Source organism: Mesoplodon mirus (genome assembly GCF_964341445.2).
Source record: "Mesoplodon mirus genome assembly, chromosome: 8".
Lineage (NCBI taxonomy): Eukaryota > Metazoa > Chordata > Mammalia > Artiodactyla > Ziphiidae > Mesoplodon > Mesoplodon mirus.
In genome coordinates, this window is record NC_138984.1 from 100,304,492 (window position 1) to 100,438,503 (window position 134,012).

General features: G+C 44.3%; 1 protein-coding gene across 1 annotated transcript; it reads right to left on the reverse strand.

Moving 5' to 3' along the window:
* Positions 1 to 33,281: 33,281 nt before the first annotated feature.
* On the reverse strand, positions 33,282 to 77,613 carry GYPC (glycophorin C (Gerbich blood group)). The gene is made up of 3 exons (XM_082631102.1): positions 77,142 to 77,613; positions 36,322 to 36,372; positions 33,282 to 34,035 (listed from the first exon to the last, which is right to left on the reverse strand). Exons 1-3 carry the CDS (start codon positions 77,182 to 77,184, stop codon positions 33,839 to 33,841), a joined length of 291 nt encoding a protein of 96 aa, XP_082487228.1. The 5' UTR covers positions 77,185 to 77,613; the 3' UTR covers positions 33,282 to 33,838.
* Between the last annotated feature and the right edge of the window lie 56,399 nt (positions 77,614 to 134,012).

Here is a 134,012-nt window from a genome sequence, read left to right on the forward strand (position 1 = left end):
AGCGTTTCATGCCTGTCTCTGGGATCCAAGCTGATAGCCGTGGCTCGCGCCTGTCTTTGGAGATGTTTAGGCGCGGCTCTGCCTTCTGTGGGCAGACAAGGAAGGAATACCCTCCACTCGTGCATCCCAAAACAATGGTCTCTTGCCTCTTAGACAGGTCCAGACTTTTTCCTGGACTCCGTCCCAGCTAGATGTGGTGCACTAACCCCCTTCAGGCTGTGTTCACGCAGCCAACCCCAGTCCTCTCCTGGGATCTGAACTCCGAAGCCTGAGCCTCAGCTCCCAGCCCCCACCTGCCCCGGCAGGTGAGCAGACAAGCCTCTCGGGCTGGTGAGTGATGGTTGGCACCGATCCTCTGAGCAGGAATCTCTCTGCTTTGCCCTCTGCACCCTGCAGCTGCACTTTCCTCTGTGGCTCTGAAGCTTCCCCCCTGCCACCCCCACCATCTCTGCCAGTGAAGGGGCTCCTAGTGTGTGGAAACCTTTCCTCCTTCACAGCTCCCTCCCATTGGTGCAGGTCCCATCCCTATTCTTTTGTCTCTGTATTTTCTTTTTTCTTTTGCCCTACCCAGGTACGTGGATACTTTCTTGCCTTTTGGGAAGTCTGAAGTCTTATGCCAGCATTCATTAGGTGATCTGTAGGAATTGTTCCACATGTAGATGTATTTTTGATGTATTTGTGGGGAGGAAGGCGATCTCCATGTCTTACTCCTCCACCATCTTGAAGGTCCCTGCTCAAAGTAGGGGAATCCTTAAATCCTTGAGGCAGGACTGTCCAACAATACTGTTGGGCTACCTGTGTTTTTGGGTCCTGTCATTCAAAAGCAAAAGGTTGCTGTGATTAGTCTGCAGTACGAATGCAGAAAAAAGTATCTTTCAAGTCCAGGACTAAGAACCAGCCATATGTTCCCAGAATAGTTGTGAGCAGAGTGTGTGGATTAGACACCACAGGGTGTAAGTCTTGGATTACTTCATTAATAGCCCTCAAATGTTGGACAAAGTGATACTCTGCTGAGTTTGACTTTTTGACTGGGAGGATAGGGTTTTTCTATGAGGACCTGCAAGGTTTAATCAGTCCTGTTTTCAAAAACTTCTACAGAATTGGCTGAATTCCCTTGTGGGTCTCTTGTCTCAGAGGATATTGTTTTAGATTAGGTGTCCCACGGGATTTGTATTGGTCTTGCGTTTCTGGCCTTCCCTGGAGTGCCATCAGCCCACACTTCTTGCCTTACCTTTTTGTAGACCTCAGGGGGAAAGAGCTCTGTCTGCTTTTCTAGGGTTTCCATGAGTGCCATTTGTAGGTTTAAAGCATGCTCCAGTGGGACTTGATGTCAAGCTGTTCTGGTGAAAATATTACTTGAGCATTTAATTTACAAAGGAGATCTTATCCCAAAAGGGGGATTGTGCACTCTGGCATATATAAGAAGCTATGTTTCAGGGTGAGGTACCCTAGTTGGCATTCTAGAGATTGTAAGAATGAACGGTTTTGTACTTCTCCAGAAACTCTGGTGACCAGACTGAGGTGTTTTCTGTGCCACCTTGCTTTTTACCAGAGAACATCCCCACCAGAGCCCTACCTGGTTATAGCCCCTCCAGTTCAGTGGCAGATTTTCTGCCCTCAGGATAAGAAGCAGTTAATCTGACCTAGTCCTGCTACAGCCCTGAGCCAGGAGGACATGAAGGGGTTTCCATGGGGACTCCCAGGGCCCATGCAAGCTGCACTTGCTTCCTTACCCAGGCTTCCTCCTAGCAGCTAGGAACTTGATTGCATTTGCTGCCCCTTGTCATCAAAAAAGAAAAAATGCAACACTCAGTTTTGCTAAGGTGTGAAGGTTTTGACATGTTAATACCTGGTCAAAAAGGTCTCAAATTCCTAAAAGTGAAACCCCACAACCCAGATTGGGACTTGAACCCACTGTCTTTTAATTGAGATCACACATCTGCTCTCAGGACTTAATGAAGCTCAGGTTCTCTTGTGTCTGTACACAGAAAGAATTCAGTGAGAGACAAAGTGATAGAAGTAGAAGTAGATTTATTTAGAGAGATACACATTCCACAGACAGAATGTGGTCCAGCTCAGAAGACGAGATAGCCCCAGGGCACGGGTTTGTCTAGGAAAGTGAGAGTGGCCAAGGGAGAACCACACTCCACAGACAGAGTGTGGACCATCTCAGAAGGCTAGAGGCACCGAAATATGGGGTGGTTAGTTTTTATGAGTTGGGTAACTTTATAAGCTGATGAGTGGCAGGATTATTCCAACTATTTCAGAGAAGGGGCAGGGATTTCCAGGAATGGGCCACCATCCCACTTTTTGACCTTTTATGGTCTGCCTCGGAACTGTCATGGCAACTGTGAGTATGTCATTTGGATGTTAATGTATTACAATAAGCATATAATGAGGCTCAAGGTCGACTAGAAGTTGAATCTTTCACCATCTTGGACCTAGTTTTTTCTAACCAGTTTATGCCATATCCTCAAGGGCTGTGTCATTCTTTTAAAGGTTGTGCCCTGCCCCCTTTCAAAAGGGCTAGGAGACCAGTCAACTGGAGCCAGAGTGTGGGCCTGTCCTTCTCCCTTCCCTCCCTCCCTCCTTTCTTCCTCTCTTTCCCCTCAAACCTACATAGCATGTCAAGTCTCCAGCAGCCTCTGTATTAATCTCTGGGGATTTAAAAGTGAATAAAAACACGTCCCTGCCCGTACATTGTGGGAGACAGACATTTATCTGAACAATAGTCTTCTGAATAATAATGCAGAATGCCTATAGTGGTAGAGTAATCCTGAGTCCTCTGGCAGCACAAAGGCAGGAGTGAGGTGGTTTGGGTGGGCCAGGGAAGTTTTCAGGGTGGGAAGGAGCTCCTGTGGGTGTCATAGGAAGAGCAGGTGTCAGGCATGTGGACCCAGAGAAGTGTGATTCCTGGTAGAGGATCTAGCCACACAAAGGCAGCCCCGGGCTCCTATCTGTGGTATCAGGAGTTATTATGGTTGCTTTGGAAACCCTCATCCTTCACGACTCATCCCCAGGCCGCCTTTGTGTGAAGTTTCCTGTGATTTCCCTCGAGGTCCCAGAGTACCAGTGCACACATCATGCACAGAATGGAACAAAACCGGAGCTCCCAGGGGAGGTGGCCACTTCCTGTTGACCTCTGAGTTCTCAGCCCACAAAGAATGCATTTCCCCACGTGGTAGGTTTGCCCTCTAGGGTCAGATTACAGTGAGATCCAATAAGGAGCTCAAGTTTGGGCTTTTTCTTGTGGGAAAAAGGGAGTTGCTATAGGAGATTATGTGCGAAAGGGATGTAAGCAGAGAGGGTAGGGGGTCCCTGGAGAAAGAGAACCAGGCATGGCTTCCTTGACATAAGAGAAGCCATTTTGGCCTGAGCCATTTTGGGATCTAAGCCTGGAAACAACATTTGTCCTTGAACAGGTCTCAGTAATCAGTGGTCTTAAGGAGAGTGAGGGAATGCAGGAACAAAGGAAAAGCAGTCAAGAAACAATAGTTCAATGATAAAACAGAGTTCTAGCTCCTCCTCAAGGGATATACATCACAATCTGATACAGTCTTTGAGTTCTGCAGGAACCAAGGTCCCCACCCAGGTGGAGGATGGAAAGATGATGTTGACCCTCCTGACTTCAATCAACTAAAGCTTAGACCCTGTCGACCTTGGCCCCAATTCTATGCTGGATTCTCCTGTGCTCAAGCCCCTTCATGAACATGCACGTACCCTTAGCTTAAAAGGTCCCCAATTTTGCTGTTTGGGAAGACACTGCTTTGGGAAAGATCCCTGGTCCTCTCCTTACTTGCTGCAAGTAATAAATGCTTCCTTCTGATCTTTAGCTCGGTTGTGTCTTTTGGCTTAACACCCACCAAAAGGTTACCCAGTTTTTGAGTTCACAGGGACATTGTCAGATTTTATGTTACAGTGATTTTTTTGGGGGGTGGGGCACGTTATGCTGGAGGCTTGGGTCGCTGGGCTGGCTCTTACCTCCTGCTCTGATCTGACACTTTGTGTCCTGAGCCTTTGTGACGGGCAGGAAGGGACAAGTGAGCGATTGGGCCTCATCTCAGGGAGGGAGGAGCAGGGAACAAAGGCCAGGAGGATGGATCTGAAGACACATATTAAAAAAAAAGAAATCTCTCAGGATGCTTTGGGCTGAAAGCAAAGAAGCTCCATCTGCAAATGGCTTTAAGAAGAAGGACTTGTACCCTATGCTGAGGCAGAAGCAGAGCCACGAGTGGTCTCGGAGTTTGTGCACTGGCTCCAGACATCCTCGCAGACCCAGGCCTATTACATCACTCCCCACAGTCATCCTCTCCCCACCAGGGATGTTTCCCCAGTGGTTGTGTTAGGGGAACCACTGACTGAAACCGCCCATCCTGGCCAGGCCCGATAGTGACCACTTGCATGAGTTCTCTTACAACAGGAGGTCCTGGTAAGGAATGTGGAACTAACAAGCTACCACCAACCACAAGAATTCGGCAAAGGTCTAAAGGAGAGAGGAGACGCCAGTCCATACATCCTACCAATCTCCCAGAATCCTCCTGGCTTGAATCCATCTCAGCTGAACGGTGCGTTCGCCACCAGGAAGAAGCCTGAGTCAGAATGATTGGCCAGAGACAACCCAGAAACTAACCCCATTACCATAAACCCTGAGACTGTGAGCCACGTGGCAGACCAGTCCTCCCGGGGTCCCTTACCCTGCTGCTCTCCACTCGGGGCCCCTTCCCAATAAAGTCTCTTGCTTGGTCAGCACGTGTGTCTCCTCAGACAATTCATTTCTGAGTGTTAGACAAGAGCCCACTCTCAGGCCCTGGAAGGGTTCCCCCTTCCTGCAACAGTTGAGGGAAGACAGCAGAAGAGAGGGCGCCTTCTCAGCCACTCTTTATAGTAGAGAAAACCTCCTTCTCCAGGAGGCCCCAGCGGAAGTCCCAACGTACTGTCATTGGCCAAGTCTGGCTCCAGCGCCCAGAACTCCGCAGACAGCGTGGGAAGGTGGGGTGTGCCATTCTCTGCCTCTGGAGCCAAGTGGGTTGTGCACGTGGAGAGCAAGGCAGGGAGAGGTGGCCCTCAGTCACATCCCACACACCAGCAATCCTGCAGGGTTCATTTCTGTGTCTCCCCGTTGGGCTTCACAATGGAATTCTCACAACAATGGGGAGAATCCTTTTAAAGGAATAGGGGTGCCGAGGAGTCAGCATCCTCCATCACAGCTAGACTCCGTGGGTCTCAGGAACAAACCACTGAGTGTCTGGCCCACGGTCCACTGAGACGGAGAAGGCTGCTGATCCTATGGGAGGAAGAAAGGGGGCCCCCAGGGTGCTTCCCTGGGATCGTGAGTGAATCAGGGGCTTAATCAGCCACGAGGCAACGTTCTCAAGTGGCAGTGCTGAGCCATTAGGCGCAACTAATAGCTGCCTGTTTTTGAGAGATGCTAGGAGCCAGGCAGTGAGGGAGTTCTTTGCATGCATTACCGCTAATCCTGATCGTGCACACGTTACCCCTACACCTGACTTGCCAATAAGGACTAAAGGTTTCCTGTCACCTGTTGACCATAGGCCTCTTCTCTGTTCTCTCTAGCCACCACCCCCAGTCTCTCCGTGTGACTGAATTTGCACAGGTGCCTGATTTCTCAGGAGGGAGTTGTTCTTATTTTAGGCTCTCCCTGATCTAGGAGCTCAGCCTGGAGCTGCACAGGTATCCTTGCTGGTGTTTTGTTTTGTTTTTCACTATTGTTGGTGTTTTCTGTGGGCGTTCGGGTGGTCTTTAGCAGCCGGCCCAGTGCCCATGGAGTATGGGCCCCCTTATGTGCGGAAGGGGAGGGTGTTCGAACTGCAGTCACTCTGCGGGGGTGCTGTTGAGAATCCCCAGAGACCAACCTGGCCACCTCTTGTCCCCTTGCTCTGGCATGTGGCCTTTTCTGTTGGTCACCTTTGCTGCCCTCTGGGCACTCTGACGGCCACCTTGACCCTCCCCTCCCTGAGCACGGACACAGGCCCCTCCCTTGTGTCCCCAAAGCACAACTAAGACCATGCTGGGGCAGCTTACAAGACTCCTCTAAGGCTTGGGCGTGGCCTGGGAGATGACACACAGAGGAGGGGAGGGGCACCCTGAGTCTCAGGCACATGCACAGAATATCTAAGGAAGAACCTCGTTGGGTCCCGTGTGGACTAACGGGGGATGAGGCTGAAAGTGAGAGTTGCTTTTTGGTGTAAACTTTCTGAATTTTGCACTTAAAATTTTTAACCATGCGTATCTATTCCTTTTTCCAGCTCACTCAATCAGTTAAACAACCAATGAACAAACAGGCACTACTGTGTCCAGAAGCCCTTCCCAGGGGTCTTCTTCTATGTCAGCCTGCGACCCTGAGATCCCCTGCTGAGTCTCCAGGGCCCCAACACAACGTCAGGAAGAAAAGCCACAGCACCCTGTCCTGACCTCCTGCCCTGGCTCCTCTCATACATGTCCTGGGTGTCCCCTAAGATGTTCTTGACCCCTGGGCAGATGGCCTCTTACACAACTATGCAGTATACCTCTCGTTGGTTCATCTCTTCTTTTCTAGGAGAAGATTTAGGCTTTATGGCAAAACTAAAAGTTCCACTGAAAAGTCTGCCTCTGTTTGGAGAGGCCCAGTGGCCAAAAGAAAACAGAGAAAGTGCTGGCAGCCCCAGTACTTTTTTGCATTTCACGTGGGGTCCTGGAGCTGAGGGACCCGGGAGGTCTCAGAGTGCAGCCAACCCACTGTACTGATGAAGACATTGAAGGTCACCGGGGAGATAGGGCTGGAACTTGAATTCCACTCCCCCCACCAAAGGAAAACCCTGGTGGCCCTGTCATGGGCAGGGCTCTGGGCCCTGACATCCCATGCGCTCTGGTTCCACCTCCAGGCTCCCCCTGGGGCCGTGTAACTGAGCCTGGAGTGGGAGGAGTATTTCCGGGGTGGGTGGGAAGGGATGAGAGATCCAAGTCTGACCTGGGCAGAGTTTTGACAACTGGAAGGTATTGCATGCAGCCCTGCAGACCGTCCCCACAGGGAAGCTGTGGCGGCGTTTGCGGTGGGTGCCAGCTCTGAGGAGGCAGAGGCAGGAGCTCTTTGAGGTGGGAGCCGGCCGGCCCTACAGGCTCGTCCGCAGCAGCTCTCAGACGGACGCTGCAGGTCTGCAAGAAACCAGGTTCAGCCAGGGAGTGTGGAAGGCACCTCGGCGGTGCTTGCTGAGGCTGAAACAGCGCACAGTCAGGCATGGGTCCAGGTGACACTCTGAAAGTCAAAGAATGCTGAGCACCGGGACTGCATCCTGCCATGTCCTCCATCTGCTTCCTTTTCGGCCTTTCCATGGTTCTTCAGGGCAGTGCTTCTTAATTATGGGTGATGTCAGCATCACTAGTGGGGTTATTTTCCCCAAAATTGACCTGCCAAAGCCCACTTCAGGGATTCTGATGCTGGAGTCTGAGGTGACAATTTTGAAATCCCCCCTGGGTAATTCAGGTGAATGAGCCCATGGTCCTCAATCTCTGCCTCTTTCACACAAGGGGGGCGGGGGGTAGGGGAAGGGGGCAGGGCTGAGTGGGAAGAGCACGGGCTCAGGACTCAGGAGGTGAATCTCCGCCTTTGTCCCCGTATCTCTGCCCGGAGTGCCAGCCGCTCTCAACGTCCTACCTGAGCCTGTGCAGTTCACCTGGAACACACTCTGCTCATTTCCGTGTTCACCCCTTTGCTGCCAACATTCTTTCAGCTGCAAAGTCTGATGCTCTTCATCCTGAGGAAACCTCCCTGCTAACTTCCCTCCAACCCGCTGACTTCCTACCACATTCACAAACTACACCCCTGGGGGGATATTCGCTATGCCCACTTCACAGTTTAAAGTCAGGGGGCTCTTGCCTCTTATTAGGTCCTGTTTCCATTTCCTAGAACATCTAGCTAAGGGTTATACTTATTGAGCAAATGAAATAAGAAGAAGTGTGTCGGAAGCCATCCTGGAGCCATTGCACCATGACAAAGTCATGAGCAACGGAAGGCGAAACTATAAGGCAGCGCCGTGCCAGGAAGGTGGACTACAGCTCCGTTGTTATGTTTTATGATAATAAATTTACATACAGGGGCAATTTTGGGGGGATGTTGCTCCACGTGAAAGAAAAATTCCTCTAGGACTCCTCCTCATGAAACTACCATAGAATTGGAAGGACCCACTAAAGCCCCGGGGAAATGGGTACAGAATTAAGAGCCTGGAACTAAGGGGATGTTTTTATGAAAAACACCCTCTAGTATGGAGTTATGGCCATGGGCCGGAGTTCCTGATGACATAGGAAATTTATGGTTCTATTATAAAGGAAGATTAATTATAGAAAAGCAAATGACTAGAGCAGAATTGGTTGCCAGGATAGGGAGAAAACACTGTCTCAGTTGAAGGAAACAACGAGAAAGAGCATGCAGGTACATTGTAAATATTTTCATGGAACCATTGTAAAAGGTTGCCCATGCAAGAAGAGAAATAGGAACAAGTAGCTCCAACTTTTACAATTGAAATAATCATATAACTGCTTGGCTTGGTTACTAAGAAACAACCTGTGATTAATGGGAACTTGGGGAAATATTTTAATAGGACATCTAGAAACTAGGGGATTTTTTAAAAAAAAATCTTTATAGAACATTTTGAGGTTTGATTGTGCTAGGATTGTTTGGCCACGTACCTGGTAATGTAATCAACTACAATATATAAACCTGTGACTGTAAACAATAGAGGAAGAATGAAGAATAAAGACATGAGAAAGAGAAACATGCAATGCTGATACTTTAAGAAGTGTAATAGAATTATTTCCTTCGCTGACGCTATCCATCCCTCAGGTATCCCTGGACTCGCTGGAGCTGGACTCTGGCAGAAGTGAATGTCCATGGGAATGAAATGTAGGTAGAAAGAGCAAATGAATCAAGAATGAATAAGTGATTGCAGGCTCTCCCTTACTTCTGCTGAAAATAGCCCAGACCTGGTCACTCTCTCATATTCTTTCCCAAACCTCTTCCTTCTTCGTAAGGGGGTTGAGGTTGGGGGTGACAATTTTTTTTAAATTTTAATTTTGAAGTATAGTTGATTTACAATGTTGTGTTAGTTTCTGTCATACAGCAAAGCGATTCAGTTATATATATATATATATATTCTTTTCATGTTCTTTTCCATTATAAGTTATTACAAGATAATGAATATATTTCCCTCTCCTATACAGTAGGTCCTTGATGTTTATGTATTTTATATATGGTAGTGTGTATCTGTTAGTCCCAAACTCCTAATTTAGCCCTTCCCCCACCTTTCCCTTTTGGTAACTATGAATTTGTTTTCTATGTCTGTGAGTCTCTTTCTGTTTTGTAAATAAGTTCATTTGTATCATTTTTTAGATTCCACATATAAGTGATATCATATGATATTTGTCTTTCTCTGTCTGACTTACTTCACTTATTATGATAATTTATAGGTCCATCCATGTTGCTGCAAATGACATTATTTCATTCTTTTTTATGACCGAGAAAGATTCCATTATATATATGTGTGTATATATATATATATATATATACATATATGTATATATATATATATATATCTATATATATATATATATATATATATATATATCTCACATGTTCTTTATCCATTCATCTGTAGATGGACCTTTAGGTTGCTTCCATGTCTTGGCTGTTGTAAATAGTGCTGCTATGAACATTGGGATGTTTTTCGAATTAGAGTTTTTTCTGGATATATTCCTAGGAGTGGGATTGCTGGATCATATGGTAGCTCTATTTTTAGTATTTTAAGGAACCTCCATACTGTTTTCCATAGTGGTGGCTCCAATTTACATTCCCACCAACAGTGTAGGAGGGTTCCCTTTTCTTCACACCCATTTCACATTTGTTATTAGTAGACATTTTTTTTTTTTTTTTTTTTTTGCTGTACGTGGGCCTCTCACTGTCGTGGCCTCTCCCGTTGTGGAGCACAGGCTCCGGACGTGCAGGCTCAGCGGCCATGGCTCACGGGACCAGCCGCTCCGCGGCATGTGGGATCTTCCCGAACCGGGTTATGAACCCGTGTCCCCTGCATCGGCAGGCGGACTCTCAACCACTGCGCCACCAGGGAAGCCCTTCGTAGACTTTTTAATGATGATTATTTTGACTGGTGTGAAGTGGTACCTCACTGTAGTTTTAATTTGAATTTCTCTGATAATTAGCAATGTTGACCATCTCTTCACGTACCTATTAGCCATCTGTATGTCTTCTTTGGAGAAATGTCTATTTAGGTGTTCTGCCCATTTTCTTTTTTTTATTGGGTTGTTTGTTTTTCCTTATTGAGTTGTATGAGCTGTTTGTATATTTTGGAAATTAATCCCTTGTCTGTTGCATCATTTGCAAATATTTTCTCCCAGTACTTAAGTTGTCTTTCTGTTTTGTTTATGGTTTCCTTTGTTGTGCAAACTTATAAGTGTGATTAGGAACCATTGGCTTATTTTTGTTTTTATTTCTATCGCCTTGGGAGACTGACCTAAGAAAACGTTGCTATGATTTATGACAGAGAATGTTTTACCTATGTTCTCTTCTAGGAGCTTTATGGTGTCATGTCTTATATTCAAGTTTTTAAGCCATTTGAGTTTATTGTTGGGTATGGTGTGAGGGTGTGTTCTAACTTTATTGATTTACATGTGACTGTCCAACTTTCCCAACACCACTTGCCTAAAAGACTGTCTTTTCTCCATTGTATATTCTGGTGTTCTTTGTCAAAGATTAATTGACCGTAGGTGTTGGGGGTGGCTTAATTTGATTTGATTTGATCTGCTTAGTACTTACTGACTGAATCTAACCAGCTCAGATAGGCCCCTTGAAGCCCCCCATTTGATCATGTTTGCCCCCTTCTGTTGCTCAGCAGTTGGCCTCGTTACATATCTGGGCATCGTCTGCTCTTAGGGCATTTGGGGTGACGTTCTCAGGCCTGAGATTCCACCAGCAGATTACCAACCTCTTCTGCTTGCTTATTCCGGCTGGCTGTTACCAGTGCTGGCTGGGCTATTTATACTCTGTTGGTCAGCTGCTTTGGAAGAATGCACAGTGAGCAGTTTCATCCCTTGGCTGACTTCTCTATACTCTGTGTGATGGAAGGAAGATTGAGAGGAGGTGGGGTTGATGGAGCTCCAGAGTTGGCACCCAGACCTGTAATGCTGCAGATTGTCCAGCACCTCACTATCTGGAAAATCATAGGTTTTTCACACCTAAATGCTGTGTATTCCTTGATCAATACATCCTGAGTCTTTTCAAGTGTACCAAAGGATTGAAGTGGTCACAAAAGGCCTTGGAATTGGGGATAATGCTAGGTTATCTCAGTGGGGTAGTGACAGGTAGAAACCTGTGGGAGAGAACCAGGTGGCTCTTTCAGCTCAAAGACCTGGGGTTAGATGCAAGAGTCCCAAAGTGATGCCATCACCTTTATCCTTTCCATCCCCATCCCCACTGCCTCTCTGCTGCCATCAGACACCATGATCACCACTATCAGAACCCCTCCTAACCCCAAGACTCTCACCATCACCACTGCCACCACCACCATCAACACCCCGTCCCAACCCCAGTACTCCCACTATCACTATTGCTTCTACCAACATCAGTACCCCGTCCCAACCCCAAGACTCCCACCATCACCACTGCCATCACCATCATCAATACCCCCTCCCAATCCCAAGCTGGGCAAGTCACCACCCTGCCATCATCGGCAGCAGCAGCACCGACCCCAATACCAAGGCTATTGCCACTACCATAACCATCAGCAGCCCTGCCCGCACCTCAACCCCAAGACTACATCATCACCACCACTCCCATTTCCATGGTCACCTCAGCTGTCTTTACCATAATGCCTGTGGCTGAAGAGCTGGAGGGCCTTTCCCATACCACATACCTTCCTAGGCTTCACTTTCCTTTCTACATTTCCCTAGAGGTGTTTGTAAAGCCAACTGCATTTGTACAGTGGGGGTGTGTGGGCGCATGAGGTAGATGGGGCTGAATGATAACACTGGTAGTTCCTACTGGCCCTAGACAGCACAGTACCTTGAACTCTGTACTCGTCAGTGTGAACTTGATGTCCAGGTTAGTTTGTTGAGTTCAGAGAGCTTCCTGAGCAGAAAGTTACATTAAAATCCCAAGAACCACAGGCGATTGAAAGTCAAGGGTTATTCAACAAATGGACACTCACAGGACACCTGTAAAAGAGTGATCTGAGGGAGGTGGGCAGGGGGAGGCAGGCACAATGAGCAGAGCAGACTACGAGGAAATGACCTTTGAGTAGGAAGCAACCAGTCATTTGTAGATTGTGGGAAGAGTGTTCCCAAAAGAAGTGTTAGCAGGTGCAAAGGTCCTGAAGTGACTCAGAGCTTAGCTTTGTTGAGGAATAGAGAGGCACTGATGGTCACTGTGGGCTTGTGCCTTCTCATTTACTAAAGAGTGACATAAGACGTTGCAAGGGTTAAATTAGTAATATGTCCTCAGCACATGCTATCTTACTTAGCACACACTTTGTACATAGAAACACCGAGACCCGCTGTTATTACACTTCTTTGCCTTTTAGAAACCTTTACCTCTCTTCGTCCTCCGCCTTCTTCTGGCAGTTCATGGATGGTTTGGGGGGATGTAGTGACTTTTATGAAGTAGTTGAGTGGGACTGGGAAGGCACAGGATAGCAGGTGAAAAGCAAATTAGTACATTCCATTCGTTTAGAAATGGTGAGAAGTCATATTGAGGTGGGCAGGCCAACACTGTTCAATAAATAAGACGTACGAATCTGTATTCATGTCCTACCAGATCCTACTAGTGAAAACATACATCTGGGATATTTCCTAACTGTTTCCTGAGATATTATGGTTCTACCTCTTAGAGACTTTTTTCCTGTGTTCTCAGAACAGGGAATTAGACATTCCTGGCCACACACCTCCAAGGCACACAAAGCAGGATATTTACCTTTCATAAAAAAGCCTTGTGTTTTAATTCTCCACATGTAAAATATAGATCCCAGAGTCCACCTTCTGTAAAAAATACAGAATCCCCTGCTTTGGGTACTAACTGCTGACCTTGAGCTTGAATTATTGGTGGTCAGGATAATGGACATCCTAGAACAGCTCTTGCAGGACCAAACACTCAACAGGGCCAAGCCAGCATCACATTTAGTGACCTGCGTAGAATATAAGAGCTGACAACTATTCACTTTACAATTTTCCAAGGGAATCCAAAAATCCAGAGAGTTTCTGGTATGTCTCCTGATTTTTAAATATGGGCAAGTAATTCAAAGTTTTAAGAAACCCTGTGCAGGGCTGCATCAAGAGGTCCACAGTGGAATGTGGAACTCTGTTCTGGAGGGTGAGAGGGGAAGGATTGCCAAGGGGCTCTCATCACTTTTCCGTGTGCTATCCACAAGGACAGAGCCTGTGCCACCTATATTTCTGGGTCAGCTTACCCCGGTCCTCCACAGAATTTCACTTATAAAACAGATTCCATGAACTTGGTGGAGGGTCCCATGTGAATCACAGAGGAGGTGGGCGGGGCCTATCCTCGAAGAAGGGGCTGGGTGCTGGGCTGGGAGGGCCTGGAAAATCCTTGATGGCAAAAAACAGAGGGACTCTGCCTGTCATGGTCTGAGTGCTGCGTCCTCCCAAAATTCATATGTTGAAGCCGTAACACCCTGTGTGGTGGTATTTGGAAAGGGGCTGTTGGGAGGTAATTAGGGTTAGATGAAGCTGTAGGGAAGAAGGATCTTGCCTCTATTCTCCTGGGTTTGATAGCTGGGTCTCCAAAATAAACTTACAACAGTCAGAAAAGGTATGCACATTCATTAAGTTTTAATACATTCATTAAGTTTTAATATCATGTGCCTAGAACATCACATGAAAAAAAGTGAGTGCTCAAAAGAGTGGTGAGATTTGAGAGCTTATATACTATTTTAATAGGGGAAGGGGAGGGGGGTGGAAGCCACTTAGAGGAGAGGAAGTGATTTTCAGGAAAGAAGAATTGGGCCCTAGAAGCATTGATGGGAGGTGTGATGGTTTGTGACCGTCTGTCTCGATGTGGTCTAACTTCTGGTCAATTCCCCTATAAGGAGTCAATTCACCCTGGTTGATAAACACCCACGGAGGAGATCTGTGACAATTGCGTTCCTTTTGGAGGAGGCTTGGTCTTTAGACAGATTAAGGGAATTCAGAGAGAGCCTCTCTCTGCATTTGCTATTTTTCAAATGTCTTCAGCTTAAAATATTCAATATGCCAGAGGGGCATCTTTTGGGGTGGCACATTCTGAAAACTCCTTCAAGGACATAAGGGTGAGGTCCTCATAATAGGATGAGCACCCTTATAGGACACCCTCACCCTCTCTAGCTCTCTTGCTCTCCCTCCACTGGGGGATCTCTTGCTCTTCCTCCACTGGGGGATTAACGCCAGAGACCTGGGTTTGGGTTCTATAACTGGCAGCACTGACCATCGAAACTGACGTCTTATGCTTGCTTTGCTAACTCAGTGCTGCTCTGGAGCAAACGTGGTATTATTGGCTGTTGTGCTAATGATCCCTTTGTGGAGATGACATCAGCAGCTTCCAATAATACAGGACTTGGAGGAACCGTATCTGACAATGATGAGTGCTTTGATTGACCAGTCTCTGGTGAGGTCTTGTCCACCTTTGCTGGAGCAAAGCCCAGGCTTTCATTCAATTCCAGTTTCCTGGGATCAATCTCAACACTGAATGGGAAGAGACGCTGTTTCTTGGTCACACATCAAGACTGCAGCTCCTCATCCAGACCTCTGGGTCCTGGTAATGTGCCCCCAGCAGGTTGGTGTCCCAGGGCCTTCCACGTGCCTGGAAAAGGCAAAGGCTGAGGGAGGTGGTGAGTGCTGGGAGCCGAGCTCCCCAGTTTCTGGGGGAAGAATTCCATGCAGGTTCAGGTCACCCTGGGGAGGGGAAACCTTGTGAGGCTGAGGTTGGGACTCTGCAAACCGCATTTCTGCTTAGCCAGCTACTCCTTGTTAGAATCTGTCCATCTTGGGCACTGCAGTGCAACTGCATGGCTGGAGGGGGAGAAGGGGCTGCCTCCTTATCTCCTGTGGTCTCCTGGTTCCTGGGAGCGTCACTCGGCAAAGCTTCTTTGCCAGAGTGGCGACAGTTCCCTCCTGTGGCAGAAGCCACAGCCAGTTTGCAGTTTCCACCCCCCTCAGAACCACCCTAGTCTTGCCTTCAGATTCTACAGCACCGTGGAGAGTGGCACCCTCCTTAGGTCCCAGATGGCAGGAGCCCTCCGGGGGGCTCAGAGACCCCAGCACCAATGACCAAGATTAGGAACTCTCGATAAAGATCAAGATGTATGGAAAATGCATTTTTTATTTCCTCAAAAGTGCAGCTTTTCTCAAACAAGTGCAATGTTAGTTCTGTCATAAATCAGGTTCCTTGTATGTGTGGGTCTGTTACTTGGTTCCCTCTCCTTTCCATTTGTCTTTTCCCCTCTCCCTGTATCAATACCTTATGGCCTAATTACGGGAGATACAGAATAATTCTTAGTATCCTATGATCAGTTAAGTCTTCTGGCCTAATTTTGCTTCTTCAGGACTATCTTGGTTATTCTTACTCTTCCCACTTCTATGCAAATATTATTGATAGAAACAAATATTAGAAACAGATCAAGTTACACAACCACAAACCCAACAGAACACAATAAAAGCAACAAAACACACATCTCAACCACTTCTGGGTTTTGATTGGAGTGCGTCAAAGATACACATCACTGAGGGTTTTTAATGTCTTTTAATTAAGTTTCTAATTTTGTCCATAGAGGTCATCTATTTCCTCTCTTAGATTTATTCCTATGGACTTCACATTCTCAGGACAATTTTCAATGATACTTGTAAAAGTAAACTTTTTAAACATTTGTTGTTAGTATAAAGAAATGCAATTTTAGAAACTGACCTTTAATTCAGTAATCTTGTTAAACACTCTTATTAATTTACAGATTCATCTGTAAATTCTTTGGGTTTTCTGTATTATCAGTCATGTTGTCTGCAAGTAATGACTGTTTTGGTTCTTCTTGTCCAATGCTGACATTCTCCCCCTTGCCTTTCTCTGCCCTCTGGTACCTCCAGTACGACGTTCAGTGTACGTGAAGATAGTGAGCCTTTCTCTATTCCTAATCTTAAGGAAACACTGTTGTAAGTTCACATTATCAGGTTGAGTAAATTTCCTTCTATTTCTACCGTGCTAAGAGTTTTTATAATGAATACATGCTAAATTTTATCAAATGCTTTTTCTGCACCTCATAGATAAGCCTATGACTTTTTTCCTTTGATCTGTTAATGGATGGCTTTCATTTGTTGATTTTTTAAAGTGTTAAATGAACCTCACACTCCTAGAATAAACTCAATGTGGTCAAGATAGATAAGCTTTCATATGTTTTGCTGAATTTAGTTTGCTAATACGTTTTTAGGAATTTCTTTTTTTTTTTTTTTTAAATAGTGATCTTGGGGTCTTCTTATTTATTTATTTTTATTTTATTTTTATTTTTGGCTGTGTTGGGTCTTCGTTTCTGTGTGAGGGCTTTCTCTAGTTGTGGCAAGCGGGGGCCACTCTTCATCGCTGTGTGAGGGCCTCTCACTATCGTGGCCTCTCTTGTTGCGGCGGAGCACAGGCTCCAGACGTGCAGGCTCAGTAGTTGTGGCTCATGGACCTAGTCGCTCTGCGGCATATGGAATCCTCTCAGACCAGGGCTCGAACCCGTGTCCCCTGCATTAGTAGGCAGATTCTCAACCACTGCTCCACCAGGGGAGCCCTTTAGGGATTTCTTACATCTACATTCATGAAAAACAGGTTCTCTGTAATTTAATTTTCATATACTTCTGTGGTTGGATTCTGGTATTCGGTTTCCACCAGCCTCATAAAATGAGTCTACTGCCTTTTCTCTGGAAGAGTCAATAAATTTAGGATTGTGTATCTCTTGGATACTTGGTATAGCTCTGGTGGTCTCTCTGTGGGAAGGTTTTAACTGTCGGTTCGGTTTCTGTAATGGTTATAAGACCACTCAGATTTTCTGTTTTCCCTTTTTCCTTGGTATTGGTAAGTTATATTTTTATGATTTTGCACATTTCATATAAGTTTTTAACTTTATTGGTATAATGTTTCTCATAATGTCCTTGTATTGCCTTTTAATATCTGCAGCATTTAAAGTTATGTTTTCTATTGTACTCCTAAATTACTTATTCATGCCTTTTCTCATGTGTTTCTTGATTACTTTTGCCTGAAGTTTTAAAATTGACCTTTTCAAAAGAACCAGTTTTTGACATTATTTTTCTCTGTATTGTATGTGCTTATTTTTCATTAATTTTTGCTTTTGCCTTTGTATACTCTTCTTTCCACCCTCTCTGGGTATATTTTGTTGTTCTTTCAAGTCTGGTGCTTGGTTCATTAAATTATACCTTCTTGTTCCTAATATTAATATTTACTATTTTATCTCTATGTCAAATTAACATTTCATTACATTTTGATATACAGCCTTTTATCTTTCAGTTTTAAATGTTTTCTAATATTCATATGATTTCTTATTTGACAGGTGTTATTCAGAAGTATTTTGTTGAATTTACATGTTTGTTATTGATTTCTAACTTAATTACATTGTGGCCAGAGAATGTAGTTTGTAAGATACCAGGATACCAATCATTTAAAAGCAGTTGAGACTTTTCTCTCTCTCTCTTTTTTTGTCTTAATATGTGGACAATTTTTGTAAATATACCATGTGCACTTGAAGAAAATGTGTACTTCTTAACTGCTGCATGCTATGAATATTAATTGATTATCTATCTGTCAACTATCTATCATCTCCCTCCACCTACATACCTAGTTACCTATAACTATCCATCTGTCTATCTCTTATCTATCTATCTATCTATGTTTATCATCTTCTATCTAATTTCTGTTATATCAAGATTGGTGTGTTTTTCAAATCTTTTATATCTCTGTTTTATTAAAAATTTTGTTGCTTATTTAATCTTGCTATTCCCAAAACAGTTATGTCAATATCTCCTAAAATATTGGGTTAGCCAAAAAGTTCGTTTGGGTTTTTCTGTAAGAATGAACATTTTGGCCAACCCAATAATTCTGGATTTGTCTATTTCTCCTTGCAGTTCTATTATTGCTTTATATATTTTGAAACTGTATTTTCATATGCATTCAAGTTTATAAGTTCTGTAGTAGTTTTGGGGGGAATCAATATTTGCATGATTTATTTTTTACTGTTTTATCCTCTCTGTGTCAATATGTTTTAGACTTGTTTCTTGTAAACAACATCTATTTACTTTTTTATTTTGACAATATGTTCTTTTAAATGAAGAATGTAATAAATTACATTTATTGTAGTTCTGATATAGGGTTGTTTTTTTTTTTCTTTTTTTTGACCATGTGGCTTGTGGGATCTTAGTACCCTGACCAAGGATCGAACCTGTGCCCTCAGCAGTCCTAACCACTGGACCATCAGGGAAGTCCCTATATTTCTGATACAATTGAATTGATTTCCAATAACCTACTTTGTACTTTCTGTCTGATCTTCTCTATGTTTATTTTTCTTGCTTTCTTTTGAATTGATTGACTATTTTTCTCACTTCATTTTTGCCTCTAATGTAGAATTTATACACTTTTTTTCTGTTATTTTACTATTTGTGTTTAACTTACCAAAATCAGAATTTAATTAATATTATTGTCATTTTCCTAAACAATACAAAACCCAAGTATATTTTAATTTTAACTCTCCTTTCTAAATATGGTGTTGATGTCCATTATTTCAGTTTTACTCTACTTCTAAGCACATAAGAGATTATTATTGTTGTTTTATAAATTTAGCTTTTATTTAGATTTACTTATATATTTACCACAGTGTTTGCTTATCATTTCATCTTGCATCTTACACTTCCCATTTGGATTCTTTCCTCTGCCTGACGTATTTTAAAATTTCCTTTAGTGAGAGTTTCCTGTTTGTCTGAAAATGTTTTTCTTTCTTTATATTCTTGAAAGATAGTTTTGATAAGTATGTAACTCCATGTTGACAGTTTTCTCTTTCTCATTTAAAATATTATTTCTTTTTTCAAATGGTTTCCTTCTTTTTTCTGTTGAGTTATTTTTTGTCAAAATAATTCTTCATACTTTTAAATTTAATCTATGTTTTCTCTCTCATTGCTTCTGATTGTCTTCATTGTTAGCAATTTGACTACAATGTGCCTAGGTGTGGGTTCTTTGTATTTATCCTCCTTGGGAATCTTTGGTATCCCTGTACTCTGAAGATCGGTGTCTTTTACTGATTCTGGAAAATTCTCACCTACCTATTGCCTCTTTCCATTTCTCTTCTCCTCTTTTAGAAATCTGATGAAATGTACATTAGATCTCCTTACTCAATCCTCCATTTATCTTGTCTCTTGACTTCTCTTTCTATCTTTTTGTTTCTATTTGTCACTTCCTGGATAATTTTTGCTCAGCACATTGTAGATAATTCATTGCCTTCTGACTTCCTTTGCTGCTGTTAAGAAGTCAACCACTAGCCCAGTTGTTATCCCTTTGGAGACAATCTCTCTTTTCTCTGATTTTTCTGTGGTTTTGCTAGGTTATGTCAAAATGCGAACTTAATTTTGCTCATGCTTCATGGTGCTCAGAGGGCCAGTGTTCTACAAAGGTCTTGCTTTCTGAACTATGGGTCTCCTTTCCCAGGTGAATACCTTTACTTTCTCTTACCTAGCCAGAGCTATTTCCTAGCAAACAAGCTAGTCCCTCTCTGAAGCTCTGATTTTTTTCTGACGCCACAGAAATGTCTTCCTTGCTTTCTCCCTTTTGTGCTTTATCTCTTATTACCACATATTTAGAATAGTTTATGCATCTAAGGAGGGAAATTGTACCATCTCAACTGGAGCCATTACTTCTAAAAGTATCTATCTAAAAGTATATAAAAATGATATTAAAAATAAAATAAATGACCTTTCCTATGCTTTGTGAGCTTGGGGCCAGGATTTTCCTTGTCTCCTAATCTGAGAAAGGGATGCAGGCTCATGTGCTGTAGGAGTTTTTGTGTTGGTGGGTGTTAAAGTATTAGTAGGTGAGTGTTAAGGAATTACCCAGGGAGATAAGGTGATATACCCAGGGAAGGTATTTGCATGCTGTTAACTCCTTTTCCAGAGATAGTGTATTCTTCTCAGTTAGAGACTTTATAAAGTGGTGGGGATTTCCATCACTTTGGCCTGAGGAGGGGGATGAGTCTATCTAGTCCATCTCCCCAAATCAGAGTAGGCCTGTCCCTGCTCAGAATTCTTAAGCAAGTCCCATTGGTGGCTGAGTGAAAAGCACCCTTCATAGCTTGATACTCAAAGCTATTAGTGAGGTTTCTCCTTGCATTCTCCAGGACCCTGGGCATGCCAGACCCATTTATGTCTACTCACCCATCTCTATCTCAAATTTCTTTTTCTTAATTCAATTAACTAGTAACTCAGTAATTCCTACTTACCTTTTCAGACTGACAAGCAGAATTCTTCCTCCAAGAAGCTTTACTTGACCAACCCCTCTCTTCCTTTCCACCCACCCCACTCTTTCTTTCCCTTTCCTTCTATTTTCTCTTCCTCAACCCGCTGGACATGTATGGAAACACCCTGTGGTCCCCTCACTCTATTTAGCAATATGTCTTGCTTTTGGGTTCCTTTCTGTCAATGTCTGTCTGTGTGACCTGCTTGAGAGCAGACCTTCGTCTCTGTAGACCCAGTGCACACACAGGGCCAAGCACATAGGAGGTTCTCTGCACATGCTCTGTGACTTGGAATGAAGGCCATTCTCCTACCATGGTGGCAGGTGGCACTCTGCCCTCTCAGAGCCCCACAGGTCCTGCTTTGCCAAGGCCAATGAACAAAGCTCTCTGACTTGCCTCCTGGGCAACACCATCCCTCAGGATTTCCCACTACCCTGAGAACTGAGTGTCTGCATCTAGGTAGGATGTTTCTGGAAGGCAGTACCTTCCCCTCCTCCTTTGCCTCCTCCCATACAAACACCCCTGGGAAAGCAGGGAAACTGTAAAGGAAAAGATGTCTTATGGTATCTGAGAATGTACTTGCCTGGCCTCTGAGAGTTTACTTGGGAAGGCACTTACATCAGTCAGAATAAATACCAGCTCAGCAGGTAGGAAGGCTGACGTGGCTGCCTTGGGGTGCAGCTGAGCTCACTCACCTCATGTTACACAGCGAAGGTCTCTGGGTACTCTTAGAGCAATTCTCCTGCAAGCCCACAAACCCCAGGTTCCCAGAAACTCACTGGAGCTCTTCCATATCAGATCATCAGTTTCTAAAAAACCATGCAGTGCATGGGCTGAAGCCTGGGTTCCAATCCTAGCTCTGCCACATTATACTATGCAATCTGGATGAGGTTCCTCATGTGTCTCTGTCTCAGTTTCCTCATCCATAAAGTGGAGAGAAAATAATAACACTTACCTCAAAGGATCGTTGTGAGCATTCAGTGAGTGAATAGGTAATACCTAGTATGTAGGTATTTCTCATAAACTTAGAAATAGTCGTCACTAACCCTCAGTGCATTGTGTTGTATCAGACAAGCCTTTATCCCATCTCTCTCGGTCTCCCCACCTGTTCAGTGAGAAGTTGAGCTGTGTGAATTCTCATGCCTCTAGCAGCTGGAACTCCCAGTTGTCTCCCATCTCATCAGTCCACACCCAGGTAGCGTCCAAATATAGGTGGTATGTCTTTCAAGCAATGCCGCTGGGCATAGGACTAGATCACTTTCGCCTGGTCTTGATTATAGTTTGGGTGATACTCATGTACCATTTCTCTGCTTGGTTCTAAAGACCCCTCTTGGGTAGACAATCTTCACTGAGGCAATTCACACAAGGATTCACAGGGAGGGCTCAGCGGGAGGGGTGGACTGTAAAATACTCTGAATCTATGAAAATGCCACTTCTTGGATGAAGTTCATTTAATTTATGCTGCTTTTTTTTTCTGATTATATATTTTTGGTAGAAGACTTGGAAAGTTTATGTGATAGGAGGGAAATATCCAAAAACAGTGATTCCTACCTATTACTCTTTGTGAAGAATATCGAAAAACAGTGATTTGGAAATATCCAAAAACAGTGATTCCTACCTATTACTCTTTGTGAAGAAGCTCTGCTTCAGAAGCCGAGGTCCTTGCAGAGCCCCGGGATGGAGGGAGATGCCTGGTGTGCAGAATCCCAGGGACCGTATGGGCCTTGCAGTACTGCATGTGGCCCCTTTGACAGCAGGTAGACAGCAAAGAGACAAGGGCAAAGAGACAAGAGGTCATAGTGAAGATCCACATTCCAAAGGGAGAGGCGTCTCAGAAGAGCTTCCTTGAGTCCTTTGGAAACTTCTCTCATTGGTCTTAACCCTGAGCAGTTACTGTTAATATACAGGTGAGTTTTCCCATCTTTTCTGTGCCTTTTAGTGTGCTTGTGTTTGCACTGGGTATGTTGTGTATTTTAATATTTTTCACGTAATGTTACATCACGAACGTTTCCCCAACTTATTAAACATTCTCTGCAACACCATTTTATTGCTGCTGAATATCTAATTGCAAGTCCGCATCATAATTATCTTAACATTCCCCTAATGATAAACACTTAAACTGTTCTATTTTTTCCTTACTGTAAATAGAGCTATTATGGACCTTTTTAAACTGAAATCTTGGCCTGTATTTCAGGGTATTTTCTCAGAACAGACTTTTAGAGGTAGAGTTTCCGGGACAAAGAATGTGAACGTTTACAAGATTCTTGGTGCACTGCCAAAGACATTGCCAGAGAAGTGATGGGCAGGTCTACGCTCACTAGCGTGTGCCCATTGGACGCTTAGTGGCTTTGGGTAAGCTTCTTTTAGATAACCTCTGTCTTAATTAATAAGATAAAATGTGATATATATGCATATGTATGTAAACGTGTGTGTATATTATATATATCTTTGATTAGTAATGCAGCTGCACATTTTTTTCCCTCTTACAATCATTTTTAATGGCAGGTAATTAATAGTGGGTAGAATAAACAAGTTAGAGAGCTTACTTCTCCTTCCCTGGGGGGTAGCTGCTGTTAGCTGCCAAAAATTCCAACTCAGCTTGGCTGTTTAAACTCTCCAGCTTGTTTTTTTTTAGATCAAACTTGTCTGTAGGGGGAAAATCCCTCTGTAGAAGCAACCAAAAATAACTTTGTGATGGCACATTTCAACAGGCTGTTGACAGGGGTGAAAAGACCTTCTCTTCATCCTGAGCATCTCCATGTCCCAGGGTACTGGCTCATTCTAACAGTTTCATGAAGGGATGGTAGGACTCTTCATCCCCTTTTAACTAACGAGGAAATCAAGGCTCCAAAAGGGGAGCCTCCTGAATCTGCTCCATGTCATCTCCCAGGAACCAGATCCTCTTCTTCAGTTAGTAACAATCAACTGAAAGACCCAACGGGGCCCTTCCATTGTCAGACCATGGCTGGATGTAGGGTGCGGGGCAGGGTGGGGAAGCCCAGCCTGGCTTCAGTGGGAGAGTGTCGTCCTCAACTGGCAATGCCTGCCAGGGACACAGGTGTGGGAGGACTTTCACGAGTACCCAGTGCCGCCTAGATGCCCAGTACCACCCAGGTGCCCAGTAGCTGACCAGGTGCCCAGGGCTGTCCAGGTGCTGGTATTTACAACATAGGTGGAGCCTGACCCTCTGGTGTCTCTAGGATCCCGTTTTTTCTTCTAGCAGAGAAATTAGAAGGTTGGACATAAGTATACCTATTGGTTTCTGTGACCTTATCTGGACCATGTCCAGTCATTTTGCCTGACTTCAAGCACAGCCTCTTTTCTGTATCCTAGTCCTATGTGGCCAGGATGGTGTTCTGAACTGAAAAGGGTGTAAGAGCTGAGCCTTTGCAAATTAATGAAATGAGAGACATCTCCCTTCTGTGCCCTCTTGTCTCCACCGTGCCCTCCACCACACAAATATACCTCATCACCTTGTGCTGCTTTCCTGCCTCCAGGCTCTGGTGCCCTGAGTCCTCCACACAGGGAAGAGGGGATGTGTACAGCCTCACTTTCCCCTGTTTCCCCCATGCCAGCAAGGATATGTGTGACAGAGAGCTTTGCAATGTTTCTTCCTAAAGAATAAAACTTGAATTATGGCATTTCTGACTTCCTTGGGGTTGAAAGTTTGGGTAGAAGGCCTTCTGTGGGCATCTCCAATGCTGTATAGACAGGCTTTAAGAGGTAGCCCTTCTGAATCCTTTGTTTTTATTTCCCCTCTGGGGTTCTAGCCAGGTATCTTTTGTCCCAGCGGAATTGCAGACATGTCTTTAGGAAGCTGAAGACCTTGGTTCTTTCTGTGCAGATTTTAGTGACAAAGGTGGATGAAGAGTCTTCATCCATAAACCCAACACATCTCTTTTGAATTTTTGTTCTGGGGTCCATAGTGTTCTGTACACGTGGCAACCTACAAAGCAACACAGAGACAGGTAGATTCATAGTTGTGTCCAAAGAGGATTTTGCTTCCATCCTGAGGGATCTGTTATAATGTGCTTCTCCTTATTCAAGCCTCAATTTCTAGACCATCTTTCTCCTCACAGTACACCTCTAATTCACCTCAACATTGGCCACCAAAGTGTTTTGCAAACCAGACCATATCCACACCCTGTTCCCTCCCGTAAGTACCTCCGAGGGCTTTCCACCACCTTTGGGGCAATACCCAGGCTCCACAGTATGGCAGCCAGGCCCCTCATTACCTGGTTCTTTGCAGTCTCTGGGTCCAGCCTCATCCCTGGTCACTTCCACACAGGCCTCATGCTCCAAAAATAACAGCTCATTTGAAGTTTCTGGAACTTACCTCTATTTCTCTGCATCTTTCATCTCTGCATATGGCTGACTCTTTCAGAAGCAGGCTCCGAAGTCCTCCTTCAAGAATCCTTCTCTCAGGGACTTCCCTGATGGTCCAGTGGTTGGGACTCTGAGCTTCCACTACAGGGGGCATGGGTTCGATCCCTTTCGGGGAACTAAGATCACGCAAGCTGCGTGGTGAGCCAAAAAAAAAAAAAAAAAAAAAAAAAGAATCCTTCTCTGACCTCCCACAGGCCTTTTATTTTCTAATTGAAGTATAGATGATTTACAATGTTTTGTTAGTTTCAGGTGTACAGCGAAGTGATTTAGTTTTATATATATATATATATATTCTTTTTCAGATAGTTTTTCCCTTACGGGTTATTACAAGATATTGAATATAGTTCCCTGTGCTATACAGTAGGTCCTTGTTGTTTATCTATTTTATATATAGTAGCGTGTATATGTTAACCCCAAACTCCTAATTTATCCCATCCCCCCTTTCCCCTTTGGTAACCATAAGTTTGTTTTCTAGGTCTGTGGGTCTATTTCTTTTGGTAGCCTTCCACTGTGGGCCCTTCACAACTTGAGCCGATTCAACACGTTTCCTGTGGTGGTGGGCGTCCTCCAGAGCAGTGGAGTCCTGATAGCCTCTAAATCTCTGGCATTGTGCCCGCAGCGTAGTATAAACTCAGAGAACATTTGTGGAATGAATGAAGCTGTTTCAGTCCCTGAATGGGGGGGCCTGGGTGCTCACCATCATTTTGTCCTAACATCTCCACTTGTCACCCTTAGAAAACAATATCTGATGAACAACAGCTGTGGACTAAATGGTCCTTCCCTGGATGACAGTGTGTTTGCCTCTGAGGCATCGAGGGGGCCCACAGGGTGTATTATCTTGACAGGGTGAATGCAGAACTCTTCCCTAAGTCCTTTTTGACTTGAGAGAAAAAGAAGAATGCCAGCTAGGTGAAAAATAAGAGTTGGCTGAAGTGTTTGGCTCGAAGTTAGAGATGGGGTGGTCTGTATATCTTAAGTATCCTTGGAGATCTATCATGTTGGCAAGAAAGAGAGAGCTCTCCATCACAGGACAACCTCAGAAATAGAAGCTGGCAAATTTCATCCAAGCTCATTGTCAGGGCTCTGGATTTATGAATTCACCCATGAACTAAGACTTCCCACCGTGTCTGCCTCTATTTGTGAGAGCAAAGCAGCAAAAACAATCACACCCGCAGCCATCTCCCTCACACACTAACAAAGAGGGTCAGAAAAGCCTTCTACTTTAAACTCCCTCATGTGTCTCAAGAAGCAGAAGATGCTTTCTGGGAATTCCGTGGTGGTCTGGTGGTTGGGACTCCATCATGCTTTCACTGCTGTGGCCCGGGTTTGATCCCTGGTGGGGGAACTAAGATCCCACCAGCCACGCAGCATGGCTGGGGTGGAAAGAAAAAGAAGCGGAATTTTCTTTCTGATTTGCTGCTGAGAAAGCAGCAGTTATTTAGCTCATGGCTAGGGGGTTATGGATGTGCACACTTATTCAACAGGTGTTTACTGAGCACCCTCAGTCCCAGGCATGGGGTTAGGCAGTGCTTACCATGTTGAGAGACAGTTCTCCATCAGTCTCTCTCATTCACCACCTCGTGTCAGTGAGGCACAGGCTGTCCTTTGTTCTGGGCCATCTTTGCAAGGATGTTTGTGGAACAAGTGGCCTTGGAGGATGGAGACAGTGCTTCCCTCCAGAGCGGAGGGTAGGCATGCTTACTTCCCATTATAATGGACTCAACTTCTCCTAGCCCAGCACTTGCTTCCAGAACTTAACCCACTCATGTGGGCATGCAGCCATCTGGGACCGTTCACATTGCCATGTGGGTTTTGGGGACAAAGAGAACTGATGAAAAGATGCTGGTATTCATGTCCTGGTTGTGCCACGAGTGATGAAGCCCTCGGTCTCTGAACAAGGACTCCTGTGCCTTGTGCCCACACCTCTGGATGTTACAGAATGACCTGTTAACTCGAAAGCAGGTAAAATCTCAGCGCCTTCACCGTTCCCGACAAGCTTATTGCCTTATTGAATTTTATATTCAAAACACTGTAAAATTAAAATAGTTTTACTTCACTTTGTTCTTTCGAACTGAAACAGAGAAGTTAAGTAACTCTTCCTGGGTCGCAGAGCTAGTTTGTGTCACAGGGGAGATTTTTGTTCCACTCTCTCTGATTCCACAACCACTCTCTCTCCATAACATGTGGAGCTGTTACACTGAAAACATTAAAGCGCCTGTAGGTTCACTATGGCCCTGGGCCAGTTAAAATCCTCTTGGTCCCTTAAAGCATCCCTGTTGCCATGATGATAAAATATACTCAGCGAGGAACGGCAAACAGTTGAGCAGCCTCTCCTCCAAAGGAACATAAACAAGATACAATCATCATGAGTTCCTTCCACTGCGGAAAAAGTTCTCCTCTAATATTTACATAACAACTGGCTCGAAGCCCTGACCTACTGCCCTTTCTTCCGGTGAGAGGATGAGATCCATTTCCCACCCAGCAGGATGGGTGGAGTCATGTGAAATTCAGACTAAACAACAGCGTAGCTGGAGGGAATGGTGTGCTCAGGGTGAGGGACATCTCGGCCCCTGGGCCGCATCCAGACCTGACCTTGATGTGCCCTTAGAACCCTTGTACATTTCCACGGTGCATTGCCACATCCTTATGATGGAGACTGACCTGTTTCTTCAGTGGCTCCCTGTTACCCATGGGACCAAGGTCACGGTCCATCTCTGGTCTATTGTGCAACTGATCCAAGCCTTGCTTTCTCTCTGAAGCCTTTCCTAAGTCCACGCCATCCCACAGGTGGAACTGGCCCCTCCCCACATTATCTATATCATTTCTCTTACAGCATCAGTAACACTTTTCCATGTACACTTATGTGCTTATCTCCTCCACAAAGCCACGCACCCTTAGAGTCAGGGCCTGTTATATTCAGCTATGTCACCCTCGCACTTAGATAGGTACCTGTTTGTGGGTTGCAGCTATACACTCTGACACATACAGACATATATGATCCATCTGTTTCTGGGTCTGAAATGTTATTTTTGAATTGAATACTTTTTAAAAGCACACATCACCCAATAAGGGTGGGTATGAATGACATGATGTCATCTATTTGGTCATTTTCCTCTTGATAAGAGTAACCTGGGTGGCAAACGTTGGGGGTGCTTGAGGTGTGGGTGAGGTATGATGGACCTGAAAACACTTACTTGTCTCTGTCTTGCTAATCGTCCTGCCCAGGGCCAGCTCCCATGGCTCTGAGCTGCCTCTGTCTTGGCCAGTCCTCAGTGGGAATGGGGATGCTGGCACAGGAGCCCAGGCTGTGGCTGGCCGGGCCTGCTGGACGGCAGAGAGTCGGCCTGGGTGTGCTGGCCCCCTGGCATCCCTGAGTCCTGCTGCTGCCTGCTCTGCTTCCAGTAAGAACTCCCGCCGATTCACCTCAGCCTGTGGGGGGCAGGAGGCTCCCTTCCCCAGTCTACTGGCCAGACAGGCCTGTGTTCAGATACTCCGTTGGCCTTTAGAAGCTGTGTGACCTCCAGCAAGTCCTTCCATCTTTCTGAGCCTCAGCTTCTACAGGTCTAAAGGAAGGATGAGGCGGCCCTCCTGTGAGGTTATGGTGCAGATGAAGGAGGACCATGTGCAAAGAAGCTGGGGTTCACTTAAGAGTGTCCCCTCTTTGTCCAGCCCTCCCCCCTTCTATCCCCCCTCTCTTCCTTTCCCCTCCACTTCCCTCCTTCTTCCTGAACAGCCCTGGAGACTTGGGGTGTGCACACTTGCTCTTATTTTTCCTGATTATCATCTGCTGCAGACCAGTTGCATGGAAGATCCAGTGCACTGTCGGAGGATGGATCAAAGATAAAGTAAGCATTCTCCCTGCCCGGTGGGAACATTATTTATCTGCACATCCGTGTGTACTGGTTGCTGCGTGCACGTGTCCATGTCCATTCTCTCACTAAGTTGGTCTGCTCCTTGGGATGGCAGCCTCACCTATGCAGTCAGCCTGGGACCTCTCCCTCCTGGGTGGCGTCTGCACTGAGCCTCCTTGGCCAACCCAGCCTTGCAGCTTCCATGTCACTGAAACAGGAGGGAAGGGGGCAGGGCACAACCTCTAAAAGAATGACATAGCCCTTGAGGACATGACATAAACTGGTTAGAACCAATTAGGTCCATCCAAGATGGCAGAAGATTTGACTTCCAGTGGACCTTGAGCCTCACTCTACGCTCATTTTAACACATTGGCTAAATGACACACCCACAGGAGCCATGACAGTTCTGATGCCGACCATGAAAGGCCAAAAAGTGGGTGGTGGCCCATTTCCTGAAAATCTCCGCCCCTTCTCCAAAATAGTTGGAATAATCCTCCCACTCTTTAGCCTATGAAATTACCCAGCCTATGAAAACTAACCACCCCATATTTTGGGGTCTCTTGCCTTCTGAGACAGACTGCACTCTGTCTGTGGAATGTGTTTCTTCCAAGGCTGTTCTCGCCTTTTGAGATGAATCACATTCTGTATGCAGAATGTATATCTCTCTAAATAAATCTACTTCTTACCTATAATATTGTCTCTCACTGAATTCTTTCTATGATGAGACATAAAGAACCTGAGCTTCATTAAGTCCTGAAACAAGGTGTGTGATTTCAATTAAAAGACAGTGGGTGTAAGTCTCAATCTGAGCTGTGCAGTTTCATCACCGCTGCATCTTATTCTGGTTGGGCCTGGGACCCGGTGGGCTGGGGAGCAGGCTGTGCTTCCATACAGTTTTCCAGGACACTGGGTAGGCCAGGGGGATGAGGCTGAGGGGAGGGGAGGGAAGAAGTGAGGTGCCAGGGAACCCAGCTTCCGTGGGCCAGTTCTCAGACTGCAGTCAGTACAGATGGACCTGAGGTTGTGGAGGGAAGGATGGAGGGAGGGGTGACCAGTATTCCTCTTCCCACACAGGCACCAGCCCTCAGGGAGGCCCAGGGTCTCATCCTCTCCCTGGCCTTTTTAAAGGAAGGCACTTCTGAAACTGAGCACGACCCTGTGTGGCTCCTGGGCATGGAAGCCTTTCTGTGTCCCCCATTTCTTGTTGGTAGGGAATAGACTCCAGCCTCCATGACCTTCCCTGAGTTCCAAAGGGCAGTTTCAAACAGTTGCTAATCAGGGAAGGGATGGGACGCAGAGACAAGGGAGGAGCAGCCAAGAAACAACAGTGCAACCTTGGGGCAGGGTCCTGGTTCTGCCTCATGGGACACACATAACAATATCTTTGAACTCTTCTGCAGAACTAAAACCCCCAGCAAATGGAAGATGCTAACAACTTGATGAAGCATTCTTCATTCCAGAGAGAAGGCCACAGTTTGTTATCCTTGAGAACCACAGAAGCTCATCAGGAGACCACCTGAGGCCAGAATAAAGGAGTACAGGTTCTGCACACACCCTGATCCTGATCAGCAACCCTGGCCTTGAACCACTGCTATAAAACTCCTCACCAAATCCTGCCCCCACACCAGGTTGGGGCATACAATTTTTGAGGGCATGAGCCCTCTGTGTCCCCTCTGCCTGGCAAAGCAATAAAGCTATTCTTTTCTACTTCACCCAAAACTCTGTGTCCGAGATTTGATTTGGCACCGGTGTACAGAGGCCGAGTTTCCAGCATCACTTCTGTGTGTGGGCTCTGGGTGCTCCCTCTGTGCCCACTGGACAGTGATCTGTGTTCAAACTCCTTGCAGACGAGGCCATGTGCCCACGTATTCTCAAAAACCTAAAGTGACGTCACAACAAAAAGGAATGTTAGAAGTCATTTAGTGTTTCCTAAATGTGGGGAACTCTTGGCCCACAGCTTGCAACAGGTATTCTGGGAAGAAATGGAGTCTCTGGCCAAATACATTTGGGTAGCACTGCCTGACTCTCCCTGTCCTGCCATACACACACTGGGATACCGGAGATGCTGAGGAGACTTGGCATTAGTTTAACTTCCCTTAATAGGCCATTTTCCAAACTTATCTGCACATGGAACACCCTTTTGGTTTGGGCTGTTTATTGCCACTTTGCCAAGCATTTTGGGACTTGGATACAGCCAAACCTTTTATTTTATAGATGAGAAAGCAGACAGCCAGCAAGCTTGGTCCTCTCACCCCCACCCCAGGGAAAGGCCTCAGCTTCTGAACACGTCTCTTCCATCTCTGCCTCTTTCCTTCCCTCTGCTTCTCCCCCTGTGACTTCCAGCTCCCTTAGTTGGCAGCCACCCCTGCCTGAGCTTGGATCCCATCAGTCCTCTAAGGAGAGTCATAGGAGACCTTTTTGCTGACTCCTTGTATAGATGGCTCAACCTCAAGAAACCTGAGCCCTGAGAAGTTCCTGGCCACCTGGGCTGCAGTCTTTAATCTTGGAACTGCTGGTCTCCAGGTGAGGGATTGCTGAGCTGCTGGGAGTCTTAGACTCTCATGCAAGAGGATGATTAGTAAGTTCACTTTAACTCATGGTTACTCCGAAGGAGGTGTTTAAATGTGATGCACTGAGGAAATTTCATTGACTGATACATACCCTCTGTACATCCAACACCAGTTATTGACATCCGAAGACAATTAGTGCTGAGCACACGACACATTTGTTCCTGCCATCAACCCCGGGAGCTGACCAGGGAGGTCAAGAGAGTTGCCCAAGATTCCAGGACCAGGACAGGGGAAGTCAGGGCCCAAACCCAGGGAGCAGGGCCCTGCAGTCTGCACTCCAGCCTCTGCGAGCCATTATCACTAATGTTATCGTGGGAAGGATGGGGTGATGCTGTGATTCATAAGAAATATATATTTGGTCATTCAGATGACCAAAATATATTTCTCGTATATATTTATTTGGTCTTTGTCCACTGTTCCTGGCTCACAGCTTCCAAAACGCTTGGAATTTCCTAAGTGCTGAAGAGTGATAAAGGTGTTTTTTGTTATTTGAATGAGGTGATTTTTGGAAGCCCCTAAGGTTGGGGCCTGGTTGTCAGGGGAACCAACCACCTGACTAGAGGTTTGTAACTTTCAGTCTCACCCCCTTGATTTCCAGGCAGGAGTAGGGCTGGAGGTTGATAGTTAGTCATCATTGACCAGTGATTTAGTTAATTATGATTATGTAATGAAGCCTCCATAAAAACCCAAAAGGACAGCTTTTTGGCTCTTTTTCAGAGAGCTTCTTGTTGGGGGAGCCAGAATGTTTCTGTGCCACTGTGCTGGGGCCCTGTTCAGGACCTCACGCTACGCTATCACTTTACCTGGTTGTAGGTTCCTAACCTTTAATAACCTTACATATATATATATATATATATATATATATATATTTTTTTTTTTTTTTTTTTTTTGTGGTACGCGGGCCTCTCACTGTTGTGGCCTCTCCTGTTGCAGAGCACAGGCTCCGGACGCGCAGGGTCAGTGGCCATGGCTCACGGGCCTAGCTGCTCCGTGACATGTGGGATCTTCTAGGACCGGGGCATGAACCCGTGTCCCCTGCATGGGTAGGTGAACTCTCAACCACTGCACCACCAGGAAAGCCCTATATATATATATATATATTTCTTTTTTTTTAAATTGAAGTATAGTTGATTTAAAATGTTGTGTTAATTTCTGTTGTACAGCAAAGTGACTCAGTTACACACATATATTCTTTTCCTCAGTTACACACACACATGCCTTGTTGTATGCTTTTACGTTATGGTTTATTGCAGGATACTGAATATAGTTCCCTGTGCTATACAGTAGGACCTTGGTGATTACCCATTGTATACATAATAGTTTGAAGTTTGGGGTTCAATAACTTTTGATAATAAATCGATAATCTGTGAGTAAACTGGTTTTCCTGAGTTCTGCAAGCCCTTCTAGCAAATGAGTTGAACCCCCGGAGGGGGTCGTTGGAACCTCCAGTTTGTAGCTGGTGGGTCTGTCACTGGCGTCTGTGGTGAGGGTGGTCCTGTAGGACTGAGCCCTCTACCTGTGGAATCTGATTCTGTCTCCAGGGAGACAGTGTCAGCATTGAGTTGAACTGCTTGTTGCTGTAGGGAAGCCTCCTCCGCACGTTAGAATTGGGCTTGGGAACCCTCTTCCGATGGGGTTCACTCGTATTTTTAACAGGTCCATTCTTTCTAATACCAGGCATTTGGGAACCAATGCTTCAGCTAGTGCCCTGGGGGCTGGGGCAACCTATTTCTAGAGGGACACTGCACTCGTGCATTTGTTTCCTGAAGCTGTGCCCAGGTGGGGAAGACACATGCAGGTCACTGGACCCTCCCTCTCTCCCTCCCTGGTGGGGCCCAGGAGCCATCTGTACAGACTGTGTTCTCTGACAACCGCCCCGTGGAGCCTGAAGTGGCCGTCCCAGTATCAGCTGGCGGAGTGGATCAGAGAACACAAAATTGCATGGATAACAAGTAAGCCCTGGGCAGCCTTTATCTTTCCCTAAACAATCACAGTCATGTCATTTGACTCTGGATGCTCCATTACGTTTCAGATTTATTTCCAATCATTCAGAGCTGCATCCATGGGAGACAGAGGTGCCTTTGAGCTCCGGCACCTGCTGTTCCCCCCCACATGTCAAGGGCTGACGTTTGATGTCTTTATCCGCAGTCGGCGTGATGATGGCTCACTCCTTGCTCCCCACTCCTAGGCCCACAGCCCCATTCACACCCAGCGAGGACTTCCATGCCCCACACGCAGGTGGCAACGTGCGCGGCCCAGGGGGAGCCGACCTCCTCCCTCTCTTCCCTCTGGCAGAGCCTGTCTGGGTCCCTGGGAGAGGCCTCTGCAGCTGGGTTCCTCCTTCGCTCCCTCCCCCACTGGGCGGCACCCAGTGCCCCAGGCGAGGTGCGTGTCTTGGGCTGCAGGGGGCGCTCGCGGGCTGCCTGGTGCTGAAGGTGGGGGGGTGGGGCTTTCTCTCCTGGACGGGGAGGCGTTGGGGGGAGGTGAGTCCTGGTGAAGTCCTTCAGATGAAGTACTCCTTTCTGCTGTTGTCACCGTTGTCCTGGAGGGACGGGTCGTCCTGCAGGGCCGCGTCGGCGCTCTCGGCAAACTCCGTGCCCTTGGCCTCGTTGGTGTGGTACGTGCCCTTGTGCCGGTACATGTAGTGCAGCATGAGAAAGAGGAGGCAGACCAGCACGAAGGCCACGGCCGCGATCACGCCTGCAGGGGCGGAAGCACAGGGGTGTGTGTCGGGAGGAGAGGCCGGGCCGGGATGGGGGAGGACGCAGGCAGGACCCACAGGGCTGTGCTGGGCCAGACGCACTGCCGGCCAGACACCAAGCCCAGACTGGCTGGCTCCTTCCTGCCTCACTCTTGCCCTGCCCAGGGCACTTGCCCCTCACCTGTGCCCATCTAAGCTACCCCTGACCTCCCCTCTCCCTCCGTGCAGCATCCTCAGACCGAGGCTGGAATCTTATCCCAGAACTGACCCTGCTCCGAGGCGCTCCCAGTCCGCTGAGGAAGGCAGACCTAAGTGCACCATCCAGGGAACGCGGCTCGAGGGTTCGCCTAAAACTGATAGGTTCACGGGACTTGGAACTTTCAGGGATTTTTTTTTTTTTTTTAGAGATAAGTTTAATTCAAAGAATTAGGTATTTTATACATAGCTATTAAAAGGGTGGAAACATTATTTTATAAAGACACAATCAGTTTTTAAAACCTGGCAAATACAGAGAAACGTAAATGCACGTTAACATGGCCTTAATCCTTCGGCTCAGAAATCACCGCAGTTAACAATTTGATATCTTTCCCTCCCAGGAAGCATTCATGTTTAATCGAAGTTCTCCTTCAATCTTCAAATGAATGGCCCTCTCTAAACCTTTGTAACACTTTAGTATTTAGAACTTGCAATCATTTTCAAGCTCTTCTTACTGGAGTCCCTCTGGCCGATTTACGATTCTCCAAACACTTTTTTTTTTTTTTTTTTTTGCTGTACGCGGGCCTCTCACTGCTGTGGCCTCTCCCGTTGCGGAGCACAGGCTCCGGACACACAGGCTCCGCGGCCATGGCTCGCGGGCCCAGCCGCTCCGCGGCATGTGGGATCCTCCGGGATCGGGGCACGAACCCGTGTCCCCTGCATCGGCAGGCGGACTCTCAACCACTGCGCCACCAGGGAAGCCCTCCAAACACTTTTTATTTGACCAATTTTCCATGTCTTTCTGCACATGTTCTCTCTGCTGAAAATATTTTCCCCTCCCCTTGTCTTCCTGGTAAACTTGGATGCTGCCTTCAGAATCCAGCCTCTGCCACCTCCTCTAAGAAGACTCCTTTGCCGAACTCTCCTGGCCCTGCAGAGCAAATCACTCCATCCCTCAGCATTTCTGCTGTACTTTGTAAATCTGATAACTCTGAGTTTTAGAAGCAGGACAATCCCAGCTGAGGGGTTTCCTGGGCATGGGATTGAAGTGCGAAAACCAGGAAAGTACCAGGAGCGGGCGGGGGCGAGGGCTGCCCCTGGAGAAGTGTGGTGAGTGCCCCTTAGCCCACAGCTCCCCTGTGCTCCTGGGAGGTGGGGTCTGCAGGAGGGGTTGGGAGGTGTGGCTAGAGGGCTGGTCAGAAGGAAGAGGTCACTCAGGCCTTTGGAGTGATGGGGTGAGAGGGCAGGACCAAAGGTTTTGGGTAGGACTAACTGGTGGCATTCTCACGTGGGGAGGTTCAAGTGCAGGTGTTTGCTTTGAAACCCCAGAACAAACCCTCTGCCGTGACTTAGAAGGTGGGTTTACTGGGGGAGGGGCCTTTGGAGACTATGTAGAGGGTACAGACTTTCCCAAGTCCCAGCTTTGTGGGACAATTTCCTCAGTTCCCCGTTGCCTTTAGGGGACACTTCTGTCTGCATGATGTTAATGGTATTGTCTAAGAAAAAGAAGGTCCAGCCGTTCAGTGAGTAGAACATCAGGGTGATTGCCTGCTTTTATTTATTTATGTTGAAACGTGAAGTTCCCTGAGCTAGGAACGAGCTAGGGAGAAGTGTGAAGCTCAGAAGGACACCACAAGCCATAGCTCACAGACTTTGCCTGTCCTGAAACAGAGTTTGGGGTCACAGCTGTGACCAGTAGGGGCCAGGATGGGCTTCAGAGCAAGGCTAGGGCAGGGTTAGGATGGAGAGACAGGGGCGTGAGACCTACGACAAGGAGCAGTGTGGCTTGAGGGAGCCGGGAGAGAAGTCAGGGAACCCTGGTCAGCCCCCAACCCCACCCCTCCCTCACCAGAGCGGCTCTCCTTCCAGCCCCCTTTCCCTGTGGATCTAGGGTCCTGACAGGCCCTGATGCAGGTGCCTTGGCACCTCACCCACCAGGATGCTGTGTTGGACATTTTCTTACAGAGCCAGAGTCCCCCGGTCCACCTTCAAACCACCTTTGAGGGAAGGAAAGCAGGGCCATGGCAGGTCCTTCCCTGAGTGTTTCCTCTGACCCTCCTGGCTGTTTGAGGGGCCCCCAGACAGCGTACCTGCAATGACGGCGATGTCCATCTCACTCGAGGCCATCCCGGGGTCGGGCTCTGTGGACAGAACAGAAGAGCCTGAGGTGAGAGAGGACGGCTACCCATGCCTTGCAGTGTCTCCGCCAAGCCTGCACCCTCTGCTCGCAGGTGCACTGGCCCAGGGTGCATGGGAAACCGCGTGGCACGCAGACAGGCCTCTGGCCGGGGGCGCACAGGGCTGGGCCCAGGCTCTCCATGTCTGCTGACCATTGCTGGGAGAGCATCGTGTCACCCCCAGGGCTATCAGACACCAGTATGGCATCTCCAGGACTGAGCCAGCCATATGTGAGCGACCTCTGCTGCATCCCTGACCCAGAGCCCTGCCTGCACCTGCAGATGCTCACCAGACACCTGCGGGGGTGTGAGGGCAGGCGCGACTGTGTTCAGTGCAGTGTCACCTGCCTCTTCAGGCCTCAGCTTTTCTCATGATGATGGTAAAAACAGACAACCAGTGGGGTGTCTACACATGTCAGGTGTTGGTTTACTTGCCATCCATCTAGTATACCAGGTACATGGTATTATTAACCCATTTCACAGATGGGACACTGAGGCTCAGAGAGTGATGTGCCCACCGTCACACAGCTGGTCTGGTGGGCGAGCTTGAGGCCAGGACTTAAGGCTGTGCTCCCTGGGGGGCACTTTCTCTCTTCTCACTTGAAGACGCCCCTCCCAGGAGGGCTCCTATCCAGAGATCTCTCCCTAAGACCCTCCAGAGGCCTCTGCATCCTTCTTCTGAGGGTAGGGCCACTCTGTGGTGCTATCCAAGTTACTAAGTGCATTTTGCAGAAGCTCAGTGGTCTAGCCAGAAGGCTACGATGTCCAGGAGAGCAGGAACCTCTCCTCTGGGATATGTGTGAGAGGAAGGATTTGCTAGAGCATGGAAATATCAGTGTTCACATGGAAATCCCATGTTCCCGTTACAAGGGCTCCACGTATTAAAACAGAGAAGGCTGCTTCATAATAGCCATTTCCGCTCAGATAATCACTTTAATTATAGCGTGATGAGGTCATTCTCCCCAGCGCAGCTGTCAGATGCCTCTTTCTGATAAGAAGCTGGCTGGTGGTGGAGGGAAGCGGGGGCTCCAGGCTTGAGGCCCGGAGGAGGAGAGCCAGGCTGGGGGCTCTAAGGCCGGCACAGAGCCTAGAGGTGGGGCAGAGGAGAAAACAAGGCCTCAAGTCAGCAGACAGAGCAGGTATCAGGGCAGCGGGAGGGAAGTGCAGACAGGAGAAGGTCAAATGGATGCTGGACTTTGCAATTCAGGGTGGTCAAGTGCAGCCTGGGACTTAGTATCTAGCACACAGTAGGTACTCTAAACATTTACTGAATGCATGGTTGAGGGGATAAATGCACACAGTAAATGAATGCATGAGAGGCCAGAGTTCTAGAGCTTACTCCATCACGGAGCACCTCCCATTTCAGCAAGAAAGAATAGCCCCTTCCTTAAGTTGGCATGGATGGTTGTAGAAGCTCAAATACCCAGGATTGCTGTTAGGAATTTTCCAGGTGAAAGCAAGCCTTTCTTAAGTCAGTTTGTCCAAGGCAGCCAGGATTAGAAAGGACTGCTATTTCTTCTTTTAAAAACAATTAGCAATTCCTTACCATGTGCCAGGTACTGTTCTTAGCACTTAATGTGTTTTAATTCAAATAGTCCCTGTGACAATGCCATTCAGTAGCAGTTATTATTGTCCCCTTTTTACAGATTTGGAAGCTGAGTTCCAGAAAAGTGTAATTGATTTCCCTGGGTCAGAATCTCTCCTGTTTGAGCCTGAGCAGCCTCAAGATGACATGCCTAACCCTGCAGGGCCCTGCTCAGTGGTGAGCCTGGGTGAGCTGGGTGAGGACTAGAGGTATTTGGCTTGGATCACTTGGGGTGAATTTCTTGGCTTGGGCATAGGGACCAGAGCTGAATTTGTTCAAGTTGTACCATGTGACTGGACTCCAGGGTAGTGACACTTCAGCCTGGCCAGACCTGCCACCTAGGTGAGAACTGGCACAGAGGAGGAAGCTTGGGCATGTCTGGAATGGTGGGGATGGTATAAGACAGTGGTTGTCAAAATGTGGTCTCTGGAACAGCAGCATTTCCTGGGAGCCTGTTAGAAATGCACATTCCTGGGCTCCACCCCAGTCCTACTGTACTAGAAGCACTGGGGCTGGGGCCCAGTAATCTGTGGTAACAGGCCTGCAGGTGATTCTGATGCACGCTCAGAGTTGAGAACTGCTGGTATAAGAGAAGGCTTCCCAGAGAGGGTTTATCAGGATGGGCTCTTGAAGGATGAATAGGAGTTTGTGGCACAAACAAGAGTATAAGCATTTCAGGTAAAGAGCTTAGCCCCTACCACAGCCCCTCACCTCTCTCTAGTTCTCAGTTTTCTCCCCAAATGACTGCTTGCCATCCATGGCACATAGGGTCCTGAAATCTGGGCTTTGACCTCTTGCTTCTGGAGATGCTGCAGTGAGAGTCCTCACTGGCTACACCACCTCATGCTGTTTCAGCCAGCAGCAATGATATGGGATATTTGCAGAAGGCTAGTTGGAGTGAGCTCGAATCTCTCCCAGGAAGTTGATGGGTCACTGTGCGATTGGATTACGAGCCTGGAATGAGAGTCCACCCCTTGCTGAGTTTCAAGGGTAAGTAGGAGCTTGGGATTAAAATCACTTCGAGCTCAGGAACTGGGGTGAGGGCCGATGAGAAGCTTGAGGGGGGTGGATTTTATGGCAAAGAAAGGTGTTATTTATGGCCAAGTATGCATCTGAGATCAGAACAGACAAGTCTACTCCTGAGATTGGACAAGCATGAGTGGCCTCCACCCTTTTTGTAGAGACCCAAAGTGCCCTGCACGTTTCCTTCCTAGCTCTCCTCAAGATTGCAACGCCCCCGCCAGAGAGAAAGCTCTTCGAGTCCCAGGACCGCATCTGTCTTACTCACGTGCGTGCCCGGCACGGAGTAACAGTTGTTGAGAGTGATTTGAAAGCCTAGTCCTATCTGGGGAACAGAGGGTGAAACTGCGCCCTGCACTGTCCACATCACTCTGATGACCCTTGGGTTCAAATCCTGGCTTGACTGACTTAATGGCAGCGTATTCAGTAAAATGCTTAATACCGACTGGCTTTAGTTTCTGTGTGTGTAAACAGGATAACAAACCCACTTTGTGGTAAGGGTTAGAAATGATACACACACACATGATAAATATTGTATATATGTTATATAGACAGTTACTATGTGGTACGTAGCTCAGAATAGGTGTTTTTCAGTTGTAGCCACTGTTTTGATTGTGAGTCTTATTATTACTCTGGTTTGCATGGAATTCAGTGCCATTCACTTAAGGGGCAAGTTCCCAGATGCTGTGGGTCCAGGCAGATGCTGGATGCTGGTCGTGAATTCCCAGCATCGTCCGGCTCACAGTCAGACAGCACCGGATGCTCAGTGTCTCTCTTTCCCGTATCACTGCAGGGACCAGGAGAGCTTCCAAGAAACAAAAAGTGAGTCTCTGACCTCAGGATGTTTACAGTTTCCCTGGGTGGTGTGATTGTGATGGATGAATTATTTAGGGCAGTGTCTGTCATACAGGAAGCCGCAAGTCACTGGTGGGTCACAACCAGCTAGAGAGAAGAAGAGGCAAAGAGAGAGAAAGGGAAGGAGAAATAAAGAAAGAAAGCAAAACAGGAAAAGAGAGAGGAGACAGAGAAAAAAGCTTAGAAACCACCAGGTCCATCATCGGCAGTCGGGATACTGTTTAGGGAGCTCTGATTTCTTCTGTGCATACACACCACAAGCATATGGATCTGAGTCACAGTGTAAAGGGGGTTTCTTACTGAGGGCGGATTTTCCACGATTTTCGGAGACTGTGATTTAGACAACAACATGACAAAGAGGGAATACCCGAAACCCTTTGTGTCCTACAGTGTCAGGGTCAAGTGTAGCCCGTCTAAGAGATCAAGCAAGGAGCAGGCAGATGGAGAACAAAGCACGGCCTCATGCCAGTGAAAGCTGATGTAGGCGATGGCGGCCGAAGGGCCAAACAGCCTGATACCTCTGGGCTTCTGAACACCCCCGTGTGGCCACCCAGCTGCAGGCCTTGCCACAAGGCCAGGGCCAAGGGCAGGGACAACAGATGTTTCCCGTAGCTGTGGATCCAGAGGGGGAGAGGAAGGGAAGGGCTGTTCCTGCCCCCAACTCACATGCAGGGAAGTCACCACCTCCCATGGAGCCATGGTGGGGAGCGAGGGCAGCGATCAGGGAGGGAGGCTGATGCTCTCCTACAGGCCTTGGGAAATTTCAGGGGTGGGAAGACTGTTCCAGGACTAGGGAAGTTCTGACACAAGTCCTGGGGGCTCAGCCTCAGCGGGGGAAGCAGGGGGAGGAGGACTGACTAGGCAGCAGGCTCTGGGTGAAGTTGCCACTTACGTTCCTCACGGCAAGCGAGCCAAAGGGAAGTGTTTGTCCCCAGAGAGCTTGAGCAAGTGGTCGACATCTCACAGCCAAAAGGGGCAGAGTCTGTGCTGTAACCTGGGATCCCCGGCTCTAAACTGTGTACCCTCTCCAGAGTGCAAGCTGCCACGGTTGGGAATGGCTTTTCTCCTGTGCCATCTGCAACGTGGCAGCAGCCAGAGCCCTGCTGATTCTCTAGGTCTGCAGGGTGGTCCGCTGCGTGTTTCCTGGTCAAAGGCAGCCCCCCTGGGAGGTAGCAGGGTGCAGAGGGGCTGCCCCTCCATGCAGGCGACATTTTCTGCTCCAGCTGGCAGCTTGGGCACCGCTAACAGGGTGCAGCACAAAGCACTTTAGCAGCAGCTGGATTCTCGGGGCTCCAGTGGTGCTTCTCAGAGGTCAACAGAGAGCAGTGCTCAGGCACTGGCTCCAGGGACACAAGTCGACACTCCTGTTGCCACCAAGAGCCTTGCTTCTCTTGTGTTTTCCGATGAACCTGTGCTGGGAAGTTCTTTTTCCTGCAAGGGTTTGTCTTCAGCACCTCCTGACCCACCTCTAATGGTTTTTCCTATTGCCTCAGGGGTCCTGCAGGAAGCACCCCATTCCTGTTTCCCATCACCCACCTGGTCCAGCCAAGAGGAAGAATTCATGCACGGCACAGAAGACTCTGGGAAGAGTAAGATTATTTAAGCCTTAGTAGCATGAAGGGAAACGCTTGTGGACCAGAAGGTTTATCATCAAGTCCTTGAAGAATTCATGGCATGACAACGGTGTCAGTGCCAGCAATTAGCAGACGTGGCAACCACATCTGTTGCTTGATGGTTTGCTCTGTGCTACTTACACCGAGAGCCTTCTTTTTCAGGGGGCTTAGGGGGTGATGGCTGTGCGTGAGGCTGACTTGGGTTCAGGGAAAGGACAGGAACGTTTGTGGCCCTAGATAGTTCTCATTGGCTCCCACTGGAGTTTCTCCTTCCTTTTCTAGATTCTGGCCTCAAAGGCCTGATGCAAGGGAAGTAGAAATCAGCTGACAATTGACGTTTACTAACTGACTTTCCTTTGTGGTAAGAAAAAGGTCAAAGACATTTACTTTTCTTTGATGGTCTGTTGTTATCTCGCACTGAAAGGCTGTAGCATTCAAGCTACAACAGGGGAAGAATGGGTCTCAGAATATAAGAGCCCCAAGGAAAGAAACGGATAGCTCAGTATCCACTGTCCATCTCTCTTGCAAGACAGCCAAGGTTGGCTGAACAGTTAGCATTTGCCCAGCCCCAGGCTTCACCAGATGCAGAGAGGATGAGGTCTGTCCCCAGAAGGTTTAAGACTTGGTTGAGGAGACACGACACATTTACATGAAAAGTTAGACTCTGTGTGTTTAAGTGTCAAAATGAGCAATAAAGACGTGCCTGGGAAATAGAGTCACAGATGGAGAAACCAAACTTATGGTTACCAAGGGGGAACCGGGGTAGGGATAAATGGGAGATTGGGATTGACATATACACACCACTATATGTAAAATAGATAACTAATAAGGACCTACTGTGTAGCACAGGGAACTCTACTCAATACTCTGTAATGGTGTATATGGGAAAAGAATCTAAAAAAGAGTGGATACATGTATATGCATAACAAATTCACTTTGCTGTACACATGAAACTAACACAACACTGTAACTCAACTATACTCCAATAAAAATTAACTAAAAATAAACTTTCTTTAGCACCTACTACATCCCAGCAACGTGGTGGATAGTTAAGGCAAGGCCCCTGCCTTCAAGGAGCAGACCGTACAGCAGAGACAAGGACGTCTGTGGGTAACTTTGGAAAGGGTAGGTTTCTGGGTTCTCCCGAAGGCTTCCTAGAGGGGGTGGTCCCCAAGGCTGGCCTGCTGAGATGCTGCGTGGGTGATGCCAGCAGCAGTGGTGAGGGAAGGACGTGGAGGGAAAGCTCACGGTGGGTCATCGGGTGTCGGGGTCTGGGCTCCCGGCAGCTGCAGGTTGTATGCTGGGGAGGGGCGTTACCTGCCTGCAGCCTCCAGCAGGTCACCCTTCCTATCTGTGCAGAGAGCCTGTGTCCCCTTCTCCGGGCTTGCAGACCAAATTCCCCAGACAAAGTACCTGGCCAGGAGAGGCCAATGTGCATTTGACCTGCCTTTTATCAGAATGTGCCTGCCATTCTCAAGGTCAAAACTATTGCCCTCATGGTCCCTGTGTGTCACCTTATAAACAGTCTCCCAGCCCCAGGGCTGCCAAAGTGCTGTGCAATGTTATTACACTGCTCTGAAATCCCATTCAATGATCCAGCCACGCTTTCCTCCTCCTGGCTGTGATGCTGCATTCCCTGTTGCCCTGGTGCCTGATGCTGCTATATAAAAACAGGCACAGATGTCTGGCGGGTACCGGAGCCTTGCAGGCTACAACATACCAGCCACACCAAAACACTGGTGGGTGTAGCACTGGGGCCTGCGAGAGGGCAAGGAGAGGTAGACTCCATGCTCTGGAGATCAGAGCCATTCCCGGCATCAGTAAACTGGGGAAGATGCAGCCTGGGGGCAGAGGCAGGAGAGGGGGTCTTCCTGCCTCTGGATCCTTGCTCAGGGAGTTTTCATACTCAGGCATTGTCGTGTGGGGGATATGCTCAGGGGAGAGGAACTGAAAGCTGAGGATGCTGTAACTCACAAGCCAGAGTGTCCAGGCTTTCCTCCACCTATATTTCCCTGCTATTATCCCTGAGCTTTTTGTTTTTTTCAAATAGAGCCTTATTCCAATACAACGACCAGTCTGCCTCAGTTGAGCTACAGGGTCTAAGTAAAAGGAAATGCTGCTTTGTCTCTCTTCCTGGTGCCAGAGTATAAAAAATGGAGCCCCTGGGCTTCCCTGGTGGCGCAGTGGTTGAGAGTCCGCCTGCCGATGCAGGGGACACGGGTTCATGCCTGGGTCCGGGAAGATCCCACATGCCGTGGAGCGGCTGGGCCTGTGAGCCATGGCCACTGAGCCTGTGCGTCCGGAGTCTGTGCTCTGCAATGGGAGAGGCCACAACAGCGAGAGGCCCGCGTACCGCAAAAAAAAAAAAAAAAAAAAAAAAAAAAAAGGAGGCCCTGTCTCCCCAGCCCAGGATGGTGACAGCAATGGGAGTCAGCAAGGAGCCCTAAAAGGCGGGGGAGGGAGCATCTGGGGAGACAAGGGTCTGCTGAGCAAGATGAAGTTGCCAGTGTCCACATGCGGATGCTCCTCTGAGAGAGGGAACCTTGTCAGCTTGGGCTGTGTGGGGTTTGGGGTTTGTTCAGGAGGCAGCAAATATCCCCACGGCACAGAGTGAGGAAAGGGAACCACCGTTCCCTCCCCACACCCTGTGCCCACCGCCTCCTGAGGACCTGAGGGTTTCTAAGAAAATGGAATTCAAAAGAGACAGGAAGACGGGGAGGAGAAGATCCAGTCCGGCTGCTGTGCCTGGTCCTGGGAAGGATGCTGGCGCTTGGTCTCCGTCCGCTGCTCAGGCTGGGGGCTGGGGGGTGAGCTGCAGAGGTGTCTGGTTCAGCAGGCGTCAACAGAAGCTCAGACTTGAGACGATGCCAAGACCACGGAAAGGAGCTCAGCAGGTTTGCTCTTCCCGGGAGGAGGAGAAAGCCTGCCCTGAAAAGAGCTGGTGTGGCTTCAGCTCACTGGGAGAGGAGCCCCAACTATTTAACTTCTGATGTGCACCTGTTCCTTTATCAAGCGCACTGATCTTCACATTGAAAGGAGAACAAGAGGAAACGGAAGCTGAGGAGGAGAGGAGGCGGATGTCACCCGGGAGTGAGATAGCGTCCCTGCTCTGACCAAGGTCAGGGTCCAGGCTCCGGAGGCCCTCACACCCCACCGGGAGGGGGACGGACTGGAGCCCTCCTATCCGCGTGTGCACAGGACTGTGCTCAGCCTCTGGGGTTTGTGTGACATCCGGGTCAGTGTGTGGAGCTGGTGTCGAGGCCTCTTATGCTGTGGCTGTTCCCAGCTGATGGCCCTCTCCTTCGTCTTACTCTGTCCAGCTAGGTCGAGCGGCACCTCGGAGGTGTGATTCGTCCTCATGGGCAGTTCTGCAGCTCTGTTCCCGATCCCTACCCAGATCCAGCCCATATTCTAAGCCTCAGGCTCCCCAGGCTTGGCTGGGCTCAGAGGTCCCCAGACACAGTCCATTCCCAAGGCCCCATCTTCCTCCATCCTCCCGAGAGGGGCTGTGCCTACTCAGAGCTCACTCCTTGACTCCCCTCTGGACTCTTACATGTGCTTCAGCAGCTCACACAGGGGTGACTCTCTGACCTCTGATCCCTAGAGGAAAAGAATGCCTGATTCCAAGGGCGGACACACGTGGCAAGCCTGGCACAGAACGAGGGTTCAGTATGGTGGGTCCTCCAGGGAAACAACATCCTTCATGTGTCTGTTTCTCTTTCAGGGCTAAAGGGAGACTGGAAGCCTGGCAGCATTGGGGAGGAATTGGCTGAATTATGGATAAAGAGGGAACAGATAAATTACTTACCATCCACTGAGTACAAGACACAAGGCCCTAAGGAGGGAAGGAATGAAACACCCTAGGAGTCTTACTAGTCTTCTCAAATGGCACGTTACCCATCCTTCCCATCTCGAGGTAGGGTGACACCTATGGCATAGGGCAGACTTTCACAGGCAAGTTACCCCACGTCTTGGAGCCTCCTCTCCTGTCTCTGTTACACAGAGATAGTAAAACCCCGGCCTAACAGGACTGACAGCTGAGGCCCTGGTTCCCAAACTTGACTGTGCATCAGAAGTGCCTGGGGGATGGGATCTGTTACATCCCAGCTCCCTGGGTCACACTGTCCCCGCCGCCCAGATTCTGAGTCAGCAGGTCTGGGTTGCACCCGAGATTCTGCGTTTCTCGCATGTTCCCAGGCAATGCTGCTGGTCCAGGAGCCTCCCTTTGAGAACCGCTGAGCTCAGGACCGTAAGTGCTGCTTACAGAGCACGAGGCTCCGTTCAAACACTGTTACACACCTCCCTTTGCAAGGGTGCGATATTAGCCTTCAGCAACTAGAACTGGGGGGGCCTGGTACCCCCTCAGCAACGCAAACAAGCAGCCACCGTCACAGCTGTTCTGGTCACGGCCTGAGCTTAGCACCCTTTCTTTCAGGACCAGATGATGTAGCTGGAGACCCGGCACAGTAACACACTCTGAGAATTTGTCACCTCTGCTGGCTCCCCTGCCTGGCTGGGCGAGGGGACAGGGACACTGTGGCAGGGTCTGGTAGCTGCCCGCGCCCTCTGATCAATGACCTGTCAGGAGACTGCAGCCTTGTTCTCTGGAAATTCTGAAAGGGTCCTCAGCTGCCCTGGATGCCCATGTGTGCACTGAGTGCGCTGAGACCCAGGGAAGGAAAAGAGCCACTGCTGATTCAGCGAAGTACACCTGGGCTCCCATGATGCGGCAGGAAACTGCTTCTCCAAAGGAAGGTGTCTGGGGCACCAAAATGGCAAAGGAAGGAAGAGGATTCTTGGAGATATGGGGCTGGCCCAAAAGTTTGTTCGGGGTTTCCCATAAGATGGTACGGAAAAAAACCCAAACGAACTTTTGGCCAACCCAATATGTTGAGGCACCAGAAAAGGCACTGTGTATCTCAATCAGCATTGCTTTTGGCTTCCCAGATCCCAGCTCCACCAGAACCGGCTGACGCTCAGAAGGCTCTGGACATGCTTTTTCCAGCCCCAGCTCCATCTAGGTGTGGGAAGACCGAGAATATACAGAAAGCTCCCCTTGCCTACTGGTGAGCTGAGCGCGGTGGCCAGGCCCAGAGTGGACGGGGGCGGCACAAGGGGCGGTCCTGCAGGGCGACTGAATCCCCCGCCCCACACCTAGACCACCTTGGGAAATGCCAACCCCAGTCTCCTCGTGTGTCCAATGGGATGGCGCTCCTCTGTAGGGTCCTTGTGAGCTAGTACGTGGTGAGCACCTGGGACAGCGCCTGGCGTAGACTGGCCATTTGACTGTCACTATTATCCTTTTCCACAGTGTTGACACAGCTCCGGTCAAAGTGGGACTCTCACAAAAGGGCAACTTTCATTCTCTCATATGCTCTATGGCCAGTGTATCACCCTGAGCATCAAACACTCCATTTCTAGTCATGGATCTAGAGAAATCATCTGAAACGGGAACAAAAATTCATTCTTGGCAAAGTGTATTGTCATTGGGTTTAAACTGGAAAATAAAAGAGGACAATCTAAATGCTCCAAGTCGAGAAACTTGTTCTGTCAATTACGATACACACACAGGACAGAATCTTCTGCAGTTGCTGAAGGCATGGGTGGGAATTCTGAGCGGCAGGAGGAAATGCTTACAGTATGATTTAATGGAAAGGAACAGGACTCTAAATATAAACTATGTTAAATATGCAAAAAAAAGTCTTAGTAAAAGGAATGAAAGGAAATATACTTTCCTGAGATGGTGGCTTTTGGGTGGGAGCTAGGTTATGGGGGTATTGTTTTCTTCTGATATATAGTTTTCACACACATATACATTCATATATATACATTCATGTACACACATGGCCTCCCATGACCCGCAGCCCTGCCAGTGACCCCCCTGGGCTGACGCAAGGGCTCCTCTAAGGCACGGTCCCCAGGCTTCACTGGCGGGCCTGTGAGCATCTCAGGTTGGTGACAGTTATGTCCCAGCCAGGGCCAAGTATGTGGCTGGTGGGTAGGATCCAGGTATGATGGAGAAGACAGTTCTGTAAGGAGAAGCTGTGCCTCCCAGTGAGATTCGGAGGCCCAGGAAATGGGCCAGCAATGCTCTTTTCAGTCCTCATTTCAGGCTGGGGGACCAGCGTGGGGACCAAGAACTTGACCTCTCCAGCTTAGGGAAGAGCAGAGGCCAGGGTTATAAAGCCTCTCCCTGGGGGCACCCTGGACATCTGGCTGCTATGAAGCTCTATCTGAAGAGAATGTCACTTCCTCCACAGCCCTGGGAAAGCAGGACCAGCCCCCTGCTAGATCTGTGTCTGTGCCTTTGTTTGTTCTCCCACAAGGCTCAGCGGCTCCCCTGGCCGCCGCTTCTCCAGGGACTATATTGCCTGGGGCTCTCTTCCTACTGGAAACCCTCTTTTCTGGATATGGATAATGATGTAATTGCCACCATTTGGGGGCTTGCTTTATAAGTGTATGTATTGGTGCAATTCCTTACAAGAGCCTCCGAGGCGGATGCTATAATGCCTATCGCTTTACAGTGGAGGAAACTGGAACTTGCCCAAGGTCACACAGTGGTGACAGGAGAGACTGGGATGGGGTCTGTCTGATTCCAAAACTCATTCTAGAATCATCCCTTCAGAGAAGGTTCACTGAGGGTCCATCATGTTCCCTGTTTTATTTTTTATTTTTATTTTTATTTTTTTTGCGGTACGCAGGCCTCTCATTGTTGTGGCCTCTCCCGTTGCGGAGCACAGGCTCCGGACGCGCAGGCTCAGCAGCCATGGCTCACGGGCCCAGCCGCTCCGCGGCATGTGGGATCTTCCCAGACCGGGGCACAAACCCGTGTCCCCTGCATCGGCAGGCGGACTCTCAACCACTGCGCCACCAGGGAAGCCCCTATTTTTTTTTAAAGTACATTTTTTTTATATTAATGTTCCCTGTTTTAGATCCTGAGGGTCTAACGGTGAACAATGCAAAGACCCACCCTCAGGGGGCTTCCATTCTAGGGGAGGAAGCAGACAACAGGAAGTTAAAAATATGGATCCATGATATAAGGCCAGGGGGTGATAAATCCTAAAGGAATAAAGAAGTGAGAAGGGGAGAGAGTGTGATCAAAAGGGTGATCAGGGAGGCCACCCAGAGGGGGCAGCTTTGGGGCTGTGCTAGACTGAATGCTTGTGTCCCCCCCAAATTCACACGATGAAACCTAACCCTCCATGTGATGGAATTAGGAGGCCACTGGGGGTGACTCTGTCATGAGTCCTCATGAATGGGATTAGTGAGTGTCCTTGTAAAAGAGACCCCAGATGGCTCCCTCAGCCCTTCTGCCACGTGAGGACCCAGAGAGAAGACGGCCAGCTATGAACCAGGAGGTGGGCCCCCCACCAGACACCACGTCTGCTGGTGCTTTGATCTTGGACTTCCCAGCCTCCAGAACTGTGAGAAATACACATCTGTTGTTTTAGCCCCCAGTCTGTGGTATTCATTATATCATCCAGAAAGGACTACTACGGGCTGAAATAAGGAAGCCCTGCAGACATCGGGATGAGTGTCCCAAGCAGACACCAGACAGGCGATGTGTTCCTGGGTGACCCAGGGACCGTGTGGCTGCTGCAGAGTGAGTGAGGGGCAGAGTGTAGAAGGGGCGGTGATGGCACGACAGGCTGGACCCTACGGGCCTCTGCGACGGATGGGAGGCCAGGGCGGGGGTCCAGCGGGAGCTGTATGGACTGTGTGTGCTTGAGGCCCATCACTCTGGCTGCTGTGCCAAGTGAGGACTGACCCTGGGTGAGGATGGGAGAGGTTACGGCCATGGTCCAGGCAAGTGCTTGGACCAGAATCCTGGTGGAACAGGTGATGAGGGACAGGGAGATTTTGGATATATCGGGACTGTGGAGCAACTTGGGCTTGCTGATGGATTAGATGTGGAGTGTGCAAATAAAGAAAAAATATATAGAAGAGTCATAGTTTGGGCCTGAGCAGGAAGGATGGAGTTGTGGTTCACTAGGAGGGGGGCCTGGGGGCAAGGTCTGGTGGGGGGCGACATCAGTGCTGGCTGAGGGTGTGTTATGCTCAGGGAGCCTGTTAGATGTGAAATGCACAAAGGTTAGTTTCGAAGACTAGTTAATAAATCTATTTTCTTTTTTTTTTTTTTTGCACAGAAGCTGGTAATCTAGGACCTACGTGTGAACAACTTTATATATGAATATTTTTTGTGCTTGGTTTACTTGGGTTGGTATGATACATTATAGTTAAGTTCCTTGAACACTGTGGATCCCCCTAAAGTGTATGAATGGCTGGGGCTTTGTAGATCAAGGGACGTTTCCTCCCTTGCTTGGGGAGAGCTCGGGGAGAGGTGAGGGCTGAGGGAGGGGCTGGGGGGAGCCAGTCTCCAGCATCTTGATGGTACTCACAGACCCCCGCGAGTGTGAATGAAGGAGAGGACCCAGAGCTGAGCCCTGGAGCTTGGACACGTGGAGCCCAGGATGGAGCAGGCAGCGAGCCAGGAGGAGCCCAGGGGGAGCGGTACTTGGGAAACAGGGCCACCCACCCCTGCAGCGGCTGGGCGGCCCCATCACAGCTTTCCTCCTGCTCTGTCTACAGCTGCCCAGTGCTCCCCGGGGCCTGTGTATGTACTAGACTCCACCTCCTCACACACTATAAACATATAAACCGCTGAGACCTCCCCCCTCTCTCCTGCGTCATCAAATCGACCCCCCAGCAGATCCCCCCTGACAGCACGCTGTTCTCCAAACTGAAGAAAAGACAGACCTCCCTTCTGCACACCCTGTCTCTCTCCCACTCCTGGCCCCTTTCTCTGCCCCCCTGTACAGCAAACTCCTCAAAAGGATTTCTATACCTTCTTTCCATGTTGCAGGTACTTATTTTTTTGAGTGAAATAAGCTGCCTTGATAATGTTGGTGCTTGGAGGGGTGAGCGGGGGAAGCAATTGGACAGAGCATTCAGGTTTGGAAGCACACCAACAGGTGTGGACCAGTCAGTGTGAGGATGTGTGAGTGTGTGTGTGTGTGTGTGAGAGAGAGAGTGGGGTGTGCTCCCAGCCATGGTCAGCTGTTTGAATTCAGGTACACAAGAGGGGGAAGAGCTGTATTTATTGATCCAAGCCTGGGCCAGTAGGAGAAAAGGAGAAAAGGAGAAAAGGTTAAGAGTTCATTGGACGTTCAACAGAAACCATCTGGGGATACAGCAGTAAACAAAATAGCTGAAAGTTCTTGTTTCTCTGGAGTTTACATTCAAGGAGAAGGATACAGACGAGAAAAAGGAGAAATAAACAAGCTATGGAATATACTAGATAGTGCAAAGACAGAAAACAAAGCAGAAGAGAGGAGGGGGCTGTGAGTGGGAGTCACAAATTTAAATACTGTGGCCGGGGAAGGTGGCATTTGACTTAGCCCTGAAGGGGGTGAGGGAGGGAATATCTGGAGAAGAGTGTCCCCCATGGCGGGAACAGCAGGTGCAAAGGCCCTGGGGTGGGAGCAGCCCCAGTGTATTTAAGGACCAGCCAGCAGGCCAGTGTGGCTGGAGTGAAGTGAGCCCGGGGTGAGCTGTAGAAGATGCAGTCAGAGACTTAAATGTGGCTGGATCATGGGCCTTGAGAGCACTGGACGAGCTTCAGCTCTTATTCTAAAATAGACGGGGGCCATGGAAGGATTCTGAGCAGAAGAGTGACATGAACTGACCGTCATGCTGTCAGGTGCTCTGGTCGTTGTGCAGGGGAAGGGGACCAGCTGGGGGCCACAGTACCATCCAGAAGAGAGAGGATGGTGGCTAGGACTTCAGTGGGAGAGGCGAGAGGTGGTGGGTTTGGAATGGCTTTTCTAGGGACTCTGATGATGGGCTGTGGAGTCTAAGATGCTTAGGGGAAAAGTGAGGCGATGGAGGGTGGTGGACGGCAGGCAGCGGTCAGGTACTGGATTCGCGGTGCCCATGCGGCTGAGGAATTGCCAGAGTGGAGATGTGAAGTCAGCAGGGGCCCGAGCTAGAAATGTCAGGAGCTGTCAGGGAGCAGGGTGGTGGAAGCAAAGACTTTGGAAGTCTCCGGGCATGTCTCATTCTGCTTACGACTGCAGGAGCAAGAGCTGATGCCAAAAGCGGGGAATTGGGGTAAGTGGTGTGTGTGTGGCGGGGGAGGATGCTGGAGGTGGTATCTCAGAGAGATGGCAGATGATTGCCTGGTGGTGGAGAGCATGATATGCGCATCAGGGAGAAAGGAAGAACAGTTGTCTCCAAGTGGCCCATCTCCACGCTGCACCTGGTGGCAAAGAGCGGGAGGGAAATGGTCACCACCTAAGAGGGTCAGCAGTGTCCTGAGGAGAGGGAAGGTGTGCTCAGTGGGGCTGGGGTGGGAGGCTGGATGGTGCAGCCTGTGGTCCCCGTGGGCTGAGATGTCAGGGAGATGGCAGGTCTGGGGATGGGGGTGACCGAAAGGCCTGGGGGTCCAGACGTCCTTGGCATCTGTGTGCCCTTCTCCCTTCCCTGGAGCTTTTCTCTTCCACATCATTCAGTCCCCTGGACGGACCCTCTGGGGATTCAAGGGGTAATAGCACTGGCGTCAAGTCCATGGGGCCTGAGAATCTGGGTTGTCTGTCCTTTCCCATTGCCTCGGTGTTGGGGACCAGCAAGCCACATCGAGTCCACGTCCCACTGCCCAACATTTCAGAATCTCTGGACTCTCCCAGCCCTCATTTCAGGTAAAAATCCTCTAAATTTGTCTTTTATTGTTGTTTCTTGTGTGTAGTGAGCCAGCTGGCCAGAAGGAAGTTCCTGAGGGGTGGAGGTGCTGCACCATGCTATAGATGCTCCTGCTCGGTCATGGCGTTCAGGTCACGTCACCTCCTCTGAGAAGCCTTCCCGGATTTCTGCATGGGGCCTGTGTGCTCCTTCCTCTATTCCTGCAGGGGCAGCAATCTTTCTCGTATACGTTTTAGGCTATGCAGCCCACATATGGTCTCTGTTCCACATCCTTCTTTGTTTTATCGGTTCGTTTGTCTGTTTTTTTTTACAACCCTTTAAAAATGTACAAACCCTTCTTAGCTAGTTGACTCTACTGAAATAGGTCACAGGCTGGGTTTAGCCCACAGGCTGTAGTTTGCCGAACAACTCATTCAAATCCTCATTAAAGTGCTTTGCTGTCGTCTAGCTTTGCACTAATTTTGGAGCTACTAGAGGGTGAGGATTGTATCTGACCCCTCACCCTCTGACACAATGCTAGGTGAGTGAATAAGTGATGTTGCATAAAATATCCTCTGACATTTCCCAACTGACTCTTTTATCATTATTTTTTCTACACACCTGCCTCTCACATGTTAAATAAATAACCTCCCTAAGAGTCTCCACGTCATCTATTAAACAGTCACTCCACAGACGTACACAAAGCTCCCAGTGATATTAATGGCTGTCATTTATTAAGTTCGTTGTTGGCAGCAGACTGTTGCAGAGGTGAAGCCAACATTGTGTGTGTGTGTGTGCACGTACGCGAGCGTGCGTGCCTGTGCATATGCACACGTGCTCACCCATGTGATTCAAATACAGACTACTGGTCCTCTGTGCATCCCACGGTCACGCTGACGTGCCCTCCACAGTCCCAGCTCTCCAGCTGGATCAAGTACGCTAATCCTTACCACTTCTCCAAGGACTTAATTCACTTAAAAAATCATATAATTGCATTTTCAGCATAATTAGGTACCTAATTACATGACTAAATGTCCTCAGTCAGGCTGCATGTGTAAAGAATGAGGGTGTAGTTAGCCACGTTTTGTTATTAGGTTTCCAGGAGGCTCATCAGTTGGTAAACGGGAGGCAGAAAAGGTTTTTCTCTTCCCTTCATGGGGTTTGACAGGCAGGAAAATGAGCAGGACAGTGAGGGTGGTGGGAGGTGGTTGGGGACTTGTGCTGCCCTGGGATCTTGGTTAAAGCCTCGGGAGAGCCTGTCAGATGAGGGCATGGAGTACTTGCAGTCTATAGACAGACACTAGCACTCCCCTCCAGGATGTGCTAACGGGAGGTCAGAGTGACCTAGAGACACAGGACCTTCAGTTCATGGTCCCAAAAGGTGAAGATGGAACAAAGGATCCTCAACGGAAGGAAAGCGTGGTCCTCCTCCACTCCCTGGAATGCTTCTCCTCCCCTCAAGCCAGGGTAGGGGCTGCACTAAGCGTTGCTGTGTTCTCCCCACTCTGGGTGGAAGGGTCCCTGAGCCTCACCATTCCTATGTGTGCAATGGGACCATGAGTGAGCCTCCCTCTGGGGGCGGTTGTGAGGATGACAAGAGATGATGTGTATGATGGTGTGGGATGAGTCTGTGTGCAATACATATTAGCTGATACTGAGTGATACCACTGTGATTTCTTTTTTCTGCTGAAATAGTGTTTGAAAAGGGTGCTAGGAAAGAGAGGGTGCATTCTGATCTAAATACTGGGAGCATGTTGCTTGGGGTTGTGGTAAAGAGAAGGGCGAATGTACGTCAGCAAACTGCTCTTTACAAAAATTGTCTGAAAGTGCTTCAAGGGGGCATCTTGTTGTGGGTGAAGGGAGCATGGGTTGCAGTGCCAGAGAGATATGACTGTGAGTCCAGGCTCCTCCACTATGATGTCCAACCCTGTTGCATGTGACCCTCTCCAACCCTCAGCTCACTGATCTGTAGAGTAGGACACACCTGCCTGGCTCCCAGGGGGGTGGTATCCAACACATGACAGCTCTTCTTATTATCCACATTTATTTGAGAATGGCTCCTTCTCACACACACCCACACAAATACACATACACACACACTTGGCCTCTGGATGCAGGGTCCCTAGGGGGGGAAGCACAGGGGACCAGTTCCTGTGGCTTGGGGGTCAGGGAGTGCTTGTTTATCTCCTGGAAGAGTTGGGCTTCCTGAGGACTTCCTCTGTGCTGTTAGCCCTCTTCTGTCCTCTGGCTAGCAGGGCAGGAAATGGGCTTCAGGAAGTCACCAGTTCACCTCCTCAGTTTGCATCAGGCAATGGAGCTAGGAAGTTGCTCAAGCCCCTGTGCTGTCTCAGTGCTCGGGGAGGAAAAGCCATTTCTCTTCACTGCTCCCGCCCTACCACCCCTCTGGCCCATCCTCCCACTGTTTTCCTGGCTGATGAAGATACTCTATAACGTGTCTCAATCCATCACCCTGGAACACTCCTGCTCCATTTTCCCAGCATCGCTCTCCCCTAAAGGTCTTGTGATTTATGTTTTGCCTACATTAATCTTTTAAAAGCAAAGAAGCCATAAACACACACATAACTCTTCCTCCTGTCAGTTGAAATCCCATGACACAAATGCAATGCCGTCTAAATTAAATGTTTCTTTCACAGAAAGTGATAAATGCCCTGGAGACTAATCAAAGAAAGCCAACAAACTTAGAGTTTGTTTCACTTCAGAATTTTGTAGGTGGTTTGTTTAAAGTCCGACAACTGGTTAACATCTAATGACCAATGGGATTGGAGAGTTGCACCCTCCTACTGTTTTAATGCAGCCAATATAAACAGGATGCATTGCCCATCTTGCCCCATCAGGGATCTTGGCACCTCAAAATTGGGTTTGAAATCTAACACGTATTATGGGGAGAAGGGTAAGTACAAACACAATTTATTATTCTATTGGACTGGTGTACTAATTTCTTAAACAAACCAAGTAAGAGAGCAAAAACTGTTACCAGAAAAGACATTAGCCAGTTACAGGGTTGGATCTTTTTGAGTGATCAGGACTAGGGAGGGACTCCAAGATAAGCCAGATGGTCTAAGACAATATACATTTCAAATAACTTTATCCTTATTACTATGGATGATTTTACATTGAAACAAATGTGACTTTTAATTTTACACCTTTCAAGTAACTATTTGGAATAGAAGAAGGAAGGAAAAATATGAATGACTGAATGCAGTACATGTCTTGAGTTTATTTTCCTCTTCTCCTTTTCCTTGTCTTATTACTTCTTCTACCATCACTATCCCATTCAATATCATTAATAAACTTTATCATTCATCTGCTTGGTGAGTAATGAGCAATGAACAGTCTTAAAGGTCAGGTTAGAGAAGCTGAGTCTTCTCTTGTAGGCAATGAACAGGTGAGAGATTATAAAAAAAGGGAATCTCTAGAAATTTTGTAGCACAGGGATGGAGAGGAGAACTTTCTCTCTTCTCAGTTTAGAAGAGTCATTGGGAGCTATCAAGAAAGGATCAGCATGACACAATGAGCAATCAACAGGGTTGAGAGTAGTGGACATGGAGAAGGTGGTATGGGTGTGAGGTCGGGGCTCCAGGAAGGCACACCTGACAAGGCTGGGAGTCTTGAGGGTTAGAGAGTTTGAGGTTCTGGAAGGATTGTGGTTAGCAGTTAAAAGGAGACACCAGTGTGCTGGAGCATTATGAATAAGGATTTATTGTTTTGTATTTAAATATATCCAATTATTGAATCATTTTTACAATTACATCATTTAAAGCATTAAAAAATAAAGATGGGTTTCAGATTTTCACATTTACACAAAAAATAAGTTTTTCACTACTGTGGGTGGCATCCATGAGATAGATGGAAAGGATAAATAAAGGGGAAATCTCAAAAGGTTCCCCGAAGATGTTTTTAAGACTGGAAATGCTCCATCTACTAGAAATCTTTATAGTTAGGGACCTGGCCAGGGGCTCGAGATGGTGGGTTGCTCACAGCAGTAGGAACCTCTGACTCACTGTCCTCAGCTCTGGCTGGACATTAGCATCTCATGGGACCCTTTAAAAAACACCCATGTCCAGGCCCTGTCCTCCTGGGGTTGCCAGAAAAAACAGGATGCCAGTTAAATTTGAGTTTTGGATAAATAACAACGCAATTTTTAGTGTAAATATGTCCCCAATATTGCATGCCACCTCCACAGACTATTCAGTTCTTTTGTCAACTTAGCAGATGCACTGTGAGTTTCCTAACAGGGATTCATCCAGAGGAGAGCACTGGGAACTCCCAGGCCTGAGCCCAGAGCCATAGCCTCAAGCAGTCGGAATTCCCACCTTGTCATCTCACACGTTTACCATCTGCCTGTCCCTTGTCAGCCTCTTGGAGGTCACACAGACTCCAATTCTGTTTTACACCCCCAGGTACTGGCTCATGCTGTGCCTTCTGCCTGGAATGTCCACTCCACCTGGCTTATCTGGTGAATGTCCACACGTCAATCCACTCTGGTCCAACCCCACCCATGGAGGGTGTCTGTTCTGACCTTCCAGGGGGAAGTGACCTCCTGTTTCTGTGGACAAGCTCATCAAACACATCAAAATAACTCTGGGGTACCGGGAGGGCTGTGGCATCTTCCTATTGGTGTCTGGCATTTTGCAAGGTGACCGGCACATAGAAGGTGGTCATCAGAAGCTTACTAAGTAAAAGCTCCTCCCAGTGGTCCAGTGAAATGCAGCCGTAAAAATCATCCAGATGAGTAGTTACAAAAGCAGGAGTGTGCAGTGATTGCTAAACCAACCAAACTGAACTGAGCACCTACTAGGTGGCAGGTGCTTGCTTTTATCTCCCCACACTGCAGAGAACATTTACACATGCTGGTCCTCTGGTTCTCATGATTACCCATGGATGCTTTGACTGATTTCGGGAGAGAGATTTGAGGGGCCCCACTGCTTCTTCCCCCGACACCAGCTCACGTGAGCAGCCACCCTGGCTGGCCCTCCTGCCCTGCCATTCAGCCGGCCCTTTCTCTGGCTTTCAGCGTTTGTCAGCCTTGCTGTCTGGGAAGGCTGTTTTTTCGATATTTCAGCTCTAATCTCAGGCCTCTCAGGCCCTGTCCATCTCAGGGCTGACCACCCGCGTGGTCCTGCTTTAGGGCCTAAAAAGGCAGGAGCTGCTCTGCCCAGCAATGCCGCCATTCCTTTCCATGACGTTTGCTTTGACAGCACTCCTGCAAATAATCTGAAGGCAGCTGCACCCCTCTGCACCCATCCTGCGGGCCCCCTCGGTGGCTGCACCTCCAGTCACTGGCCCATGGGGCCAGGTGGCCCTGCCTGACCACCCTGCATGGAAGGCTACTGTCTCCACCGGGTCTTGGAGGGACCTTTAGCCCTGTATGCATCCATGTGCGTAACGGCCTGGAGCAGAGGGCAGCCAGGAGACCGGCTGGGTTCCTGCCACTGCTTTTTATGGGTCTGCTCTGTGCTGGGGCTTCGCTCATGTCATCTCACACTCAAGACGCTTCTCACTCAAGACCCGCTCTCATGGGACAGCCACAAATCACAAGTACCTCTCGTGAGCTGAACTCCCCCGAACAACCGGGCATTTCCATCCGTGCTTTAAATATGAAAAGACTGAAGCTCAGAGACTTTAGCCAAGGACAGAGCCAGGATTCAAACCCAGACTAAGGCTCTACTGCTGACCCTGCTGCCTGGCCCTGGCCCTGCCTTCCAATGTAGGGCGGACCCTGGTGGCCAGTCATGGTGAGATGCCCTCCACCTGTGAAATCCTGGTTGCTCCCAGCAGGGCACTGGACACAGGGATGACCAGCCCATTTTATAGATGGGACAACTGAGGTCAGAAAGGCCAAGTCACTTTTCACAAAACAGTCAGCTAGCCCAGTCTGTCCTACTCTAAGGACAAGGAAGTTTAACAGTGATCCAAGCTTAAAGGAAAAGAAGTTAACGTTTGAAGGTAGAATTTCTGTCTTCCAGTGGTGTGTGTGGAGGGTGGGAGGAGGGGTGAGCTCCTTGATCTCCTTCAAATCAGAGTTTCCAGGAGCAGGGTGGGCAGCCTGAGCTTTGGGGGCTGCAATCCTGCTTCAAACCTGATCACACCCCATTAGACCAAATGCCTTAACACCCCCCACCCCCCCACCCCTTTCCTAGTCTCAGTGTCTTATTGGGAACAGCAGCGCCTCAGAGGGAAGGGCTCAAACCACACACTTGATCCCGATATGCCCCTGGGAGGAGCGACTCCCACTGCCATGTCCAGAGCCCTAAGGCCTCCTGAGGCCCTTTCCCCCCATCAGCCTCCACGCCAAAACTTTGTCCCTGTTTGCTCCCCATCAGGTCCTGTGGCCTGTGGTCACTGGAAGTCAGCTCTCATGTCTAAGAAAGCAAAGAAGCCTCCTGGGTCTCGCTGCCCGCACTTCTGACGGGTTGGGCCCTGGGGGCAGGTTGAGAAAGCATCTGGTGAGCGCTGGGCCCAGGACCATTTTATCAGCACCAGGCCCGCCCAGTGCTGGCACCAGATCCCCTGCTGCTGCCTGATAAGAAGCTCAGCTCTGCTTTCTTGAAACCGCTGGGAGCCTTATCAGAGGCAGACCTTGGGTGAAGGAGCCGTTTCCATCAGCGTGAATAAAGGGAAGGAAAAAAAAAGCCGGAAGAAATACAACGCCTTTGCACGCAGACACAGCCAAGCTATGTGTGCTGCTGGTACAGGGCAGCACCCCGGGCGACCCCGCTCAGGGGCGAGGTGGGACCTGAGCTGAAAGCAAAGAGGTGGGCTCCCTGAGGGTGCTGCCGGCCAGGTCTCTCCACCTGTGTGTGTTGTGGGGGGGGGCAGGCTTAAGCGTGAAGCATTTATCCTCTTAGATTTTATATTTTTATTGAAGCAGAGTTGACTTACAATGTTGTGTTGGTTTCAGGTGTATAGAACAGCGATTCAGTTATTATATGTATAGATATATGTGTGTGTGTGTGTGTGTGTGTGTGTGTGTATATATATATATATATATGTATATAAATTCTTTTCCAGATTTTCCCTTATAGGTTATTACAAAATGTTGAGTAGAGTTCCCTGTGCTATACAGTAGGTCCTTATTGATTATTTATTTTATATATAGGAGTGTGTATATGTTAATCTCAGACTCCTAATTTATCCCTCCCCCCTTTCCCATTTGGTAACCATAAGTTTGTTTTCTGTCTGTGGGTCTATTTCTGTTTTGTAAATAAGTTCACTTGCATCTTTTTCTTTTTTTTAGATTCCATATATAAGCAATATCATATGATATTTGTCTTTCTCTGTCTGACTTCACTTAGTGTGATAATCTCTAGGTCCGTCCGTGTTGCTGCAAATGGCAGTATTTCATTCCTTTTTAGGACTGGGTACAAAAGCCTCTTAGGTTTGTAGCACATAAAGCGCACGGCATCATGGGGCAAGGCTACTGCCTGCCTGTAGGTGAGCCTGTCAGGTGCAGAGTTTGGAATCGAATGACACCTGGATGTGGGCTTGCCTCTGCCATTTGCTGTAGGTGTGGCCTCGGGACAGTCACTTTATCCCCTTTCCAGGAACACTCAGGATACCGAGTTGTGTGATACCCCGACCCCTCTTTTAAGCGGTGCATAAGAGCACTCCCCTCCCCAGTGGGCACATGGACAGCCCGCCCTGGCACCTTGGCTTAGAGAGACTCAGGAGATGCTGACGCCCTCTCCACGCCCTCTCCACGCCCTCCGGCCAGTATCAGGCTGCCGTGAGGACCTGGCGAGATAAGAAATGGGCTCCTGCCTTGGTACGTGTGAGCAGTTCCGAGTACAAACGGGTGCCCGGTGGCCCGACTTCCAGCAGGGCTGTTCGTGGAGGTGAGAAGCCAGTCACTTGAGTAGCACCTGGATTCTCGTGCTGGGATCATGTTATCCGAGGACCAGAGGCGCCCAGGATGAGCTCCTGGGTCGTGTTTACGTGGCCCTGGTCACTTAACTGGACGGCTCCCGGGGCTGCTCGGAAGACTAAACACAACAGTGTGTAAATATAAAGCAGCTGAGAATAATCTCTCAACCTCCATTCCTGCCTTATGAACCTGGCTGCTGGAGGGACCTGCCTCTGCAGAGAGTTGTATTAATTTGTGCCTGTGACATAGGGGCTGCAGAGAGACAGGCGGTAGAGTCTTGGCTTCCAACCTGAGCTGTAGGAGCCTGTGCGGCCACCTCTCCGATCTCAGGGAGAAAGAGCCTGTGTTTCTAGGCTGTTCTTTCATCCTGCTGGGGATGCAGGCACATGTGTGCACACACGGACAGAGGCCGGCTTTCAGAAGCCTCTCTGGGATTGCCAGTTGTGTCTTTTGTGGGAGGCTGAGGGGTCTGTGGGGACCTCCTTCCCCAGGTAGGTGGCAGCATGGGCCCCAGGAGCCTGGGGCTCTAGACCACCCTTGTCCACACCCTTTCCTGGTTCTCTTCTCCACCCCTGCTGGGCCAGACCTTCCACCCCTGGGGGCTGCTCCGTGCCCTCTGCTGGGCTGCGTCCCCAGGGCTTACGTGGGCTCAGAGCTGCAGGGGAGGGACAAACGCACCCCCCCTCTGGCTCTGGGTGGGGCTCTGTACCGTGTCTTCATGCTCCCAGCTGGTCCCCAAGGGTCCGGAGTGCCTGTGACAGCAGGTACTGGGGACCCCACATCCACACTCATTCTCTGTAGAGTCCGGCATGGTCCTGTGGAAAAGCTCTACATGAAAGATGCAACTAGCAGTTTCAGAGAGGCTCTGAAATCCGGCCTCTGTGTGTGTGTGTATGTGCGTGTGTGGCACACGTGTGCCTGCATCTGAGGCGTCTTTCAGTGCAGCTGAGAGCAAATGGCGCACTTGGTGAAGTCCCCCCGTCTCCCCCTACATCTCAGGCACTCCTTGGGAGTTCTCTGCCATCCTCTTCCCTCCCTCTCAGCTCTTACCCCATGTCACGGCTCACTCAGGGACTTGCTTGAGTGTTAGCGGAGATGCTGAAGGGCCCCTCTCTCGGGGTTAGAAGGCTTCTGGCAGGGGAGACTCAGGAAGGTGCTACAGCGGGTACTGGGACACAGTCCCATCGTCCCTCTGCTGCCTTATCTGTCTGACTTCATCTCCTAATTACCACTTTCCACTCTCCTCTCCTCAGGGCACTGGCCTCTGTCAGGTCCTTGATCAGGCCAAGACTGCTCCTACCGCAGGGCCTTTGCATGTGCTGTGCTCTCTGCCTCTTGTGCCTCCTCTCAGTTATTCCTGCATTTGGCTCCCTGGCTTCCTTTAGGTCTTTCCTAAACATCACCTTACCCAGTGAAGATTCTCTTTAAAATGGCACCCCCTCTCATCCCTCCACCCTCTCTCGTTTCCTGGCTTGATCATCCTCCCTTCACTTAGCACCATCTCACCTACTGAGCATTCTACCCACTTGTCTTGTGTCCATCTGTCCATCCGCACTAGAACATAAGCTCCCTTTTGGGATGACTGTTGGTTTGTCCACTGTCACATCCCCAGGGCCTGACACACAGTTGGTGCTCAAAACAGGCTCATGGACTGTGACTTATGAGCTAAAAGCTTGCTGGTGCCGGTGGCAGAGGCAAAGCATGGGTGTAGACTCAGGGAGACTATGGTTGAACTCAGGATCCACTGTTTTATAACTGGTGAGGTGTGGACACACTTTTCCCCCCTGAGACTCCATATACAATCTGAAAAGAGGGATAATAACCTCCTGAGATGTGGAGAGATGTCAATAAGTTTGATAAAGAAGATGTGGTACATATATACAATGGAATATTAGCCATAAAAAAGAATGAAATAATGCCATCTGTAGCAATCCCACTCCTGGGCATATACCCAGAAAAGACAAAATCTCTAATTTGAAAAGATACATGCACCCCAATGTTCATAGCAGCACTTTGCACAATAGCCAAGACATGGAAACAACCTAAATGCCCATAGACAGAGGAATGAATAAAGAAGATGTGATACACACACACACACACACAAATGAATACTACTCAGCCATAAAAAGAATGAAATAATGCCATTTGCAGCAATGTGGATGGACATGGAGATTATCATACTGAGCATAGTCAGAGAAAGACAAATACCATATGATATCGCTTATATGAGGAATCTAAAAAAAAGAATGATACAAGTGAACTTATTTACAAAGCAGAAACAGACTCACAGAGTTAGAGAATGAACTTACGGTTACCAGGAGGGAAGGGTATGGGGGAGGGAGAGATTGGGAGTTTGGGGTTGACATGTACACACTGTTGTATTTAAAATGGATAAACGACAGGGACCTACTGTATAGTACAGGGAACTTTGCTCAATATTATGTAACAACTTAAATGGGAAAAGAATTTGAAAAAGAAGAGATACATGTATAACTGAAGCACTCTGCTGTACACCTAAAACTAACACAACATTGTTAATCAACTATACTCCAATATAAAATAAAAAGTTAAAAAAAAAATAAGTTCAGGACAATGCTCCTGGCCCAACACCAGTCTGGGTCCTAGTGAGAAGCCCTGTTTTCTGAATGAAGTGGGAGACATGGCTGGTCCCGGGAGAGCCTGTCTAGTGTGTGGCCTTTTTTTCCTACACCTGCCTAGTTGGGGTGAGGATTTTCTGCAGGGCAGCAGGAGAGCCCCGGCTGCCTGTGTCTACAGAGGGGGTGACAAGAAGTCAAGAGAAGGTGAAGGCCAGGAGAGGGATCCTCCCTTTGGCAGCCTGGGTGGATCAGGTCAGGGAAATGAGACACTCCATCTGCACCCAGGTGAGAGCTGGGCCTGGTCTGATGGGCCTCCCTGGCTGCTGCCTGGTCCCTGGCCTCAGCTGCAGGTCTTTCTTCCGTGGCTTCTCATCCACCTATGAGGCTATGGTTTCCCCAGAGAGAGGTGCAATGGGGCCAGGTAGGCTCTAGGCCTAGAAGTCGAGCCATTGGAGATGTTCCTGTTGGTTCAAGACAGAGGTCAGAAAACATTTTAAATAAAGGACCACATAGTAAATAGTTTAGGCTTTGTGGGCCATGTGGTCTCTGCTACAACTCTGCCATTGTCCCATGAAAGCAGTCATGGACACGTGCAAACAAATGGGTGTAGCTGTGTTGCAATACAACTTTACTTATAAAAACAGGTGGCAAGTGGATTTGGCCTGTGGGCCTTTGTTTGCAGACCCCTGGCTTCAGTCTCTGTGTCACTGAGTCTCTCTCTTCCCTCTCAGGCTAACATTTGCATTGTGCTTGCCCCCTGCTCGGCCTGGGCCTTTACCTACATCTTCTCATTTAAGGTGCCCACGGGGATGGAGCCGTTGAGTGGCCGACCTGCACCTTGAACCCAGGTCTGTCACACTCGCAGCCTATACTTTCAACCTGTGTGATCATTAGCTGTTAGAACGCAGGCCACTGTCCACTACTATGGCCACTTTATATAGATTCCAGAGTCTGGCCACACCCAGGGCTCACTGCATCTTGAACACCCCATGCGTTTGAGAGGATGCAGGCACCAGGGTAGTGGAAGCCAAAGAGGGTGAAGTCACCATCCCAAGTTCACCTGCACTGGTTTGTGGTGGGGTTAAGACAGTGGTTGGAGAGGTGGCATGGGCTTTAAACCTTACACGGGGTTGAGGCCATCTCTGCTGATGAGGGCTGTGGCCCGGGCCTCTCCGACTGGGCCCTGGGTACCTCCCCTGGCTGACTGCACTGACTGGCAAGGCCCCGTCATAGAGAGCCTCTCCAGGGAATCCTGAGCCCTGAGATGTCAGGTCTCAGAACAAGACAAATGGCCTATCCAAGTGGTCACAGCCTGGCTAGACCAAGGGCTTGCTCCAGGGAGGCCAGAGGAAGTCTGGGCAGGGTCCTGCTGTGGTACAAGGGTCCCTGAGTGGAGCTAGTTGGCTCAGGAGACGTCAGAAGCCAAGTCAGAGGAGAACTCCCACCCTCTGCTCAGGGAGGGCCCCACTCAAGGGAGCTCAAAGGAGAACCATGGGGCCCCTGGGCAGGAGGCAGGGCAGTGAGAGGTCAGCCTTTTATCTGGGTAGACAGTCAGGCCTCTGTTCCCAGAGCCCCAGGGCAAGGAGGGCAGGAACTCAGATAACTGTGCCTTCAGGGCAGTGTGACCCCATGGCTTTTACCAAAAGCACAGAGGATGGTGAAGATTTGGCCATAGGCCGGAGCCTCAGGAAATAAACAGCCCTGAAGTGCCCTTGTGCGGGAAGCACAGCCTTCCAGGGTGTCTGAACTAGGAAGGGAAATCATGGATTTCATCTGCCTTTGACCGCATTGTCCTCAAAGATGTGTTCTGACTTTCTCTAGTATTGTTTGCTTTTTCAGTGAGTGACAAACATCATTTCACTCAATTGAGTTCTTTAAAAATAGCATGTTCCAGAATATCTTTTCAGAAGCTCCAAGATTCTTAATAGGAAATGACCTAGGGGTGGTGACCAAAGCCTGATATAAATAAGTGTAGTTTAAAAGTGCATTGGAACCAACTTCTTTTACTCCTGTGAAAGAGAATTTTGTTCCCCTTTGAAACTCCCCATTTCCTACACATACAAATGGTGGCGGTGAGCAGGGCTTAAAAGACAGCCTCAGGGTTGGAGCATCTGGGTTCAAATAACAGCCCTGCCACTCCCAGCCTGTCCTGCATCTGGAAGATGGAGGCTCCATCCACAGACCCAACTCACAGTGGGGGATGAGGGTGACGAGGAACAAACACTTCGAACCAACATTTGCTCAGCGTGTATGACACACCAGACCATCCATGCTCACAGCAGGTACCCCGTATACTTGCAGTACTTTTTGTATTTTTACATCCTTGCAACTTGTCTTGACTTAAGTCATTTCCCAGAGTTAGAACATTCTCAACAATCAGCATTGGTCTGTGACCTAAATATTGCCTGTCTTATCAGTAAACAGAGGATGCTGCAGCCATCAAGCCATCACATTACAGACGGTGAGCCCTGAGAGAACTCAGGATGGAACAGGATGCCCGCCATCCAGCAGTCAGCTACTGCAGCCACCCGCAGCGATGCACCCTGAGGAGACTCAGGATGAGAAAGCACAGGATGCTGGCCCCAGAGAGCTGAGGTGCATATCAAAGGAATGATTTCAGTGAGCCCAGACTCTTGCATCTTCCTGTACATAGAAAAGCGCTAAGTTCATTAACATGAGATGTCTGGTTTTCTTTGATTAACAGTAATCTTTTGATGTTCTGACTACCTGGTCTTTTGTTGCAAAAACTCCTATATATCCTGGCTCCCCACCTTGTCTCTTTGGAAAAGTTTCTCAGAATTATCTGAACGCTGTGTCATGGGCTTAAGTCCTCAGATTTGTCCACTGAATAAAACATAACTCTCAACTTTTAGGTTGTGCATTTTTTTTTAATTTTATTTTTTTAAATAAATTTATTTATTTTATTTAATCTATTTTTTTGGCTGCATTGGGTCTTCGTTGCTATGCATGGGCTTTCTCTATGGCGAGCAGGGGTTACTCTTTGTTGTGGTGCATGGGCTTCTCATCGTGGTGGCCTCTCGTTGCTGAGCACAGGCTCTAGGCATATGGGCTTCAGTAGTTGTGGCACGCAGGCTCAGCAGTTGTGGTGCACAGGCTTAGTTGCTCCACAGCATGTGGGATCTTCCCGGACCAGGGCTCGAACCCATGTCCCCTGCATTAGCAGGCGGATTCTTAACCACTGTGCCGCCAGGGAAGTCCCGGTTGTGCATTTTTTTTCAGTTGACAGGTCACTGACAACTTCTTCAAGTACAAAGTCTTAATTCAACAAGATAAACCTATATCTGTTTAAGGAGAAATTCACCATAATTTAGTATCAGCTATCAATATTAACTAGTTTTAGATAGCAATTTATATTTGAGAAGTTATCTTACTTTAAGTTATACTTTAAATATCTAGATATCTTCTTTAAATATCAAAAAGACACAGGCAATTCGATCTGAAACCTGAATTCCTGTGATAAGTAATTTCTCACTAGGAGGATGGGATGCTTTTTATTCCTGTCATGATGTGTGTCTTGCTGCCCCAAGAAGCCCAACGATGCTTTGAGGGCAGGGACCTTGTCTTAGACTTTCTTTGTCTCCTCCTGCATCCATAGGGCAGATGACAAGACGGACACATCATAAGCCTATGAATTTCTGTTGATGAACCACGGATGTACATGGTGGTTAGTAAACATCTGTGGATAAATTGTTTCCCTAATGGAATTATCCATCTAGTTTCTAACTTTTCAGATTTTCTTCATGGACTCTTAAGGTTTGATAAGAACCTCTCTCAGGGAATTAATTGGTAAAGTGATTGACAGCTGGGTGTACACTGCAGTCTGGCTGTAGGCAAATAATTGAACCACAGTGAAGGCATTTTACGGCTTCATGTGATGGAAGTGTCTAATACGGAAAGATCCTCTGAGATGCAAGCCCCAAAGCATCATCACTGACGACGAATAGTGACCGGACATCAGTTGACCGTCCTGGGAGGCACCAGCTAGGAGCCTGCAAACTGGGTTACGTGAAGCCCTCAGTGTCCAGCGATGACTTGAGAGTGACCATCACAAGGGGGCCGTGGAGTGGGGTCACCAGGCCTCTTCTCCCCCACTCCACTATAACAGATGGGTATTTATTGCTTTCATATTTCCAGACTTCATCTAAGAATTTATTTTGTAGACATGTCATTTCTCCTGAAAAGAACTGCAGTGGAGATTTGTAGCTGTGACATCGTTTTTTAACGTGTGTGTTTTTCGGGGTGGGGACCCCAGGTGGGAAGCCACTGATTTGGGAGATTGAGGGATGGCTGGCTTTCAATCCTTTTGGTGACTCTGCAGTCCCAGCATTAGCTCCTCCACACCACCCCATCCTGTCCCCACTTAAGAACCTGCTGAGTGAATTTCCAGGGCAGAAACAGTGCACCCCCAAGGGAAGCAGAGACCCGCACCCCATGCACTACAGCTGGCTGCGTAAACTCTCCTAACTTCTCTGAGCTTTGTTTTATTCACCTATCAGAGAAGGCGAGTGGTGCCTCTTTCTTTTTCATTTTATTTATTACTGAAGTATAGTTGATTTACAGGGTTGTGTTAATTACTGCTGTATAGCAAAGTGAATTAGTTATACATATATATATATATATATTCCTTTTCTAATATTCTTTTCCATTATGGTTTACCATAGGATACTGAATATAGTTCTCTGTGGTATACAGTGGGAGAACAGACTGGTGGTTGCCAAGGGGGAGGGGGTTGGGGAAGGGATGGACTGGGAGGTTGGGGTGAGCCAATGTAAGCTTGTATATAGAGAATGGATAAACAGCCAGTAGTGACTCTTGAATGAAGAAAGGAACTAGATCTGAAAGTGCCTAGCAGAGGAGAACACACAGTGCAGGAATGGTCCCGTGACTGGTGATACTTCAACAAAAGACAATGCTGCCAGCCCAGGGGTGGGTCTGTGGTGGAGGCATTCCAGAAATTGGTCAGGAATTGGTGGAGGCGTTATTCTCTCCTGGTGCCCTGGCAGTGACCCTGAGAGGCAGCTGCCCGTTGCCTCCCCAGGGAAGAGTGGGAACTGTGTGTGGGTTGGCCTCAGCTGGCTGCACTTGCCCGGTCACAGCCCAGCCCTTGTGGGCCTTTCATCAGCAGCTGCTGGGCTGCCAGGTGGGGGCCAGCAGAGGAGAGGGGAGCCGGCACAAGTGGCCCGGGGTGGGGTGGATAAAGAATAGCCTTTTCTTCTGAGGCAGAAGAGTGACCTGAGGGCCACGTGGAGCTGCGCAGAGGGGCAGGGGGTCGTGGGCAAACCCCTCCCAGCACGGGGGCTGCCTCATCCCAGAGGCAGAAGGAACACCTGGCTCGAGGCTGGACAGTGCCAGTGATGCCCAGTGAGGCCCTGGGGGAATAACCCCTTTGAAACCCAGTTTTCATATCTCCATGGAGCTAATAATATCTATTTCTGGAGTAATAATAGCTACATCCAGGTAACATCTTCCGGTTGAACAAGGTACCATGTGTATCCTCCCCGGGTGTGGCCAAGAGCAGCCCCCACACCGCCTCTGCACCTGTGCTGAGATCCACCATCCAGAGAGATCAGTGCGACCTCAGCAGGCTCTTCGTGGCTCCCCCCGGGCCCCTCGCTGTGTGGCCTCTGTACACTGAGGTCCTCCGTCTTTGTCTCTGTCTGGGTCTCTTTCTGAACTGCCTTCCAGCTGTCACCTGGCTATCCCACGGGTACCTGAAAGTCACCTCTGCTCTAGAGAGAATCTTCCTATATCCCTCTTCTTGGTCTTGTATATATAATTGTACAGTGAACAGGAATTGCTTCTTTCATAATGAAACAGGGCAAAGGAAACTTACTCTTAAACTTTGAAGTGAAGAATAGCCTAACTTCCTCGCTTAAAAACGCAAGAGGATAAGAGAAATACAGAGATAGACACAGAGATAGAGACAGAGATAGATAGAGATAGAGATAGAGATAGAGATAGGTAAGATCCTGCCTGCTGCGTGGCCAAGAAAAAGAGAGAGAGAGAGAGAGAGAGTCCTGGGTATCCTCACGCATTTCCTGTGGATTCTCGCAATCTCCTGAGGGTAAAGGCAAAGAGCAGGCACAGGGCAGACACTGCAGCTGCCCAGCCCAGGGGTCCTGCCGTGGTTGGGCTGGGCAGCACTGCTGGGGCTGGGGGAGTGTGCGGATTCGAGATGGAAGCCACGCAGAGGAGGGCCAGGGCTCTGGGCGCTGGGCAGGGAGAGCGGTCGGGCCGTGCAGAGACCAGTGGGCACCCAGCCCCGGGGCCTGGATGGGCTAAGCCAAGGCCACAGGATGGCCGTCGTGGGCCTGGGTGCTCCGCCTTCCTGGTCTCTTCTCCCCCCAGATATTAACAATTGTATTTTAGAGCGGCATTGATATAAAGACAAATGCAAGGTTTAGTCTTAAAAGTTCATTTTTTCCCGTTTGATTTTAAAAGAACCAAAGCTTTTTTGTGGTTCTCTAAAAGCTCTAGGAGTTGTGCCTGATGTGTGAGGTGGCCCCGGCTAAGCCCCTCCTAGAAACACCTGCTGTGCACGAGTGAGGGGTCTCGGCTGTCGGCAATGCATGTTGCCTCTTGAGTTTCTGAATCATCACATGCAAAATGGAGATAAAAATATTTGCCGTAGGGCTGCTAGAGGGTGAAATGAGATAACTTAAGTAGAGCGCAGCCGACTTTCTACGCTTTGAGTCAGGGAGACAGTCGGTCAGGATACTTTACAGAATTTGTAGAAAAGGAAAAAAAAAGACTGTAAAATTAAAAAAAAAATGACAGCTTGGGATTTTCAGCCAAAGCTGAAATGAATTCATTAAAATGAGAACTTTGGCAGAAGCTGAAGGAGGGCCATTCAAATGACAAGTCAGTCCCACGGCACGATGGAAGGAGAGAAGGCCCGGCTTCCTCGCAGGAGTTCGAGCACGGGGAAGAGGCTGGAAAGGGAGAGAAGGGGCCCCTCCAAGGAGAGAGGGGAGGCCCAGCTCTGCACCCATCCAATGGCAGCGTCAAGGGAAAGAGAAAAACGCTGGTGAGAGAGGACACTGAAAGATGGAGCATCTGCGGGCCAGATGGGAGGGAAGGGGCCCCATGTGCACACAGGTTGGGGTGCACAAGGCATGCCAGGTGGGCAAAGGTCAGTGGGCTGAGCCAGAGGCCACTGTGGGCCACCGAGGGGGCAGGGCTTACACAGGATTGGGAGAGGACCCAGGTGAATATGGGACCGACAGCACTCTCTGTGTAGACCAGGCTTGTCTACAATGGTTGGACCTTCACATCCCTCCATCTCTCCCTCCATCCCTCCCTCCGTCCCTCCCTCTGTCCCTCCATCCATCCATCCACCTATCCATCTATCTATCCATCCATCCATTCCTCCATCTATCCATCCATTCATTCATTTTTTTAACATCTTTAATGGCATATAATTACTTTACAATGGTGCGTTAGCTGCTGCTGTGTAACAAAGTGAATCAACTATACATATACATATATCTCCATATCCCCTCCCTCCCACCCTCCCTATCCCACCCCTCTAGGTGGTCACAAAGCACCGAGCTGATCCACGAGTGTTTTTAAGGAGGCTATTCTTCCCCAAGACAGCTGAGACCCTTATTGTTAAGGGGCTGGTGCTCAGGTGAGGCTGGGGGAGCAAGTGTGGTCCTCCTTGGGGACTAGGTAAGGAGACTGAACTGCAGAGAGTAAAAGGTTTGCTGAAAGTCACATAGCTGGTGGGAGAGGACACATGCTCTCCGCTGCTCTCCGACCACCTTGCCCACTCTGATAAATGCAGGAAGGAACAGATGTCTCGGAGGCAGCTGTCCTAGCTCAGAAGGGAACAGCATCCCAGGGCTATTGCAAAGGCAGCTCCCCTGCTGGGTCTGAGGGCCTTGCCCACCTGGAACCCAAGGACCAGGGTGGACTGTGCCTCCTGTCCTTGGTATTATTTTCAGTGGCAAATGAGCAAACAGGGACAGGAGCAGGGCATGCAGAGGGAGCTGGGCGGTGGGGAGTGAGCCCAAACTCACTGAGGACACCCTCAAGCCCTCAGGCAGGGACAGTGGTGAACTCGGACCAGGCACTATACTAGGAGTTTTATCTATGAGCTGAGACGCCAAGGGGCTGGCGCCATGTTCAAGGCCACGGCCAGGTCAGAGCTGGTCCACATTCCAGACCAAATCCTGAGCTCTAAAGCTGGTATTCTAACCTCCTCAACACTAGCCAATTGAGGCCAAGTGTATTTGTACTAAATGTCTTCAAAAAGTACAGCAGGGGGAACTGAGCTTGAAGCCCCTGCTTGCTAAAGGCTGTGTGTATTGTGTACGGTTCCAGTGAGAGTGCCTGGGGAGCATCTCAAGCGAAAGGGCCTTTCATAGCCAGTGGACTTTGCTGCCTGGTGAACACAGAGGTCACAGACCGGAATCCAACACAAAAGGCAGGCAGGCAGGATTGTTTACCCGGTTTTGATCTGGCAAACCACAATTCCCTCCACTTTAAGACACTGCTGAGAATACATGTGCCCATAGCTATGGGTAAAATAGGACGACTCTCCATTCCAGGGTCCAAGGGGGGAGTGCTGGGGCCCAGGGTCAGCTGGCAGCCACATACGTGAACCCTCATAAAAGTGGGCGTTGTATGAAGGAGAAGGAGGGTAGGAGGTCCCAGCTGTGCTCCCTGCAAGTGGCATGCCAGTCTATCCATCACAGTGGAGCTAAAATGCCTCCATCAGATGTGGCGGGTGCAGTGAGATGATGGGGCAACCTTGCCGAGAGCTTGTCCCTCCCAAGGGCCCCCAGATGCGAGCCTCCTTCCCTCAGAGACCCGGCAGGGGTCACAGGTGTGTCCGTTGAGCCCCAGAGAGTATGCTGACCGCAATGTTTTGGCAATAAGAGAAGGGATATGTGGCAGATACAAGACAGGGACTATAATAAAAGCATCATAAAGAGTTACTCATCCCAGTTGTTGTAAATTCCCAGTCTGATAATTCCCACATTTCTGCCATGTCTGGTTCTGGTTCTGACAATGTCTCTTCAAACTGTGTGTTTTGCCTTCTAGTATGTCTTGTAATTTTTCTTGGCAGTCAGGTGTCCTATACTGGATAAAAGGACCTATTGTAACGGGGTGGCGAGGTGTGGGGGAGGGGAAGCACCCTATGGTCCTAGGATGAGATCTGTAGCCCATCCCTCTGGAGTGTGGACTTCACAAGTGTTCCTCCGTGTTTTTCTCTCCTTGCAGGTGGGCCCAGATGGCTACAGTGAGCTGGAGTTGGGTATTTTCCTTCCCCCAGGTCAGTTATGCTCTGATAGTATCCCATCGGGTTCGGCTCTGGTTAACTAGCTTCCCTGAGGCCAGGCTTTGGTAAGAACAGGTGCACTGGTCCCTTCCTTCCTGCCGGAAACTCAAGAAGACTTTACTCTGATATTTACTGTGGGCACCTGCTCAAACTCCAGGAGGTGGATCTCACAGTATTGTGGGGGGCTCCCAAGGACTAGGCTCCCCCTGGAGTTTTTAACTCTCAGAGGAGTCCACGCTGAGTCTCCAGCAATTCATCCGTCCTAAAGAGTCATGAATGAGAGCTGCAGAAGATGTTGGGCCAGGAGCAAGGGCAGGGCTGCAGAGTCAGGCAGGTGGGCAGCCAATGATGCTCTGACACCCATCCCCGGGCGAGGCAGGTGGGTGGCCGTCTGTGAGCGCAGAGAACCAGAACACAGGCTCTCCGGTGGCTGGAGGGAGGGTTGGGGGAAGCTGTGTGAGGCTGAGTCTGACTGTGAAGGGACCTAGCATCTTGGGCTCAGGCTCTTGCTGGGGTGAGAGAGAACCGGCCCTTGACAGTATCTGCCATTGGCTAAGATGCTGCATACTAACGTTCTTTCTGAAAGGATGTACCCAAATTAAAATGTATAATGACTAAGGGCAGGAAGTGGTGTTCCTGCAGAGTTTCAGATTACATAATGATCTGAATGAAGCCCTAAGCAAAGATGGGGGAGGGCGGGAGGGGGAGGGGAGGGAGGGAAGGAGGAAGAAGATGAAATACCCAATCAGTGCTGAGCGGGAAGGAGAGCTAGGCGGTGATGGCTGGCGCCTATCAGCATGTTCTGAGAATCTGGTTTGGTTTGACTCTTTGTCCATTTCAATTTATTTTATACTGCCCTCCAAGTTTTGGAATAGGAGCTATTGAGCAGATGATTTTTAAAAGGGGCCTTTGGCCTTTGGAGCGGACATGGGCCTGGAAGTGTTGGCCTTTGGGTTGTCTGTGCAGCCACCTGTTCGTGTCCAGGTTGCTGGCTGAGCACCTCTCTGAGCTAGGCCCCAGTGGCGGGGGGACAGGTGGGGTCACAGAGCTTCTTGGAAGTCAGAATTCCTGGAAGGCGACAGACTCAGAAATCTGTCGGGGCTGCAAAGTGTCCCCAGGGCCAGGGTGGGTGGTTTTCTAGTGTCAGGAGGGCCCAGGGAGGCCTTAACTGACCAGTAGGTGTATGTGTGCAGGGGGTGGTACCCAGAGAGCCCAGGGGCCTGAAGTGGGCAGGCGTGAGGGTGAAGCTGGAGGGACAGGGCGATCCAGGCACAGAGAGGGGCCCTAGGGGATGCCAAACTGAGCGAGCTGTGGAAGGCAGGGTGGAGGGCACCAGGTGGCCCAGTGTGGGTCAGGCCCGACCCCAGAGATGAGGGTGATGGTGGGCAGCCACGGGCCAAGGTTAGACCACAGGCCTGGCTGGAAAACTGGAGTCGTTAGCGGGCTCTGAGTGTCTGTGCAAAGCCATAGCCATGCTTTCCTGGGCACAGTTCTCACGGTGTGTGGGCAGCAGAGGGCCCCACCTGGCACACAGGGCCAGCAGGCCCACATGCACCCTAACGCCCCCCCACTTAGTTTGGCCTCTGTTGCTCTGGGGTCTCACAGCCTGTGTCTACAGCCTGGCTGTGCCCTCGGGACCTGGGAGCTCTGGGGAAAGTCATCATCCTCCAGCCTCCAGGGCTTCATCTGCAAAACAGGGGAGAATATGCCTGTGAGACCAGGCTGTAGAGGAGTGACCCATGCAAGGCTGGACCACAGGCCTTGGCATAGAGGTACTGACGTTGCTCTTACATCATCCAAAGCAAACCCAGCTGCCGTCTGCTAGGGAGACTCTGGAGATGACTAGCACCTGCAGGCCAGGTTTGCTTTGATGAGTTCTCTTAACAACAGCCGCAAATAACACTATCGCTGGGTGCAGTGCCAGGTCCTTAGTCTCTCGTTCATCACGTGACTCCTGCCAAGTCGCTGTTACCCTTCCCACTTACAGATGAGAAAACTGAGGCTCCGAGGTGCTGTGCACCTCCCCAAAGCCAGTAAGTTTTGGGGATGAGATCACATCTGGTCTGACTCCACAGCACAGCCCAGTGTGGGGGTCTGGTCCACCCTCTTACTCATCATGAGAGAAAGGACACATCATTTAACTTCTGGGTCGTGTTTCCTCACTGGTTAGGGACCTGGTAGGAAGTGGGCAAAGGCCATACAAGGTATTTCCCAGCAAAACAAATACATCTTACAGAGGTACAAAAACACGTGTAATTACAGGGGCACACTCAAAGGTGACAACATGGTTTACTCATCAGATTGGCCAAGATAAAAACCACACAGTGTGAATGAGGATGTGGGGAAATAACAGTTTTCACTGGCTACCGGTAAGTGTTAGAAATTCATGTGACCTTTTGGAGGGTAATTTTTCAGTATCTACTAACATTGTAAATGTACATACTCTTGGTCCCAGAAATTAAATTCTGGGGGAATTTATCCTAAAGGTATACAAACACATGCATGCAAAACCCTACTTACAAGGGTTGTCATGGCACTGTGGTTAAAAAAAGAAATCAAAGACTGTACACAACCCAAATGTCCATTTGTGGAGGAATTGGTTAAATAAAATAACCAATTCATTTATAATATTCATGCTGTGTAGCCCCAGAAGGATGAGTCTATATATGGTGATAAGGTATAATCTGTAGGATATAGTCTTATGAACAAAAAAGATGAAGTCGAATATGTGTTTCATTTTGCCAATGAAAAATTAATTGTATTACATATAATACTTCTAGAAGGAGTCTCATAAATGAATAAAGTTACTGCCCTGGAGGAGGGAAGAAAGTTATTCTTTTCTATTATGAACTCTTCACGCATTGTTTAACTTTGTTTGGTTTGTACCTTGTGCTGACTGGGCCTGTTGTGTTTGCTCACTCTTTGATGGACTGTATATCTGCCACCCAAAGAGGCAAACTGACTTTACTTGCCAGCCTCTCTGCGCTAGTGAAGGACCTCTCTCTCTCTCCCCATAGTGGATGGGCGGATGCGTTCTCACCAAACACAGAACACCTCTTACCCCTCACTCCTGTTTCCCAGAGGGCACTGCAAGTCCCCAGAAATAACTGCGCAACTCTGGGCACCCTTGGAAGGTCCGGCTGCTGGCTGTGCCGAGGCCATGTGACTCCCAAAGCCACGGATATCTGGAGGGGTTGCGCAATGGCTGTGATGGAATGTCATCTGGCACTGAACGAAACCCTCCCTGCTTTTCCCAGAGGTGGCACATTCTATATAAAGCTGCCAGACCTGGCCATCTCCTTGCTGAGGCTGACCGCTTCCCTCCAAGGGCAAGGCAATGGATTTCCGCACAGGACTCCTCCGCAATACCTGCGGCCTTTGGGCTTATGGGAGTTGGCTGAACCCATAAGCCCAAAGGCTAGGCTAGGGGAGGCCTGGCCGGGAGGGAACAGAGGGTCCTCTCTGTTCTAACGTCTGGTTCTGAGGGGCAGTGATGTAAACTGAGACAGGATATAGACACATCCTGCCTGAGTCGGCAGCACGAAATAGGGCCCCGTGGTTCTCCCATGGCAGAGATCCTGCCAGAAAGTAAATCCTAAGGGTAATCTGGAATGGTATGCAAGTAAGGGCTGCATCCCCATCAGTTCCGCAAGGGAAGTATTTGCAGTCATTGGTCAAGGTCTGAAACTTGAATCCTGGAGAACTGCTGTAGAGGGAGGAGGGGGCAGGGGGGGTGCGGTCGGGGGCAGGGCAAGGCTCCCTGAGCAAGCCTGTCCTCTCCAGACAGGAATGGCTGTGGGCCTGCACTTCCTCGGTGCCCGAACTGGAATAATTACAGTGCCTTGTCGCCTTAACCCTGGTCCCGACACACACACACACACTCACTCACTAGTGTCTGACTCACCCTCACACACACATACACACACGTAAACACTAACTCACACAAGCTCATGGATCCACAGTATGATGTAAAATGAAAATAAGGATGCCCGACATTTATCAAGCACTTAACATGTGTTCACATCTGCACTGAACCACTGACATGCACTTAATTCTCACAACCCAGAGAGGCACACTATCCTGCTATTCCCACTTTGCGGATGATGAAACTGTAGCTAAGAGAGGTGGGCTTGCCTCCTTGTAACAAGAGGTCCCGATGCAGGCAGCAAGGCCCTGACTCCACAAGGAGCTCTGTGCACACCCAGATGGCACCGAGCACCTCAGCCACCCGTCCACACGTGGCCATGTCCACACAGAGGCGCAGAGCATGCAGATACAGACCCAGCCCCGCTCACCCAGGCTCAAGTTTGCCGCCTAAGGCCACACAACCTTGTTTTCTTTTAAAGACGTATAAACCCATATCATGATCATATTATTTACGTAACGTGATTACATTATAGACTCAGAATGTCTCCTCTCTGACAGTTTCATACGATCAGACCTAACCAGGGTGGGAACAGGAGGGAATCATCCTTCTTCTTTTTTTTTTTTTTTTTTAAATAAAATTTTACTTCTTTATTGCAAAAGCCCAGTGGCGGGGAGGCCCAGCAGTGTTTCGGAACGTTGCTTTTGAGATTCACAGAGAATCTCGCGGCGATTTCCTTTCCGCAAGAAAGCATGTGCTGGTTTTAGAAAGAAAGAAAACAGCCTCTGAAGAATTGCAACCGCTCAAACGGTCAAGGCGAGCGGATCCCTGCAACATGGGCGTGGGCGTGTGGCTGGTTCCCGCTCGGCCCGGGGAGAGAGTCGGGAAGTTGGCGGAGTTAACTCAGAGTTTCTGCGGACGCGCCTCCACCGTCCTGCCCGGGCAGCTCCGGCAAACAACTTGTGCTTTCTCTCTGCGCTGCTTACCGATCTACCTCTCCCCCTTTATCCTCTTAGGGGAAAAGTTCTGGCCACAGGCACATCCCCAACAGCACACAAAGAAACAGAAAGCCAGCGGATGGCCGCGGGGGCGGTGGTGGCCTCTCCAGGCCCAGGGCGCGCGGAGCCCGCGCAGCAGGCTCGGGGCTCCGGACCGGGACCCCGCGATTCCCGGGGCGCTGTGATGCCCGGGACCCCGCGATGCCCGGGGACGCGGCCGGGCGGGCCCCTAGTCACCCAGGAGGCCGGGCGCGGCCGGAACCCCGCGGCTCCTTGGCCCCCCCCCTCCCCGGCTCGGCGCCCGCGGACCCGTCCCCCGGCGAGTACTCACCTTGGCGGGTCAGGGGCGGCGGTGTGACCTGGGGGCTGCTCATCGCCGACCAGTGCGGGGCGCGGCCCAGGGGACGGTGGTTGACCCTCAGCAGCCGGGAGGACGCGGCACCTGTGTCACACTCCTCGGCGCGGCCCGAGGGGAGGGGCTCCGGCCCCGAGATAGGCAGACTTCATTTAGTTTTTTCTGCAGACTTGGCTGGTGGGGTTTCCACCCCCCCCCTTTTTTTTTTAACACAGGCACCCGCCCACTTCTGAACTCTTCTGTGCTCCGACTTCCCTGCGCAAGAATCACATTTTTCTAACTAGTTTCTGTTTCCATCTGAAGCTACCACATACAGAGGTTGTGGTTGAGATTTACCCCACGTGTGGGCTGAAAAACTCCCAGATGTGACATGATGGCCTGCCCCGCCACCATCCGGGACGGTGATCAAATACAGCCAGACCTGAGTTTCAGTCTTGGCTGGTCCTTATGAGGCCTCTCAGGTCCGCGGAGCTTTTGTGGCCTGGGAAGAGTTCCTGGCTTGCTGGCCCCTTCCGGCGCACTGTCCCAATCCATGGGCTAATGTCTGAGAAAGAGTCTTAGGAAAAAATATGACTGCTGGACAAAGGCCTGTGACTTATTTGGATCACCTTTGTTTGAGGCTTCCAGACAGAGTAGAGTTTGTGGAGAATTCACTTTATTAGGCAATTAAAAACTCGACATGGATTTTGACACTCTGGTTAGTTAAATACAGTCTACCCATCTCAACCACAAAGAATGGTATGTGATATGCAGCATTAAGTTCTCCTCGCCCTGCAGAGAGAAAGGCAGGGAGCTTGAGAACATGTCACCCTTGTTTTAAATCCCAGTCCCAGGAAACACCCTGTCCTTCTCCTGTCTCATATCTGATCTTTCCTGTGGTGCTTTTCATTGCTGTTTATCTGACAGTCCTCATCTCTGCTGCAATCCCAGGGCACCATTCCAGCTGTCTGTAAATGTGTGTGCTGTCGGGAGTACCCTCCGGATTGAACACAACTCAAGGCTGCCCCCTGGAGGTGTGCGATGCAGGTGCTCTCCCCAGTGCCTCCCAGACTGGACCACTCCAGGCATCTTTATTAGAGCTGCCTGTTTGACACAGTGGGAAACTGTTCCTAATTCTCTTAAATTAGATATTGCTTATAGATCTTTAATTAGACTTCCATGCTCAACATGTCCATGTTGATGTGAAGTGAACTATTCACAGAATGTCTTTGGCCAGGTGTGGAAATTGTGAGTCTCAGTTTCCTCATCTGTAAAATGGAGACAAGAACACCTACATTCCAGAGTTTTAGAGAGACAATGTTTATAAAATAACAGTGGGGCAGAAAAGGCATTTAGTAGAAGCTGGCAGTGATTACTGTAACCGTGTAACATTTTGTTTTGTAATAGATATAGGTCCATGTTGGATAATAGTATCCGCTGTATTCAGAGTTCATAAATAAAACAACTTCAATTATCTGAAATGCACCTGGGGAGCTGAAAGGAAGACAAAGACCCGCCAGGTAACTGAAGAATGAGTCCCTAGGTCATCCCACCTCACTTATGGGAGAACTTCTCAGAGGCTCACTTACAGTTAACCGGCCTTTAGACATAAGCATAAGAGGTTTGTTTAATTAATTTCTTGGGGGTAGGACAGGTTAAAAGCACCAAAAAGTAACAAGAATTCCTTATAGACAGGAAGCCAAAAACTAAGTAACTAACTAAACGACTGAACAGCAAAGGTAGAAATCCAGGCAAACTATAGAGTTCAGATACAAGAACAAAGTAGCATTTGTTATACAACTAAAACATCTTCGCTCCATCCTGAAGTAAAGGATGTGACTTCACCGTGGGGTACCAAGGAGCTAAGGCTTTGGGACTCCATCTGGGTTTGATTCTTTCCTGCCTTCTAACTGAGTAGCCATCAGTATTTTACTTAAATTCTCTGAGCCTCACTTTTCTCATCTATGAAACTGAAGCAATCTGCAAAGTTGTTGTGGGTGATACACTAGACAATTAATCATTAATGGGATAGTACGATGTCTTACTCAGCACATAGAAGTTAAAGATATCGGTCCCCGTCCCCTTCACAGGAACACTTGGTTTATGTTAAGGACCCCAGGCCATTCTGAAAAGAAGGTAAGTAGTATTTAATAGTGAGTAGTTCAGCTAACAGAGACACACTTAGTATATTTTAGAAGATTTAACCATGGAAGCGTCTAATTTTAAAGAAATGAGGGCTATTTTTAAAACGTAAAATAATTATATGAAACATTAGATTATATGGCAAGAGTCTGACATTGAATCGCGGAAACACATTACTAGTGTGTCTTCATGTGTAGGATGTTTATTAATGGAGTAAAGAACTCAGCTATATCTTGTAACAATAAAACAGTTCTTATCTCACTTAATTCCCATAAATAACTTCAAAGAGGATATTGCCACGAGCCCATTTTTAAGGTGAGAAAACTGAGGTTGCGAGCAGTGACAAGAACTTGTCCAAGGCAGTGGAGCTAGGATTTAGACAGTACAGTACCTTGAAAAGTACAGTAGCACAGCACAACAGCTGGCACCCAGGGGCTGGCATCGCCTGAACAGGCAGGAAGAGTTACTGACTGGAGGAGGGAGAGGAGGTGGGAGATGGTAGAGCTGAAGGACTGCCAGCAATAGGAGACAGAGGGCAAGCTGCAATGTCACTCATGCCTGACGCTGATGGCACAGGTTCTCGGTCCTTGCTGGATTCAATTCTATCTACCCTCTTGAAAAAATGATCCACTGATGTCTGGGTAGTAGCTCTTTTCTTCTCATCATAGATGACACAGTAGGACTGGATTGCCTTTTGAACAGCTGCTGCAAGCTTTGTGTACCATTCTAGGTTCGGGTCCTGTGCCTGAAAAACTAACAGTGCCTCCTCAAGTAAAGAAAATCCCTTTGCCATTTCCTGTGTCGTGAGTCTCTTTGATTCTTCACTTACTTCTTCCTCTGTCTCTCTTCATCCTTTCTCTGGGCACGTTCTCATCTTTGAAAGTTCGCAACTTGAAGGTTCCTACGTAGGGGACTTACTGTATTGCAAATACAGTAAGTATTTTTTCGCTTTGGGTCTTTTTCTGGTTCTTTCTCACTGGCACAGAAATAGTTTGACTTATCTGATTGGCAAGTTGGCAGCTTTAAGAAAACTAGACTACGGCTCTGTATATTTTAAGAGGAGTGGAGAGAAGAAACAGGAGTTTGGTTCGGTCACAAACTGTGAGTAATGTGTGTGGGGAGTGGAGTGGAGAAGGTGGGGTGCAGAGAAGCACAGAGAGACCTAGGGTGGCAGGATCTGCAGCCCCCCAGGAAACTCTCCCCTTTCCCAGCAGCACACAGGTCTTTCTGAGGAGAATCTGTCAGTGAGGCAGTGTGAAGGCTGAGAGGGAGGACACCTAATGTTGGTCGCTAACACTGAGCTGCTAGCCCCCTTTGGTCTAGACTTTGCTAAAGGCTGGCTCTCAGTTTGCCCGGCAGAGAGGAGTGTGCCCCATGTTCAAAGTCGGTGAGGCTGCAAGACCCTGAGCTACAGCCCATGCCCCTAACTTACAGGGCGCCTCATCCAAAGGCAGATCTTTACGCATCCATAATGGCCTGTCTCTGGAAGTTTCCAAACCATACCTAGAGAAGAGGGGCAGCATAGAAACCCAGCAGGAATACCAGGTGGTCTAGGATAGTTTGAAGTGACCGTAGGCAAAATCTCATCCATCAGGGACATATCTAAAGGCAACCTGTTATGGGCTAGGATTGAGATGCTAGGAAGCTTCAGGCTGGGAACAAAAGCAAACAAACAAACAAACAAAACGACAGAAAGAAAGAGCACAGAGAACTGTGGGAGTGAGGGGCTGCCTTGAATCTTAGAAGAGTCCATGAAAAGGGCGCAGCCTGGAGGTCAGCCTGTGTAATTCCCACACTGTAGGGAATGTGTGAATTTCCAGGGAAACATATCCCAGCAGGCATAGGGACAGATAGGGACAAATTCCTGAGCACCTAGAAAGTGCCAGTCCTGATGCTACGTGAGGACCTCTCACATGTGATTATCGCTAATGCCACAGCGTCCTTACAGGGCAGGTGGCGCTTTGTTTTTGTTTGTTTTTTCTTTTCCATCTTCTTCATTTCACAGGAGAGGAAACTGGAGACCAGAGAGGTGAAGAAACTGCTCATGCTCACACAGCTACTTAGGGACGGCTCTGCTGTGGTGGAAGGGCTTCCAGGTCACCCTCCTCAGCACCCTTCCTGTTCAACCCTGTGTCCTGGTGACTCCCTGGTTTCCTGCTCAGCTTGATGGGGCTCTTCGTATCGGAGGCCCCAAGACACAAGTAAAGAGGAAGAGAGTTGCTGGACAAGTTTCCAGTGGGTCTCATCAGAACATAGGGAAATAGAATCTTCCAGCACTTAGTGAATTACAAACTTCCAGGGAGCCCTGTTTGGGTCACAGCCCTTTCCCTCTGGATATAAGTTGTTGGTATGAAACTGAACTAAAAAATGGCTTCTCCAGTTGCTCCCAGTTGAGCTCTTGGACCCAATAAGGGAAGAGACAGCTTCCTCCTTTGACTTTTTGTTGTGGCTTTTATTGTCTTGGGCCAAGAGGAGGGAGGAATTCTGGGCATGGAGCTTTGTGACTGGGAAGAGGGAACTGGAGTGGTGACGCTACTTGGCAAACGTTTGCTGTGAGCTCTGTGTAGTTTACCTCATTTAATCCCCAGAGTAATCTCACGAGCGAGGAAGGACCAGGACTGGGAATGTGGCGACATGACTTCTCATTTGTGGCTCACCACTTGCCACTTTGCTAAGTGTCTGTACCTCCAAATTTTCTCATGTGCAAAATGGGCTAGTGATGCTTACATCTGGTGTGCTTCTAGGGAGTTGGTGCAGGTCCCCTTTGGAAGCTCACACATTCATTAAGATAATAAAGACAAAGGACTGTAGAAAAAAATTTTAAATATCATGTGAAGTAAACACACACATAGACATAAGTGTGCCATGATCACCACTAGATATAACTGGTCCACCTCCAGATGGGAATGGTCATGGCAAGGCCCTGCAAACATGGGTAACTATTTATCTATTTCTCCCCTTTATAAGTTTCTTCAGGTGGATGGCTCAAGACAACAAATTTACTATATTTTATACTCTCTCACTTTTGATAGCCCATTACAATTACGTGAAAGGAATAATAAAAGAAATTAGCTTCCTTGCAAACTATTCTATATAGAATGGATAAACAACAAGGCCCTACTGTATAGCACAGAGAACTATATGCAGTATCCTGTAATAAACTATAACGTAAAAAGAATATGAAAAAGAATATATATATATATATATAGGTATAACTGAATCACTTTGCTGCACAGCAGAAACTAACACAACATTGCAAACCAACTATACTCCAAAAAAAAAAAAAAAAAAAAGAAGTTAGCTTCCAAAGTGAAGAGGCTTTAAGGGGGTCCTTCAGCATGTATGAGATTTCAAGAAGCCCAGGAAGTTGGATGGGGTGTGAAGCGTGTTGAGGGGAGGAAATAGGGAGACGGAAGCTCCAGCCCAGAGAAGCTCAGGAGGAGGCTGGGGGGTGGCCATGGTGGGATGGGTAGGATGGAGAGGGTGTGTCTAGGTCTTCCAGAGACACAGAGGTTTAGGCTCAGAGTCAGCAGGCTGGAGGGTGGGAGTTAGAAGTGGGGGTGGAGACACGGAGATTTGTGGAAGGTCTATTTGGGGTAGGGGCAGCTCCTCCCCCCTCCCAATCTCAGTCCCCCTACAGAACTTTGGCCCAGGGACAAAAAACATGTGGCTGTATTTAGGAATATTAAGAAACCGTGTAAGTGAACCAAGGCTGCTAGTGTGGGAAGGAGTTTTTTTCAGTAAAACCCTCCTCTTTCTGGGATTTGGGGGCCCATAGTCTGTCAGGAAGCTCCTTTTCCACACACCCGAAAACAGAGACCACATAATTCAGAATCACAGATCTCACAGCCAGATGTTTCCTCCCCAAAGAAAAGCTGATCAGGAAACAGATAGATTCAGCAATAGAAGAGGAAGTTCTTAACAACCCTTTGGAATAATCAGCCTGGTCTTTCATTTTTAAATGTTGATAGACAACTGTATATGACAACCAAGTCACATACAAGAGCCAGAACGTGGAAGAAAAAGGCCAAGTTGAAAAAAAGAAAAAACTAAGCTCAGCTAAAGAAACAGAAATAAATAAGAAAATAATTTTAAACAAAGGAACAAGGCAGAATCTTAATGTGTTCAGAGATTTGAGAAAATATTAAAACCATAAGATAAGAGTAGTGTGCTATGAAAAGGAAAAACAAATAATAAGCAAGAATTCTCAAAAATTAACAGTATAATGGCCAAAGTGAAAATTCAGTTAAAGAATTGAAAGTTAAAGCTAAAGAAATTCTCCTAGACCCAGGGCAAAACAAGAGAGAAAAGATGAGCCATGACTTAGGAGGTCCAACTAGTATGAATTTCTCAAAGAGAGAACAGGGAAGATGGAAGGGAGAAAATTACACATAAATTACATGAAGGAGACAAAGAAGGAGGAAATAGTTCAGAGCTAAAAAAAAGAAATATAGGCCTTCAGACTGGAAGGGCTGAATTAAAAAAATGCATATATCTCTATTTTATATAATTTCAGAGCAACAATGATGAAGAGAACATTTTTAAAAGCTTTCGGGGACCAGTGGGTGTGAGGTGAGCCACAGGGGCACCTTCTACAGAAGAGTAAAATCAGACTGGCATCAGAACTCACATCATGTTGTCTTTTGCTAAAAGACAACAAAGCAGTGCTTTCAAAGTTCAGGGGGTGGAGATGCCCTTGAACCTTTAATCTTACTCCTGGCTGAAAGAGCAATTGATTATGAGAGAAGAATAAAGACATCTCTGGATATGTATAGACTCAAACCTTTGAGTTCTTAAAAACAGAAGAAAGTTCTTGGAAGATAAAATTTGCCAGAAAAAGGAGAACGCCATGACAGAGGAGCCCTAGGATCCAGGTGACGGTGGGTGTGGCTGGAGGGCAGGGAGGTTCCAGGCTTTCCTTTTCTTCTGGGGGTTCATGAACTTCAGGAGGAGTAACACAGTAGGAGAAAAGACACCTGAATAGCTGGATACACCTGAAAATGTCATGAAAATGCATACATAGCTTCTCCACAAGGAAAAAAAAATGTTGGCTGAAACCCCAGGGAAACAAATAAAAATCTGTACAAATAAGTCATGGTCCAAATGTGAAGCCAACTAAAATATGGCATCATTTGGGGCCATTTATGGAAGATGAGAAAAGATCATTCATTTTGCCACAAGTCTGGGGACATTCTCTTTTGAAAAATGCTGGGACCAAGATGTTGGACCCCAAGAACAGGAGGCATAGCCCATCCACACCATAGGGCTCTGCAGTGGAAATGATTCTGTGGCTACCACACGAAGGCACTGTTAATTGGTATTCAGGTTCAGAATAAGCCTATAGGAAAAAAAAACATAGAAAACAATTGGGGTCAGGCCACAGACTGCAGTTTTTGATAACATTTTGCAAGTGCATGTCAATCGTGATGGAGGTAGAGGGGAAGGATGCTGGTATTTTTGATTGACACAGAGGGCATGGGGGTGTGGATGGCATTTGATGACACAGGAGTGCACCCTACACATTTCCTTAAAAGTTGCAAAGACAATCAACCAAGAGAAAACCAAACATAATGATACAACTATTCGATATTTGGAGAGAAAGAGGGGAAAGGAAATGGGGGTGGTGCCACAGTGCTCACCTACCATTGTTCTCAGGACCCTGGAGTGACAATGATGAAAGGCATGGGCTCACAGAGAATTGTGAGCATGGACCGGTTTAAGGGCCTCACTCCACCTGCCTCATGTGGGTGCCTTCTTTGGCTGAACCTAAATGTACACTCTGCTGATAAGCCCTTACAAGCAGTGCCCTTCCTCTGGGCATGAGTAAGGGGAGGATGGATCTGGGGTGGGCGTAAATGAAGAGTAAGTGGCATGAAAAGTCAATATGCGTTGTCTGAAGTTGGCGAGTTAAAAACTGAGATAATTAGTATTTTATCTAGGAAAATGAACTAACCCACTGGAGACCTCCTATTAGTGATGGTGAAAGAGCCTTTTGAGAGCAGCCCTGTGGGTGGGGGAGTATGTGGTGGGAGAGGGCTGCTTTTCAAACAAAAGCCCTCTGTAGTAGTATTTGAATTATTATTATTACACTTGGGAAAACCTAAAATATCAAAAAAACTTCAGCTGGCTGAATAAAGGGCTTGACTTAGCAAGATGAAATTTAGCAGCAATTAATCTGAGTCTCTGAACTTGTTTCAATAAAATGCACAAGGAGGCATAACTTAGCTCAGTCTCCCAGCTTCTCCTCTGCAAGATTTAAGGGGAGGGGTCACCGGGGGGCGTCACTGTGGAGGGGGAGTGCCATGGGGGTAGGTCTCAATCTCTGTGATCTCCTTGAAGGACTGGTCCTGAGCCTCCCCACCCCCCAAGCAATTCCAGGTGAGGTTCTAAGTAGAAATGGTAACCCACCCTCTCCGAATGGACCATCCAGATGAATACCATTGTGCATTCCTGCTTTACTTGAGTCATCACCCAAAGTTCAAGCTTCCCAGTGTCTTCATCCCACCGAGCTCTTAATGCTTAATGTGAATCTGTTGCCCATTCCTTGTGATTCTCCAAAGCCTTCCACCAGTGCTCCAAAACTCACAGTCCTACCAGCCAATTTCCCTGTATTCTGTAAAATTTTTGTTAAATGTTATCTTTATGTTCTTGCTCCTTCAGGATCCAGCCTTTCTTTAAGGACATTTCTCCCTCTTTAGTCCTCTCAAGTCAAGATTTTTTTAAAAATATCGTTTGCTTTTATATCTACGTGTATGTCTATGCCTATATCTGTATCTATATCATCTCCATCTATATCTCTATTGATCACATCTATACTTGGGAAGATTGCTTTCCAAAGTGCCCATTTCCATTGTCACTAGCAGTGTATGGAGTTCTTGAGACTCTACATTTTTAACACTTGGTATTTTGAATCTTTTAAATTTAGTTTTCCGGTTTGGTGTGTAGGACTATTTCATTGTGGTCGTCATTGACATCAGTCCATCAATCAATCAGATAAGATGATCAATAAAACTGAGCACCCTAAGAAGCTGGAAAGTACTCGTGGGCAATTAGATGGTCTGCTGGAACTGGGCTTACCATCTATCTCTGGCATGGACTTAGTGACATTGGATTAGATACTTCCTCTCTTTGATCTGTAGCTTTCTCATATGTAATGTGGGCATAACAACTCCTATCTGACATATCTGTAGTGAGAATGAAAAACAATACATATATATAAAGTGACAGGGACATACTAAGTACTCAGTAAATAAGGATGCTTTTTCTTATTATCTTTACTCATTGGGTGGTAAAAGCCACCCAAACATAAAAAGTCAGGAAGAGCTCCAGGGGACTGTGAGAAGGCAGCAGCGGCCTTGGGAGTTAAGTTTTGAATGACCCCCTGTGATAGCTTGTACTATTATCCAACAAATATTTACTTTTCCCTTCCCCAGCATGAACCCAGTGTACTGCCCTGCCTATGGGTATTGGGCTGGCTGTGAGGTTTGTTTTGGTCAATGGAATGTAAGTGGACATGACCTCAGCCACATCCCAGCAGAGGCTTGGAATGTGTCCGCATAGTTTGACTTGGCCTCTGGTCCTCCAGCCCTCCACCATGGATGAGCATGCCCCATGCAGCTGCTGCTTCTTTAGTCTGAACCATGCTTCTGGAAGCCTCACTGGCTCTTCCTATGCAGTTTTGATGCTTTGATTCAGCTGTGTACGATTGTTGAGAATTCCTGGCAGTGATGACAGTCTGAAATGTATCAGGATTTCATTGTCTATGGCAATAATAAAAAATAATAAACAGAATAGATTTTTTTACAGATAGAAATTAATATGACAGTGGACAGATAATGTTCCTTGATAAGTATATTTATCCTTGAAGCTGTTAGTGCTTGTTTTCTCAGAAACACAAAACAATAGATAAAAAAGATCCGTCTGTTTTGAGAAGAGAAAAAGCAGCTAAAATAAATGGCACCGTTTTAGCTGTAGTTTTCTCTGTACTGGTGAAGCTTAAAGAGTAGAAATAAATTCAACAAAACTGGAATTTTAAAGGGTGGAAATAAGCAAGATGGGAATATAGAAATATTTGTAGAGCAGTAAACTTTAGACATCATCTAGTGCCACCTTCTCATACACATATAATAAGGAAAGGGTTAATACTAGACCCTGCCATCCACCCATCTACTCGCCTATTCATCTATCCATCCATGGGTCCAACAACTCATGTATTCAACAGCCATTCACTGACTGTCCATTGTGTGCCAGACACTGATAGGTGTGGAGGATATAGAGATGAATCAGATAAAGAGGGGCCTCGAAGAAAAATAGAGACAAACAGTGGAGAGAAACACTTGACTGGAAATTCCCACATGGTGCTCTAGATTCTGCCTAGATATCTGGGCAGGGCTCTTTCTTTGGGAGGCTGGAGCAGAGTGGACAGTGTTTCTACATGATGTCCAGACTCTTTGAGACTAAGTTTTGTGGTTCTTCCCCAAGCCCCACAGCAGTTGGCACTGTGGAGCCCACAGAGATGAAAGGTGATTGAAGATACTTGGTGTGAATGTAGTGGAATCTTCTCCCATAGGTAGCAAATTTTAGGTGACTAGCACAGCCCTGTCGCTTTAGCCACCTGGCTCCATGTTATGACCCTTGACCCACCTGGGCAACACATTCTGATTTATACCTCGTCTCCTTCATTCAGTCATTCTTTTTTTAAAAAAAATTTGCCTCTTCTATGTAGCATGTAAAGCAAAACAAGCACTATATTCCTTTTTTTTTTAAGCTTTAATTTCCTACTTCAACTATCATTCAGACTCAGATATATCTATTGCCTCTATGTCATTTGGAGAATTATATGAGTTAATACACATAAAGCACTAAGAACAGAAACTTAGCTAATATATCTTTGTGTGCTTTTATGAAAATTTCTGAATGACAGAGTCTTAACCATGGGATTGCTGAATCAAAGAATAAATAAATCTGAAACACAGGGAGAGACCTGCCAATTAACAATTTTCATTCCCAAGTCTTTAGGATATGAAAGTCCCATTTTTGCCATCATAGAACAATGGTGTATTAATTTGTAACTTAATGCAATGTATAAAAAATAGCATTTTATTTCTATTTTAATTTTGCATTTTCTTGACTAAAAACAAGCCTGCACATCTCCAGATATATTCTCGTATTTGTGTTCTCTTTGTGAATTGTCTTTTAGATCCTTTGTCCATTTTTCCTTGGTGGTGATTCTCTCTATTCTTATTGATTTGTTAGAACTCTTTATATATTGTTAATAACGATTATATCTTGATATGATGGGGATTACATGAGGATATACACATGTAAACACCCATAGGGATGTACTCTTAAGATCTGTGCACTTTATTGTATGTTAGCTATAATCCAGTTAAACACTTTAAAGATAGAAAATCAGACAATAGAAACAGACACACAGAAAATTCAAGTATTGGGCTTATTAGACATGAACTCTATAATTATATGTTCAAGGAATCAGCTAAAGTGGAGATTTTTATCAGGAAACTATAAAGAAGATTATATGAACATTACAGAAATAAAAATACAACAACCTATATTAAATAACTCAACAGATGAGTTTCATAGCAAACTGGACAAACAACAGAATTAGTAAGCTGGAAATCAGGTAAGTAGAAAATGAAGAGACTGAAGCATGGAGAGAAAACAAAGATGCAAAATACAGAAAAAGAATATGAGCCATGTGGAGCATGGTGAAAATAGGGAGCACAGAATTATAATTGGAGTCCCAGAGGAAGAAGAGAATTAAATGGTAAAGAAGATAAGCTTGAAAAGTCATGACTGATAATTTTCCCCAAATGACAAAAGACATCAAGTCACAATTTCAAAAAGTGCTATAAAACTTAAGTAAAGTAAGTGAATAAATAAACCTATGTCTAAATCTATCACAGAAAGACTGGTAAGAACAAAAGACAGAGAATCCTAAAGGCAGCTAGAGGAAAAGGACACGTTACCTTCAAAGGAGCAACAATTAGACTGAAAACTGACATTTTTTTTTCTTTTGGCAGTAGGATTAAACTGGATTTTCTTTTTGTCTGTGTACATTTTAAATATCAGCAGAAAATAACATAAAGCTACTATTTAGGGGAAAATCCAGGTATAGAGGCTAGAACTATATTTCAGTGATATGGCTCTTCATGGAAGTGATTTTCTACATCATCTCAACTTCACAAATTGTCTGTAGATTAATTTATATGTCACATGAGAAAAACCATTAAGAAGTCTACAAATAGCAAACGCTGGAGAGGGTGTAGAGAAAAGGGAGCCTTCCTATACTGTTGGTGGGGATGTAAGTTGGTGCAGCCACTATGGAAACAGTATGGAGTTTCCTTAAAAAATTAAAAATAGAACTACCACATGACTCAGTAATCCCACTACTGGGCAATATCCAAAGGAAACCACACATTGAAAAGATGCATGTACCCCTGTGTTCATAGCAGCATTATTCACAATAACCAAGACATGGAATCAATCTAAATGTCCATCAATAGATGAATGAATAAAGAAGATGTGGTACCTATATACAATGGAATATTGCTCTGCCATAAAAAAGAATGAAATAATGCCATTTGCAGTAACATGGATGGATTTAGAGGTTGTCATACTAAGTGAAGTAAGGCAGAAAGAGAAAGACAAATACCCTATGATATCACTTATATGTGGAATCTAAAATATGACACAGGAGGACCTTCAAGATGGTAGAGAAGTAAGATGTGGAAATCACTTTCCTCCCCACAAATACATCAAAAATACATTTACATGTGGAACAACTTCTACAGAACACCTACTGAACGCTGGCAGAAGACCTCAGACTTCCCAAAAGACAAGAAAATCCCCATGTACCTGGGTAGGGCAAAGGAAAAAAGGAAAAACAGAGACAGAAGAATAGGGATGGGACCTGCACCTCTGGGAGGGAGCTGTGAAGGAGGAAAAGTTTCCACATACTAGGGAACCCCTTCACTAGCAGAGAAGGGGGGTGGGTTGGGGGGAAGCTTCAGAGCCACAGAGGAGAGCGCAGCAACAAGGGTGCAGAGGGCAAAGTGGAGAGATTCCTGCACAGAGGATCGGGGCTGACAGGCACTCACCAGACTGAGAGGCTTGTCTGCTCACCTGCCGGGGCGGGTGGGGATGGGAGCCGAGGCTTGGGCTTTAGAGGTCAGATCCCAGGCAGAGGACTGGGCTTGGCTACGTGAACACAGCCTGAAGGGGGCCAGTGCACCACAGGTAGCTGGGACGGAGTCTGGGAAAACGTTTTGACTTGCCTAAGAGGCAAGAGACCATTGTTTTGGGGTGCACGAGGGGAGGGATTCAGAGCACCACCTAAATGAGCTCCAGAGATGGGCGTGAGCTGCAGCTATCAGCTTGGATCCCAGAGACAAGCATGAAATGCTAACGCTGCTGCTGCAGCCACCAAGAATCCTGTGTGCAAGCACAGGTCACTATCCACACCCTGCAGGAGCCTGTGCAGCCCTCCACTGCCAGGGTCCCATGATCCAGGGACAAGTTCCCTGGGAGAACACATAGAGTGCCTCAGGCTGTTGCAATGTCACGCTGGCCTCTGCCACCGCATGCTTGCCCAGCATTCCAATTATAACTGCTGTACCCGTCCCCCAGAGCCAGAGCCCGCTAATCAGCTGATGATTTAACCCTGTACTGCCTGGGTAGGAACAGTGCTTGAGGGTGACCTACAAGCAGAGATGGGGCCAAAACCAAAGCTGAACACCAGGAGCTGCGTGAACAAAGATGAGAAAGGGAAATTTCTCCATGCAGCCTAAGGAGCAGCAGATTAAATCCCCACAATCAACTTGATGTACCCTGCATCTGTGGAATACCTGAACATACAATTAATCATCCTCAAATTGACACGGTGGACTTTAGGAGCAACTGTAGACATGGGGTTTGCTGTCTGCGACTGATTTTTTTCTGATATTTATGTTTAACTTAGTATAGTTTTTAGCACTTGTTATCATTTGTTGATTTGTTTACTGGTTTGGTTGCTCTCTTCTTTTTAAATTATTATTATTATTTTCTATTTTTTATTTTAATAACTTTTAAAATTTATTATTGTTCTTTTTTTTGCTCTCTGTTTTTCTCCCTCTTCTTCTGAGCCATGTGGCTGACAGGTTGGACAGGCCTGGTGTCAGGCCTGAGTCTCTGAAGTGGGATAGCTGAGTTCAGGACACTGGACCACCAGAGACCTCCCAGCCCCACATAATATCAATTGCTGAGAGATCTCCCAGAGATCTCCATCTCAATGCTAAGACCCAGCTCCACCCAATAGCCAGCAAACTTCAGTGCTGGACACCCCACATCAATCAAGACAGGAACATAACCCCACTCATTAGCAAAGAGGCTACCTAAAATCATACTAAGTTCACAGACACCCCAAAACACACCTCCAGATGTGGCCTTTCCCACCAGAAAGACAATATCCAGCCCAACCCACCAGAACACAGGCACCAGCACCCTCCACCAGGAAACCTACACAAGCCACTGAACAAACATCACCCACTAGGGGCAGACACAAAAAACAACAAAAATTATGAACCTGCAGCCTGTGAAAAGGAGACTCGAAACAAAGTCAGGTAAACAAAATGAGAAGACAGAGAAATATGCAGCAGATGAAGAAGCAAAGTAAAAACCCACCAGACCAAACAAATGAAGAAGAAATAGGCAATCTACCTGAAAAAGAATTCAGAGTAATGATAGTAAACATGATCCAAACTCTTGGAAATAGAAGGGAGAAAATACAAGAAATGTTTAACAAGGACCTAGAAAAACTAAAGAGCAAACAAACAAAAATGAATGACACAATAAATGAAATTAAAATTTTTCTAGAAGGAACAAATAGCAGAATAACCGAGGCAGAAGAACGGATAAGTGATCTGGAAAATAAAATAGTGGAAATAACTACCACAGAGCAGAATAAAGAAAAAAGAATCAAAAGAATTGAGGACAGTCTCAGAGACGTGTGGGAGAACATTAAATGCACCAACATTCGAATTATACGGGTTCCAGAAGAAGAAGAGAAAAAGAAAGGGTCTGAGAAAATATTTGAAGAGTTGATAGGTGAAATTTCCCTAACAAGGAAAAGGAAATAGTCAATCAATTCCAGGAAGCACAGAGAGTCCCATACAGGATAAATCCAGGAGAAATATGCCAAGACACATATTAACCAAACTATCAAAAATTAAATACAAAAAAAAAAAATTAAAAGCAGCAAGGGAAAAACAAGAAATAACATACAAGGAAATCCACATAAAGTTAACAGCTGATCTTTCAGCAGAAGCTCTGCAAGCCAGAAGGGATTGGCAGGACATATTTAAAGTGATAAAAGGGAAAAAACCTACAATCAAGATTACTCTACCCAGGAGGATCTCATTCAGATTCGAGAGAGAAATTAAAACTTTTACAGATGAGAAAAAGCTATGAGAATTCAGCACCACCAAACGAGCTCTACAATAAATGCTAAAGGAACTTCTCTAGGCAGGAGATACAAGAGAAAGAAAAGGCTTACAATAACAAACCCAAAACAATTAAGAAAATGGTAATAGGAACATACATATTGTTAACTACCTTAAATGTAAATGGATTATGTGCTCCAACCAAAAGACATAGACTGGCTGAATGGATACAAAAAAAAAGACCTGTACACATGTTATCTACAAGAGACTCACTTCAGACATAGGCCCACATACAGACTAAAAGTGAGGGGATGGAAAAAGATATTCCATGCAAATGAAAATCAAAAGAAAGCTGGAGTAGCAATTCTCATATCAGACAAAATAGACTTTAAAATAAAGACTATTACAAGAGACAAAGAATGACACTGCATAATGATCAAGTGATCAATCCAAGAAGAAGATATAACAATTGTCAATATTGATGCACCCAACATAGGAGAACCTCAATACATAAGGCAAATGTTAACAGCCATTAAAGGGGAAATTGACAGTAACACAATCATAGTAGGGGACTTTAACACCCCACTTTCACCAATGGACAGACCATCCAAAATGAAAATAAATAAGGAAACATAAGCTTTAAATGATACATTAAAAAAGATGGTTATTGATATTTATAAGACATTCCATACAAAAACAGCACATTACACTTTCTTCTCAAGTGCTCATGGAACCTTCTCACAGATAGATCATATCTTGGGTCACAAATCAAGCCTTGGTAAATTTAAGAAAATTGAAGTTGTATCAAGTATGTTTTCCGACCACAATACTATGAGACTAGATATCAATTACAGAAAGAAAACCTGTAAAAAATATAAACACATGGAGGCTAAACAATACACTACCAAATAACCAAGAGATCACTGAAGAAATCAAAGGGAAAATCAAAAAAATACCTAGAAACGAATGACAATGAAAACATGATGACCCAAAACCTATGGGATGCAGCAAAAGCAGTTCTAAGACGGAAGTTTATAGCAATACAGTTCTACCTCGAGAAACAAGAAACATCTCAAGTAAACAATGTAAACTTACATCTAAAGCAATTAGAGAAAGAAGAACAAAAACCCCCCAAAGTTAGCAGAAGGAAAGAAATCATAAAGATCAGATCAGAAATAAATGAAAAAGAAATGAAGGAAGCAATTACAAAAATCAGTAAAATTAAAAGCTAGCTCTTTGAGAATATAAACAAAATTGATAAACCATTAACCAGACTCATCAAGAAAAAAAAGAGAGAAGACTCAAATCAATAGAATTATAAATGAAAAAGGAGAACTAAGAACTGACACTGCAGAAATACAAAGGATCAGGAGAGATTACTACAAGCAACTATATGCCAATAAAATGGACAATCTGGAAGAAATGGACAAATTCTTAGAAAAGCACAACCTTCCAAGACTGAACCAGGAAGAAACAGAAAATATAAACAGGCACTGAAATTGAGACTGTGATTAAAAAATCTTCCAACAAACAAAAGCCCAGGACCAGATGGCTTCACGGGTGAATTCTATCAAACATTTAGAGAAGAGGTAACAACTATCCTTCTCAAACTCTTCCAAAACATAGCAGAGGGAGGAACACTTCCAACTTATTCTATGAGACCACAATCACCCTTATACCAAAACCTGACAAAGACACCACAAAAAAGAAAACTACAGGCCAATATCACTGATGAACATAGATGCAAAAATCCTCAACAAAATACTAGCAAACAGAATACAACAGCACATTAAAAGGATCATGCACCATGATCAAGTGGGATTTATCCCCCAAATGCAAGGATTCTTCAATAAACACAAATCAATAAATGTGATAAACCATATTAACAAATTGAAGAAGAAAAGCCATATGATCATCTCAATAGATGCAGAAAAAGCTTTTGACAAAATTCAACACACATTTATGATGAAAACCCTCCAGTAAGTAGGAATAGAGGGAACTTAACTCAACATAATAAAGGCCATATATGACAAACTCAAAGCCAACATTGTTCTCAATGGTGAAAAACTGAAACCATTTCCTCTAAGATCAGAAACAAGACAAGGTTGACCACTTTCACCACTATTATTCAACATAGTTTTGGAAGTTTTAGCCACAGCCATCAGAGAAGAAAAAGAAATAAAAGGAATCCAAATTGGAAAAGAAGTAAAACTGTCACTGTTTGCAGGTGACATGATACTATATATACAGAATCCTAAAGATGCTACCAGAAAACTACTAGAGCTAATCAATGAATTTGGTAAAGTAGCAGGATACAAAATTAATGCACAGAAATCTCCTGCATTCCTATACATTAATGATGAAAAATCTGAAAGAGAAATTAAGGACACATTCCCATTTACCACTGCAGCAAAAAGAATAAAATACTTAGGAATAAACCTACCTAAGGAGACAAAAGACCTGTATGCAGAAAACTATAAGACACTGATGAAAGAAATTAAGTATGATACAAACAACTGGAGATATATATCATGTTCTTGGATTGGAAAAATCAACACTGGGAAAATGATTATACTACCCAAATCAATCTACAGATTCAATGCAATCCCTATCAAACTACCACTGGCATTTTTCACAGAACTAGAACAAAAAATTTCACAATTTGTATGGAATCATAAAAGACCTTGAATAAACAAAACAATCTTGAGAAAGAAAAATGGAGCTGGAGCAATCAGGCTCCCTGACTTCAGACTATACTACAAAGCTACAATAATCCAGACAGTATGGTACTGGCAGAAAAACAGAAATATAGATCAATGGAACAGGATAGAAAGCCCAGAGATAAACCCACGCACATATGGTCACCTTATCTTTGATAAAGGAGGCAAGAATATACAATGGAGAAGCGACAGCCTCTTCTTTAAGAGGTGCTGGGAAAACTGGACAGTTACATGTAGAAGAAAGAAGTTTGAACACTCCCTAACACCATACACAAATTAAACTGAAATTGGATTAAAGACCTAAATGTAAGTCCAGACACTATCAAACTCTTAGAGGAAAACATAGGAAGAACACACTATGACATAAATCACAGCAAGATCCTGTTTGACCCACCTCCTAGAGAAATGGAAATAAAAAAACAATAAACAAATGGGACCTAATGAAACTTAAAAGCTGTTTCACAGCAAAGCAAACCATAAACAAGACGAAAAGAAAACTGTCAGAATGGGAGAAAATATATGCAAATGAAGCAACTGACAAAGGATTAAGCTCCAAAATATATAACCAGCTCATGTCGCTCAATATCAAAAAAACAAACAACCAAATCCAAAAATGGGCAGAAGAGCTAAATAAACATTTCTCCAAAGAAGATATCCAGATTGCCAGAAAACACATGAAAGGATGATCAACATCACTAATCATTAGAGAAATGCAAATCAGAACTATAATGTGGTATCACCTCACACCAGTCAGAATGGTCATCATCAAAAAATCTACAAACAATAAATGCTGGAGAGGGTGTGGAGAAAAGGGAACCCTCTTGCACTGTTGGTGGGAATGTAAATTGATACAGCCACTATGGAGAACAGTATGAAGGTTCCTTAAAAAACTAAAAATAGACCTACCATATGACCCAGCAATCTCACTGCTGGGCATATACCCTCAGAAAACCATAATTCAAAATGATACATGCACCCCAATGTTCATTGCAGCACTATTTACAATAGCCAGGACATGGAAGTAACCTAAGTGTCCATCAGCAGATGAATGGATAAAGAAGATGTGGCACATATATACAATGGAATATTATCAGCCATAAAAATGAAATGAAATTGAACTATTGGTAGTGAGGTGGATGGACCTAGAGTCTGTCATACAGAGTGAAGTAAGTCAGAAAGAGAAAAACAATATCATATGCTAACACATATATATGGAATCTGAAAAAAAAAAGGTTCTGATGAACCTAGGAGCAGGACAGGGGCAGGACAGTAATAAAGATGCAGAAGTAGAGAATGGACTTGAAGACACAGGACAGGGGAAGGGTAAGCTGGGATGAAGTGAGAGAGTGGCATGGACATATATACACTACCAAATGTAAAATAAATAGCTAGTAGGAAGCAGCTGCATAACACAGAGAGATCTACTTGGTGCTTTGTGACCACCTAGAGGGGTAGGATAGGGCGGGTGGGAGGGAGACGCAAGAAGGAGAGGATATGGAGATATAGATATATACATATAGCTGATTTACTTTGTTATACAGCAGAAACTAATACAACATTGTAAAGCAATTATACTCCAATAAAGATGTTAAAATAAAAATATGACACAAATGAACATATTTACGTAATAGAAACAGATTCACATAGAGAACAGACTTATGGTTGCCAAGGGGGGAGGGTGGTGGTGGAGGCTTGAATTGGGAGTTTGGGGTTAGCAGATGCAAACTACTTTATATATAATGGATAAACAACAAGGTCCTACTGTGTAGCACAGGGAGCTATATTTAATCTCCAGGGTTTAAAGCAGAATGGGAAAGAATATGAAAAAGAATATTTATATATATGTATAACTGAGTCACTTTGCTGTACAGCAGAAATTAACACATTATAAATCAACTATACTTCAATAATAAAATTAATTTTTTAAAAAGTTCCAAATGGCCTCCAAGACATTAAATTGAATAGGGACATTCAAAACTTCAAAAAAAAAAATTAAAGAAAAGAAAATCAAGCCTCCTTTTTGTTTTAAAAAGCCTATATATCTAATCAGCCATGCTAGTTTTGATTCAGAAGAACTGGTGGCTGATTCTCTTCCAGGAAGAGTGAAAGACACCTGTAAGTCTGACAGCAGCTCAAGGGAACACAAGGAGAATAAGTGCTGAGCTTCAAAGGCAACTATTTTGAAGGAAAAAAAAACTTATTTGGACATATATGAGATAACTTATTTTAAAAAAAACTAATAGACTTTGTTTTTTAGAACAGTTATACATTTACAGAAAAATTAAGCTGATAGTACAGAGAGTTCTATAAACACTTCCCCCTACACACAGTTTCCCCTATTATTCGCCTCTTGCATTAGTGTGGTACGTTTATTATAATCGAACGAATATTGACACATTTTTATTAACTAAAGTCCATAGTTTAAGTAAGGGTTTACAATTTGTGTTGTACAGTTCTATGGGTTCTGACAAATGAATAATGTTACTTATCAATCATTATCACACTGAAAAGTTTCACTGCCCTAAAAATCCCCTGTTCTTGACCCATTCACCATCCGTGAACCCCTGACAGCTACTCATCTTTTTTGTCTCAGTAGTTTTGCCTTTTACAGAATGTCATGTGCTTGGAATCACACACACAGCATCTAGCCTTTCCAGATTGGCTTATTTCTCTTAGCAATATGCATTTAAGCTTCCATCATGTCTTTTCATGGCTTGAGAGATCATATCTTCTTGTTGTTGAATAATATTTTATTGTGTAGATGTGCCAGAATATCCATTCACCTATTGAAGTATATCTTAGTTACTTCCAGTTTTCAGAAATTAAGAATAAAATTGCTATAAACATTTGTGTGCAGAGTTTGTGTGGTTATGAGTTTTTCAGCTCAAATGGCAAATACCTAGCAGAGCTAGATGATATGGTTAGACTGTATTTAGTTCTGTAAGAAACTGCTAAACTGTCTTCCATACTGCCTGTATGATTTTTCATCCCCAGAAACAGAGGATGAGAATGCCTTTGCTCCACTTTTTTTTTTTTTTTTTTTTTTGCGGTACGCAGGTCTCTCACTGTTGTGGCCTCTCCCGTTGCAGAGCACAGGCTCCAGACGCTCAGGCTCAGTGGCCATGGCTCACGGGCCCAGCCACTCTGCGGCATGTGGGATCTTCCCAGACCGGGGCACGAACCCGTGTCCCCTGCATCGGCAGGCGGACTCTCAACCACTGTGCCACCAGGGAAGCCCTGCGCCACTTTTTTAACAAGCACTTTTTTGGTGTTTGTCAATTTTTTTTTAATTTTAATAATCTTGAAAGGTGTGTAGTAATATTCCGCTGTTGTTTTAATTTACAATTCACTAGTGACATACGATGTCGAGCATCTTTTCATATGCATATTTGCTACCTCTATATTTTCATTGATGAGATGTCATCAGCTTGTTTGCTCAGTTTTTAACTGAGTTGTTTCTTTTATTATTGCTGAGTTTTAAGAGTTCTTTGCATTTTGGATACAAGTCCTTTATCAGACATGTTTTGCAAAGATTTTTCTCCCAGTCTGTGGCTTCTCTTTTTGTTCCTAGTGTCTTTCACAGAGCATAAGTTTCTAATTTTAATAAAGTCCAACTTAGCAATTTTTTCTTTCATGAGTCATGACTTTGCTGTTGTATCTAAAAACTCATTGCCAAAACAAAGAAAATGAATTTCTCCTATGTTATCTTCTAGAAGTTTTATGGTTTTGTGTTTTAAATACATGATATGTTTTAAATAAGCCTATGGAGTTTTTTTTTTTTTTTTTTTTTTTGCATATGGATATCCAATGGTTCCAGCACCACTTGTTGAATAGACTATCTTTTCTCCACTGAATTGTCTTTGCTCTTTTGTCAAAGATCAATGACCATATTTGCATGGTTCTATTTCTCTGCTCTTTATTCTGCTCCACTGATCAATCTGTCTGTTTTTCACCAATGCACACTGTCTTGTTTACTGTATCGTTATTGTTAAGTCTTGAAGTTGGGCAGTGTCAGTTCTTCAGTTTGTTCTTTTCCTTCAGTATTGTGTTGGCTATTCTGGGTCTTTTGTCTCTCCTTATAAATTTTAGAATCATTTGGTCAATATCTACAAAATAACTTGCTGGGATTTTTATTGGGACCGCATTGAATTTACAGATCAAGCTGGGAAGAATTAGCATTCTAACAATATCGAGTCTTTTTATCCATGGACATGAAATATCTTTCCATTTATGTAGATTTTCTGTGATTTCTTTCATCAGAGTTTTGTAGTTTTCCTCATAAAGATTGTGTACAGTTTTTTACATGTATACGTACATATGTTACTTTCAGAGGCTAATATAAATGGTATTGTGTTTTTAATTTCAAATTCCAACTGTTCAATACTGATATATAGGAAAGAAATTGACTTTTGTATATTGACCATATATCTGCAAACTTACTATCTTCCCTTAGTTTTGGGAGTTTTTGGTTGAGTTGGGGGATTTTCTACATAAGAAAGATGGAAAAAATTTGGAACCTTGTAGACACCTCTGAGATGGCCAATTAATCCTGAACCTTATCCTATCAATGGACTTCCTGTTTTATAAGCTAATAAGTTTCTTTACTCAATAAGCTATTTTATTGGGTTTTCCCATTACTTAGCAGCAATAGCATAATCACTGATACTAGTCAAAGAGAGTAGTTTTCATTCTATGCGACCATTTCATTTAGTAAAAGCATTTTTTCTTTCAGATATTTAGAGGGGAGACTTCCTTTACCCTGAGAAACCACTTTGAGCTGTCTTTGAAGAGAAGGTAAGGGCAGGGATTTCAACTGGCCACTTGAGCTTTGAGTCCTGACATCTTGACCCTTATTTGGGCCTTTCCTCATTTCTGCCTTCTCCATCCTGTGAAATTCTCCTCCTTTCTCAGATCCTCAGTCAGCTTCCTTGCCTCGTAAAGTTTTTCCTTATGACTCCAGGGGGCAACAAACTGTTCTTATGAAGTCACTGGCAGAATTATTGTTACAGTAGACAAGATAACCTCGATGAATAAACTTGGGCACCATTTTCTTATGGTCTCGCACATATTTTTCTGTTTTTAGGGCTGGATACACTCCAAATGCTCTCAGCTGCAATTAACATAATACACAACTAAGTCATACAGAGGTTTCCTGTTTATTTAAGAAGTCTGGAGGCAGTCAAGTGACAGTAAACCTCTCAATAATGACGTGAAAGAGCCAAGCCCTTTCTTTTCTTTTTGCTCCACCATTCTTTGCATATTTGATTTTTGTTTTTTATTTATTTTTTTAAATTAATTTTTATTGGAGTACAGTTGATTTACTATGTTGTATAGCAAAAATGAACTCAGTTATCCATATACCTATATCCACTCTTTTTTAGATTCTTTTCCCATATAGGCCATTACAGAGTATTGAGTAGACTTCCTTGTGCTATACAGTAGCTTCTTATTAGTTATCTATTTTATATATAGTAGTGTGTATATGTCAATCCCAATCTCTCAGTTTATCCCTCTCCACCCTTGCTTTTTGTTTTCATGCTTGTTGCCTCATGGCAAGATGACAATGGCTGCTCTGGTTAACCTCTGTACTTCCTTTATTAGAAGTCTAGAAGAAAGGTGGTTCTGGGTTGGGTCATGTCATCACAAACGCAAATTATGCTCTATTATCTGCTCTGCCCTTTCAGCATGCTGGCCTTTGACCTTAAGCTTGTCCCCTCAAGGTTGAAAGATGGCTACAGTGGCTCCAAGTTTCTCAGGTCGCATACCAGAAATGTTCAAAAGCCAGAGAAAAGAATGCTCCTCCCAAATATCTCTTTTGGAATATGAAACATTTTCCTAGAAGCCCTATATAAGGCATTTCTTGGTATATCTTTGTCTAGAAATTCTTAACTAATCACTGATAAGAGGAATGGATTTGTATGGACTGGATCAGATTAATAAAATATCACTCCTTTTTGCTGGAAAGAGACCTCACTTTCCTTGAAGTGTATGTTCACCTGTTAGTAAAAGTAATAAGGAGAGGAATAGGCAAAAAAAAAAAAAAAAAAAAAATCCACCATAGAAAACTTTCCTTATCCTAGGAAATATTGAGCAAGGAGGGGCAATGAAGTTGCACAGGCCTGATTTTGTAAAGTTTTTTTTTAAAAATGAAAATATTCAAACAAATATTGAAATACAGTAAATACCTGCATAGTCACCATATAGAAATCAATCTATCTTTAACATTTTATTTTACTTGTATTAGGATTTTCTACATAAACATGTTTTCTATAAATAAGGGCAGTTTTACTATTTTCTTTCCAACTAAATGGCTCATTCCTTTTTATTGCCTTATAGTACTGGCTAGGATCTTCAGTAAAGTGTTAAATGATATGAGAACTAACATCTTTGCTTTCTTCCTGATGTTAGGCAGAAAGCATTGAGTCTTTTGCAGTTGAGCATGATGTTAGCTGTTGGTTTTTAGAAGCTCTTAAAGTTAGAAGTTCTCCTTTCATTAGTCATAGTCTTTTGAGTTTTCCTCAGCAATGGAAGTTGAGTTTGGTCAATTTTTTTCTGCACTTATTGAAATAAGCATATGGATCTTCCTCCTTTTTTCCACTACTCTTATGTTCATGGTAATTTGGGTCTCAGGTGTCTCCAGATTCCTGCTCACAGGAAGGGAAACCAATACAGGAGAGGGCGCTTGCAATGAAGTGGCAAACGCCCACTTCTGTTAGTGAGCCCCTGATCATATGCTCACACTCACCTACATGGGAGCCTGGGAAAAGTGGTCCCTTGCTAGATAGCCATATTCCCAGCTGTAACGCAATTAGTACACAAGAAGGGAGACCAGAATCTGGTAGATATGAGGCAAGAAGCCATCTAGCTTCTGTTTGAATCTCTCTAATTATGGGAAACTTACTAATGAAGATAGCAGCCAACTTCCTCCCAAGAAAATTCTGAAAATGAAATTTGCCCTTTGGGTAGGTTCAAATCTGTCTGCTAATAGCCCCCTTCCCCCAATTCTTCTACATGTAGCACCCAGATAGAAGAAGGCTTATGTTATTTACATTGAATAGGCTCCATATCATTTCATTTTAAAACAAGTGAAGATACATGCACCCCATTGTTTATAGCAGCACTATTTACAATGGCAAGACATGGGAGCAACCTAAATGTCCAGCGACAGATGAACGGATAAAGAAGATGTAGTATTTATACACAATGGAATACTACTCAGCCATAAAAACAAATGAAATAATGCCATTTACAGCAACATGGATGAACCTAGACGTTATCATACTAAGTGAAGTAAGCCAGAAAGAGAAAGACAAATATCATATGATATTGCTTACATGTGGAATCTAAAAAAAAAGATGCAAATGAACTTATTTACAAAACAGAAATAGACCCACAGACACAGAAAACAAACTTATGGTTACCCAAGGGAAAGGGGGAGAGGGATAAATTAAGAGTTTGGGATTAACATATATACACTACTATATATGAAATAGATAGCCCACAAGGACCTACTTTATAGCACAGGAAACTATACTCAGTATTTTGTGATAACTATAAGGGAAAAGAATCTGAAACAGAATATATATATATGTATCACTGTGTTATATACCTGAAACTAACACAACATTGTAAATCAACCATAGTTCAATAAAAAAGAGAAGACAAAATAGCATAAAACAAGTGATAATGTGAGGCTTCAACTCACAAGACCTTAAGAGCCTTCTGTTGCCTGTCTAAATTAGTCCAAACTCTTCGGCCTTGTGGGTGTGGTCTCCATATCAGAAAGAGAAGAATCTACAGAGCAAGACATTCTGTGACACTATGTGATCATCCCAAGAGCAGGTGTAGCAGTGAACTTGACTACTGACCAGGGTTTGGTCCTGAGGTTTACACCTGTCTTGGGAAGTTCTGCCTTCTTCAATCACATCAGCTTTGTCCTCTGGCTGATTTCCCCTGGATCCTATGATGGATGCAGCACTTCCAGGACAAATATACAGGATACCCTCCACTCAGCAATATCCCTTTGCCATTTTGCTATGTTTCCTGAAATGCCAGCCTTCAGCTTTCATTCCTTTGGGTTAAGGTGTGGCTTCTTAACATGCAAATCAAAATTTAGATTGGACTAATACATTTTCATATTGATTAATTAGCTGGAGAAATTACAGACAAGCACAGTAATATTAAGTAATTTTCAGTAATTATAACCTCAGTATGATTCATTTTCTTTAAATGAGGAAAGTGTAGTTTAGAGAAGTTAAGTGGTTTGACTAATGCCACTTGGCAATTTGATAACAGAGCTGCGTAATCAGTGCTTCTTAACTTCAAATACTGTGTGTGTATGTGCATATTTGTTCATTTGTATTTTCCTTTAGGTGTGTGTTTAATTTCACAGCTTGAAAAAGTGTTAAAATCAGCCATGCAAACATATTTTTGTTGGATGCAGGGAATGCCCTGTGGTTAAAACAGTGACCTCCTAAAGTTTGCTTCTGAAGCTCTGAGGTCAGATAGACTTCAAGTTTAATCCTGCTTCCTTTATTTACTGATCTTTGGATAGTGATTTAGTCTCTCTCAGCCTGTTTCCCCATCTGGAAAACAAGGATACTTTGTAAGCCAGGTTTCCTAAATCTCGACATTCCTGACATTTTGGACTGGATCGTTCTTTGTTGTGGAGGTGGCGGTGGAGGCCGCCCTGTGTATGATGTTTATCAGCATCTCTGGTCTCTACCTATTAAATACTGGTAGCACACAACCCCACAATTGGTCACCCCAAATTGCGACAACCAAATATTGCCAGGCATTGCCACCTGTCCCCTGGGGTGTAAAATCATCTCAGTTGAGAAAGACTGCAGCAAGCATCAACTAACACGTGTTCCAAGTCCTCATGCAGTGCCTGGTTCAGGGCAACTGTTCAGTGGTGTCAGCACTGCTACCTTCCTGACCCCCATGCCCTTCACCTTCAGGACCAATTCCATCTACCATCACTCCTCCATGACAAGGAGAACCTCAGTACTCATATCTGTGGAAAGAGAGATTTGCTGGGTTTGGAACAGACCATGGATCAGCTTCTTGATTCTGCTTCTTAGTCACCCAAATGGGTTTAAATTGGAAAGCAAAACTGATGGTATCATTCTCAAAGCTGCCTCAAACACTGCCTTTTCCTTCACATTTTCAGAGAACTTGTTCTCAAATTGTAGGCTCAGCTGAAAAATAATATGTATTATGCTTTATAGCTGTGGTTTTACTTGTGGGGGAAGGCACTGATTTTTTTTTAACTCAGAAGCAAATGTATGTTTAAAATGTGGGTTTTGGGTGCAACCAGCAGATTTGGGATATATTGCAGAGCAAATCAGACCAGTAAAGGACCACTGATTGCTGAGTGTGGAACAAAAAGGGCCCAGTGAAAATGGGTGGAAGATATAAATAGACATTTCTCCATAGAAGACTTACAGATGGCCAACAAACACATGAAAAGATGCTCAACATCACTAATTATTAGAGAATTGCAAACTACAATGACGTGTCACCTCACAATGGTCACAATGGCCATCATCAAAAAATCCACAAGCAATAAACGCTAGAGAGGGTGTGGAGAAAAGGGAACCCTCCTACACTGTTGGTGGGAATGTAAATTGATACAGCCACTATGGAGAAAAGTATGAAGAGTCCTTAAAAAACTAAAAATAGAACTACCATGTGATGCAGCAATCCCACTCCTGGGCATATACCTGGAGAAAACCATAATTCAAAATGATACATATACCCCAATGTTCATTGCAGTGTTATTTACAATAGCCAGGACATGGAAGCCAGCTAAATGTCCATCAACAGAAGAATGGATAAAGAAGATGTGGTACATATATACAATGGAATATTACTCAGCCATAAAAAGGAATGAAACTGTGCAATTTGCAAAGACATGGATAGACCTAGAGACTGTCACACAGAGTGAAGTCAGAAAGAGAACAACAAATATCGTATGATACCACTTATATGTGGAATCTAGAAAAGTGATACAGATGAACTTATTTGCAAAGCAGAAATAGAGACACAGACATAGAGAACAGACTATGGATACCAAGGTGGGAAGGGGGGTGGGATGAATTGGGAGAATGGGATTGACATATATACACTACTATGTATAAAATAAATAACTAATGAGAACCTACTGTATAGCACAGGGAACTCTACTCAATGCTCTGTGGTGACCTAAATGGGAAGGAAATCCAAAAACAAGGGGATATATGTACACGTACAGCTGATTCACTTTGCTGTACAGCAGAAACTGGTACAACATTGTAAAACAACTATACTCCAATAAAAATTAATTAAAAAATAAAGAAGAAAAAGAGCCCAGCGTGGAAGGATTTCAGAGCCTCTGCTAACAATGCAATTCCTGAGAAGTGAGAAAAATGAAAGATAAACATTCACGTGCAGGCACTGGTTTTGGTTTTTAATGGTGGGGTGGAAGAAAGGCCCATCCTCATGAGTGACTGAATGGATATGCCCCCCAGAAGTGAGTGGTGCAGGTGGTCAGAGCTATCGTGGTTCAGTGGGCCTCTCAGGGCTTGGGATGACTGGGCCAGCCTGCCTGGAAAATGGGTCCAGGGCCTGGACAGGCATCTGGCTCTGGTCATCAAAGCAGAGGCATAGGTCCAGGCTCATCCAGAACATTCCACCCAGGCAAAGGCAGATCCAGGGTGTGAGGTTAAAACTAGAAGCCATTTGGGAGGAAAAGCTCCACACAGCAGGTGCTTGGTTCCAATGTGGACAGCTGTGTTTTTCTTCAGCTTTCCTGGAGACTCTGATGGGTGCTCTCTTTAGCTGCATGTGAATCTCAGAAGCATCATTAACTTGGGAGGTCTGTGTAGTGAACACATACTGGGCGCTGGATTCAGCCAGCAGAAACCTTTGGTGTCAACTACACCATCATGCTTCAAATATGTAATTCTAGGCTTCTTTTAAAGGTTAACATTTTAAAATTTTATTTTTATTAAAGTATAGATGATTTACAATGTGTCAGTTTCAGGTGTACAACAAAGTGATTTATATATATATATATATATATATATATATATATATATATATATATATTCTTCTTCAGATTCTTTTCTCTTATAGGTTATTAGAATATAGTGAGTATAGTTCCCTGTGCTATATACAGTAGGGCCTTGTTGATTATCTATTTTATATATAATCGTGTGTATGTGTTAATCCCAACCTCCTAATTTATCCCATCCCCCCTTTCCCCTTTGGTAACCATAAGTTTGTTTTCTATTTCTGTTGTTCTATTTCTGTTTTGTAATTCCAGCCTTAAAATGCCTAGGAGGTAGATACTTTTATACTCATATTACAGATAAGAAAAATGAGTCTCAAAAAGGTCAATGGTCATAAGCTATAAATAGTGGATTCAAACTCAGTTCTGTTTGACTCCAAAATCTATGCTTTTTTCCCTCCACCCTGCAAAGGCTGAGATCAGGCTGTCTGTTCTGGTGAGTAAGCCCAGATATAACTAGATTTCAGGGAGGGAGCGGTCTGTTCCACACGGGTAACAGAAGTAGGACATAGATACACCCACACCCCCAGTGTCTCTCTATTCTGATCCTGCTCAGAATCCCCTCAGAGGGCCCCCTGAAGACCCCCAAAGCCCCAGCTTACACTTTAAGCATCAGCCATAATAAATTCCTGCAACTCCCAAACCTCAGTGCTGGCTGGCTGCACACAAATTACCTGGCGAGCCTGTTAAAATGGAGATTCTAGGACCCTCCCCTGGAGTGTTTGCCCCAGTGTGGACATGGGGACAGGGCACCTCTGGACAACCATATCTAGGAAAAGCTCTCGGATAGCTCTGATGTGCCACCAGATCCCACTTGTTACCTTTTCCCTCTGTCCGGGACTCCTTCCAACACTCCCAGCTGATTCCTTCTCATGCTCAGGACAGCTCACCCCTCCAGCTGACTCACCATACTGAGCTCAGTGTCCTCAACCTGTGATTTCTCAGGCCACCACCTCAAATTCCAGTTTCCATCTCAGCAGGTGATGAACTGGACAGTGAAATCATCTCTCACCGTGTCAATCTCTGCTACTTTCTAGGACAGCAGTTCTTCATGGGGGTGATTCTGCCCCTCATGGGACATTTGACAATTTCTAGAGACATTTAGTTGTCACAGCTGGGAAAGGTGTGCTACTGGCATCCAGTGGGTGGAGGTCAGAGATGCTGCAGAACTTCCCACAATGCACAGCACAACCCTTCCACAGAGAACGATCTGGACCCAAATGCCAATGGTGCTTAGGTGGAGAAGCGCTGTGATCAAACCTCTCCTCTTTGTTGACTAGCTGTGCATCCCAAGCAAGTTTCTTACATTCTTCTCTGTGGCTGGCTTCTTCTTCTGTGACATGGATTCTTAGAGAGCCCCGACTTCATGGCAGTGGGAAGGAAATGAGTTAATACAAGCGAAGTGCTTAGAACAATGCCTGGCAAGCAGGGGGTCAGTGACAGTTTGCTGGACCCACAGTGCAGGCCTCAGGTGGAGTTTAAGGCCTTCAAGTCCCTCTGGTCATACTCCATGCAGCATCCACTCTGCTGGACTCCAGTCCTGCTGCCTGGCTCTGTACCACCCACCAAGTATCCCCTTTCCTCTGCCCCACAAATTTGCATTTCAAACCCACCTGGCCAGTTGGACCTGGCCTTCTGTGGGTTTAACCTTGACGCACTGGTTAGGTCCCCTCCAGAAAGCCTGCCCAATGGGGGCGAGGCAGGAAGGTGCTCCATCACTTCAGAGCCTCAGCGGGTTATTTAGGTGATCTGGGCACCTCCTCCCCACCCCAGGCCTGCTTGGAGGCAGTGTTTCTGAAAACCCCTGGGTGCCGTGGCTACCCTCCAGGCTCTTCAATTATGCCCTGAGGCCTTCCTGCTCAGTCCCTTTGCTATACCTGTAACTGACCCTAGGAGGTCTTCCCAGAATAGCCCCCATCCATGTCCTCCACCTGCTTTTTGTCTGTAGAAAAACTTTAGTCAAAGAATACATTTAATCAGAGAAGTGAGAAAATGCAGAAAGAAAGGAAAACAGTCAAGCAAGACAAAATAATAATACTTTAGGCATTAAACAAAGTCAAGGACCTTTAGTTCTTCCTCAGGGACTATGGATAATATTCTGAGCCATGTACTTTGAGATGTTTTGCAGATACTGAAATCCCCACCAGGTGGGAGAAGTTAACCGCATGCTGCCCACAAGCACTCAGACCCAAGACCAGTTGGAACCAGAGGTTGATGATGCTGACTCCCAGTTACCTCACCACCAACCAATCAGAAGAATGTTCACGAACTGATCAGGCCCCCCTGCTCCTTGAACCATTATTATAAGACTCTTTCCTGTTCCCTCCAAGATGAGACACACAGTCTTGAGGGCACTAGCCCGCTGTGGCCCCACTTGCCTGGCAAAGCAATAAAGCTATTTCTTTCTACTTCACCCAAAACTCTGTCTCCGAGATTTAATCCAGTAACGGTGTACAGAGACCAAATTTCGGCAGCATACCCTGGAGATACAAGGCAAAATAAGGCATACCTGATGTTTGCCCACAGGAAACTTACAGACAAGATGAACACATTGGTCAAACAGGAGGCAACCTCAGCTGGTCAAACATCTAGGATCTGGTCCTGCAATTCTGGGGCCGAAGGTTTGGCTGGGCAGGAGGTTGCCATCTCATGGGCAATGCTACAGTAGTGGGCATAGCACCAGCCTTCCACACAAATACCTCACTCACGACAACCCCGGTGATGGTTACTGTTGTCCTCCTGAGTTTTCCCGCTGGGAAGCTGAGGCTCAGGGAGGTCAAGTCCCTTGCCCAAGGAAGTGGAACCCAGCAGAGCCTGGCTCTTTGTACATGTGACATTAATCAGTGCCACCCCCCACTGCCATACCCTTTCTGGCTCTTGTGCTTGGGCACCGTGGTGCCCTCCCAAGGAGGAAATTATCCTGATTCTTCCCAGATCCTGCCTGTCCTGCTCTGTGCCTGGTGATAACCTGTGTGTATAAGCAAGACATCTGCCCCTATCCAGCCGGCCTCAACCACGCCAGCCTGCTCGCTTTCCTCGGAAGGAGGTCTGGCCCTCATCTCCAGAATGATCCCCTCCATCCACCGACGCTGTTGCCTGACTGGTTTATACACTGCTGCCCACCTTGCAAATCATTGCCTGGCATTGTCCTCAGTGCTGTCAAAACTGCTTATCCGACTAGGAAGGCTGGAGGAGCCAGACCATAAAATTAAATGAAATTACTGCAGAAACTAGGGTGTTTGTGACAATGAGGTGGAATTATAACTGGGAGGATGGCAAGGGAGGTTTATGATGCCCCCATGCCTGCCTGCAAAGTCATTATTCAAAAGGCTCTTGTTTGCCCTGATGTCCAGGCTTCACATCATCCTTGACAACTTAGGAGGGCTTGCTGGCCTCCATGCTCTTTTTCTCAGGTTAACAGAATTGGAACATTGGAACGCTCTCTGGTTCAGCTGGTTCAGCTGTTTCAGCCCTCTCATTTGTTGGGTGGGGAAGTTGAGTCTCAGAGAGGCATTGGGGTCTCAGAATATGTTAGTGATGGAACCAGTACTCAAACTCAGATCCCTTGACTCATAGCCTGGTGCCCCCTTTCCTATAATTTTGGAATACTTTTTGATATAAAAAATTGTATCCATACATCACTGTGAATTAGTATTTAAACACTAAGTTAGGTGTCCAGACACATGGACACCAGCCAACACCTCCAGGCTTTTCTCGCCTCTCCTGTGGAAAGGCACTGGTTAACAAGTGGGCAATTTTCAGGCAATGTCACAGTTGGTTTGGAAAATGGTTAGGCCATTCCATTGAAGGAAATAAAAAGGAAACCAAAACCCCAAACGGAAAACCTAATCATTCTCCTAATTTTGGGGGCACATTTGCCTTTGGGACCTGGGATGGACGTTCTCATTCCCTTGTCCACCTCTCCTCTGCCTTCAAGAAGCCCCTTTCATGTTCATCGGTTCCCCACCCCCTCCAGGGACTCTACTAATCATTCTTTGAACCTGCCTTCCAGGGTTTTGTGGTGTCAAGAGGGAGACAGACAAGTGTGACATGAGCTGTGACAGAAGGAGACACAAGGCAGGGTCACCTCCTCCCTTTCCTTCTATGACTGTACTTCAGAGACAGGCTCAGCACCATTGAAACAGTTAGAGAATTACTAAATAATTCATTTGAGCACTTTGGAGATGCCTTTCTGTGACCTTCTGACCCAGTTTTTCAGGCAAAAAATAGTACCACAGACAGGTGGTGACCACATGAGTGAAGATAAACTACATGCTCCAAATATAGCAGCTCCTTTGCCTCAAAGGCTCACATAACACAGGTGCCATGGTCTCACAGAACTTGTCTTTACAAGGGGCTTTTTCAGATTTTAGAAAACCTCTAAAATCATCAGGTTTTCATTGCTGCAGTTATGACTATGAATAGCTCAAAAAAAAAAAACTTATAGGAGAGAAAGAGAATCATAGCTTTTCTCTTAAGAATGGTTGTGTTTTGGAGGAGGAATAATTCTTTTTAGAATTATGTTATGTGAATGGCAGTCCCTATTCTGCCTCCTACTATCTGGGAAAACTAGACATGCTTGAACTTTTCCGGGCTTCACATTCCACATATATGAATAAGGATATTTTCCACTCAGCCATGTATCACAGAGATTTTCCTATATCAATATATTGGTGGTGGTGGGATGAATTGGGAGATTGGGATTGACGTATATACACTAATATGTATAAAATAGATAACTAATAAGAACCTGCTGTATAAAAAAATAAATAAATTTCAAAAAAATACATTATCTACCTTATTCATTTTAATGACTAGGTACTATATTTTCAATGATTGATGCACCATAATTTACTTAACAATTCTCATATTGATAATTGTTTCTCATTTTTTCTTATCCAAAACAATTCTCTAATAAAGTAGCTTGTCTATACGTTTATGTAAAATTTAGAGAGAAGTTTTCTGGAATAGATTTGAAGTCATTGAATTGGGGGTTAAATGGCAGCCACATTTCATATTTTAATAGTTTCTACAAATTGTCCACCCCAAGTGCTGTATCTAATTTACACTTCCTCTGCTTATTTAATTCCCCCACAGCGTTGCAAGTTATATATTATCAAGTCCATTTTAAAGATGAGGAGCTGGGGTCAGAGAGGGTAAGTCAATTTCCTGGTGGATTATTGTTAAATAATCCAAAGGAGATTTGACTGAGGTCAGCTTGTGTTTGTTCTACTGTCCACACCATATTAGCTTCTCTCTGGGTCCATCAGCCTTCATGACCCATGGAAAGAAGGGTTCATTCATGATGGAAAGAGAGAAAACAGCAGAGATCCTTCAAAAAGCACATTAGGATTGGAAGAGTAACATCACGGGGTACGTGGAGGGCCACAACCAGAGAAGTCTTTTTTCTTTTATTAAATATTAGATACAAAATACTATTTGTGAATTATGTATAATAAATAAAAAATAATAAAATAAATGCCAGTAAATCCAAGCACAGTATAAGAAAGAGAACATCACCAGGATCTGTGAAGCCCAGTGAGTACCCCTCCCTCATCCTATCTATTTTTCCGCAGAGGTAACCCCTATACAGAATTCATGTTTATCATCGGCTTGCATTTCTTCACAGTTTTAACAACTCTGGCTGAATCTATCACAAGGCTGTTCTATAACATTTCAGAAAATACGCAAGTATCTGAGCATGTCTGCAGGCCAGCGTCGCTCTGACTCGCAGCCCCAAGAATATAGTGCTAGTGTTGGGAATTTTAAACTTTATTTAATGGAATTGTACCATATGCACTCATCTGCAACTTGCTTTAGGCTGATCAACACACTCTTCTGAGAGTGAGTCACCATATACTCCTGGCTGTAGTTCATTTATTTTCACTGCTGAACAGGACTGTGTGGGACCAATGGACCAGTCTCTATGCATTTGCCTACCTTCGGGCATTTGGCTTGTTTCTGAAGTTTTGCTATTACAGAATGCTGCTGTGAGCATTTTGTAGATATTCCCTGGAGCACACGTGCACAAGGGCTTCCATGCAATCCTACGAAAGGAATGTCTGTATCTTGGAAATGTACCACTTCAATTTTACTAGATAATGCCAGATTGTTACCCCACAGCAGTAGATGGATTTTTTGGAACATCTTTGCCAAAACTTGATTTTGTTAGACTTTAAAAATTTCTACCATTCTGACTGAGTGTAAAATGGCATCTCATCATGGCTTTAATTTGAATTTTCCTGATTAATGATGGGTTGAGCATCTTTTCATGTTTTTAATAGCCATGGATGTTTTTTGGTGAAGTATTCCCTCAAGTCTTTGTACATTTCTCTTTTGAATCATCTTTTTTTTCTATTGATTTATAGTAGTTCCTTAAGTAGTTTGTATTCTAATTCTTTGTCAGTTATATATGTTGTAAATATGCTTTCCCAACTTGTGGTTTATGTTCATTTTTTACAATGAATTCTTATGACAAAGAGAAGTTCCTAGTTTTACTATGTCTATGTTGTTTTTTCCTTATGGTTTGCCTTTTTTTAATCTTAAGAAATTTGTTCGTATCTTACAGTCATAAAGATATTCTTCCATATGATATTCTGAAATGTTTACAGTTTCATGTTACACATTTAAATCTTTAAAGCATCTGAAATTAATTTTTAGGTATTGCATGAGGTAATACTCCAATTTCTTTCTTTTTTTTCTCCTCAGTTGTGTAATTAACTGTCTCAGGACAGATTATTGCAAAGTTCATGCTTTCTCCTTTGCTATACAGCTTATTTCTCTTATTTAGAAGCCTGTGTGTGGACTCCCTGTTCTGCCTTGTCAGTTCACTAATGCCACATTCTCTTAGTTATTACGGCTTAAAAATTATTTATTTATTTATTTTAATTGAAGTAACATTGATTTACAATGTTATATTATTTCAGGTGTACAACAAAATTTGATATTTTTATAGATTACACTCCATTTAAATTTATAAAATATTGGCTCTATTCCCTGGGCTGTACAATATATTCTTGTATCTTACTCATTTTATACACAGTAGTTTGTACCTCTTACTCCCCTGCCCCTCTCTTGTCCCTCCCCCCTTCCCTCTCCCCACTGGTAACCACGAGTTTGTTCTCTATATCTATGAGTCTGTTTCTCTTTCGTTATGCTTGTTTGTTTCATTTTTTTAGATTCCACATGTAGTTAATAACATACAGTATTTGTCTTTCTTTGCTGAGAAGGACTCCCTACCTGGTTTCTTCTTCAGGAGTATCTTGGCTATCTTTGCTCCTTAAGGCTTCTGTATACATTTTAGAAGTTGTTTGTCAGGTACCACATAATAGCTTTGAGGATATGGGTTGGATTTGCACTGAAGTGTGTATCTTTCTGAAAATAACTGAAATCTTTAAGTTGTTTAGTCTTCTGATCCATAAATATGATATATTCCTTCATTTATTTGGATCTTTATATATTTTAGTGTAGTTTTAGAATTTTCTTTACAAAAAGCTTAAAATCTCATGCTACATTTATTCCTAGGTACTTTATAATTTCAAGGCATTTAAATAGTATCTTTAATTATAATTTTAAAATGTTTGCTGCTGTTTTATATAAATAATTTTAAAATCAGACTACTTTACTAAATATATTTTTAAATTCTAATAATTTACATGTCTACTTTAACAATCACATTATTTATTTATTTCCTCCTCTTCCTTCTTTCTTCCTTTCTTTCTTGTTTTTATACTTTTTATTCTGTTTTTTCTTATTATATGGTAAATCACTGGTAAATGTTGACTAGAAACGGTCATAACAAGCATCCTTCCTTTCCCTATTCATAAAGGAAATGCTGAAAGCATTTTTTTTTTATTTATTATGATGCCTGTTTTAAGGTGTTTGTAGATTTTTTTTTACCAGTTTAAGGAAGTCCTCCTCTACTTTTAACTTGCTAAGAATTTTTAAACATGAATGGAATTTTCTTTTCATCAAGCAAAAATTATTTGATTGCTCTCTTTTAAACTGTTAATGTAGAACTTATTTTAAATGATTTCTAATATTCAATTACCTATATCCCTAACGGCAGAATGTATTACCTTTTCCATATATTTTGGATTCAGTTGGCTAACACTTATTTGATTTTTTTTTGCATTTAAGTTCATGAGATGGCCCTATAATTTTGTTTTCTCATAAAATGAGTTGTAGAGTATTTCCACTGTTTTATCCTCTATACTGTTTGTTTAAGATTGGAATTATTTGTCTCTTGCGAGTTAGAACTAATAGGGAAAACCACCTGAGACATATGTAATATTTTCTTTGTAGAAAGATTTCTAAATGTTGATTTAATTCTTATAATATTAGTGGGATTATTTACATTTTCTATTTCTTCTGGTGTTGATTTTTATGTTATATTTTAAAGTAATTTGTCCATTTGATGTAAGTTTTCAAATTTATTGGTATAAAGTTATTCATGAAACATTTTTACTTTGTGCTGCATCTGAAATTACATCCATTTATTGTTTCTAATACTGATTATTTCTTTCCATTAGTCTTACAAAGGATTTTTCAGTTTTTATTGGATTACCCTCTGCTCTATATTTCCTTCCTTTCATTTTTGTTGTGACCTCTCAAGTTACATTTTATGCTCATTAAATTTAACCCTTTTAGTTTTCTAACATAAATTGTTAGGCTATGCATTTTCCTCTAAATGCTGCTTTAAGTAAATTCCATAATTTTGTTAAACTGTAGTTTCATTATTGCTCAACACTATGTATTTTAACATAATTATGGCTTATTTGATTCTTAAATTATTTAAACTGTGATATCACCTCACACCAGTCAGAATGGCCATCATCAAAAATTCTACAAACAATAAATTCTGGAGAGGATGTAGAGAAAAGGGAACCCTCCTACACTGTTGATGTGAATGTAAATTGGTACAGCCACTATGAAGAATAGTATGGAGGTTCCTTAAAAAACTAAAAATAGAACTACCATATGATCCAGCAATGACACTCCTGGGCATATATTTGAGAAAATCATTGTTCAAAAGGGTACATACACCCCATGTTTGTTACAATGTTGTTTACAATAACCAAGACATGGAAGCAACTTAAATGTCCATTGACAGAGGAATGGATAAAGAAGATGTGGCACATATATACAATAGAATATTACTCAGCATTAAAAAGAATGAAATAATGCCATTTGCAGCAACATAGATGGAACTGGAGATCATCATACTAAGTGAAGTAAGTCAGAGAGAGAAAGAGAAATATCATATGATATCACTTAAAAGTGGAATCTAAAAAGAAATGGTACAAATGAACTTACAAAACAGAAACAGACTCACAGACTTAGAGAACAAATTTATGGTTACTAGGGAGAAGGGTAGGGGGAAGGGATAGTTAGGGAGTTTGGGACTGACATGTACACACTGTTATATTTAAAATGGATACCTAACAAGGACCTGCTGTATAGCTCAGGGAACTCTGTTCAATATTATGTAACAACCTAAATGGGAAAATAACTTAAATAAGAATAGATACATGTATATGTATAAATGAATCACTTTGCTGTACACCTGAAGCTATCACAACATTGTTAATCAACTATACACCAATATAAAATAAGTAAAAAAAAAAACACTAAAAAAAAAAAGAAAGAATGAAATAATGCCATTTGCAGTAACATGGATTGACCTGGAGATTATCATACTAAGTGAAATAAGTCAGACAAAGACAAATATCATATGATATAGCTTATATGTGAAATCTAAAAAAAATGATAAAAATGAACTTATTTACAAAACAGAAACAGACTCACAGACTTAGAGAGCAAACTAATGATTACCAGGGGGGAAATGTAGGGGGCAGGGATAGATTGAGAGTTTGGGATTGACATGTACACACTGCTATATTTAAAATAGATAACCAACAAGGACCTACTGTATAGCACAGGGAACTCTGCTCAATATTCTATGATAACCTAAATGGAAAATAATTTTTAGAAGAATATATATTAATACACATATATGTATAACTGAATCACTTTGCTGTACACCTGAAACTAACACATTGTTAATCAACTATATAACTGATTCACTTTGTTATAAAGCAGAAACTAACATACCATTGTAAAGCAATTATATTCCAATAAAGATGTTAAAAAAAACTATACTCCAATATAAAATAAAAATTACAAAAAAGGAACCCATTCTTTGAATATCTTTCTTTAGCTTATAAGACACTTAAAACATTTTAATTTGTTTTCTTGATAAACTCTGAAGTATATACCTGGTGATAAACTCAAAGATTATTATTATTATTTTTAAACATCTTTATTGGAGTATAATTGCTTTACAATGGTGTGTTAGTTTCTGCTGTATAACAAAGTGAATCAGCTATATGTATTTATATATCCCCATATCTCCTCCCTCTTGCTTCTCCCTCCCACCCTCCCTATCCCACCCCTCTAGTTGGTCACAAAGCACCGAGCTGATCTCCCTGTGCTATGCAGCTGCTTCCCACTAACTATTTATTTTACATTTGGTAATGTATATATGTCCATGCCTCTCTCTCACTTCGTCCCAGCTTACCCTTCCCCTCCCCTTGTCCTCAAGTCCATTCTCTACATCTGCGTCTTTATTCCTGTCCTGCCCCTAGGTTCTTCAGAACCATATATATATATTTTTTTGTTTTTTCAGATTCCATATATATGTGTTAGCATATGGTATTTATTTTTCTCTTTCTGACTTCCTTCACTCTGTATAGGATTTTTGTTTTATAAAAAATAAACTGTTAAAAATGATTTTTGTTTATATTTCTGTTATTCATTCTAATGAATTACATTCTGTTATTCTTTCATTTATAATTTATAAGAATATAAGAATATATGAGAAATTCAAATTTCTAAGAATATTAAGAATTTTTAAATTTATATTTTGTTTATAATATCTAACCAATTGCATCAGTTTTTTCATGTTTGAATTATGACCCTATTGATCAACATTTTAAAGTGCTAAATATGTGCCTAAGAAATATTTGTATTTTTTACTGGTTGTGTCAATGTGCTAGCTATGTGTGTTTAATAGTTTTCTAGTTGCATTGCTCAAATTTTATATGTGAATAGTGATGATTTTTCCTGATATATCTATCATTAGCTGTGAAAATTGTGTTAAAATCTCTCACTATGATGTTATTGTTGTTGATGATGATGATGATTTTTTCCTTTTAGTCCTTTTAATTTCTGCTCATTATGTTGTTATATGCAACAACTTTAAAATTATTATACCTTCCTTGAGAACTATACCTTTAATTGTTTAACAGTGATTCTCTGTTAATGCTTTATGCTTTAAGGTCTATTTTGTCTGTTATTAATATAGTTATGTACTTGTGTTGGTTAGTATTGATACTTGTCTGGTAATTTCCTGTATTTGTTTACTATTATTCTAATACTATGACTTAGAAATGTTTCTTACAAATAGCATAAGCCTAGCTTTTGTTTATTTGTCTTGTCTGACAATCTTTGTCTTTCAATTCTTGAATTTAGTTCTTTTACATTTATTCTAATTATTATTCTAATTCCATTTATTTCTATCATCTTTTTGTGTATTTATACTTTTTGTGTACTATACATTTCTTATGCTTTTCTTCTTCTTTTCCCTCTTCTTTTTGATTGTTTGAGCATATTTTCTCATTGCACATTTTCATCTCCACTATTTTGGAACTGATTAATTCTATTTTTGTTCAGTTAATGGTTAATTTAGAAAATTTAAGATGCTTAGCCTTCTCATGAAAAATATAAGAACTGCATAATAAATTAACTGTAATCTTGCTCTTTCCTTCTGAGATATTATTGTGAGTGTTTTAGATCTATTTTATTTTCCCCCAAATGTTGATAAATAATATTATGTTTGTCTTATATAGTCAATATATGAACAAATCTACCTCCATGTTTACCATTTTCTTTGCTCTTCATTTATTCTTGCATCTCAGACATTCTGTGTGATTGCTTTTACTTTGCCTATAGGATAAACTATACAATATCATAAGTGAAGGTCTTTTGGGTACAGTGCTCAGTTTTTGTTTGTATGTTTTCCTTTGTTCTTTTTTAACTTCATCTCCTTCAGAAAGATATTTTCACTAGGTCAACCGTTATTTTCTCTAGTACATTTAAGATATTATTCCACTGTCTCCTGAGTTTCATTTGCTGTTTGTCATTCCTTTATTGATTATCTGTCTTTGTGAAGATTTTTAAGACAGTCTCTCTTTCCCCTTGGTATTATGGTTTTACAATGGCTTTTTAGGTGTGGATTTTACCTTTAATTTTCATCCTGCTTGAGATACACTTGCTTTTATAAATAGTAATGCCTTTTATTAGTTTCAAAGTTTTTCATTCATTATTTCTTCAAATATCATATATCCCCATGTCTGACTTCACTCTTTCTGGGTTTCCAATTAAACTTGTATTGGGGTGGCCAAAAAGTTCTTTCAGGATTTTCCATAAGATGTTACAGAAAAACCTGAACGAACTTTTTGGCCAATCCAATATTATAATACTCCATGTCTTCTAAGCCTCCTTTGTTATTTCTTGGCTTTGTGTTTCTATACTGCATTATAGGATATCTTTAGATCTAGCTTTTGTTTTATTAAATATCTCTTCAGCTTTGGAAATTTTTCTGTGAAAATCATCCATTGGGCTCTTTATTTAAATTGCTATACAGTTTTGGCACCCTATTTTTGTCAAAATGGTTTGGATATTTTAATAGTCTTATCAATACCCTGTTTTTATTAAATTAAATCCATTAAATATACCTATTTTGTATTCTTGCTGGTAACTGTGATTAAGAAGTTGATGAGAATGGATTGCCTCCTGTTATTACAGCTAATTCTCACTTAGGATGTCTGTTTTCCTTGTGTGTGTGTGGTGTGTGTTTTATTTATTTATTTTTTGCATTTGTGAAATCAGAATCCTTGGAAATTCATCTGTGGGGATTCTGTGAAGCTTGTGTTGAATATTTGCTTCTATTGGTTACTTTAAACTGAGTTTCAGCTTGAGATTTTTTCAGACCTCCCAGCTCGTGTGAATTTATGCTGCAATTTGAGTGAGAACAGAATTTTCTTAACAATTCTCAGGATAGATATTTTCCCCTTTACTCAGTGCCATAATGCAGGACAGATGTGTTTCACTGTTTCCCCCCTAGTGGGTGTGGATGTGTGTAAGTGGGAGTGAGTTAGCATGTAGGTTTATTTCTTGTTCACTCTTACACTGAAGAATGATCGAGTTCATAAGTTACATATGTGCCTAAGAAAGATTTGTTTGCTCTACTGATTGTGTTATTGTGCTAGCTTTGCACATTTAGTTGGGTTTGCTAGCTGCACACTCAATGCATCTCTGGCTCCAGCTTCATGGAATTAGACCTCTCACCTGGGCAGACCCTGAGCTTTGCGTCTTGATCCCTGAGGCCTGTGGTGTCAGAAATGAACACTGAATGTCCTCAAGGAGAAGGGTATTTTCTATGTTTGACTTAACTCTATAGATTCCAGATTTAATTTGGCTTTTAATTTGAAGTACTCTTACTTCTGTGCCAGGTAGTCAACATATTGAAAAACAAACTTTCAATGCTTTGTCCAGCATTTTTAGTGTTTTTGTTTTTCTCCCCATTTGGAGGGGTCATCAGTGGTCCTGTTCTGTCAGAGTATCTAATGTACAAGACACTGTGAAAATCATAATGAGTGAATCCAAAGAACATTTGATACCTGACCTCAGAGAGCTTATGGTCTAGCTAATAAATAATGGGAAACATACCTGAAGCAGTTAGAGAACGTTATAAGATGGGCTGAAATTAATTTCTGAGCCTGTGCAAGTGAATTTGATTGCTATGAGGGTTTGGAGGAGAGGCGGGAATCTCCTCCAGAGACTAAGCTGGAGGAAATGAGCTTAAAGCATGTGGAGGATCTCTATAGACAGAATGGCAAGAAGAGGGAGAATATTCCTTGTATGGGCAATAGCACTATGGAAGTCATTAGGGTGGAAAATTCATGATACAACATGGCTTTGGTAGTGGGTTGTTCAGCAGTAGGTGCTGGATGTAAGCTGCTGATGGATATAAGCCCAAATATAAGGCCAAAGTGGGATTGTGGATACAGTTGAAGTCCAGGCAGAAGAGTCTTGGAGTTGTCTTGCAGGCCACTGGGAGGGGTTCTGGAGTAGGAAAGCCACATGAAGCATGGATCAGAGCTGAGAGCACACTCTGCTGGCCCATGGATCAAATCTAGCCAGCAGGTGCCCTGCAAGTGTTGGACCATGTTCTGCTTGAAACATTTGGATTGCTTGTCCAATCAACAGGCTTCACGTTAAAAATCCAGATGTTGTCTTTTCTAGAATAGTGGAGTCAGGACTTGCAGGTTTGTGGGCAGCACCTGGCTGGTTAGACCAGCACCTGCCCCTTTGAATGTGGCAGGTGTTCCTCCAGTCTCTCTGGTCCCCACCCTCCTGATTACTGGGCAAGTGTTAGCTTTTCATGACTCTTGTTCTTACCATCAATTTGGAACTGTAAATATTTCTTATGTGCATATCCCTATGATATAAAGATGAACGGCAGACTGAGAGGGCCAAGTGTTTCAGGAAAAGTGGGAGAGAATATATTTCCTTACCCAAGTGAAGACTATTCCTATTCATTTAACACACACAAAGAATGTCTAGGTCTAAAGATTTCATCTTCAACACAGTTCTGGGGAGAAATCAGTATGACTTGTTACATGCACTCCTTTGTATTGGTTCCTCCTGAGTGAGAAAGTGAGGGCCTGGAAAGGTGAGCAGAAGGGCTGTCGTCCCTCAGCTGTGGCCTGTCAGCCCATGGAGGAGCAGTATCTATCCTTGAGGACCAGACAGAAGGACTAGTGGCTGGTAAACACAAAAGATGATTCCCCAGCAGTTGCGATGAAATTGTCCTGTGGGGATACCCACCTTACAGGGCCCTCACCTCTGGGTAAGCCAGCAGGCCAGAGAGGGTGAGGGCTGCCCAAGGCCCAGCTGTCCACTCCTGAGTCTCCCTCTACCTCACAGCACTGGACTTCTCAGGACAGCTGATTAGAAGAAACGGCTGTCCACTTTTGGAGGTGGGGGACCTGGGGAAGGGGGATTCTGGGAATTGTTGTGTGGACGATTCCCTTAAAGTGTAAAAGAAGACACAGTTGCAGCTGCCTTGTCTCTGGAAGGTGCCCCCAGGTTAGATATGGGATTCTTATTAGGAACATGAGGTTCAAGTGAAGTTTTTCCTCCACTTTGCCAATTTCCTGTGAGATTACTTTGAAATTAAGCATTCACAGAGAGGCTTCTCTTAATCCCAACAGGAAGGGCAGCAATGACTGCTCTCTGCAAAAGGAAGGTGTTTCTAAAGGAGAGGAGAGGAAGGGGGCATCTGTTCCTTGAGTCCCACATGTTCCATTTAATCTATGCCCAGCCCTCGGGGTGGCTACTGTTGCCATCCCATTGGCCAGACCAGGGATCTTAGAACAGGGCAGGACTCTGCGTGCACAGCTCACCTAGATGGGATCTCTCTGACCCCTAACCCTTCCTCTCTTCCCTTCCCCACCCTGCCTACCAAGGGATCTGCAGACCAAACTCATGGTTTGAAAACTTGTTAGATATTTTGGCTTGCTATGATGAGGCACGACCGAGTCAATTTTTTAAACTGTGGGAGAACTGACTGAAACTACTGAAGAATTGCCCTTTTCTTTCATTTCCCAAATGCAGTTTTTCTTGGAGCTATGTGGGCACACATTGAAATATGGATGTCTACCTTTTAGAACACTGGAGAAGAGGAGAGAGGGAGAGTGAAAGGCATGACTGAAAATGAACTATATTTGATGGAAGACTCATCCCTCTCACTGGCCTTTTTTATTTGGAGACTCTTCTGATTTATAAATGTGTTATTCAGCAGCCCAGGAAAAGCCTAATGACTGGTCCACTGCAAGCTTGTGCGACACATTTCACAAAGAACAATTGTCTTTAATTGTGAATGTGAATGTCAAAGGAGCTCATAGTTAGCTGTTTGCAATAACCACACTCTTTATTAATGACAGTCACAGTAAATCCAAAGAAGTGAGATCTCCACCTCTGTGTTTGTTTATTTATTTTGCGGAATGAGAGGTCAATCCCAAAGGAAAATTAGTTCTTCCAGAGGCTCAGAAGACTAGTGCAAATAAAATGTCTCCTGTTTGTTTTTTTAGTTTCTAATGTCACACTCTTTCTCTATTGCATATTCTCAGGTAGGACTGGAAAAACCAGTACTTCCACAATTACTGGGACTGGCTGGCTTTACCTTCTCCAGGGCCAAGTAAACATTCCCTGCCTTAGCTGGCAAGGAATGGGGTGGGGGTGGGGGGAGGAAGGGAGTTTGCATTTATTGCATTTAAGGGACTTCAAATCACTGCCCAGAGCTCTGTACAAAATTCATCTCTTTCAATTTTTTACAACAATTTCGTTAAAAGTCTGAAGTTTTTGAAAGAATCTCTCTGTGGTTTAAATTTACATTTTCCTGATGACTAATGATATGTGCTTATTGGATATCAGGATATTTTCTTTTTTTTAAAATTAATTTTTATCGTAGTATTGTTGCTTTACAATGTTGTGTTAGTTTCTGCTGCACAGCAAAGTGTATCAGCTATATGTATACATATATCCCGTCCTTTTTGGATTTCCTTCCCATTTAGGTCACCACAGAGCATTGAGTAAAGTTCCCTGTGCTATACAGCAGGTTCTCATTAGTTATCTATTTTATACAGAGTGGTGTATATATGTCAAAGAATGTCTTATTTTTTAAGCATCTGTTCAACTCAGATGTTTTTGCTCATTTTTATTAGGTTGTTTCTCTTTCTATTATTGTTAAGGGCCTTCATATATTCTATATCCAAGCCCATTGTCAATTATTTGTTTTACAAATACTCCCTCCCAACTTGTGACCTGCCTTTTAATTTTCTTAACTATATCTTCTGAATAACAAAATTTTTAGTTTTAATGAAGTTCAATATATGTTTTTATTCTCTTGTGCTTTGTTTTAGTGTCATCTCTAAAAAGTCCTTGTTTGCTCCAAGAAGGTATTCTCCTATGTTTTTTAGATGCTTTAGACTTTTAACATTTGTATTTAGGTCTATGATACTTCTTGAATAAATTTTTGTGTATAGTGTGAGGTAGGGGTCAAGATTAATTTTCTGTATATGAATATATAGTTGTTCCAGTACTCTGGCACCTTTCTTGAAAATTCAATAATCATATGTGTGTGTGTGTATGTATGTATGTGTGTTGCATGTTCTCTCCTATTCCATTGATAGTATTGGCTATCCTTGTATCACCTCCACAACTGTCATATTATTGTATTTTGAAAGAAAGTTTTGAATTCAAGAAATGTGTATTACCCTACTTTGTCCTTTTTTTCAAGATTGTTTGTCTTATAGGTCCTTTAAATTTTCATATAAATTTTAGAATCAGCTTTTCCATTTCTATAGAATAGCCTATAAGGATTTAAATTGGTATTGCACTGAATCTATTGGTTTGTGGAGAATTGACATCTTCACAATATTCAGTCTTCTAATCCACAACCATTTTATGCCTTTCATTTATTTAGGTCTTCTTTAACATTCCTCACCAAAGCTGTGTCTTTTGCAGTGTAGAGCTCTTGTACTTCTTTAAGTAAATTTATTCATAAGTATTTTGTGTTTTTGATGCAAGTGTAAATGGCAGATTTAAAATTTTCATTTTCCATCATGTAACAGTGTAGAGCAGTTAGGGTTCAATCAAAGGAGCAGAATCACTATATGGAAAGTAATGTAGAAAGAGATGTTAATTAAAGTTATTAGATCTTATGCAAGTACAGTAGGTTGTTAAGGAGTCTGTTGAGCTCTGAGCACTGTGTCTGGTACAGGGTTTCAGGTATTTACAAGGTAGTTGGGAAAGGAAGATAGACATGAATGGGAGAAACTGAGGACAAATCAGAACCTGTAATAACAAAATGGAACTCTGTCTCTCTCTCATCACTTCTGCTATGGACTGAATTTTGTCCTCCCCAAATTCATACATTGAAACCCTCACTCCCAGTGTGAATATATTTGGAGAGAGGGCTTTTTACAAGATAACTGAGATTAAATGAGATCATAAATGTGAGGGTCCTAATTCAATACGATTGCTGGCCTTATAAAATCAGGAAGAAAGAGAGATGTCTTTCTCCGTGCTATGTAAGAACACAATGAGAATGTAGCTGTCTACAAACCAGAGAGTTCTCACCAGGAAATGATCATGCTGACACCCTGATCTTAAACATCCTAGCCTCTGGAACTGTGAGAAATAAATTTCTGTTGGTGAAGCCACCCAGTCTATGGTATTTTGTTACGGCATCCCCAGCAGACTAGGACAACCTCCAATCTTTATGATGCTAGTGACTTGCAAGATAACTGATGTCCTTCACCATGCAACTGCTCACCCAATTGGCCCAGGATTTTTAGAAGCTTAATAAATATATTGGGCAAGAGCTGGAGGATTTGCCCACCCAGCTGCTGCTCTCTCCAATGAGTAGGCCAAAAAATAAAGAGCAACGTGTGCAAGCTGTAACAACCCTGTCTTATGTTATAATTCTGCCTGTAAAAGTGATAACTCTCACTTCCATCTTTAGAATATCAGATAAAATTCTCTCATGGCCACTCTAATTACCTTAGCTAGTTTGATATAGTGTGAAGTCAACACACATTGTTTGATGCTAGTAGGTAGAAATACAATTTAGATTTTTATGTTGACCCTTTACCCTAAAACTTTTGTAAGTCGACTTACTTGAGTTTCTAGTTTATGCTGATTCTTTTGGAGTTTTACATGTACAACCATCCTGTCTGTTAATAAGGAAAGTTTCACTTCTTCTCTTCGATAAGTATGCCCTTTATTTGTTTATCTTACTATATCTCACTAGGTAGGAACCGCAGTACAATATTGAATAGAAGTAGTGGGAACAAATGCCCTTATTTGTTCCTGAACATATAGGAGCATTATTTGGTTTTTACCATCAAGTATAATGTTAGCTGTAGCCTTTGCATTGATGTTCTTTATCGGATTAAGAAAGTTCCCTTTCATTTCTATTGCTTGTAATTGTTATCACGAAAAATTGTTGAATTTTATTAAATAATTTTTCCATTTACTAAAATAATTATATGTTCTCATTTATTCTGTTAATGTAACAAATAACATTGATTAATTTTAGAATGTTAAATTGACCTTACGTTCCTCGGATAACCCTTAATTAATCATATTATGTTATTCTTCTTATATACTGTTGGATATTTTTCGCTATTATTTTATTAGAGATTTTTGTATTTTTGTGTGTGAGTCTCATTGGTAATCACTTTTTATTACTGCTGCTGGTGGTATAATATCTGTGTCAGGTGTTGTGAGTTTATGCTCTTCTTATAGATTTGGGAGGTGTTCCTTTTTCCTTTGTTTTCTGAAAGTGTCTGTGTAAAATTGCTATTGTTTCTTCCTTAAATGTTTGATCTAATTTTACCAATGAAATCACCTGGGTCTGGACATTTTCATTACGAATTTAATGTCTCAATACATATGTCTATTTACATTTTGATATATATGTTATATATCTGTACATTTGACCATTGAACAACATGGGGGTTAAAGGCATGCTGACCTCCTGCACAGCTGAAAATCTGCATAGAATTTTTGACTCCCCAACTTGTAACTACTAATTGCCTACCATTATCTGGAAGCCTTACAAATAACATAAACAGTCGATTAACATATTGTTAATTGACTGTTCTTACAATAAAGAATATGTATTCTTCCAATAAAGTAATCTTTATTGGAAAGAATAAAGAGGAAAGAAACTGTTGTTAAAAAATCATAAGAACGAGAAAATCTCAGTACATTTACAGTACTGTATAGTATTTACAGATACTGATTAGTTTACACCATCATTTTACCAGATGAATCATCTATCTGTCAGTACCTACATCAGTACTGTCTAATATGATACAAAACACTGTAGATGTTATACATATTACTAACACTAGACATCAAAAATGAAAAGATAATATGAAAAAGAAATTCATATTTATTTACAGGTATAATAATTCATGCCATGATAACAAAGAAGCAGTAATATGATTGCTTCATGGTGGCCTAGGCTATACACTAATGAATGAATCATTATAAAATTTTTATGGCATACAGTATTACAATCATATTCATCGTGTAGTATTGGAAATATTGTTCCATTAAAAAAAAAAAAAACTTACCTGTGATGTTAGGCCAATAAGCAGTTTCCCCAATTATGAGGGAGAGAGGTATAGAGTACAGTAATGGAATTCTTTGAAACCAAAGTTATATAACAGTAAGAAAACTAACAATTTATTAATTTTATATTAAATATCACTCACCTTATGCCTATGTAAGGATAAGCTAGTATCTACATATATTTTATGCATTCTTTTCTTAAGATATTTCTAGGCTATGCTATTTGTCTGCAAGTTTTTTCAAATTGTTGCAAACCTCCAAAAACTTTTCCAATAGATTTATTAAAAAAAAATTCTCATATACGTGAATCTATGACGTTCAAACCCATGTTGTTCAAGGGTCTACTGTATATAAATGTCATACAAGTCATATCTGTCTATGTATGTTTATGTTATAGAAGTCCTAAATATGTCTATTTAAATATATTATTTCTTCTTTTGTCAGGTAAGTTTTGCTTTTCAAAAAATGTTAAATGTACTAGAATAGAGTTAACCATAATATCCCTTTATTATGTTTTAATGTATTTGTCATATGTAGTGAAATCCTTTTTCCCTTCCTGAAATTTATAATTTGTGCTTTTTCTTTTCTTTCTTTCTGGATAATTCTTGTAAGGTTTTTATCAATTTTATTAATTATGTAAAGAACCTTTCAAAAGTTTCATTAGTTTTTCTATTATTTGCCTCTTATCTATTTGATTGATTTATTTTGTGTCCTTTTTTCAATACTTATTTATTTATTTTTGACCAGTAAAAATTATATATATTTAAGGTGCACAATATATGTATATGTTGTGAAATGATTACCACAATTATACTAATTAATATATCCATGACCTCACCTAATTACCTCTTGTGTGTGTGTTGTGAGAACACTTGAGATCAACTTTGTAGCCAATTTCAAGTACACATTATTATTACCTATAGTCACCATGCTGTACTTTAGGTCACTAAGATTTACTTATATTATAACTGAAACTTTGTACCCTTTGATAACTACTTCTCCTTTCTCTCCAGCCTCCAACCACTGTTCTACTCTCTGTCACTATAAGTTCAACTTTACAGCAATTTTGACTGTCATCTACATACATATGGGTTTATTTGCAGTCATTATGCCTGTCATTTGCAGCATGTGTTAGATCTATAAATTGATGTATTTCACCAAATTTGGACTTAAAAAAAACCATATTATTTCATCATTTAACTTTCTTTCCCAATCTCTTCTCTCCTTCCAGAACTTAATTGTATGTGTTAGACTACTTGATGGTGTCCCAGAGTCTGTGAGGCTTTGTCATTTTTGTTCAATTGTTGCTTCTCTCTTTTTAAAATTTTTTTTGGCCAAAGAGCGTGCATGTGAGACCTTAGTTCCCCCACCAGGGATGGAACCCATGTCCCCTGCAGTGGAAGCTCGGGGCCCTAACCACTGGACAACCAGGGAATTCCCATCCTACTGTCTTAATGCAGCTTTATATGTAGCCTTCAATCAGGTACTGAGAGTCCCTCAAATTGGTTTTACTTTTTACAAATTGTTTTCACCACTCTAGTTCCTTTACTTTATCATATACATTATAGAATCACTTTTTAAAAATTTCTAAAAGAGCATGCTGGAATTTTGATTGGAGTTGGGTTGTATATGCAGCTCAGTTTGGAGAGATTTAACTTCTTAACAACATTAAGTCTTCTAATCGATGAACAAGATATATATCACCATTTAATTAAGGTAACTGATTTCTTTTATCAGAATTTTGCAGTTTTTACCACAAAGATACTACACTTCTTTTCATATATTTTTAATATCTTTTTGAATTTTATTTTTTATACATCAGGTTCTTATTATCTATTTTATACATATAAGTGTATATATGTCAATCACAATCTCCAAATTCATCCCGTCACCATCCCCCCCCCCAAACACTTTCCCTTCTTGGTGTCCATACATTTGGTCTGTACATCTGTGTCTCTATTTCTGCCTTGCAAACCAGTTCATCTGTACCATTTTTCTAGATTCCACATATATGCGTTAATATACGATATTTGTTTTCATCTTTCTGACTTACTTCACTATGTATGACAGTCTCTAGGTCAATCCACGTCTCTACAAATGACTAAATTTCATCCCTTTTTATGGCTGAATAATATTCCATTGCATATATGTACCACATCTTCTTTATCCGTTTGCCTGTCAATGGGCATTTAGGTTGCTTTCATGACCTAGCTATTGTAAATAGTGCCGCAGTGAACATTGGGGTGCATGTATCTTTTCGAATTATGGTTTTCTCTGCATATATGCTCAGTAGTGGGATTGATGGGTCACATGGTAATTTTATTTTTAGCTTTTTAAGGAACCTCTGTACTGTTCTCCATAGTGGCTGTATCAATTTACATTCCCACCAACAGTGCAAGAGGGTTCCCTTTTCTCCACACCCTCTCCAGCATTTATTGTTTTTAGATTTTCTAATGATGCCCATTCTAACTGGTGTGAGGTGATACCTCATTGTAGTTTTGATTTGCATTTCTCTAATAACTAGTGATGTTGAGCAGCTTTTCATGTGCCACTTGGCCACCTGAATGTCTTCTTTGGAGAAATGTCTATTTAGGTCTTTTGCCTATTTTTTGATTGGGTTGTTTGTTTTTTTAATATTGAGCTGCATGAGGTGTTTATCTATTTTGGAGATTAATCCTGTGTCCATTGATTTGTTTGCAAATATTTTCTCTCATTCTGAGGGCTGTCTTTTCATCTTGTTTATAGTTTCCTTTGTTGTGATAAAGCTTTGAAATTTCATTAGGTCCCATTTGTTTATTTTTGTTTTTATTTCCATTACTCTAGGATGTGGATCAAAAAAGATCTTGCTGTGATTTATGTCAAAGAGTGTTCTTCCTATGTTTTCCTCTAAGAGTTTTATAGTGTTCTGTCTTACATTTAGGTCTCTAATACATTTTGAGTTTATTTTTGTGTATGGTGTTAGGGTGTGTTCTAATTTCATTCTTTTACATGTAGCTGTCCAGTTTTCCCAACACCACTTATTGAAGAGACTGTCTTTTCTCCATTGTATATCCTTCCTCCTTTGTCATAGATTAGTTGACCATAGGTGTGTGGGTTTATCTCTGGGCTTTCTATCCTGTTCCATTGATCTATATTTCTGTTTTTGTGCCGGTACCATATTGTCTTGATTACTGTAGCTTTGTAGTATAGCCTGAAGTCAGAGAGTCTGCTTCCTCCAGCTCCGTTTTCTTCCCTCAAGATGGCTTTGGCCATTTGGGATCTTTTGTGTCTCCATACCAATTTTAAGATTTTTTGATCTAATTCTGTCAAAAATGCCATTGGTAATTTGATTGAGATTGCATTGAATATGTAGATTGCTTTGCGTAGTATAGTCATTTTCACAATATTGATTCTTCCAATCCAAGAACATGGTATATCTCTCCATCTGTTTACATCATCTTTGATTTCTTTCATCAGTGTCTTATTGTTTTCAGAGTACAGGTATTTTACCTCCTTAGGTAGGTTTATTCCTAGGTATTTTATTCTTTTTTTTGCAGTGGTGAATGGGATTATTTCCTTAACTTCTCTTTCTGGTCTTTCATTGTTAGTGTATAAGAATGCAAGAGGTTTCTGTCCATTAATTTTGTATCTTGCTGCTTTACCAAATTCATTGATTAGCTCTAGTTGTTTTCTGGTGGTATCTCTAGGATTATCTATGTATAGTATCATGTCATCTGCAAACAGTGACAGTTTTACTTCTTTTCCCATTTGGATTCCTTTTATTTCTTTTTCTTCTCTGATTGCTGTGGCTAGGACTTCCAAAACTATGTTGAATAATAGTTGCGAGAGTGGACATCCTTGTCTTGTTCCTGATCTTAGAGGAAATGCTTTCAGTTTTTCACCATTGAGAATGATGTTTGCTGTGGGTTTGTCGTATATGGCCTTTATTATGTTGAGGTAGTTTCCTTCTATGGCTACATTCCGGAGAATTTTTATCAATAATTTGTGTTGAATTTTGTCATAAGCAGTTTCTGCATCTATTGAGATGATCATATGGTCTTTTATTCTTTAATTTGTTAATATGGTGTATCACATTGATTAATTTGCATATACTGAAGAATCCTTGCATCACTGGGATAAATCCCACTTGATCATGGTGTATGATCCTTTTGATGTGTTGTTGGATTCTGTTTGCTAGTATTCTGTTGAGGATTTTTGCATCTATATTCATCAGTGATATTGGTCTGTAATTTTCTTTTTTTGTAGTATCTTTGTCTGATTTTGGTATCAGGGTGGTGGTGGCCTTGTAGAATGAGTATGGGAGTGTTCCTTCCTCTGCAAGTTTTTGGAAGAGTTTGAGAAAGATGGGTGTTAGCTCTTCTCTAAATGTTTGATAGAGTTCACCTGTGAAGCCATGTGGTCTTGGACTTTTGTTTGTTGGAATAACTTTTTTATTTTTTTTTTGCGGTACGCGGGCCTCTCACTGTTGTGGCCTCTCCCGTTGTGGAGCACAGGCTCTGGACATGCAGGCTCAGTGGCCATGGCTCACGAGCCCAGCCGCTCCATGGCATGTGGGATCTTCCCAGACCGGGGCATGAACCTGTGTCCCCTGCATCGGCAGGTGGACTCTCAAGCACTGTGCCACCAGGGAAGCCCTGTTGGAATATTTTGAATCACAATTTCAATTTCATTACTTGTAATTTGTCTGTTCATGTTTTCTATTTCTTCCTGGTTCAGTCTTGGGAGGTTATACCTTACTAAGAATTTGTCCACTTCTTCCAAGATGTCCATTTTATTGGCATAGAGTTGCTTGTAGTAGTCTCTTATGATGCTTTTCATTTTTATGGTGTCCATTGTAACTTTTCCTTTTTCACTTTTAATTTTATTGATTTGAATCCTCTCCCTCTTTTTCTTGATGAGTCTGGCTAAAGGTTTATTAATTTTTTTTACCTTCTCAAAGAACCAGCTCTTAGTTTTATTGATCTTTACTATTGTTTTCTTGTTTCTATTTATTTATTTCTGCTCTAATCATTATGACTTCTTTCCTTCTACTGACTTTGGGTTTTGTTTGTTCTTCTTTCTCTAGTTCCTTTAGGTGTAAGTTTAGATTTTTTATTTGAGATTTTTCTTGTTTCTTGAGGTAAGATTGTATTGTTATAAACTTCACTCTTAGAACTGCTTTTGCTGCATCCCATAGATTTTGAATTGTTGTGTTTTCATTGTCATTTGTAGGTATTTTTTGATTTCCTCTTTGATTTCTTCAGTGATCTCTTTGTTATTTAGTAAAGTATTGTTTAGCCTCCATGTGTTTGTGTTTTTTACATTTTTTGCCTAAAATTTATTTCTAATTTCATAGTGTTGGAAAAGATGCTTGATATGATTTCAATTTTCTTAAATTTTCCAACGCTTGATTTGTGACCCAAGTGGTGATCTATCCTGGAGAATGTTCCATGCACACTTGAGAAGAAAGTGTAATTTGCTGTTTTCTGATGGAATGTCCTATAAATATCAGTTAAATCTATTTGGTCTATTGTGTCATTTAAAGCTTCTGTTTCTTTACTAATTTTCTTTCTGGGTGATCTGTCCATTGGTGTAAGTAAGGTGTTAAAGTGCCCCACTATTATTGTATTACTGTCTATTTCCTCTTTTATTGCTGTTAGAAGTTGCCTTATGTATTGAGGTGCTCCTATGTTGGGTGCATATATATTTATCATTGTTATATCTTCTTCTTGGGTTGAAACCTTGATCATCATGTAGTGTCCTTCCTTGTCTCTTGTAACATTCTTTATTTTAAAGTCTATTTTATCTGGTATGAGTATTGTTACTCCACACTTCATTTGATTTCCATTTGCATGGAATATCTTTTTCCATCCCCTCACTTTTAGTCTGTATGTGTCCTGAGGTCTGAAGTGGGTCTCTTGTAGACAACATGTATACTGGTCTTGTTTTTGTATCCATTCAGCAAGCCTGTGTCTTCTGGTTGGAGCATTTAATACATTCACATTCAAGGTAATTATCAATATGTATGTTCCTATTACCATTTTCTTAATTGTTTTGGGTTTGTTTTTGTAGTTCCTTTTCTTCTCTTTTGTTTCCCACTTAGAGAATTTCCTTTAGCATTTGTTGTAGAGTTGGTTTGGTGGTGCTGAATTCTCTTAGTTTTTGTCTGTAAAGCTTTTGATTTCTCTGTTGAATCTGAGTGAGATCTTTGCTGGGTAAAGTAATCTTGGTTGTAGGTTCTTCCTTTTCATCACTTTAAATATGTACTGCCACTCCCTTCTGGCTTGTAGAGTTTCTGCTGCATAATCAACTGTTAACCTTCTGGGAGTTCCCTTGTATGTTATTTGTCATTTTTCTATTGTTGCTTTTAATAATTTTTCTTTGTCTTTAATTTTTGTCAGTATGATTTCTATGTGTCTCAGCATGTTTTTCCTTGGGTTTCTCTGGCCTTGGACTCTCTGCCCTTCCTGGCTTGGGTGGCTATTTCTTTTCCCATGTTAGGGAAGTTTTCAACTACAATCTCTTCAAATATTTTCTTGGGTCCTTTCTCTCTTTCTTCTCCTTATGGGACCTCTACAATGTGAATCTTGGTGCATTTAATGTTGTCCCAGAAGTCTCTTAGGCTGTCTTCATTTCTTTTCATTCTTTTTTTTCTTTATTCTGTTCTGCGGCAGTGAATTCCACCATTATGTCTTCCAGGTCACTTATCTGTTCTTCTGCCTCAGTTATTCTGCTATTGATTCCTTCTAGTGTATTTTTCATTTCAGTTGTTGTATTGTTTCTCCGTTTTTGTTTGTTCTTTAATTCTTCTAGATGTTTGTTCTTTAATTCTTCTACATCTTTGTTAAACATTTCTTGCATCTTCTCCATCTTTGCCTCCATTCTTTTCCCAAGGTTCTGGATCATCTTCCCTATAGATATTCTGAATTCTTTTCCTGGAAGGTTGCCTAACTCCTCTTCATTTAATTGTTTTTCTGGGGTTTTGTCTTATTCCTTCACCTGGCATATAGTCCTGTGCCTTTTCATTTTGTCTGCCTTTCTGTGAATGTGGTTTTTGTTCCACAGGCTTTAAGATTGTAGTTCTTCTACATTTTTTTCATATTTTTGAAAGTATTATGCTTCAAGTATTTCATATTTTTGGCAGTGTTAAAAATAACTGGTTATTCTAGGAATTACAGTATATATATCTTAATCTTCTCAAGATTAAATAATTTAAAGCTTAAAAAATTCTGTTTCTAATTTTTCCTGGATAGGACTTAGAAAT

Bases quoted from the DNA above. Each gene is read 5' to 3' on its own strand.
- GYPC (XM_082631102.1), bottom strand. From the start codon at position 77,184: ATGAGCAGCCCCCAGGTCACACCGCCGCCCCTGACCCGCCAAG. The intron at 36,373-77,141 runs GTGAGTACTCGC...TTCTGTCCACAG, and splicing joins GCCGCCCCTGACCCGCCAAG to AGCCCGACCCCGGGATGGCC. The intron at 34,036-36,321 runs GTACGCTGTCTG...CCGCCCCTGCAG, and splicing joins GGACATCGCCGTCATTGCAG to GCGTGATCGCGGCCGTGGCC.